Genomic DNA, 142,291 nt, shown 5'->3' on the forward strand with positions numbered 1-142,291 from the left:
ATGATTTATGCACGGGTACTTAATGTATCGAAATCTCCACGACCAAAGAAAAAGAAAAGAGAAAAGAGAAATATCTCTACAACCAAAGAGAAAAGAAAACAAGTGAAAGTTCAAAGGGAGTGACGTACCATATTCATATGGCAAAACCAAAGTTGACCAATGTTAACTTCTTGCTTGTGGTGGAGAAATTTTTAGTTGTGACGGAAACACAAGCAGTACACCACATGTTTTAATATGAATTATGAGAAATTTTATTTTTTAAAGTATTAACTTTTTAGCACACATATCTCACCATTTGTTTAATGACACGTGATGTACCATCCCGTATACTGACAAATCTCTCCTTGTGATGGGCATTCCTCGAGTTAGGGGACGGACCCTTAAATTAAATGTCATCTGGGAAGTAGTTAAGTAGTTGACTCATGTGCCGTCCAGGTAAATCTGCACGCCAACTTATGATGCATCTAGGTTTTACTTTCTGTATGTCATATTACAAACACCGATCCAACAATCTTCACACTTCATGTCCTATTAAAACTTCCTGAGTATTCGGTATTGCGGAGCATTCAATAAAATCTTTTTACTAATACTTTCGGAGTTAAGACGAGTGAAACTTAACAACAATCCAGATTTTAACATGGTAATATCACAGATTCATCATATGTATGGGTATGATATCCACACATCCCATTTTATTTCTCACACATCTTTTTAATTTTCGGCCGTCGGATCGGATGAATTGAAAAAGATCAACAGACAGAAATTATCAAAGGGTGTGTGATAAGTAAAATGGGATGTGTGGATAGCACATCCCTATCATGTATTGTCATGTGTTTTAATCAGTTTGTAGAACATTGCATGATTAGTCTGTAATATCATTACTCTGACGTTTCAATTGCATGTAAGTTCTATTCGAGGATGAAGCTTATTGGCATGTAAATTCTACTTGACGTCTCAACTGAATGAGCCGTCTTTTATTGACTACTTGTTTGATTTTCTTACAAAATTTGGTAAGGTTGAGTTTCCCTAATGAATTTGGTACTAACCTCGTTGAAATTTGGCAACAATGGTCATCAAATTCAAACTTAACCGCGTTGACTCCAAGGAAAACCAGACAACTGGAAGTCCATAATATATAAACCCCGTAGGCTTCAATTTTCAATTTTTTAATTTCTCTCTTACATCATAGACTAAAACTGAGTTTAAAAATAATAATAATAATACTAAAAGGTCGTACCCAGTGCACAAGGCTCCCGCTTTACGCAGGGTCTGGGAGAGGTGAATGTCGGCTAGCCTTACCCCCATTAAAAAAAATTAAAATTTTCACCATGAAACACACGCACTTGAAATGTAGCCTATCAAAGTTTTTCTCTAGACATTTATAAAAGGGAGTAACCTTAAGATTATTTTCAAGAAATCTATTGTAATCACTCAAATGGTTAAGATGATAGGATGGGAGTTGAGCACTCTGAATCTATATGCATTGATGTTGTGCAATTATGCTGACCATTAGATTGGGCAAGCAAGAAAATCAATCAAATCGTTGGGCTGATTGCTAATGCAATAGAAAAATTAGAATTAGATTACTATATAAATCATCGCATAAAACATATTCAGCCCAACTTCGTACCTTTATACTATTTGGTGAGACACTTGCAACAGTAGCTCCGATTGAAGTTTTGAGGAAGCCGACTGTGGGGAACAACAGTTAAACTGCCGATGCATTTTAAACGAGGAAACAAACACTTACATTATTCAACGCAGAATGACCAATCGGTGAGTTTTTCAATTTACAACCTGTAAAATTCACTTGCCTCTGACACGCATGAGTCCAAGTTAGTAAGTTGTTCCCAGCTGACTTGCAATTTTGAGATAGAGGTTAAGCTGCATGTATTTGAAATGTCCATGTCAGTAGAGTGCATGTATACATCGACTCACAGCTCTCTCTCGTAGAACAAGTGAGATGACCATCTAAGTAAAGCAGCCCCTCGGAAACAAAATTGCTTGCATCATACATGGTATGTGAAGTGAGACAATATCTTATCTTCACTTGCAGTGAGTGCACCATTTTCTGTTTTGATGAGCTAGTGTATCATTTGACGATATCACAGAACACGAGTGGGTTGTCCTACAAGCATAAAGGTTTCCATGCTGGTGACCCTTAAACTGTGACCACGGCAAGCTTAAGTTATAAATAGTTTCATGTGTTTGGACTTTGGATTTTTTTTCCATATCTCTATGTTAAATAATCGCCAGTCCTGTAAGCCCTTTCTAGAGATTTTGCAGTTCTGTTCTTGACTGCATCTTGAGCCCTGGAAGGTTACTAAAAGCCGGATCTAACTAATGAAAAATAACCGTCCGTTGTGCCTTCTTGTATTTGTTTATGATCTCCAAGAGAGACATATATATTTCTGCAAAAAAATTTCCTGTTTCCTAAAGAAAGCATGACAACCGAGATGCATGCATGCCACTGGGAGATTCAGTAGAAATTCCAGTAATATATCATCAACTTGTATAGGACAGCTGAAACAGAATACCATGATTTCCGATTTCCGATTTCCTAATAACACACTCGACTATTCAGATCTAAGCAGAGAAAAAATGGACTTTCTACTGCTCATATTACAAGTTCATATTTAAACCAGTTAGTAAATGCAAATCTGAAAACTGTTACGCATGGATGATGTCTAACACTATCTATTATCTTCCTTCATCAAAATCATATTGCATCCTGCTTGGTGTTCCTGTTGGTCCTGCATTGAGGAAAATATCCTTTTATCCTGGAAAATAATTTAAAGACAGTTTTACACAAGGAAGCATTCAGTGTCTCCAATAACACCCCTCATTTGAGTTGAAATTTCATTCAAACACCACCAATTTACTTATAACACCCCGCATTTGAATGCAAATGTATGACAAGACTGCCTAAAACTGAAAGAGAATAGAAATGTTCATTACCAATTGTTTAACATATTAAGAACAAAATATCCATCAATAGCCACGTTAAGTCAACCACAAGGATATACTCATTACCCTGAAAAGGAAAGCTCGAGAAGTTTAGTCAAGTTTACCTTTCGGATACCACCTCTCGGCAGGTACTATTTTATACATTGGTTCAAATTCATGTTTCTCACAAGGGAAAGGAACAATGCTCCATGACCAGAAGGAACAGAAGTAGTGTAACTGGTCAACAATATGCTTACTGTCAAGGGAAATTAATTTGTGATTGTACAGGCATGATAGATGTGTTGGATGGTGGTCTGTGTAAATTAGAACATATACATTCACAAGTAAGTCCTAATCCAGCTTCCAATAACCCAAAAAGGAGAAGGAAAAGAAAAACAACCACGTATTCAATAAGATACGAGTTAGATATGAAAAACTGTTTAAAGGATGAATATCAAAGTTTGAATTGGAATATTTCTCCAAGACCTATATTACACAAGCTGCTATGAGTATAAAACCTTAGCGGCATCTTCATGTGTCGTTGTTGTGTTCATCAGAAGCAATGGAACACTGCCTCTGTACTTGGAATGGAGAGACTGCAAGAAATTGGAACAGTGATGTTAGGATATCTCAAGACTCAAGTGAGGATCATGGGAAACAGTATGCAAATTTGAAAGCAACACACAGAGAGATAGAGTTGTTAAAACCAACCTCAATTTGCTAACAATTAAGTTTCACTGGAGCAAAACGTGAAACACCTAGAGGACAACTAAATAAACACAAACAATACAAAACCCACCTCGTTTCCTCCTCTTCGCAACAGCACCATTCCTCTTCCGCTGAAGAAAAAAAGCCTTGGTAATCAAATTGCAGACCAAGTACACAAACTGAACCGAGTCATTGGCCAGAATCGAATATGTAATCTTCTTATAGTACTCCTACAGCATTTCAACAAACAGGTCCACCGCAAGATAGTTTACATAATTTCGGCAATCAAGCATTCCTGTTTTCTACTGAAGACATGACGACCCCGATGCTTGAATTCCTGCTGGGAGATTCTGCAGAAATTCCAAATATACATTCCAACACATTGACTTTTACCGGACAACTGCACCTGAATACTGTGAATTCAGATTGCCTAATAAGCACACTTGAATTTCAAATCTTAAACGGGAAAAACGACGATCTTTATACTGTTCACACAGACGCACACAAATACACACTAGAGTTCATATTCAGCAAGTTCAAATTTGTTTCGGCACCAAGCTACCTCATGTCATGAGCAATAATCAAAGAGTACGCGATGGGTTTTCCAGCTTGATATCCTATATTTTCACTGCAATATTAAGATTCAAACTTTGCTCGAGGAAATCAAACCCGCGAAACAGGACCAATCAAAAACAAAAAAATGAAAGGCTAATCAGAGCTAGAATAACAGCCAGAAGAATGTCTTATTCAACAAATTCTCACTTATGTATCGTCTTCTTTGCCTCAACCACCCTACCAACAGTCGGTTGGCATAAAAGCAAAGCTGGATAACATCCGGAATCAGAGATTCATACAACAACATAAACCTAAAGACTGCATCAGCAACAGGACGCAAAGGAAAAACTTTTTACACTCACTTTCTTGCCTTCCTTCCTACTGCAGTATGAACACTGAGCATATAAAATTCAAGCCATGATGATAACGCATACATTATGAAACAGAATTAAAATAAACATTATAAAAAACTTCAATATCGTAGTAACAAAGTAAGCACACCGTGAGCTAGAACCGCCCAACGTCTCTAAGATTAGGAGGCCTAAAATTTAGAGGATGAGTTTCCGGGGTGGCCTTTTCGTCTTGTTTCCACATCTTGATTGTCTTGTCAGCTTCACAAGTAACCAGCCTTGTGCCAGTGACATCGTAGCAAAGAGCATAAATCCCAGCTTCACTCTCCAGCGAGCCCGGTTGTACAATTGTTTGGGATTGCTGGAAGTTGTGGCCGCTCTTCCAATCCCAAAACCACAAGCTACCGTTGTCGCCTCCTGTAGCCATAACTCCATCTTCATTGACGGCCATCGCGTTGATAATGGACTTCTGTTGGGAGAGCATGTTGTGCAAAAACTCCCCCCTCGGAAGGTTGAACTTTTTGATGGTGTTTGTTGAAGCCGATGCGAAGCAATTACCCCGATCTAGCTTAGGATGATGTGTCATTGCCCGCACCGATTTCTTATGATGCGTTAAAGTTGAAAAGGTTTTTCCCTTTCTAAGGTCCCACAGCTTGACAGTTGTATCGTGAGACCCGCTAATAACTTGTGGATCCGTTGGGAGAGTGAGAAGGGAGCAAACTGCATCTTCGTGTCCAGTCAATGCATGAACTTGCACATTCTTGAGACGAACATCCCAAACACGGCATGCGCTATCCCGTCCCCCGGTGACTAAAACATCAAGAGTCGGATGGAGAGCCATGCTGTAGACGCCACTAAGATGACCATGATATGAACGGATAACCTTGTTCTGTTCAAGGTCCCAGCATTTGACTTGTTTGTCATCGCCAGCCGAGAACAAATAGGGTTGCCTGGTGCTAACGGCAAGACTTCGTATTTGCCCAATGTGTCCGGTAAGAGAAAGTTGTAGCGTCCCGCTTGCTACGTCCCATATTTTGATTGTCCGGTCTGCAGATCCTGTACAGAACCATCTGTTGCTTGGATCAAAAGCAACAGAGCGAACCCATCCTAGGTGGCCACTGATGACCCTGTAAATCTTCCACGGGCTATGCCAAACGGGACGTGGCCAATTTCGGGCTAAATCCAACGTTGTTGAACACCTCTGATCGCGGGAACGGGACGAACCAGGAGCAGAAAAAACCGAAGTGCCATCAGCAATATTAATCGGCGCCTTGGCCTTGTTGGGTGTAGATGGACTCAAAAACAAATCAGCGTTTTGATCTCCTTGGGCAGTAGTAGGATTTGGATCAAGGGGAAGAGCGTTGGACGATTCATCGCGGTCGGCAGCGGGGTTTTGTCGATCAGCCGTCGGTTTAAGTCCACCGTACTCCATGCTTGCCTTGTAAGTCATGCGAATTTTTTTAGTCTGCAGGTCAGGAGGGGCCAGTTCGCTGCCATGGGTGGGGAAAAATAAATCGCCAGGTCTCTTTAGAGATTTAGAAATCAAATTTCCAAGTGACGAGTCCATTGGCTTTTCTTGTTTCTAAGAAAAGTTGATCAACTCCTCTATATATATATAGTTTTCGTTGGCTCCCACTGGGAAACAAACCCTAATTATACTCGGAATTGGAATCTAAAATAGTTTCCTGCAAGTAGTAGGATTCCTTAACTTAGGGTTTGTATTAGGTTATTAATTATTACATATTACATTCTCCGGGTTATTCTGCGTAAAGGAAAACCTAATTCCTGTTAGACGTACAGTTAGAACTTGAATGTGGGAACCAAGAAGTATGGGCTGTCAGTTTTATATATCAGTTTTCTATCTCCACATGTGGTCTTCGACAAGTCAGGCACGGGCAGCATGGAGATGATCATGGACTTGTTAATTTTATATTTGTCCTCAGCATGTGCAGCATGGACTGCTTGTTAGTTTATAGGTCCTCAAACACATGCACCACGTGCAGCATATTCCTGATGTATTAAGTACGTAAATATAAATACATGCAGCCTCTCTTTGTAGAGGATTGATCACAGTGAAAACCTTGTGTAGAGTTATATCTTTCCTGTGTGTTTTGTTTTCCCTACAATCTACAATCCTAGATCTTTTTTGGTATACAGAGCCTCTTAAGTCCAACGACAAACGATCCATAATTTTTTTTCCAGTATGTCTTCCAACAACAACAACACCTTCCCTGATTCCCAGCAAACCCCACCACCTGCAACTGCTCTAATCAACATGTCTTCGTCCATGACTACCGTTGTCAACATCAAGCTCGATAGGACTAACTATCCGTTATGGTTAGCCCAGATTCTTCCAATCCTTAAGAGCCGTGATCTTATGGGGTATGTGGATGGTTCCGTTGTCTGTCCATCCAAGTATCTCGCTGGAAGCATCACTGTCAATCCCGCCTACAACACTTGGATGCAGCAAGACCAAATGATCCTGAGTTGGATCAATGGCTCCCTTACAGCCTCTGTCCTTGCTACTGTGGCAAGCAAACGATCAGCTCGTGCAACATGGGAAGCACTGGAGCAAAGGTATGCTTCTTCTTCGCAGAATCGAATTCTTTTCCTGCGAAATGAACTACTCCAATGTAAGAAGGGTGATTTATCTATTGCTGACTTTCTTGATAAGATGAATGCCATTGCTGACAATTTGGCTCTAGTTGGTAAGCCTGTAGACGATGATGAACTCGTCCAAATCATTTTGAATAATCTAGGTTCCGCGTTCGAAATGACGGTTAATGCAGCACAGGCACGTGATACTCCGATCACGTACCCTACTCTTGAATCTCTTCTCCTGACTACAGAGAGGAGAATGGCTGAACAAATTGTTTCACTAGTTGAATCAGCCCCTGTGAATGCCTTTGTAGCTGCAAGAGGACGTGGTGGACGTTCTCGTGGTGGTGGACGAGCTGGCTTTTCGTCTAACCGTGGTGGTGTCAACCAACGAGGCTTTGGTCCTCGCAACAACAACAATAATTACCAACGTGTTCCTGCCAGTAATGGGGAACGTTGTGGAGGAGGACGAATAACCTGCCAGATTTGTGGAAAAGAAGGGCATCCTGCCCTTGACTGTTACCAGCGCATGAATGCTGCATACGAAGGACGCATTCCAGCCCAGCGTCTCAGTGCAATGGCCTCCTCATCCATCCCCTTGAACCGTCAGAAAAATGGTTCGTGGTTAATTGATACAGGCGCTAATGCACATATCACACCTGATCTCCAGAATTTGGTTAATCCTAAAGCGTACAACGGTAATGAAAACATTGGTGGTGTAGGTAATGATACTGGACTCGCTATTGCTCACTCTGGTTCAAATCAAATTAATGCTACTTCTTGCTCATTTAACCTTAAGAATGTTTTACATTGTCCGTCAGCCTCTACCAATATTATCTCTGCCCATAGATTTACCCTAGATAACAAATGCTACATTCTAATTTTTCCATATTATTTTGTTGTTAAGGACCTCAAGACCAAGAGGACGATTTTCCAAGGGAGGTGTGAGAATGGGTTGTACCCATTTCCAAATGGCCGTGGAGTATCCAATCATCCTTTTTCAGCGTTTGTAGGCGTCCGTGTCTCTGCACAGAAGTGGCATTCTCGTCTAGGGCATCCTGCTTCTACAATCATAAAGTTTTTAATTTTGAATAATCAAGTGCCAATTCATGGCACAAGTGATGTCAAGTTTTGTCAGTCTTGTCCGTTAGGCAAAAGTTCCAAGTTGCCTTTCAGTTCATCCGAGTCTGTTTCCATGTTTCCCTTAGAACTTTTACATTCAGATGTTTGGTGCTCTCCAGTAATTTCAAATGAAGGTTTTCGTTATTATTTATTATTTGTGGATGATTTTTCACGATACTCTTGGATTTTTCCCATGAAAAATAAATCAGAAGTGTTCGAGATTTTTGTTAAATTCAAAACAAAAGTTGAAAATATGTTTAATTGTTCAATTAAAACTCTACAATGTGATGAAGGTGGAGAATACAAGAGTCATGCATTCAGTCAATTTCTTACTTTGCATGGAATTTCTCAAAGGTTTTCATGTCCCAAACATCCTGAACAAAATGGTCTCGCTGAGAGAAAACATCGTCACATTGTTGAAACTGGTTTAGTCATGTTGTCTCATGCTCATGTTCCTTCCAAATTTTGGTTTGATGCTTTTTTAACGGCAACATATCTAATTAATCGACTCCCTACTCGTGTATTGTATAATACTTCACCCTATGAAAAATTGTTTCACAAAAAGCCTAAATATGAGTCATTCAAAGTGTTTGGGAGTCGTTGTTTTCCTTGGTTGAGACCGTATACTAAAAATAAACTTGAGTCCAAATCTAAGTCTTGTGTATTTTTAGGGTATTCGCTGGATCATCAAGGATATAAATGTTTGGATTTATCCACGAGACGAGTTTATTTGTCTCGCCATGTCCTATTCGATGAGGACTCTTTTCCTTTCCAGGAACTCACACCTTCAGTGGAATGCGTTGATAACGGTACTGTATCTTGCCATGATTTATTTTTTAATTATCCAAATGCTTTCCCTCAAGTCGTGTCTCCCTCCACTACTCCACCTCCACCTGCGTCATCATCTGTGTTACACCCACAAATTAATCCTAACCAATCTCCATTGCTGCTACCACTTATTAGCCAACCTATAATACCTCCACCATCTCCAAATCATCTCAACGTGTCTCCCCAACATCCTAGACAACCTACATCAGCCATAGGACCCTCAAATGAGCAAGAAATAGTTTCGTGTGTCCCAAATAATGAACCAGTGAGTGAGTCCGTGCAAGAATCACAGCAACATCATCCAATGACTACTCGTTCCCAAACTGGTGTTCGTAAACCAAACCCTAAATATGCATTGCATGTTGTTACTACTGACAACCTTGTTGAACCCACTTGTTTTAGTCAGGCTGTAAAACATCAGGAGTGGAGAGATGCAATGGTAAAAGAGTTCAATGCTCTGCAACGGTGTGGGACATGGAGTTTGGTGCCCTATCATTCTCAGATGAACTTGCTTCCTAACAAATGGGTGTATAAAATAAAACGGCGTGCAGATGGTTCCATAGAACGTCATAAGGCAAGGTTAGTAGCCAATGGCTTCCATCAAAAACAAGGGATTGACTACACTGAGACCTTTAGCCCAGTGGTTAAACATAGTACTATTCGGATGGTTCTTAGTCTTGCAGTATCGAATAAATGGCATGTTCGTCAACTGGACGTCCAGAACGCCTTTTTACATGGCTATCTAGCAGAAGAGGTGTATATGAGACAGCCCGCAGGGTTTGTCGATCAGCAATGCCCAACTCATGTTTGTAAACTGCAGAGAAGTTTGTATGGTTTGAAACAAGCACCTCGTGCTTGGTTTCAAAGGTTTTCCGAATTTTTACTTCAGTTGGGTTTTCAAGCATCAAAGTGTGACTATTCATTATTTGTGTTCAAAAATCGTGGGGTTTATTTGATTCTTTTGATCTACGTCGATGATATTTTGTTGACAGGGAATAGTCCAGTTCAAATGAATCATTTAATCCAGAAGCTTGGTACGTTGTTTTCGATGAAGGATTTGGGGCCTCTTCATTACTTTCTTGGTGTTGAAGTAACATATTTCAACAACAATATGCATCTGGATCAGTCCAAGTATGCTCTTGATCTCTTGAAACGCACCAAATTCATGGATGCTAAACCTATCTCTACCCCAGTTCCCTGTGGACAAAAGTTGAGTGCTTGGGATGGTGAGACGCACAGTGATCCTCAAACTTACAGAAGTGTTGTTGGTGCCTTGCAATACTTGACAATAACAAGGCCAGATTTGTCTTATGCTGTTAACCAGGTGTGTCAATTTATGCATTCCCCAAAAACTACTCATTGGCTGGCTGTAAAACGGATTCTACGTTATGTGAAGGCAACGTATGATCATGGCCTGGTATATAAACCAGGAGGAATGCAACTCAGTGCTTTCTCAGACGCGGATTATGCCGGTGATCCGGACACGAGACATTCTACTGGTGGCTTTTGTATTTACTTGGGTTCGAACTTAGTTTCATGGAGTTCAAAGAAGCAGAAGACAGTGTCTCGTTCTAGCACTGAGGCCGAATACAGACAACTTGCGTACACTGCTGCTGAAATATCTTGGTTGCGTTCGTTGTTCAGGGACTTGCAACTTAATCTTGCTTGTCCTACGATTTGGTGTGATAATATTTCCTCAATTTCCCTGGCGTCTAATCCAGTTTTTCACTCACGCACCAAGCACTTGGAAGTTGATTATCATTATGTGAGAGAAAAGGTAGTTCGTGGAGAGCTGCTAGTGAATTTCATATGTTCCCAAGATCAAGTTGCAGACCTATGTACAAAAGGTTTGTCTTCTGCACGCTTCAAAATGCTGGTGTCCAAGCTTCCAGTCGTTTCTCGTTCTGTTAGCTTGCGGGGGGATGTTAGACGTACAGTTAGAACTTGAATGTGGGAACCAAGAAGTATGGGCTGTCAGTTTTATATATCAGTTTTCTATCTCCACATGTGGTCTTCGACAAGTCAGGCACGGGCAGCATGGAGATGATCATGGACTTGTTAATTTTATATTTGTCCTCAGCATGTGCAGCATGGACTGCTTGTTAGTTTATAGGTCCTCAAACACATGCACCACGTGCAGCATATTCCTGATGTATTAAGTACGTAAATATAAATACATGCAGCCTCTCTTTGTAGAGGATTGATCACAGTGAAAACCTTGTGTAGAGTTATATCTTTCCTGTGTGTTTTGTTTTCCCTACAATCTACAATCCTAGATCTTTTAATTCCAAGTGGGAAAGTAAAGAGAACCCTAATTATTAAGGAGAACCCTAATTATTACATATTACCTTCTCCGGGTTATTCTGAAACTTCATCTTCTTCGCCTGCAACCTCCATTCTTCAAAATTTTAATCATCGATTGAAACTGGCCACTGGCTTCATGACTTTTACAGTCCGATTTGAACCACCTTCCTCACCGTCAAACCCCAATCCCATCGGTGGTGCGCTCTCAAAATCCTCAAACAGCACCATCGTCAGAGCCTCCATAGCCAAATCAACAACGAGGTCTTCTCGTCCAGCCTAAAACAGACGGCACCGCATCGTCTCGCCCTTCGCAGCCTCCATCTTGCTCGCCGGCTCTCTGTGAAAGTCCTCGGTCGAGTTGTCCATGTGCAGCACCCACAAGGAATTGAACCTGGCAAGGAAAAAAGGTTTAGCCTGCTTAGGAGTTGGGAATTGATTAAGAACTGATGGGGTTCAACTTTTTGTTTCTTTATCCAGCCGTTCAGGTTAATAGACTTTCAGACTATTGACAAAAAGGACTTTCAGACTTCTTGTTTTGGTTTTCAATTTTCTTTAATGAATCAATTTTTGTTTTTAAATAAATATTAAGAATCGTTGACACTGTTAAATTAAGAGTTATTAAATGACATAATTAGAATGAGATATGGCAGGAGATACAAAATTAGGGACAGCAGATCCCTAATCACTAGCTTCGATGGACTTAACATTGTTCATCGAGTCGTCGTACCCAGTGCACAAGGCTCCCGCTTTACGCAGGGTCTGGGAGAGGTGAATGTCGGCTAGCCTTACCCCCATTTTATGGAGAGGTTGCTCCCAAGTTTCGAACCCGAGACCTACCGCTCATGGGCGAATACACTTACCCGAGACCTAACATTGTTCATCGAGTAAACGAGCAAAATGTATTTTCGTGGTTAAACAATTACATGAAGTTGTACATGCTTGTGACGAATTTTTATTTTAACAAGACAATAAATTCGATCAAAACAGTATAATTAAATTTGAATTTGAGTGCAGAAAAGACTGCTCTCCCTTAGGACTAGCCAATTATAAGTAATGCCTCCTACTTTAGAGTTTACCTCACTAGAGTAACAGGTCAAATATTTGATTCTGCGAGCGTACCACAATTAAATAATGTTGTTAACTAATATTGATTTCTAATCGAGTGTTGAAGTGACAACAATTTTTTTTATTCCAAGAAATTAAATCATGTACAGAAATCCAATCGTCTGTAGGAGAATCACAAAAGATAAAGTGAAAATAATAAGAAAAATTGGTCATCAAGATCTTTATGCGTATTCGAAGCTATAAACTAGTTGTTGATTATTATTAGTATAATGGTGATTTTGTATAAAACTAATTAAAAGTTACAATATTAACAATATATCAATAATATTTATGTTAATTATAAATAGGTTAATCATGTATTACGATACTTAAATGCATTTAAAATAAATAAAAATTACAAAATTTGCCACTACAGCTGGCACCCACTACACCCATTTCTCATATTTTTTATATTTTGGAAATAAGTCAATAAGGATTAGACACTGTGATACCGTGTTTGTTTCTTGATTCTGCTTTTTACAATTGGATTCAGACAATGTGTTACAGTCCCCATTTACTGCTTTCATTTTTTCCATCACTCACACGTCTCCTCCATGTTTTTTTTTAGACACTATAATGCAATGTTCGTTTCCTAGTTTTGTTTTTTACTTTTAAATTTAGACATTGTGTTGCAGTGTTTGTTTCATGGTTCTGTTTTTTCCATCTCTCACACGCCTCCTAAGCTTTAGACACTGTAATGGAGTGTCTGTTATGTTTTTTACTTTTGGATTTAGACAATGTAATGCAATGTCTGTTTTCTGGTTCTGTTTTTTACATTTTGATTCAAACATTGCAGTGCATTGCTTGTTTTTTGGTTCCGTTTTCTTGAGTTGAGTAGATTGTTCCATGTTAACAAAGGGCACGAAAGAGATAGTGAAAGAATATTCATGTTCTAACTATTTATAATAGTTTAAAGCCCATATGACATTTATAGAGAGAATGAGACATAGAATGATAGAAGAGTCAAGTTCTAACTATTTACAATGGCTTAAAGTCCATGGTGTATTCATCATTGACCTATACCTAATTAATAAAAATATAACATTGATTAAGTCTAAAACAAAAAATATGTCATTGATATACGACTAAATAGTAAATTTTTTATTGATTTTTGGCTAAACTACCTTTATTATAATTACCTCAACATCAAATAGTCTCTAATATTATTGAAGCGTGGCCAACCTTTATGCAAGTAGTCACTGAAATTAATTTGATTACATATATTACAACGATCAGATCTCTCTTGTTTGGAACATTGGAAAAAAATTTATATATATATATATATTAACAAACAATATTATTTGCACTAAGGGGGAGGGGTGAGCTAAGCCTCACAATGGGTAAGCAATAATATGATTCAAATTCGCCTTTTTGGTGATAATCGAACTTAAGATCTCTCACTTACAAGTAAAGAGGAATATCACTAGACCGTAGTACTAAGTGGCTATAAGTTTCTACATTTAAGTTGGAAAATAATTAATATTCATGGTTCAAAACTGCAGCTATAGAAATTGTGATTCAAGATAAATTCTTCTTCTATTCCATATATGCGTGGTTTCATTATAAAACAACACTCTATCATGCAAAATAGTGAACTAACTAAGGAAGACTAGTTGAACAAAGGCTTTGGTTTCATAACAATACTACTATAGAACACTTTTTTTTTTTGTCAATTAGAGAAATATAATAAAGTCGAAGAATGCAGAGTATAACCAACCAAAAGAATACAAAGAGAAGCTACATAATGAAAAAAATTTCAAGGTAGACCCGAACCTCCCCTAGTCCTCAAGTGGCTCCGCCGCTGAGTTTGGATGATAGATTTTTCAGTGTGACAGTCACATCGTCACATAATGTTATTGTTTAATGATCAAGTGATAACATGTGTGTTTATTATCAAAATTACACCTTAGATCCATAACACATCAATCGTCATCAGTAAGTGTGGATCCACATATGAACGAAGGTGTGGTTGGGACCCACTGGAGGTTGAAAAGCACGCCTGCAAAGCCCACCAAGTGTTTGAAGTAATGCATGATCTATATACCTTGGTAAATTAAGCGGCACAGGATCTCGACAACACTCAGCATATTGTTTCTATCTAAATACTAGATCTTTAACTATGACTTCCAAAGTTCGAATCGTGTGCATACACCATTGATGATCAATCATGTCGTCCATCTATCATATTATTTCTATCTAAATACTAGATCTTTAATTGTGACTTCCAAAGTTCGAATTGTGTGCATACACTATTGATGATCAATCATGTTGTCCATCTATATTGATATAACACGTACCAACTCTTTTATAAGCACATATAAAATCTGTTTCTCTCTAATATAGTATTATACTCTCAACACTCGATGGATCCGGCGAAGAGTTTACACTCAACACTTTGATCAATTCGGCCAATTAATTGTGTCTGAAATTAGTCTCCAAATAGGGTCGCAAAGATGATGAAAGCATGTTGAGAAAGAATTCAAAAACTTATCACATATGTTCCCCATCTTCTTGTCCACTCTCCACTTGGGCTGTCTGGCACCATTTGCTTTTATCTTCCAAATAATCAGGATTTACAGCTTTCATTTCAAACACAAAAATAATAATTCAAAAGAATCTAGAAAATCAAGTTGCTTTTTATCACAGTAGTAAAAATGTGTTGAACTCTTACATGACGGTATGTGTTTAAATTCTGTTAGTGACTAATCAAACATTCTAACAAAATCTATTGTTTGACAAAAAAACAAAAATAAAAAAAGATGTGCATGTTTTTTTTTAATTTGTAGATAAAAAAGAAAATTAACAAAAAGTCCAAAAAAACTTTAGTTTTAATGAAAAATGACAAATAAAGGTATAGTGAATACTGAATAGTATCAAGAAAAGATAAAAACGTAGTTTTTCGTTAAAATTCTCTGGATATAAAGCATTACCAATTGGATTGGATGTTTTGGATCCCAATCCCCATATCTAATCTTCGAATTATTATGATTAGCCAGGTGTCTCCTGGGCCACATGTCATTTCGTTGGGCTGAAAAATATGGTCGAAATCAGGACCCAGTTTATGTACTTTCATTCCAGACGTACACTGCAACTGTGATATGCTGATATATGCCCCAGCTAGCTAAAAGTCCAAATTATTAATGTGGTGCAGCTAAGCGCGAGCTGTTTTTTTCCTCCTTTTTCTTAACGTCAAAAGAAAATTTTCCGATAACCCCGAAAGAATCGATTATCGATATGATGCAAGGACGTGTTAAGATTGCACTGAACTTGCACTTTATATGTGCCACAATTCTTTAGCACTTTCTGATCTCTTATCCTCACACTTGTCTTAGTTAGATTTCCAATCTCATTGGATTTTTCTTTTATATGCTTTGTCTTTAATCTATTTAAGCGAATATCTTTAGATGTTAACATTTTTCACCAAAGATTAAATTTCATATTTACTCCCTCATGTGTTTCATCTAACAACACTATCTCATGATTATCATCTACGGAAAAAACATACATCAAAAGATATCATCTTACAAAAACAATCCCAAACATAAACAAATTTGTTGTAAAAATGCCTTACAAAATCAAATTCCAGACATACCTTAAAATTGTAAGACGTAAAAAACACACGCTTTATGCATGCAACTTGTCAAATCTCATCAATTTTTCCTTTTTTCCATAATTTATGATCACTCACCAATTAAGAAAACCCGCTAGTGATTAAATTCCCATACAACAACTTTTTTCTCAACATTGAAATATCCATCATTAACCATAATTGAGGAAATTGGATTGAAAATTGACAATCTATAGGTGCAAATTAATTCCATAAAATTGTTCTAACATCTACAATTATCAAATACTTTATCATCATAAAGGGATCATCTCCAGACCATTTCTTTCTAATCTACTAAGTCTGGGATTCAAATTATTAAAATTTGATCAAACGTCTAAAGTTATTATAACATTTAAAGTGAGTCCTTATTTGTAGTCGTTTGATCATTTTTTGATGGTCAGGATCCCCGAACTTAATGAATTAGGAGGAAGAGATCTGGAGAGGATCCCTTTCCTTTATCATCCACGCCCAGTTAGGTCCCATTTAAGTATCTTTAACATTTAGCCCTTTTTTTTTGTTAGTGGTCCAATTTTTTGTTGATCTAAACGATCATATACGAGTTGTTAATTGGTAACTTTAAATGATCATCTAGTTATGCAGAAATTGATAATAGTTGCGGATCTTATCAATAGCCTCAAATTTTTTTTTCGTTTACAATTATTGTTTACGAAATTTAAATTTAGAATTTCACTGACAAAGCAGAGATTGAGTATTAGTTCGTTAAATAATTCAAATGAAGTTTCGACCAAACGCACTCTTACCCCAATATGACTCATTTTGCTCACTATTTGAGAATAGTATCGCACATATGGTGCCACCCATATGTCTACTTACTGTATAAATCTGCTACATCCACCCAAAAGAGAAAATGGTCGACAGAAATTTCATCGTACAAGCATCTGGCACAAAATCGCATGGTGATTTCGTAGCCATCTTTACTATTCTCCCACATGGTATGCCTAATTGAACTAATTCCTCCATGTAACAGTAAACTTTGGTTTTAAAGAAGAAGCGATATACCACTGAATTCTAAAAGTAAAAAAATTTACGATGTCATGCAATACAACATGAAAATAGTCTATCAAGAGACATCGATATGAAGAGTAACATAAAATGGAATATGATGAGAGTAAAATATTTCCGATCAATTAATCTCAACATTACATTCATAACGAATCTAAACACAAAGTTATAAATATTAACTTAGCGCATCAAAATATCAATATCGATGGATGAAGAGGACATGGTGTTGTTAATCCTTGAAAAGGCAAGGCTACCAAACTTATTTCCCTTTGCTGTGCTGGTAGCTGGTAGCCATATCCATCGCATCGGATTGAACACAGACGGCAAAAAGGACCAGTGTCGCAATCAACGCACGTGATAAAATAGATTAACTGCACGAGTTGAATTTCTCGATTTAAGGTGTGGTAGTTATTTGGAGCAAGGGCAGCATATCCTTTCCGGCAACTGCGTGTGCCTAACCACAATTGATAGTAGAAAGAGGCAAAGGGTTTGGCAAGACTTATACTCGAAGCGTTCGTCATATCCATCAATTACTATCTTATGAGTTTTGACAAATGCGTATTGTATGTATATCAAACTAGTTCAGGCCAATGACACGACCTTACCACTTCAATTTGTTATATCAAAGAGTTGTTAAAGATAAGTACGAGTACGATATTCAATAACTGATTTCAAATTCACGCATTTATTTATGTTACATTTCATCGGGTTATGCGATGATTTTAATTGTGGATGCATTGTGAGCTACAAATGCAAAAATCGTCATTATCAACTTGTGCACATGCAAGACCGACCTTATGATTGCTCTTTAGGGGTACTCATGAGTACACGAGCCTTTTCGAAGCCTCTAATTTTATTTCAAATTCTCACATTTATTTAGGGATAAAAAAATACTCTATGCATGCATGCAAGTAGTGGCAAATCCAAAATTCAAACTTTGGGAGGTCCCAATGTTACAAGTTTAAGTTTTTTAGATAGAAACAGAACGCGAAATCTTCAAAAAGATTCAATTTATTCACTAGCATTTCGTTGAACACTTGGTATGCTAGTTATCGTCAGCTTAACCAAGTTGCGCACATGTTAAAAGATATTGACCCATGCAGAAGCAATATGATGAGTGCTATTGAGAGAACTTGTCAAGTGTTGTCGAAGCGCTATGCGAGAGGCATTTCGTCAAACACTTGGTGGGCACAAAAAAGACATGTACCAAACATTTGAAGGGTCTTCAAAAGACTTTCAAATGTATTTCTCGAACTCCAGGTAATCCTAGAACCACCTTGTCCCAACACACATCCGTCACTGCGTGCAAGAAATTGATCCTGATTGTCGTCCATTCATTCGAATGGTGATCATAACAGTCAATACATTACAAGTTCTGCATACATCAACGATCAAGATCAACATGCGCATGTATGATTTACCTTAGTCATGCTCTCATGCATATATACAATGGATATTGTTGATATTTTTTTTCCAACACGTGAGAAATACATTTTAGTCAGGGAAAGGAAAGTACTGCTGAGAAGTGGTCCTAGGTTATATCATATACTCGAGCAACAGACAAGCACACTTACTAAGTAGAAATGCGCATGTAATGGGAATCTTATTTTACCCGAAAAGCATCTGCCCAATATTGCATGCACACCTCTATGGGGTGGTTTGGGAGTGAGGTGATTAAAAAAAAAGCACCCATGAAAAAAAGCTGTGAGGGTTTTAGGCGTTTGGTAAACTGAAAAAAAATGGCTTATTTTGGAAGCTGCTGTGAGAATAAGCTGAAATCAAAGGAAAAAGCTGAAGCTGCTATTTGCAGCTTTGGAAAACTGGCTTTTTTTTTTCAAAGCACACGGAGCTACAGTGCTCCTTTAATGAAAAGACCCACTATCAGACTGCTTTTTTTTTTCCAAAAGCACTTTTACAAAAAAGTTTACCAAACACTCTGCTGATTTATTTCACAGCCGCTTATTCTCACAGCACATACGCTTATTCTCACAGTAGCTTTTTTTCAAAGCACAGCAATACCAAACCAGCCCTATATATATCTATGTACATATATTTGCACGTGGAGTATGCCAAATTGGAAGCTTTTTTTGGTGAGTGCCAAAATTGCTGTCACTGATTCTTTTCCTCCAGAGGGGTAATGATTCTCTGTCAAAGTTGGTTTGGAATAGAATTCCAAACCGATTGAGATAAATTGGAATGGAAGGCTCCCTACTTTCTTTCAACTTAACTGATCATTTAAGGTTGCAGACTAGATCCTTTATTGCAGTGACGAAAAGTAATGATGTTTATGCATCTTAGTGCAAGTTTGATTTCCACAAATTTCTTCCGCTTGACAACCAACAATTAAACTCACTAATGCGACTGTTTGTAAAAAAAAAAAAAGATAATTTAATATATTTTTTATTTGCTCGTAAGTCATTTTACAATAAATTTTAATCAAAACGTTTTTAATTCTTTTTGTCAAATGCGATTGTAAAAGTTTTTAAATCGTCGTAATTAATAATGAGTGTTTTATAGTATATAATTGGAAAAATATGGGATATCATTTGGTTAAAATATATGACATAAATTCATAAATGAACGTTTGATATAGTGACACACAATCTTTACGATATTTAGAGGAAATTCTTATGTTCAAATTTGACCAACTCTATCATTAAAAAAAGGGAGTTTTAACAAAAACACTTTCGGTACTGTTCACTTTTAACGAAAAACCACATTTATACCTTTCATTGGTATTGTTCACTATATTTTTAAAAAGAGCTTTTCATTAAAAGAGAAGTTTTTTTGAATTTTTCGTAGTTTTCCTTTAAAAAAAAACCCTAAAAACATACATCCACTAATGATATTTGGATACTCCTAATGTAAATATTTGGTTAAAGATTGAGTTAGATGAGTTGAAAAAATAAACATCTAATTTCAAAAAAAGGGAACCGCAACGTTTCCTTTTTGGGAAACAACGATCATGATAGGCCAGTTAAGGGGGGCCTCCATGTTGTCCAATCTTCCAAAAATGGTCCCAATTATCCCCTAATCTAAAACTACAGATTTGTCGAATCTTTAATATTAATTAGACCTTTAACACACATCATAATCAGAACAATGATTAAACTACAGAAAACCCACTAACCCACCTTTTAGGAGATCATAAGCTACGTTATTCAAGCATTAAACAACCCTAATCCATGCACTTAATAATCAACATATCGTCACCCGAAACCTCAAACAAGAGAGTACATTGAACTTGAACTCGGCGCTAGCCAGCGAACACTTCAGCTTCACCCCATCTTTCATAACCCAAGATATACTGATCTTGTTAGGGATTAAATTTGACTGTCACAGTTTTTCGGTCCAATAATATAATATTTTGTATATGTTTTTTTTTTCCACATGTTGTTGCATTATTTGATCGTAAGGACATGTAAATTGGTCTTAAAAAAATTTGAATATTCTCCGTAGTAAGAAGTTTTTTCAATGCAACTTTTTCTTCATCAATGGGTACTAACGATTAATTCATGTTATAACACGTATCTTCTTTAGTAATAACATACATAGGTTGTAAAAGTGTTGTTACTCAAGCAGTTGAGAGCGTTTACATCGGTACTTGTAGTTTTTTATTGCAATGGCTCACCTCTGATATAGTCATGCTAATAAGTAAACATAGGCTAGTGACATATAATCTTGTAATCCATTTATATTTTAATACGTGAATAACGCCACACATGGTGGGAAAACTTTGGGTACACCGCCATAGTAATATTCCGTTTCAAACAATATATTCGTATCTTGAAAATTCTTATCTCACGTGATCGTATGACTAATGCTCCAAAGTGTCTCCCCACCGTCAATGTGATTGACAGGGATCGTACTTTGATCGGACGGTGGAGAAGCGAGGAGAAGGTTTACAAAAAGAAGAGTGAGAGAGAAGGGAGGGGGAAGGAGGGCATGAAAGGAAAGGGACAGAGAAACGCTGGAGGCTCCGAGAAAAGCTCTCACTGCAAGTGAGTTCGCTTCGCAGCTCCCGAGGTCGCTGTCGATGAAAAAAACAAGTGCCTTGCGTGTCGTGAAATTGTGAGGAGGAGAAGGCGCAGCGGAAGACAAAAGAAATAGTAAAACTCTCCAGTACGCAGTAGGCATTGTGCGCACCAACCTCCACTGTCCAAGGAGATCAAGCACAGCACCAAACACACACTCTCTCTCTCTCTACATCTATCGACTTTGAGATTTATTTGAAAGAACTATTTGAATCCGGCGAATGCGAACGTTAATCCGAATCCAAACCCGAACTTGAACCGGATCGGAGTGTGAAAATGGATCCGCCGACGCTCGTAAACGAGTGCTCGTTCTCCAACGCCAATGCGACGTCGTTTCTCTCTGAGATCTGGCCGCTCCCGATGAACGGAAGCGGCGCGAGGGCCGGAGACTCCGGAGGAGCTTTGGGGCTGCGGAGGCCGAACTTCTCGCAGAGTTTCGCGCAGTTTGGGGACGTCTCGGGTGCGATTCGGGACGTCTTGGCCGGTAGTGATCCGAATCCGATGAGCTTGGATCACCGAGGCGGCGGAGGGCATGGCGGTGCCGCGAGGAAAAGGCGCGAGGCCGACGACGAGTCTCCAAAAAGCAGTGGCAATATTGGCGCGGTATTTCTATTGTTTCTTCATTCAATATATAATTCAATTGTTTATTTACTTAAAACTCTGATTAGCTTTTTGCTAATTATAGCAAACTATTTCTGTTTACTTTGTGTTTAGTGATTTTCTTTGAAATTTCTAATGGTTGTATTTGAAATTTCTATATCTACACATGTGTAATTGGAATTAGTCCTCTTCTTTAATTGAACAATTTCTAAATCTGCATATTTTTGTTCCAAATTTTGTCTTGGCAGAGTGATTGTGATGGGAAACGGCTTAAAACATCAGCTCGCTGCAGAGATGAGAGTGCTCGCGAGTCGAAAGCCGAAGCGGAAACCAGCTCAGGCAAGCCGGCGGAGCAAAACGCTCAGCCGCCTGATCCGCCTAAGCAGGACTACATACATGTCCGAGCTAGAAGGGGTCAAGCTACTGATAGCCACAGTCTTGCAGAAAGAGTAATTTACTTCATTTGTCCAAGTCCAATATTTTCGAGCGATATTATGAACTACTCTAATTTACGAGACCTGAAATTGAGCTCTAGGTTGTTAATGTCAGCTACTTTATAGTAAGGGCTAAAATTTGAGAAACGGGACATGAATAAAGCACTTATGATCCATAACATTCTCTTTTGTTCACATAACACCATCGTCGATTTTGGTTGAATTTTCGATCAATCTTCTTGAGCTATTAAATGATGGACACTGATTGAAAATTTGGAATATATGGTTGACAGGCTAGAAGAGAGAAGATAAGCGAGAGGATGAAAATCCTCCAAGATCTGGTCCCTGGTTGTAACAAGGTAGGGTATGGCCATCCTCTTAATAAATTCATCTACTAGTCAACAACCAATTGCATCTCAATGTGTTCGAAATAGCGCTACTGGAATTTTTTTCGGTTTTTATTTTTACCGAGTTGGTTTCCGCCTTGGATTAACATGTAGAAAACTGCTGATATGGTAAGTTATCCGATTCAGGTTATTGGAAAAGCACTTGTGCTTGATGAGATAATTAATTACATCCAATCGCTACAGCGGCAGGTTGAGGTATGAATATGTTTATAATTTGCAGTCGTTCTTCATTTTTACTATGAATTTTTCAACATGCAACTTAGGCTCGAGCACTGTCCATGTTCGGGATGTTGCAGTTCCTGTCGATGAAGCTTGAAGCAGTTAATACAAGAATGAACCCTGGAATTGAGGCGTTTCCTTCTAAAGATGTAAGTCTATAGGTTATGTGCAGTTGTTAAGAGTTTAAAATCGCTTTCACCTCGCTTCTTTCTCTCTGAGTGCTTCATCGTAGTACCTTCTTGTTTTCTTTTTCCAACTTTTTTCCATATGCCATGGATTATTGCACACATCAAATTCATCAGTCTAAACATGTACATGTCAGTAGTCTTATTTGAAAGTCGGTAAAGTAAAACCGAAGCAGTATGACAACCAAAGTTCCTTGATTACTTCTTTACTTGATGTGAAGTTGCCAGTCTATGTTGTTATCCATCGTTGTCCATTTTAATGATGGAAAACCAGATTTCTGTGTTTTGAAAGTTTCTGTCAACATTTTGGACCACAGTTTCGTTCTCTTTCATCAGAACTCTGTTCACATTCACGCACGCATTTCTCCTAGATGAAGCTACCATATCGATCACAATAGGAATTCATGAGTTAAAAGTCCAAGTTATTGGTGAATGTGAATCTTATGTTGGGTTAAGAAACAAAAGCTGAAAAATACGGATGTGTTGGTGGGAGTTGATTCATTCCTCTATTTTACGGACTGCCATTCTCATAACAGATCAATTTTATCATTTCAGTTCGGTCAACAAACATTCGATAATGCTGCAATGGCTTTCAGTACACAGCCTCCCAGGGAATATAGCCGCGGCAATTCACCCGAGTGGTTGCATATGCAGGTTGGTGGTGGTTTCAATAGAACAACATAGCCTAGAAAACTCGTCTTCAGATTTGGAATAAAGGCAAAGGGAACGCTTCCTCCTTCAGTAGCTGTTTAAAAAAGTATACCGCGTTATTAAATCAACGAAGACACTCTCACATCCTACATCAGGCATGGAGCTGTGATTATTTCCGTCAACGATGCTGCTGCTTAAGTTAGTAATGTAACTAAACATCTCCATCTGTTTCTGTGTTGAAAAACCGAACTTTTAACTTCGTATATCATCACGCCTCTATAGCAGGCTACATATTCTTCTCCGTATAAATACCGAAACAAAACCCCCCGGGACAATTAGTAATGTTCTTGTAAAGAATGCTGCTTGTTCTATATTTTCGATGCTCTCGTCACGTCTTGTGTAAACGTTGATATAACATTGATGATTTGTTATTAAGCTGAAACAAGATTAAGGTCGTACCCAGTGCACAAGGCTCCCGCTTTACGCAGGGTCTGGGAGAGGTGAATGTCGGCTAACCTTACCCCCATTTATGGAGAGGCTGCTCCAAAGTCTCGAACCCGAGATCTACCGCTTCTAAGCTGAAACAAGATTAATTAAATAAAATTAGTTAAGCCTCTGCTTTCTGGAAGCCTATTTTTCTCGCTGGGATATAATGTTTTTCAGCTTAGAACTTCAGCTACCATCCTTTTAGGGCTGGTTTGGTATTGCTGTGCTTTGAAGAAAACCTACTTTTGCTGTGTTGTGAGAATAAACAGCTGTGAAATAAAGCAACAGAGTGTTTGGTAAATTTTTTTGTAAAAGTGCTTTTGAAAAAAAAAAGTAGTATTATAGTGTTTGGTAAACTTTTATGTAAAACAAATGTGAAAAAAAGTCGGTTTTTCAAAGTTGGGTTTTGCAGCTTCTTGTTTTTGGTTTTTTTTTTCACCAAAAACTATGAAAAAAAGCTGAAGCTGAATGTTTACCAAACACAAAAACAGCTCCCAGCTTTTTTTGATACCAGCTTTTTTTCAGAATCACTTAAGTAACAAACCAAGTCTTAATTTGATGTAAATACCCACTGAGTAGTGAGTACAGGGAAAAGGCATTGACGTGGGAGAGCATATCTGTTTTCTTACATCGATTTACAAGTTGGGCCTACTGACAAAGAAAAGGGAGACAATTGTTAGGCCCAAAGCCTAACAAACGAAAGTTGCACAAAGAAGTTGGCCTCGTAACAAATAAATGAGAAATTCAATTTTATTGTTCATAAGCGTTTTTCATACAAGTAATAGGGCAAATAGAATTCAAAACTTGTAACTTCGACTGTAAAAATTAATGCTCTTATTTAATTGAGGTTTCATGAGATTTAAGATAAGGCTTTTGCAACAAATTGTAGACCAAAATAGTCACAGGCAAAGGTAATATTTTACTTGACATTTTTAGTTAAATCACATGAATATGATGGAAATTTTACTAAATGTTATAGACCCATATTACGTAGTGGGACTGCGGGTTGCATATAAGTTCATTATTTTTAAAGGAGTAATGTTAGTAAGGTCAGATTTTTTAAACCAAATGATGTGTATATAGATGATTGAATTATTAATTAAGTGTCGATTAACATGCTTGTTTCTTATTGGTGACATCTCATTTGGTTTGTAAGTTCATTTAAAAATTTGATCTCTCTAGCATTATTCTTTTAAAAAAATATATATATATTTATAAAAAATAAAAAAAATAAAAAAATTTGCCACAATAGGTGATTATGAAAAATTTAAAATAAAAAAAAATGATAAAATAGTATTCTATTTTAAATTTATTAGATGATGAGTTTTGACTGAACTGTAGTGCCATTCAGTAAAATCTAATAGCAGGCCGAGTCTCACACAAGTTTTTCTTGGTGGCAAGAGGCTTGTAAATACAAAAATAAAAAGGTTTAAAAATGCTATTAAGATCTCGTTTGTATGTGCTTTTAAAATGATTGAAAGCGTTTTTGATGAAAATATTTTTGAAAATAATACTTAGTAAAAATGTTAGTAAATCCTGGAAAATCACTTAAAGTGCTTACTGGGAGAAGCAAATAACTGATGCTTCTTATAGAAAGCACTTAAAATGCTTTTGGAATCCAAAAATATTTTCTTTAAAAGTGTTTCCAATCATTTTAAAAGCATATCTAAACGATTCCTAAATCATCTTATAAAAAATGGTATTAAATTAAATGTGCCTCATAAAATCTAACGTAAAGGGGTAGTTAGAAAAGTCCGTCAACCGCCCCAGGACCTCCACGACCCGCGTCTTCTTCGGAGTCTGAACTAACCGTTACATATACCAACGGCGAACCAAACGACGCCGCATAGAAATTTAGGAGAACCAGGTCCTGCTTTGCGCTTAAGATATCGACCCTCCAAACACCACGCTCCCACCCGCGCGTCCAGTCACAGTCCTTCTCCTCGGTTCCTCACCAGTCACCACATCTAGAAAGCCGCCAGATCTCGCCATACGCGCACAGACTACTCGCGCTGAGAAATTACCTCGTTCATGGTCTTACGCGAAAAAGAAAATTCAAAGGAAAAAAAAAGGAAGAAAAATGGAAGCAGGTTTGAGGGGGCGTTGAATACGGACGCACTTCCTCCGGCACCGTTCGACGAAGCGTTTTGAACCACCGTTTACCGGCGAGAAATAGGGGAGTAGACGATTGAGGGTCCGATCGGAGATTATTCTTTGGAGACGACTCGTCGTTTGAGTTTGGATCGGGCCGAAGATGAGTGGATGGAATCGGTCCTCGAGAGGAGCGAGGCTGGGTGGTCGCAATTCGAGTTCGCAGCCCGAGTGGACGTCGACGACTCGGACGGTTCGGCTCGGGAGAGTCCAGCCACAGGCGCCGGGTCACCGCACTATTTTCTGCAACGATCGCGAGGCTAACATTCCAGTCAGATTCCCGGTAGGTGACTCGATTTTTCTACCTATTGTCCTCGTATTCTCCGTTTACTGTATTTTCTTTTTGGGTTCCGAGAAAATTAGGGAGAGAATATAATCGAAATTGAAATGTTGGATTGTTGATTTTCCTCAGTTAACGTCCAGGGAAATTGGACCTTCACTGCTTTCGTTATAATTTTTTTTTCTGTTGAATTAGTTGCGGTTAATTATTGTTGGTTTTTGGTGGATAGTGTGGTATTGAAGAGATTAGGGTTTCTGTAACGGAAAAAAAAAAAATTCAATGCTAAAAATGCTGTTTATGCTAAATGAAGCTTCCCCATGGTTCTAAGGAATGATCAATGTTCATGCAAAGCGCAATGCAGTTGTGGAAGTAAATTTAAGCTGCTTTAAGTGTTTGTGTTTTTCTAATTTATTTAATTATTTTTTGGATTTTGCTACCAACAAAAAGGAATAGAGATAGGCAAGAAAGATTATCCGCCTGTATAGAAGTATCAATGTGGGTAGTTTTCCGCTCATTGTCGTTGATTGAGGCTTCACTAGTGTTCTTTTAGAGTGTTAGGCTGTTAGCTGCCCACTTTTTATCTGGATCACAGAACAGTAGATTAGGATTTGGCCTAACAGAATCTAGAATAATTTTCTAGCACAGTGGATATTTTCAGGATTTTGTTTTAGCTCCACCTTGTACCATCAACAGGTTGTTTGACTATAAACCTATAGGATATATAATCTATGTTCTGTTATCCACTACTTTAAATCTTACACCGTTTTGTTTGTATACGGTTTTAACTATTATGCGTTCAATTGTTCCAGGGGAATTCTATATCAACTACAAAGTACAACTTCTTTACTTTTTTGCCAAAAGGACTCTTTGAACAGGTAATTCACGGGCCTTTGAACTACGTAGATGAATATGGTTATATTAGAATGTAAAGTTATAATATGATTCGGTGCGGCAATTTCTGACCCAACCAAATAAGAAGTTAGAACCAGAGCTTGTGTACTAAATCTTATTATGGTTGTTTTGGAGCATTGACAACTAGACTGGATGGATAAGAAAAGTTTATAGGAGATGCATTCCCTTGGTGGATAAAGTTGGAAATCTTAAAATTAAGGGCAATTTCAATGAATAAAACAAATTGACTAGAGTTGCCAACACCTATGATTTTATTTTTTTATGGTCCTGAGAAATTCTTTGTTTACACTGACAGTTCAGGCGGGTAGCTAACCTGTACTTTCTTACAATCTCAATTCTATCAACAACGCCAATCAGGTATTTTAACTTTATTTGGTTTGTTACTTATCTTGTAATGTTATATTACAAAGTCTTAACATGAAAACCTGTATATGTGTTGGGTAGAACCTTTATGAAGGGGAAAATGCACCTGAGTATAAGAGATGCCAGTTTTATTTGTTTATGTTTTTGCATTCAGTTATGCACATTATTAAGTGGAAGTTTGTTTTTAGTTTCCGAACATAAAAGAGAGATGTTTGCACCCTATTTTCTTCAGTTTGGGTTCTTTTATTTGTTATTAGCACACTTACGTGCACTTTGGAAATATTGCTTACAAATTTGCTTTGGCATCACTGAATCTGAAGGGTACTGACTACAACTGATTCACTGTAATAATTTATAATAGTTGTTAAATTCTAAGCATAACGTTTCCAAGTATGTGTAATATTGCAGTCCTGTGCATCCTGTAACCAATGTGGTCCCTCTGAGTTTGGTGCTTTTTGTTTCTCTTGTTAAGGAAGCATTTGAGGATTGGGTGAGTACCAGTCTGCTTATTATATCCTGCAGCCTTGATTTTTACCTTTTTTGTTTTTCTGTATTTCCAATATCAACTCTCTCTCTCTCTCTCTCTCTCTCTCTCTCTCTGTGATAGCTGTGGTTTGAAGTTTTATCTATCATTTTTATGCAGTTAAGTATGAAACTGAGGACGAATGTTTAACTATGTATCTTTTTATTTTGAATTTATGTTAAACAGAAGCGCTTCCAGAATGATATGACCATAAATAATGCTTCTGTTGATGTCTTGCAAGATAAAAAATGGGAAAGTATTCCCTGGAAAAAGTTGCAGGTTGGAGATATTGTCAGGGTGAGTGTACTTCTTACTTAAGTTTCCTTTTGGAAATGCATTTGATGTGCCATAATATGATATATGCACTTCTATAAGGTTATTGTGTTATCCTGTAACATGGATATCAGTTGTAACTTCTGTGGATGATGATAGTTGTTGCATGTTGTAAAACCTTACCCACCCAACCCTGGGGCAGAAAAAAAGATTCCCATTTATTATATAAGCATTTGAGCACCATCTCATTTTCACCTTATGGTGCATCTATTCATTTTCTGCTGATTGTTTTTCTCCAGTTTATCGTATTATTCATTTACCCTTCCATTCCCATCATTGTTTATTGCACATTAGAACTTTGTAGGCTTGTGAATTATCGTATCCGAGCATCCTTTATTAAAAACTCTGTATTGGGAGGTTTTGCTCTGTCATATTATATTTTGATATTTTTCTATGGATAAACAAGTCTCCATAATGATTGGCACTATTGACAACCCAATTATGTGGGAATTGATTTTTCTTTGTGGGAACAAGGTTGGCGGGGGACAGAAACTACTCAGTGCTGCAGTTCAGCTGATGCGTGGTCTAGTTGGCATGTTGATTATGTGTGCATACATGACCATGCGATAGTTGAATTGGCACTATAGCAGAATAGAGATTGTTGCTATCAGAGAGGTTTTGTCCTGTTGATGATGTGTGCAAAGTGCAAACATGACCATGTGATAGTTGAATTGGTTGGAAGTGCTCTTTAATTGTAACTGTTCAATGTGATGATGTTTTTAAATAAACTTGGTCTTGTGATGGCTGAGAAGGTTGGAAATTCCCATTAGTTGTAACTTTTCATCTCTCCCACTCTTGCTCTTTCCTTGCTGTCCAAAGTTTTAGAAACATGGAATTGAGTAACGCTTTATATGGTTATGATGATTTTTTTTTTTCTTTCTTGCAAGCAGAAGATATTTGATGCATATTGTCCTGGATGTTTGCTGTTTTTCATTTAAAATTTTGAATTGTTCTGTTTATATATTTGCATGTTGTTTCCATTCAAAAAGGAATTTTATTTGGCACTACCTAGAACCTGATGTTTTTGTATTGGTTTCAGATCAAGCAGAATGGATATTTCCCTGCAGATCTGCTTTTTCTTGCTGGTACAAACCCCGATGGTGTCTGCTACATTGAGGTCTTTGATTCTTTCATCTCTTTTAATTTTTAAATATTCAGTCGTGCCATGTTTAACATGGATGGACTCACCCTTTTTCAAAATAAATAATAAGTGAAATTTGTTTTTGTTATTTTATTTATTTATTTATTTTTTTTTGTAACAGACTGCAAATTTGGACGGGGAAACTAATTTGAAGATCCGAAAAGCATTAGAAAAGACTTGGGATTACTCGTCTCCTGAGAAAGCATCTGAATTCAAAGGTTTAGTATTTCCTGTTAACCTGCCATTCAGCATGTCTTTATAATTGTACATTCATATACTTGAGTGTTCTTCAAACAATGATTTAAGTAATCTTGTTAAATGCGATGGGTGTGAAATTTGATTGCTAAATTGACAAGTCATTTGTTGCAGTTGTGATGATTCTGATGAATGCCTTACTGATGAACTTTAATGCCTAATTGCAGGAGAAGTGCAGTGTGAACAACCTAATAATTCATTGTACACCTTCACTGGAAATCTCATTATTGACAAGCAGACGTTACCTCTATCTCCAAACCAACTTTTGCTGCGAGTATGATATTGTTTTTGTTTCTCAGTATTGGAATTTATTTTAGAACGTGATTTTAATAGCTTCTCATGGATTTGCACTCATTTTTGCTGTACAGTTACTTGTAGCTGATAAAAATGGTCTACATTTAACAATCTTGCATATCAATTTTCTGTGGAACTAGTTGGTGTGCATGAATTTTTTTTTGTCAATTACTAATTATAGAGTTGTGAACCATGTTAATCTTTGTATTATTGATCCCTAATGGTCTTGTATTGTTTGTTTGATTTGATTTCGGCTCTCCTATATACCTGTGAAATTGACCTGGAAAACTCATTGGAATTGCGACTTTGCTATATTTTTACAGGGTTGCAGTCTCAGGAATACTGAATACATTGTTGCGACTGTTATATTTACAGGTCATGAAACCAAGGTATGTTATCAAGAAGTGGAGTAAATTAAATGCCTCTACTTTTAACTCCCACCCTTTATGTTTACATATGTAGAGTGTAGTAAACGTGAATTCTTGGATCAGTTTCCTTCTGTCTGTCAGTGTTCTTACTTCAGTAGATGTTTGTGACTCGGATTCCCTGTCAGAAAAAAGTACTGTGCTATCGTCTTACACATGCTTTTTTTACATGTCCCATTCCTCTTAGTTGTTTCTCTTTGATTCCGAAGGGTATCAAGTCCTTAATTTTATAATATGTTTCATGTGTGTTATAAGAAGCTACTTGCATTTCCATCTTATCCTATTGGTACCCACCCTTTTCCCTCCCCCTCCTCCTTCATTTTGTATATTCTGTCCATACTTATGAATTATTAGTAATCTTCTATTTTGGTTAAATTGCAGGTTATGATGAATGCCATGAATGTTCCTTCGAAAAGAAGTACACTGGAGAGGAAACTTGACAAACTGATACTCGCACTTTTTGCTTTTCTCTTTATGTTGTGTTTGATTGGAGCTATTGGCAGGTTTGAGAATATGCTTTCCTGTAATTTGATTGTGTATTTTCCTTTGAAATTTATATTGCCACTCAAATTCTTTACATGATTTTTTTTCCACATCATGATGATGTTTTTGGTTTATGAAATTCTATAGTGGTGTATTCATCAACGACAAGTACTACTACTTAGGTCTCCGGGGGAAAAAGAATGCCGGCTCGTCATACAGCTCATTTGACCCTAATAACCGTTTTCTGGTAACATTCTAGCTTCAGCAGAATAATTGTTGTAGAGTGGATTTCTTTGAGTAATTCATGTTGTACTATACCTTTTTGCTTATATTGTTTATCGGTCTTATAGGTTATCCTTCTGACGATGTTTACCCTCATTACTTTGTACTCAACAATAATCCCTATTTCTCTTTATGTTTCCATTGAGGCAAGTTTCTTCGCTAGATGATGCATCTGCCTACAACTTAAATGTATAATGCTATTTTTGATGGGTAGAAAATTCTACTAAAATATTTTATGGATTGCAGATGATCAAATTTATCCAGTCTACCCAATATATCAATAATGACTTGCGTATGTACCATGTCGAAAGCAATACCCCTGCTTTGGCTAGGACTTCAAATTTGAATGAGGAACTTGGACAGGTAAGTTAAATCCCAACTGGCATTCTAATAGCACAAGGTTTTTTTCTCTCTAATTTATTCTGGGGAAAACAATTATTTGTTACTATTTTTGTTTACTTTGTAATGTTATTACTATTTATCACAGTTAGTAACATGAAAAATATCACAGTTAGTAACGTGAAAAATACTTACTGCATTAGTCGGCAACTTTTAAAATAATACTGTAAAAAATTCGGTTGATACTTTTAACTAATATTTATTTAAAAATTTTATACATTTTTATCGGGGAGCCTTGTTGGTTTGGGTCTTCCTTTATTTATTCAATATGTTAAAATACGGGTAGAATGCTTGAATTTTATATGTATATTAACAAATAATGTGTGAAAATAATGTGTTTTAAACATGAAAAGTACGTGTATTGTATGCTGGAGTTTAAAAAAACGTACAATTTAATGAATCATTAATACGTGTACAGAAAACGGAAGTTTTTTTTTTAAACAGGTGGTGTACAAGACTCGAATTTTCTAACTATGCTATTTATTACTTTCTCTGCGCAATTAGAAAAATTTGCACTGTTTTATTATAACTGAGGAATGTTTTTATTGAAATCTTTTATCAATTTGCTTTTATAATGCTTTTATTAATTGTGACAGTCTATCCTTTGGTCAGGTGGAATACATCTTTTCTGATAAAACTGGAACTCTAACAAGAAACTTGATGGAGTTCTTTAAGTGTTCAATTGGAGGGGAGGTCTATGGAACTGGTATCACTGAAATTGAAAGGGGAATAGCAGAGCGGAATGGTATAAAACTTGATGAGGTATTTCTCTCTCTCTCTCTCTCTGTATACACATATATATATACATTATATATGTATGATATAATTATTTTATATATGAGATAGAAAATTTCCCTCTTAATGAAGTTATGATTTCACTGTTCCTTAAAGGGGTACAATTCAGGCAATGCAGCCCATGAGAAGGGATTTAACTTTGATGATCCTAAGCTTATGCGAGGAGGTTGGAGGAATGAGCCTAATCCTGATCTTTGTAAGGTAGATTTTTTTATTTGTTAGAAGTATATTGAAATATTTTCATCATCGTTACTGAGGTGTGGAGCTACATGCAGCATGCTAAATGTGGGAAGTTCTTTTTCTTCTTTTGTTTTAGGGGATTATTATGATGGCTGTTTGCACTCTGTTGTAGTTTTTCTCTTTGCATCTTGTTTTACGGGTCTGTAGGGTTTATTGGAGTTTATTTTCTTAGAGGGAATTCCACACAGGATTGTTCTTGCAACGGCTGAATTAGTTTCTCTGATTGTCTAACGTACCAGGAAGGCATATTATAATACTTATATTGATAGATTTTGTTCTATTGGTAGGAATTCTTCAGATGCCTTGCTATATGTCACACGGTGCTTCCTGAGGGTGATGAGTCCCCGGAAAAAATCATATATCAAGCTGCATCCCCTGATGAGTCTGCTTTGGTAATTGCTGCAAAGAACTTCGGCTTCTTCTTTTACAGGTATACACTTCTCAGTTCTGTCCTATTGACTGGGATTGCTATTGTCATACTTATCTATATTTCAACTTTTAAGCCACATAGTGACAGATGTGTGAAGGGAGGTTCAGTTTCACATCCTATAACACCAACCTTTTTTTATTTGATCCATGAATTTGTTTCCATCCTATCTATATTTCAAATGTTTGAATGGTGTCTATTTATTTGTGCTAATAAAATGTTGCTCTCCATTCTTTTTCTGGTTCTGCTAGAAGTGCTTTGAGAGAGCTGTTATCAGTTAGTCTAGCTTAATTTAAAGTTGATATCTTCCTTTTTCTCAGACGTACACCGACAACAATTTATGTGCGTGAATCTCACACTGAGAAACTCGGTAAAGTCCAAGATGTGTCTTACGAGATTCTCAATGTACTTGAATTTAATAGGTGGGTTATGTCCTTGAACACATTTGTTCACTTTTATTTTTTGGGCAACGTACTTGTATAATTTCATGGTTGATTAACTTAACATTTATTGCAATTTCTATTGATTAACTAGTACGAGGAAGCGTCAGTCTGTTGTATGCCGTTACACGGATGGCAGGCTTGTTTTGTACTGCAAGGTAATACCGTATTGAGGCTTTTATATTTGATGAAAACTGCTGAGCAGTTGGCAAATAAATTAACATTATGTCAGGAACCTGTTATTGACAGGGTGCTGATAATGTAATCTACGAGAGATTGGCAGATGGACAAGGTGATTTGAAAAAAGTATCTAGGGAACACTTGGAATTTTTTGGATCTGCTGGATTACGTACTCTTTGCCTGGCCTATAGAGATTTAAGTCCTGATACATATGAAAGCTGGAATGAGAAATTTATTCAGGCTAAATCCTCTCTAAGGGATCGTGAAAAGAAGTTGGATGAGGTATGTTCTGTTGAATCTGGTTTTGTTAGTATAGAGGTGTCACTTTCGAGATTTGGTATGAACTGTTATAACTTCATTACCTTTATTTCTTTGAGTCGTTTTCTGTTTTATTCTTCTATGCAGCCATTTCGATTTTGTTTTAACAACCAACACCCCTCCCCCCTCTTCTCTCTCTCATTATTTATTGATGTTGATATCAATCATTGAAAATAATTTTGAAATCAATGAAGGTGGCAGAACTCATAGAGAAAGATCTCATTTTGATTGGATGCACTGCCATTGAAGACAAGCTTCAAGAAGGAGTTCCAAATTGCATAGAGACTCTATCAAGAGCTGGTATTAAGATTTGGGTGCTAACGGGGGACAAGATGGAAACTGCAATAAATATAGCTTATGGTGAGTTGGTATCTTGTGAGAGCTGGGGCTTCTTTATTCCCTTCACCTTTGTTCACTCACCATCACTCTTTCGGTCTCTCTCTCTCTCTCTCTCTCTGATATCATTATCTTTTTTTCTTTTTTTTTTTCCTTAAATTTGCTGCAGCATGCAATTTGATCAACAATGAAATGAAACAGTTCATTATCAGTTCAGAAACTGATTTGATTAGGGAAGTTGAGGACAGGGTAAGCAAAAAGTTATTAGCTCACATATAGCCTTTACATACATTAGAAATCACCATCAACCACGATATTTTCCACTTACATATACTTTCTGATTATGGTGTTAGGGAGACCAAGTGGAAATTGCACGTGTCATTAGAGAAGAAGTAAAAAAACAACTGAAAAGGTGCCTTGAGGAAGCGCAGCACTATCTTTACAGTGTGTCTCACCCAAAACTAGCGCTTGTAATAGATGGGAAGTGCTTGATGTATGCCTTAGACCCCATTCTACGAGTGACGCTGCTGAACTTGAGCTTGAATTGTAACTCAGTTGTTTGCTGTCGAGTTTCCCCTTTACAGAAAGCACAGGTGAGTTTTCCAATGGAATTTTGACTCTTAAGATTATGTGTTTGAGTAGTAAGCCTATGATGCAAATGGGATTGAATTATATAGGACCTTTATGAATTTCCATTTTATGAATCATGTGTGACAAAACATAAGTGTTTCTTATGTAAAATTTTCTGTTTAACATGGTTTAATTAAGGATGTAACGCTAAAATATCTGCACTAGAGAAGCATAAGGAAACGAGTTTTAGTTCTTAAAATTTTGTCGCTAATATATATAATATTTATGCAGTTTACTAAAAACATTGCCACTGTCTTCAGGTGACAAGTATGGTAAAAAAAGGTGCAAAGAAGATTACACTGAGCATTGGTGATGGTGCCAATGATGTGAGCATGATCCAAGCTGCTCATGTTGGCGTTGGAATAAGTGGGCAAGAAGGAATGCAAGCAGTGATGGCTAGTGATTTTGCTATTGCCCAGTTCCGTTTTCTTACTGATTTACTGCTTGTGCATGGACGGTGGTCGTATATTAGATTATGCAAGGTATGGATTTCTTGTAACTTTCAAAACTTTAACATAACATTTGTTGGGTGGTCTCGAGCTGACAAATCTTATTGCATTTTTCAGGTTATTACATACTTCTTTTACAAGAATCTTACGTTCACGTTGACTCAATTTTGGTTCACCTTTCAAACTGGATTTTCTGGTCAAAGATTCTACGATGATTGGTTTCAGTCATTGTATAATGTCATATTCACAGCCTTGCCTGTAATCATCGTCGGGCTTTTTGACAAGGTATTATATCTGTCCATACACTCAATAATACCTTTTTTTTTTTTTTTAAATTGCGCCTGGGAGAAATTATTGTTTGGGCCATTGCTTTTTTTGTGGATGCGGCGTATAAACTTTTTTTTTTGGTCAACTTCTGTTCTTTATCATCAGGATGTCAGTGCAGCCCTCTCCAAGAAGTACCCTGAACTATACAAGGAGGGAATAAGAAATGCATTTTTCAAATGGAGGGTTGTGGCCGTATGGGGCTTCTTCTCTGTTTACCAATCTTTAATCTTCTATTATTTTGTCACTTCCTCGAGTGATCGTGCTCAAAATTCATCCGGAAAGATGTTTGGACTTTGGGATGTCAGCACAATGGCCTTTACTTGTGTTGTAGTGACGGTCAACTTTCGTTTGATTATGATGTGCAATTCAATCACAAGGTGGCATTATATTAGTGTTGGAGGAAGCATTGCAGCGTGGTTTATATTTATCTTCATATATTGTATCATAGACCAGAAGGTGGGTCTTTTTTATCTTCGTATTTGGTTTGTTCGTTGAGATTTTGATTTGAGATATTAACTGATGCATTTGTACTGCAGAAAAATCTTTATTACGTCATATACGTCCTGATGAGTACCTTCTATTTCTACTTTACACTTCTGCTAGTCCCAGTTTTTGCACTTTTTGGCGACTTCGTTTACCAAGGGTAAGAAAATGAGATCTCTGTTGCAATCTGCAGCTTTTCAATAGGGGGAGGGGTGGTTTTCCCTTTGTTATTTGATTAATTAATCGATGCTTTTTGGATACAGGATCCAGAGATGGTTCTTCCCATTCGATTATCAAATAATTCAGGAAGTTCACAGGCATGAGCCGGAAGGTAGAAGCAGGGAAGATTTACTGGAAATCGGAAACCAGCTCACGCCAGCTGAGGCAAGGAGCTTTGCCGTAGCTCAACTCCCCAGGGAGGGATCAAAACACACTGGATTTGCTTTTGACTCGCCTGGATACGAATCATTTTTCGCTTCCCAGCTGGGAGTCCATGCCCCTCAAAAAGCATGGGATGTCGCTCGGAGAGCCAGCATGAAAAGGACACCGAAAAAGAAATAAACTGGATCAAGAAGATTTTTGTATAAATGATCGTTTCGACGTCGAGGCGTGTAGGAAAATTTGTAATTAGTTGTGCCATATCATCCGTAGTTCTAGCTCTTTTGATATATCCAGTATCCGTTTTATGTGTTGAGGAACTGTAGTGGTATGTCCAGGCTTGTCACGGTTGTACATTTACATGATGTAATTCAACTTAGAGAAGAACATTTCTTTTCCAGTGTAAGAGAAACCAAATTTCAACCATTTTTCGTTCTCGATCACTGTTTTCTCAATCGAGTTTGTATTTTTATCCTATAGTTTTCTCGAATCATTTTTCGCCTCATAATCTTCAGCATCCGCTGCATCAAGTTCTTGGGTTTTCGCTTATGAACCCTAACATTATATTTGGACGAAGAAATTTAAAATTACCAAGAAATTTTAAAATGACAAAAATTAAATTGACGGAATTTTATTTTTTAGAATTTGTGAATTTTTTTGTTTGGTTAGCCTAAAAGAACAATAGAATTGAAAATGGAATTTGTTATTTTTAAGTTCTCAATTATAGAAATTGGGAAATGATACCTATTTACATGGAATTTAAACTTGGGAATTGGAGGTTCCAAATTCCAAGTTTTTTTCCACGTGGAAATTCTAAATTTCTATGTTTATGAATCCAAACAAGAGAATTGGTGCATTTCAATTTACAAATTCTAACCTTTATCCAAATTTCAAGTTTATTTTTCTCATCCAAACATAATGTAAACTTATCAACATGATGCATCACATTGGCTCAACAATGCCGTCGTTTGACTTAAAAATGTGAAATTTCAATCAGGAAAAAGAGCAGATCAAAGGGATTTATCAATCAAAGCGTCTTTTCAAGTCTGGTTTGGGATTGTGGTGCTTTTATAAAGAAAGCAATTTATTAACAAATATGGAACATCAAATGTGTTTGGTAAAACAAAAAAAATGTGTTCTACCATGCTTCTAAAAAAAGTGTTTTTATTTTTTCAAAGCATAGTGATGGTGCCCGTTTAATAAAATTTTCAAATAACAAATATACCCTCACATATTTTACAAAATTACAATATTTGCCCTTACATTGTTCTCTTTGACAATTATTATATCACATTAAATATCATATATTTTTTAGGGAGGTGGATTGTCTGCCCTCCCATTTCCATACTCTTCTCACCCCCTCCTGTTTTGTGTGATCACGATTAAGTCACGTCAACATTTTATATTCCTATTACTTTTTGTTTTATTATTTTTATGAAAAAATCAATATAAAATATTGACGTGACTTAACCGTGACCACACAAACAGGAGGGGATGAGAATAATATGAAAATGGGAGGGCAGATAATCCACCACCATTTTTTAGTCATCTAACACATTCACAGACTCAGGACACTTGTTTTTTTTGTTAAAAGCACTATTACAAAAAAAAAAATCACCAAACACTTAAAAACTTTATTTTACACTTGTTTATTCTCATAACACAACAGAAGCAGTTTTTGTTTCTTTTTAAAAAAACATCACAATACCAAACTAGCCCTTAATGGATTCCATACATCTAAATAAAAGTTTTTAAGTTTTCACACAGCAGAAGGATACCAGACTGTTTTAAGTTGATAGCCACAACCACAACCAACTCAATGACAGAAAGACGAGAGAGCACCACGAAGCAAGATATAAAGTACCCTCCATCATATTATGATAATCTTTGTTCACTTCCTCGCTTCTCCTTCGTCAACACCAGAACAAGATTCAGGAGTTCAGTCACCTTCTTCAAACGAGTCGAAAAACTTGGCCAGTTTTTCTGACAAGGATTGCTGGCTTTCATTTAATGACTCCTCATCTCCTTCATATTCATCATCACCTTCGTAGACAAAACGAATCCCCCACTTCTTCAGCTCCACGCCTGTCATCACTGGCGGATCTCTCCTCGTTACATGTATCTTATAACCTTCTTTTAACTGAGAAACCAAGGGATGCCCAGTCGGGTATCGGCACAAGTGAAATTGGTCTTCATTTGTGTTTGGTACTCCCTGTAAGTTCAATACTGAAGTGAAGGTAGGAAAATCCACTACAAGGATCTTTGCTTGAATGTCCACTATTGCAGGGAGTTCTCTCATTTCATCTGGTATTTGTTGGTTGAGAGAGACTACAACGCCTATGATCACACTTTTGAGAACGCAGTTTTTTCTCTCGGAGAATGTAATCACACCTTGAGAAAACCAGTCTGGTATCTTGCTTCCAGGCATGCTAAGATTGCGTATTTTCCTCAAGTAGCTCTGCAACAAAAATTTCCAAACCTATGAACGAGTTATATCTATACGCGTGCAAGCATGTGTGTGTGTGTGTGAGAGAGAGAGAGAGAGAGAGAGAGAGAGAGAGAGAGAGAGAGAGAGAGAGAGAGAGGACCTTAGCGAGTCTTTTCTTAACAACTGATGAGCAAGCATTGCAACCACTCGCATACAACCTCACCAAGGAATTCAAGCATTCAAGGCCTGGAATATCGACAACTTTATCACAACTTGTAAGGTTCAGCTCCACCAAGTTTTGCAGCTTTGAAATATCAGAGATACTTTCTAATGAGGTGCAGTTTGCAATATTCACTTCATCCAAACTCGAGGGAAGCGGAGGCAGAGTCTTGAGCTTTTTACAATGAGACAACAAAAGCTTCTTAAGAACGGACAATCCCGTCAGACTGGCTGGAAGGCTGCAGAAACTATTGCGGCTTAAGTTCAAGGTTTCGAGTGATGACAACCTCTCGAAATCATCAACAATTTTGCCAGATATATTACAAGCATAAGCATCCAGATCATATAGCGAGGACAGATTTGAGAAAGAAGATGGGAGTATAAAATTGATCTCTTCTGTGTGTTCCCTGTTTTGATGCTTCTTTCTCATTTTTAAAACCATCAAACTAGAAAGCATTCCAAAGCTCTCAGGTAGTTCTGTTACCGCAGTATTTGCTATCTGCAATCTGTGCAAGGACATGAGTTGTCCTATTGACTCTGGAAGCTTGCGTAACTGTTTACATCCGTTCAAGCGCAACACGGTAAGATTTTCCAACATCCCTACTGATTCTGGCAACTCTGTGATAGTAGCATCGGTTATGACTATAGCCGTTAGTCCCCTCATGCTTCCGATTGACTGCGGTAATGATCTAAGATATCCACATTTCCTCATCTCAAGCTTCTCAAGTGTTTTCAAGGCACCGATTTCATGTGGGAGATTTGTGATTAATGTCTCATCTATTTGTAGAACAACTAGAGAATTTAAACCTCCAACTGAATCAGGCAATACTCTTATAAACTCGCCGCGTCCCACCGATAACTCCCTCAAGTTTGACAATGAACCAATGGACGCAGGCAGTTCTTTGATAGGACTACCATAAGTAAGAAATTCCACTAACGAATTCAGGTGTCCAATGGAATCTGGAATGGTGGTCAGTGAATTACACCAGAGCAAACTTAGTCTCTCAAGGTTTGCCAAAGATCCAAATGAATCGGGTAGTTTTTCTAAAGCTGAATCATTAAGGGATATTTCTTTGAGAGAACACAACTTTCCTATCAACTCAGGTAGCCCTTTCAAAAATTTGCATCGATTCAAACTGAGCTTTTCGAGTTTCGTAAGCTTGAAGATAGATTCAGGAAGACTTTCTATCACTGTCTCGTCAAGGAGAAGTTCTTTCAATGATACCATGCTGTCCATGTTGCTGGGCAGTTTTTTCAATTTTGAGCAACCGGTGAGGATTAGGTTCTCAAGTTTTCTCAGGCCAGATACATCACTGGGAAGTTCAATAAGGTTCGAACAACCTCTCAGGTTCAAGTGGACTAATGTATTCAAATTCCCAACCGAGTCATGAAGTTTATTGAGATTAACACATAGCTCAAGAACAATCTTTTCCAAGGCGCGGTTACCAGATAAATCAGGTAGAGCAGTTAGATAAGAGCATTCGTGTAGAATCAAGAACATCAATTGCTCTGGCACCTGGAATACAATCAAAATCACCCTTTGTATTACAGAGAAAACTAGCTTAGAAAATCATAAAAGTGTAAAGCAGATACCAAAGAGTAGGATAGAAAAGGATAAAGCAGATGATTGATCAAATAGTGAAGCATACCTTGTTACGCCCGCTCCACAAACTTACAAGTTTGCTCTTTGAAAGATCAAGGACGGCAAGTTGCCGAGGGGAAAAATCCGAAGGAAGAAATTTCCTAGGACAACCTTTCCATTGTAACCACTTCAACTCAGCTGGAAGAAACTTGAACTTCCCTTCCAAATTCACAAAATTAATTTGGAGAAGTCTAAGATTGACCATTGCTCCAAGGGGTTTGGAGCAAATTACAACCTCTCTCTTTTTCTTTGCTTTATTTTGAAGATAAGCTTTGTGCCTTTCCTTTAGGTATGTTAATGCAGTGCAAAAACTGGGGCTTTTTCGAAAGTTGTCCCATGAAACTCTCTCACCACTTGGATCCCACACCCTCCTTATCGATGATTCGAAGTCTAAGACTATCCCTTGTATACATCTTGTTCCCTGTTGTCAGGGTATCAAAAAATATATAAGAAACTGAGTGAAGAAATATCAAGCCAATTATACATCTAATCTAGAAATTGTGTTGCATGAATATGTGAACAATAAAAGTACCATAGTGGATTCTGCACCTTATCATCCTTGAAGACATTCAAGATTTCATCACGATCCCAAAGTCTACTACGCATGCCAGGATCTACAACTCTTTCATGTATAACGATTTGTCTTCCCATGTCTCTAACTTGATCGTGCATCCACAGCATACCGTCTTCATAAACCTTCATGAGAGATTTTGCGGTCAGGTCAGCAATTGCTATCTCACCATCAAAACCACAACCCTTCAGTATGTCAATTGCATCTTCTCTCTTCATATTCATTTTCACAAATAAACATGCAAAGTCTAGGAAGATACACTTCTCTTGCTCGTCTAGAGCATCATAACTTATCTTTAACACATCCTGAAGATTGCCGGGACGAATATGTTTCAGTTTCTGCAGACCGTCTCTCCATTCCTCTATTCTCCTCCGATATAATAGGTAAGAGCCGAAAACTTCAAGAGCCAACGGTAGCCCACCTGTGAGAGACACAATTTGCTCGGACAGGGCCAGGAAATCATCAGGGGGCTTTTCTTTTCGCAGTGCATGGTAACTAAACAGTTCAAGCGCCTGAGACGAATCCAATTCCCTGACCTCATACAACTTGTTCACAAGATGACCAGGCAAGACACTTCTATCTCTTGTGGTAACAATGATTCTGCTTCCTTCATAAAACCAGTCTCTGTTGCCAACTAAAGCACTTAGTTGCTCTACATTATCAACATCATCCAAAACAATAAGAACTCGCTTCTCGTACACAGTCGCTTTTATTGCAGAAATACCAGCGTTAAGTTCATTTACCGGCATCTTCACAGTAGAAAGACTACCGATAAGTCTGTTTTGAAGCGATACTAACCCCTCGTGTCCTGCAGAAGTTTCTCTAACATTTGAGATGAAGCCGCGATGCTCAAAGTAAGCAACAAGTCTGTTAAAAAGGGCCTTGGCAAGAGTCGTCTTGCCAACACCACCCATGCCATGAATTCCGAGCACTCTAACGCCATTGGATCGAACATCTAACAACCTCATCACATCTTCAACTCGAGAATCAAGTCCCACTGTGTAGGAAGCAAGACCTACCGGGGTTTTCCTTATTTCATTCAAAACCTTTTTCACCAACCCCTGAACCACCTCTGCTTCCTTGCTGTCAAATTACATGACCACAACTACATCAGTTTGCCTCTTGGGGTGATGAGCACAAAAGATCACTTTAGCTTTTACACCTCTAATCTTTTGGATTAAGATTTCAAAGACATGAATCAAACTAACCAAGAGAGGAATCATGTGATCAATTGAAAAAAACTATGACCAACTTAATTTGATTAACATTTTGCTTCAATCATACAACAACAAAAAAAATTTATCTTACGGAATGGGACCGCTGTATAACGACCAGTGTATTAAAAGCGTGAGGCGTGGGTGAGGCGTCCGAGGGAAAGCCCGGCCTAGGTGTGAGGCGAAGCCTCACGGGACCTAAATTTTTTAATATATATACTGAGCGTACACATATATTATATTAAAAATAAGAAGATTATTAATCAATAATCACCCGAGCACACACATATATTATAAATATATATACATATATTATATTATATATGCATAAAATAGAGGATGAAAAGCACAATGAGCACACATATAACAATGCACGCAAACAACACACACATCCATTATATAAAAAATAAAAATCAGAAAAAAGGCATAGAGACAAAAGTGCAAGGAAGAGGTATGAGGCAGTTAAAATCCTACCCAAATTTTGGGTTTGGGAGTAAGAAAAAAAAAACTCACTGAGGTGCGCCTAAGCGGCTCCAGCGAAGCCTAGGCGGCTCTGGCGAAGCCTTTCGCCCACTTTAGCAAAACTGAGGCGTTAGCCATGGAGCCCAACCTCAAGGGCGCCCTAGGCGCGCCTCGAGACGAGTTTTTTAAAACATTGATAACGACTCCTATAATGCCACTGCGAATCTTAATCTTAGGTATTTTCACTTTGTTTTTCAACCCTAACTGCAGTGTGAAACTTTAAATTGTAACCTGAATGAAAAGGATAGTTAATTGGGAAGAAGAAGATATTATATAAAACTGGAGTAAACTGTCATTTAACCCCCTAAACTATCACGTGAGTGTCAATTTCCCCCCTGAACTATTTTTTCAGCCAATTGACCCCCTAAACTATGTTAAAGTGGCCAATTCACCCCCTACCATTAAATATCTTTAATTCCATCTAATTTTCTGTTAGATAGTGTCATGTGCTTGGCACATGATCACCTTTTTACATTTTATGTCTAAATCTTTACAAAGAAAACATATAAAACAAATATTAAAAAAAAAACATACAAACCCTAAACTTAATCATTCAAAATAATGTGCTTGGCACATGATCACCTTTTTACATTTTATGTCTAAATCTTTACAAAGAAAACATATAAAACAAATATTAAAAAAAAAACATACAAACCCTAAACTTAATCATTCAAAATAATAGAAAAAGTAAGGCTTTTTATATTAACACCCCACAAAATGTTGAATGCACCCCATATTAAAATTTAATATTAAATGACTTATTTACTCCACTATGCAATGACAATTTTGACCTTATTAGGTTTTTTTTTTTTTAAAAAAATTATAAATACACCCCAAATCACTTTTAGCGTATTATTTATCTTCTCAACTATCAAAACCCTCTCATCCTCCATTGTTGAACAAACTCTAACCAATGAAACTACAAACATGTTGATTGAGAAAAATTGTTTTTGACGAATGAAACACAAAATCGATGTTTCTGAAGCTTCACATGAGGTAAGACTTCACATTTTTCATTGTTTTAGTGATTTCGATGACATCGATAATTATTTAATCTTGCGTTTGCTGCATTATTTTTCAATATGAAGCCTAAAAGATGAATATGAATATAGAAGTTTAAATAATGGAGGATGAGAGGGTTTTGATAGTTGAGAAGATAAATAATACGCTAAAAGTGATTTGGGGTGTATTTATAATTTTTTTTTTAAAAAAAAAAACCTAATAAGGTCAAAATTGTCATTGCATAGTGGAGTAAATAAGTCATTTAATATTAAATTTTAATATGAGATGCATTCAACATTTTGTGGGGTGTTAATGTAAAAAACCTTACTTTTTCTATTATTTTGAATGATTAAGTTTAGGGTTTGTATGTTTTTTTTTTTAATATTTGTTTTATATGTTTTCTTTGTAAAGATTTAAACAGAAAATGTAAAAAGGTGGTCATGTGCCCAACACATGATACTTTCTAACAGAAAATTAGATGGAGTTAAAGATATTTAACGGTAGGGGGTGAATTGGCCACTTTAACATAGTTTAGGGGGTCAATTAGCTGAAAAAATAGTTCAGGAGGAAAATTGACACTCACGTGATAGTTCAGGGAGTTAAATGACAGTTTACTCTATAAAACTGAGATTTGACAAATCCCCAAATCCAAATGCAGCCAAAACTAATATGAATAAACAAATAGTCAACTAGGCCGTAAGATTAACTTATTTAATTCCCACTTCCAAAAGACTCCAAAAAACCTTAAACATTAAGTCAAAAATAAGTTTTGAGTCACAAATTAAAAATTTTTGTTTGGAAATGGACTATTGGTTGAAAATACAAAAAGTTTGCTTTTATTATTTTATGGATTATCACTCCCGTCTCTCTCTCCCTCTCTCTCTCCTCTCTCCCATTCGATGTTCTCCCTTCCCTCTTCCCTCTTCAAGGATGTGCTATTCACACACCCATTTTTACTTCTCACACACCCCTTGTTAATTTCTGTCATTTGATCTTCTTTAATTCATCCGATCCGACGGCCGAAAATTAAAAAGGTGCGAGAGAGGTAAAAAGGGTGTGTGGATATCACACCCCCCTCTTCAATCCTCTTTTCTCTATTGCCTTTCCAATCCCTTCCAGCTTAAATCCACCATAGTCACCACCTCTATCCTTCTCCGTCCGGCCAAGACAAATCGATCTCTCTCGCCTCTTCAAAGCTATCTTCTCTGTTGCCTCTTCAATCTTATCTCTTCTCACTTGCATCCACCATAGCACCATAGCCACCACATCTTCCCTATGGTCATTGGATATGAGGTTTGAGACCGCCAACATGGTTAGCCTCCATCAGCACGAGTTTGGAGTAAGGAGTTGATAAATAGCCAAACGAGTCGCCGCTAGGGAAGTGAGGGATGGGGTGGTCGGGAAATTGGTCTTTCGCCGCCAGGGATGGGAGGGATGCGGTGGTCGGGTAATTGCTTGAGCTGGGCGTTTGACCTTTTCTGTTTGGATTGGTTTTGAGAAAATGAAACCAAACAAGGTTTTGAATTTAAAATTTTTAAATCAAAACATGTGTTTTTAGAAAAAATTAAAATTTTGAGTTTCGTTCAAGTTAGATACCAAACCGGCCCTAAAAATAATCAAATTCTTAACCATCTCAATTTCTGCATGCTGCTAAAAATAATCAAATTCTTAACCATCTCAATTTCTGCATGCTGCTGATAGCTAGCTAGGGTTTTAACAGATTTTAGTTATGAATCAATTTTAGTACTATTACTGATTTAATTACTACCTGGAGGAGTTGCAAACGTAACCGGCTTTGCCACCGACTTTGGCCATGGCGCTCCTCCATCTCGACACGACGGCGTTTCCATACTGCAGTTCGTGAGCTGAAAAATGTTCGGAAAACGGGCCCCTCTGTCGTCGGACGTCGGAGGGATCCACTTGGTAGAACACAGGCAGAATCAGACACCTCCTGCTACTCTCGCATATCTTAGCCAGCTCCTCCAAGCACCACCTCGAATCGGCGTATCTCCGCGACAAGATGACGATTGCGGCCGCCGAGTCGTCGATCGCTTCCAGCAGGCTTGGGGCGATGTCATCCCCGCGGTCCAAACCGTCGTCGTCTAAAAAGACTCGGACGCCGCGGCTTTTGAGGGCCTCGTACAAGCTCTTCGTGATTGTTGTGCGGGTGTCTTCTCCTCTGAAACTCAGGAACACGTCCCAGCGTAGCCGGAAGCCACCCGGGGTTGACGAAACGGCGTCGCCGTCGTCGTCTTCTCCCGCCATTTGCTTCGTTTGTGCGTCTACGCTTTCGACATTATGTCCGTTCGTTTAGCGTAAGATGTGAACACAGTTACTTTGTGCTTACGTAAATCACCGTTAAATGGATCTGTTTGCTTTTCTTTTACATGCGATATTCTAAAATTACAGGAATATTTCAAACTTGCGTTGAAGCATAAAGTTTTCATTGTATGTCACGTAACTGTTATTATACAAATTTTATTCTTTTAAGGGCATATTTAAAGAAGATGATGTCAAATTGTTCACATAAGTTATAACAGTAAAAAAAACAGTCACTAATTGTTTCTAACCGAAAGGCCAAATTCTTTGTGGCATGACATGAAATGACAGCAAAAGGGCTTGTTGTCAAATTTGACGGTAGCTTCAAATTTTTTTACTAATTATTAAATATCTTTTATTAATATTTTAATGTCATTTATTATTTGATTGTTGAATGGTAGAGTTGGTTTAAAACACTATAATGATTATTTTGCTAAACATCCAATGCACTCTCCAACTCAATTGAGGAGTCTTGCTGAACATCCAGTGTACTCGATGGGCACCAAAGACTCTATAATTAATTAATATGACTTTTATTATGAATTATTTATATGTAAAATTTAAAGTATAAGATTGAAATTAAGAAAAAATAATAATCTAATAAAATAATAGTTTAATTTGACATATCGGGTGGAGAGCAAAACATGAAAATATGTCAAAATACCACATAAGTTGTCAAATTTAAATTTAGGTTTAAAATTTGACATCTCCTCTAAAGATGGTTTAAATTGTTAATTTTTTAACATAAATATCTGACTACTTGTATAAAACCTATGTTGTATTAATTCGTATTTCGAACACATAAAAATATTCCTCGTGTGAAGGAGCCTGCCTCACTAGTCCCTAGATGGACATTATTGATGCTACATATACTTTGCACATAGAAAGGAAGAGTCTTCAACCTTGTCCACGCTACCTGTTACCAATGAAGGAAGACTTGTTGACCATGAGCCAAATCACCGGTGGACAATAGATTGGATGGAGACGATGACTTAGGCCACCTCCAATGAAGCTAAAAAATTGTTCAATTTGTTTGAAAACTCATATCCAACCGATGGTTGGATTATAATTATATAGAACCTACTAGACCATTATTTGGCTAAAAAAGCTACCCAAATGTAGTTCTTCTCTTAGGTCATCTCCAATTGAATCAACCATAAGGTCATAGGCTGAAGGATAACTATTTTTTACACAAAACTCATCTTCAATAGAAGTATGGGCAAAAAAAATCCAACCATATGGCCAGGGGTTGGCCATCTTTACCCAGTCAGTCAACCTCTTCAATTGGGCCTAGATAGATTTTTTTTTTTAACGACAAAATTAAAAATTCTAATTTTTGTCTTATAAATATCTAAAACGTTTCTACACCATTTCTCACATCTTTTTCACCATTCCATCTTGTTTGTACCATACTTGACCAATCCCGAAACTACTGAGCACCGGTCAACGTTATACCGTCAAGGACCTAGAAGATCTTCCCTTCAACCAGGAGGCCAATCACAATGCGACACGTGTCGACATCAGAAGCCAATCACAGCTCGACACGTGTCAACATCAGAAGCCAATCACAACACGACACGTGTCGATGTTAGAACAAAACTAGAAACTCTCCTCTATAAATAGGGATCATTCTCCCACAATAATCTCTAATGTCATTTTACTAAACTATTCACTAGAACTCACTAAACCAGAGCTTGAACCTATGTATTTGTGTAAACCCTTCACAATTAATGAGAACTCCTCTACTTCGTGGACGTAGCCAATCTGGGTGAACCACGTACATCCTGTGTTTGCTTCTCTGTCTCTATTCATTTACGTACTTATCCTCACTAGTGACCGAAGCAACCAAGCGAAGGTCACAAAACCTGACACTTTCTGTTGTACCAAAGTCCTCGCTGATTTTGTGCATCAACATTTGGCGGCTGGCCTGGGTCTTGGAAGAGGACCGAGTCTTTCAGAAACCCTTGGGTCATGGATCTTCGAGCTTATGTGGATGGGATTCTCTCGACGTTGCTTTAGGAAGTCTCGACAATCGCGATAGACAGCTTTTGATCCTTCCACTCCCTCTGTGAGGATGTGTTTTCCTCTACTTCTCCTGCTTCAGGTTGAAGCAGCTGGGTTGAAAGAAGTCTCATGTTGATTATCACATTGATGTGTAGCTCGATCCCTATCAGGGATGTCTGTGTCGGATATTGGCGACCCTCCGTGTTGGGGGGCATTCAGTTGATTGTTAACCTCAACAGGGGCGACGAGCTTATGTGTTTGAGCCTGCTTAGCCTCGTGAAGCATCTCGAAAAGTTTTTCATATTGTTCCTGGAGGACTTCATTCTTCATTGCTATCTTGTTGTTCTGAACCTCCAGCTCATCGACTTTAGCTTGAAGAGTAACTCTATTTCCTTCCTGCTTTCGTTGCTTCATATTAGGTCCAGCGGGGGTGTCATTCTGTGTGCTGTGGCTTCTTTCGCTCCCCATGTCGGAGAGAGATGCTTGGCCAAAAGAAAGTGTACGAATGGTGGAAACCAGCTTGACAGAGCTGTAGAGAGTAGGAATAAGTGTGTTTCCCACAGACGGCGCCAAATGTTGATGCACAAAATCAGCGAGGACTTTGGTACAACAGAAAGTGTCAGGTTTTGTGACCTTCGCTTGGTTGCTTCGGTCACTAGTGAGGATAAGTACGTAAATGAATAGAGACAGAGAAGCAAACACAGGATGTACGTGGTTCACCCAGATTGGCTACGTCCACGAAGTAGAGGAGTTCTCATTAATTGTGAAGGGTTTACACAAATACATAGGTTCAAGCTCTGGTTTAGTGAGTTCTAGTGAATAGTTTAGTACAAAATGACATTAGAGATTATTGTGGGAGAATGATCCCTATTTATAGAGGAGAGTTTCTAGTTTTGTTCTAACATCGACACGTGTCGTGTTGTGATTGGCTTCTGATGTTGACACGTGTCGAGCTGTGATTGGCTTCTGATGTCGACACATGTCGCATTGTGATTGGCCTCCTGGTTGAAGGGAAACTCTTCTAGGTCCTTGACGGTATAACGTTGGCCGGTGCTCAGTAGTTTCGGGATTGGTCAAGTATGGTACAAACAGTGCTCCCCTAAGTTCCCGAGTGAGGGAAGCTCCTCGGTTGGGGACTTGCAAGATCCAAGCCATTGAGTAATCACAAAACTTCTAAGTACTGAAGTGTGGTATCATTTTCACGTGCCTTATCTGTCTCATATGTAGATGTGACATCTTCTCTGGAAGTACTTTTCCTCCATCCATGGGTGGTATCTTTAACCGATGGAGATGCACAAGGTAATGTATCAATTTCACTTAAAGCTTACTTGTAGTTTCGGGCTTGGTCAAGTGCGATACAAACCCTATAGTAGGAGTCCCCCAAGCTGCCAATCTAGAGAATGGGCAACAAGTCCCAGAAGAATATGAAGGTACTGGGGACTCGGAAACATTCTGACATACTCACTCTAGAAGTTAGTGTGGCGAGTCCAAAGAAAGATCACGCTATCTTGATCAAACTTTCCTACTTCCAAGAGGTGATGGGGGCTTAAAGAAGAAAACTTCGGTGGCGCACGACTCCGCTCAGGACCCCCTTGTCCTGCAGCTCCTTGAGGAAGTAAATAAGCTGAAGGCTGAACGTCAAGCCGAGATACCTGATTGGAACCAACCCAGACCTGGCCTTCTCACAAGAAGGATCCTCAACACTTCCCTCTAAGCGAAGACAAAGCAGAAGCTTGACTTACAGCTCTATACTGGAAAGGAAGACCCAATTGAACACCTTAACCTCTTTGAGTCCACCATGGTATACCGGGGACACACCGACGAAGAACGGTGTCTTCTCTTCCCCTCCACCCTCTCTGGCGGAGCTTTAAACTGGTATTGTCGTCTTCCACTTGAGACAGTAGACTCATTTGAAGAGTTGAGGAAGATGTTTGTCTCTCAACACATCTTCCAGACTCCGACATCTACAACAAACAGAAACAAACTCTATTACTACATGAAGGATCAAAACATAAGGAAGCTCACAGAGCATGAAGAACAGCTCAACCAGTTCATTATGTTCGTCACAAAATACATGAACATTCCAACAATTCAACAAAAAGGAAAACATCCAATGTAGTGGAGAAGACTACCAACCTGAAGATGGTGCAGCAAAGCAATGCTAGAATCCCTCTCAAGTAAAAAGCACTCTGTCTTCAAAAATTACTACAAGATGAGCAAATGAAGGTAAGGTAAAGAATGGAAACTTATCCTTCTTATATATAGTTCAACATGGCTATTAACATTCAAAATTCAAATTCAAACCATGAGAAAGCCCCACATGGAGAATCTTCAAACTTCTAACATTAAGGAGTTTCAAATTTCAAATGTTTCAGTTCCCCCCTCCAACAAAAAAAAAAAAAAAAAAAAAAAAAAAGGGAAGGGGGAACACAGCAGCTTCATCAATGGGATTCAACTCCCAATCTCAAAAGCTTCGCACTGTGTTCATCAAGATAATGCGAAGCACAATCAATTTATGGTGCCAACAAAAGCTTCATCAATGGAGGACAAATATCAATCTCAAAGGCTTCGCACTATGTTCATCAAGATAGTGCGAAGCATAATCAATTTATGGTGCCAACAAAAGCTTCATCAATGAAGGACAAATATCAATCTCAAAAGCTTCGCACTATGTTCATCAAGATAGTGCGAAACACAATCAATTTATGGTGTCAACACCAAAGCTTCACCTATAAAGCTTCACCACCAAAGCTTCACCTATAAAGCTTCAACCCCAAAACTTCACCTATAAAGCTTCAACACCAAAGCTTCACCTATAAAGCTTCACATATCAAGCTTCAACCCCAATGCTTCACCTACAATACAAAATTTCAACACCAAAACATATAAAAGCTTCGCACACTTTTCATCAAGATAGTGCGAAGCTAATTCAAGTTTTGTATCCTAAAAATAGCTTCAACTAGTCACGCTATATACCCAAGCAAAAATCTATAGTCAATAAACCATACCTATTAAACTATTTCCCAAACACAAAACCTTGTGACAAATAAACAAATTTTGTTCACAAAACCAAGATTCCCTTGAACTTGTACAAAAACATAGGTCAACATAAACATTTGTTTTGTTCTACACCCACAACATCCCTGTCATAAACAAACAAGAAATTATGTATATGTTTCCAAACATATTATAATAAATCAAACAACAAACCAAAATCCCAAGTTTAACTAGAAATCCAACCCAAGCAACTTCTTTCCCTCTCTTCCTCTTCCGCCTCCTTTCATCTATCAAATTTCTGCAACCTTTGCTCTTCTCCAGTTGAGCTGAATTTTGGACACCCTATAGTTCTTGCGCAGATGAACAATTTTCAAGAAGGAATCGTTTCTGTTTGAGGGACGGAAATTAAAGTGTTGAGGCTCCAAACACGACAGTCGGATTCCCGCAAATTTAAAGACTGCTGTGATGTTTCGACGATCTGGAAATATTTAACCGTTAGCTAGTTCCTTCTGAATTTTTGATATGTCATGAAAAAGATGATAAGGAACAACTTCGATGAAGAAAGTATGTTGATCTGAACAAGAGAAAATGGAGTTTCGAAGCTCACAACAAGTCTGACAGGTTGACAGAAAAATGATGAACAGTCACTCATCATACCTTAATTTCTGGATTTGTACTGCTCCGATGGGTCTCAAATTTGGATATGTTGTAGTTGACAAGGTGAGGAACAACTTCGATGAAGAAAGTATGTTGATCTGAACAAGAGAAAATGGAGTTTCGAAGCTCACAACAAGTCTGACGGGTTAACAGAAAATTGATGAACAGTTACTCATCATACCTGAATTTCTGAAGTTGTACTACTCCGATGGATCTCAAATTTGGATATGTTGTAGTTCACAAGATAAGGAACAACTTTCATGAAGACGACTTTGCAATCTGAGCCATAGAGAATGGTGTTATCTTGCATCCACTCAGGCTGATTAGTGGAAACGAAAAGCAATTCCACCAAAGAAAAGATGAAAAAGAGAGAAAAGCTACTAATTGCACTTGATCTTGTCTAGTCAATAGCATGCAGCATCAAACACACAAAAGTTGGAAATATTTTTAGATAAGGCATATACGAATGTGTGACATCGAAACAAGGATTCGTTACTCTGACAAATTAGTAACAAGCGAGACACCTCATTCGGCAACTCTCTTCGCCTAAAGACTTGGGGGACTCCCACCATATGCTACTGCACCTTGATACTCGGCAGTCTCACAACCACTCAGTGACTTGGATTTTTCAAGTCTCCAACCGAGAAGTTTTCCTCACTCGGGAAATTAAGGGAACACTACCTCAAACTACATGCTTCACTCACAAAGCTTCAACAATACAAGTTTCAACAAAAGAAAAAATTCAAAGAACTTTCTGAAGAAGGCTTTGGTATATTTAACACAATATGTTGAAATGAAGCAAAGCTTATTTATTAATATTTTCGATAAAGCCACAAATATGTACATATACATGAGTCAAAATAAATAAACAAAAGGGAGCCTTCACAAAGGTTGCTTAGGGAAAGTCTCAGCAGTCGGTAGAGCCCCAGAAAGAGAAAGCATCGGAGGGTGGTTATCTGGAGCCTCAGTACTTGACAAAACCCCAGAAGGAGGAGGCATTGGAGGTTCATCATTTGAAGCTTCATTACCAGGTACAGCCCCAGAAGACGAAGGCAATAAATGCCTTTGGAACAAACCCACAAACCGCTGATGATCAAGTAAAACCTTACCATCAGATTCCTTCATCTGGTTAAGCTTCATCTTCATGTTTGTAGCATAATCATGGGCGAGCCGGTGCAACTGTTTATTCTCATGCTTGAGCCCTCTAATCTCCTATTTGAGACTCATCACTTCAGCAGCCAATGATTCAACTTGGCGGGTTCTAGCAAATAAGCGTTGGGCCATATTAGACACAGAAGCTGCACATTGAACACTAAGAGCCAGAGAATCCTTAACAGCCAACTCATTAGACCGTTTGGAAAGTAGTCTGTTATCTTTGGGAGTGAGAAGGTTCCTGGCCACCACCGCAGCGGTCATATCATTCTTCATCACAGAATCCCCAACGGTAAGAGGACCAGTAGGGGATATGAAAGATGGCCGCCATATGTTGTCTGGAGAAGGCGTGGCTGTCTCTTCTCCAAGGTTCAAGTCAAAACGACGGTCGGAGGGGCCAGACATTTTCAAAGGTGTTGAAGAGGGAAGAGGTCAGACAAATCAAGATCTTAGAAGTGCAAGAAGGGAGCTTCTACTGGTGGAGATTCAAGTGTGCTGTGGAACTTAATGTCAGCCTCTATAAAAATTTGCACTCGACGGAGCTTCAGAAATCGAAGAGGCGTTTGCTTTCTCAAAAGCTGGGCTGCTCAGAGACCACGAGGGCCGATCTCAAAAATCAAAGAGGCGTTTTCTTTCTCAAAAGCTGGGCTGCTTAGAGACCATGATGACCGATCTCAGAAATCGAAGAAGCACCTGCTTTTTCAGCCTCGTCAGCACCTATCACATGCACACTCAGCTTTGCAGAAATTACGGGCAATCCGTCGAAGATTTCTGGTGAAGTAGAAAGCACGTGAATCTTACTGTTCAATCACCACTCTCCACATGCACCATCAACTCCTCGGGTACCACATATAACTTTGTCAAAGATCTCTGACAAAGTTTAGGCACGAGAATTTCGAAGTTCCAGCTACCCTACTATTACCCACAAGGGTAAAGGAACAGCACCACTGCTTGACAACTGGAAAGTCCCTATGTGTGTCAACCTCCGTGTTTTGCGGCAAGACAGGTTGGCAAGAACGTCCAACTTTTACTCACATTCGAGAAAAGACTCCCAACATAATTACTTTCTAAAAAATCGAAGTAGCACCACTTTCCGAATCTCGAGAGTCAGATCCTCGACGGGATTGCTTGTTCGAAAACCGAAGAGGCACAACTCTCAGAACTTCGAGAGCCAGATTTCCTTAGATAAAACTTGTCTGTAATCTTCACACGTAACATCAGCTTTCCAGATACCACATACCACTTTTTCAAAGTGCTCTAACAAAGTTAAAACACGTGAAGCTAGCAGCTCCCACTACATTGATGTGACCAAGAAGGGTAAAGGAATAGCATTACTACTTGTTATTGGGAAATCCCTATATACATCGACCTTCCTCCTCAACGGACAGGCAAACCTGCAAAAATGCTCAACCTTTTCTCGCATTCGAGAATGCACCCTCAACATAACCTCTCGAAATACTCAGCTTTATTTCCCCCTGATAATACCTCAGCAAATAAGCCACACCAAGAACAAAAGTATCTCATATCATCAGGGTCGAAAGCAAGAGTATCCCATATCATGCTTTCTCCCTGTCTTTGTCTTTGTCCTTGTCCACACCTGCAGGACAATGAGAAAGAGAGCAGTCAGTTGGAACCTGAAATTAAACCTCCAATCTGGAACTGACTGCCTGGAACCTTTGCCTGGTTGCTTACTTAGCATTGCTCTCGAGTACTCATCCTCAACTGCTGTCAAGGTCACGAATTCCACCGGCAAATACCTCATGACAGTTGATCAGATATTGGCTCTTTACACTGAAGCTGCCAAGCGTGGATGAGTCACTATGAAGGAATGTTCTGAATGACCATTTAAATGCAAAGGTTGCACACCACTTCTGCCATGCAAAAGATTGAAGCAGAAGGGTCAACGATGAGCTGAAACAGATCACTACATCACGACACCTTTCCATACCACATTCATTATTCCGTCAACAGCAAAAGTATCCCATATCATCAAGGTCGAACGTACTCTAGATTTGATGGACTTGTTTTGACCCTCAAATTCTTGAGTCGGCCTTATACTCTGAAGGGAACCAGAAAACCCTCCAGCACAGTTCAAGAATAAGCATGTGGAAAGTTACTTCTTCAAAAGCAAAAGTATCTCATATCATCTCTTCTCCATTTGCTTCTCCTTATCCTGGCAGCTGAATGAGAGACAAGGAGAAGGAGAACAATCAACCGGAAGCCGAAGTCGAACCTCCGATCCTGGGTTGCTTGCTTGGAAGTTTGACTGCTTACCTTGTCTGTCACCTCTTTCGGCAGATCTCCTAGCTCAGCGACTTGGGGGACTCCTACTATAGGGTTTGTATCGCACTTGACCAAGCCCGAAACTACAAGTAAGCTTCAAGTGAAATTGATACATTACCTTGTGCATCTCCATCGGTTAAAGATACCACCCATGGATGGAGGAAAAGTACTTCCAGAGAAGATGTCACATCGACATATGAGACAGATAAGGCACGTGAAAATGATACCACACTTCAGTACTTAGAAGTTTCGTGATTACTCAATGGCTTGGATCTTGCAAGTCCCCAACCGAGGAGCTTCCCTCACTCGGGAACTTAGGGGAGCATTGTTTGTACCATACTTGACCAATCCCGAAACTACTGAGCACCGGTCAACGTTATACCGTCAAGGACCTAGAAGAGCTTCCCTTCAACCAGGAGGCCAATCACAATGCGACACGTGTCGACATCAGAAGCAATCACAGCTCGACACGTGTCAACATCAGAAGCCAATCACAACACGACACGTGTCGATGTTAGAACAAAACTAGAAACTCTCCTCTATAAATAGGGATCATTCTCCCACAATAATCTCTAATGTCATTTTGTACTAAACTATTCACTAGAACTCACTAAACCAGAGCTTGAACCTATGTATTTGTGTAAACCCTTCACAATTAATGAGAACTCCTCTACTTCGTGGACGTAGCCAATCTGGGTGAACCACGTACATCCTATGTTTGCTTCTCTGTCTCTATTCATTTACGTACTTATCCTCACTAGTGACCGAAGCAACCAAGCGAAGGTCACAAAACCTGACACTTTCTGTTGTACCAAAGTCCTCGCTGATTTTGTGCATCAACACATCTTATCTTACCTCATTTTATTTCAATTCTTCACCTCAAACACTTTTTATGCACACTCCTCTCTTACCTCTTTCAATAAACTTTCTTTTAATTTTTTTAATAATTTTCAAATGGCCACATCTTCAAGTGGCAATCAAAATGTACTAGGGTTTATTTATTTAACGACAAGTGACACTCAAAATATGTTTGGAAACCTTATTTTATTATGGTAGTTTAATTCAATTAACCAATAAAATTGAAGAACAAACTTAAAATAATAAATTACTGAGGGGCTAAAAAATAACCCCCTCTGGTTATAGATGAGATATAAATATGGTCTGATAGTGTTCATTAAAATATAATTTCTTACAATATTATAATCTGAACAGAGCTTAACATAGCCCATTCAGTTAGAGATGGCCTTAGCCCCCTTTTAGGGGCCTAGCTTTTTATTTGGAATAATTGATTCAAATTCAACGGTAGTTTAATTAAATTAACAAATATCGTTGTACTCAAAATACAACGGTTAGATTTGAAAATACCTCTCCCTTTCTTTAGGTGTAAAATATTTCGTTATACTAAAAAAACAAGATGGCAAAGAGAAAAACTTCAACAGAGTGCAAACAGCTATCATAATCCCCTAAAACAAAAGGAGAAAATGAACTTCCAACATTTAGCATGCTGCATGTAGCTCCACACCTCAGTAACGATGACGAGAATATTTCAATATACTTCTAACAAATAAAAAAATCTACCTTACAAAGATCAGGATTAGGCTCATTCCTCCAACCTCCTCGCATAAGCTTTAGGATCATCAAAGTTATATCCCTTCTCATGCGCATTGCCTGAATTGTACCCCTTTAAGGAACAGTTAAATCACAATTTCATTGAGAAGGAAATTTTCTCATATCATATGTAAAATAATTATATCATATATATATATAATGTTGGTGTGGAAGTGTAATTGCTGGAATTGTTGAGAGGTTAAGTGTAAAATTCAGTTTTACTGTAAGCCCTTGGATCATAGTCCAAGTGCGCAGCTAGGATGTAATCTTAGGGTAAGTGATGGTTTATGTCAAGTATCACTATCTCATAGGATAGAGGAAATTGATGATTAGATTTACATGATGTAATAAAGGAATATTCCATTCTCTCTCTTCTTTCTAACGGTATTCAAGTACACAATGTGTGCGTGTGAAGGAATGAATGCAGAAGCACGTTTTCCATTTTCTTCTTCTTTCTGCAACTTCCTTTGAATTCCAGAATTTATAATCTCCAATTCTCATTGATTGATTTTATACATAAGATAACAGTCATATGAATGTTAACATGGCCGAAGAGCCAGTTCAATCAATTGATATTGGTCATTTGGATATGTGAATGAACTACCAAGAAACTCAAAATTGAGCTTGAGTTGTTTGTGACCTGAGTAGTGAGTTGAGAGCACCGATCTTCAATGACAATAACTATGAGTATTGGAGTATAAGGATGAAAACAATTTTCAAGTCTCACGGGTTGTGGGATCTTGTTGAAAAGGGGTTTGAGAGCTCAGATTCGAAGAAGGATGATTGATCTGATGTGAAGAAGAAAGAAAAAGAAGAATCAAGCTATGCTGGGAAGATGACTCTCGCAGAGAGACTTATGAAGGATGCTAAAGCTCTGGGTCTGATTCAGGGAGCCATCGCAAAGAGACTTGTAAATGGCAAGCATGCCCCCACATCTTTACAAAATTACAATCTTTGCTTCTACGTTATTCTCTTTGACAATTATTATATCACATTAAATACCATATATTTTTTTAGTCATCTAACATATTCACACTAACTTATATAAGACTCTCTTTTTTTTTTTTTTGTTAAAAACACTTCTAAAAAAAAAAAACCAAACAATCAACAACTTTATTTTCCAGCTATTTATTCTCACACAACAACGTAAGAAATTTATTTTAAAAAGCAGACCAATATCAAAGCGTGTTCTTAATGGATCCCACACATCTAAATAAAAGTTTTAAAGTTTCACAGAGCAGAAGGTTACGAGACTGTTTTTTATAAAAGCGATAATGGAGGGGAGAACCAAATACAGAACCTCGAGCGCAGAAGGATACTAGACACTTTAAGTTGATAGACACCGCCATAACCAACTCAATGACAGAAAGACGAGAGGGAGCACTACGAAGCAAGAAATGAAGTACCCTCGATCATATAATGATAATCGTCGTTCACTTGTATTGGTTTCTTGAACTATTTCTTCATGTGCACTAGAACTAGATTCAGGTGTGCGGGTGCAGTCACTTTCTTCAAACGAGCCGAAAAACTTGGCCAGTTTTTCTGACAAGGATTGCTGGCTTTCATTTAATGACTCTTCATCTCCCTCGTAATCATCATCATCTTCGTAGACCAAACGAATCCCCCACTTCTTCAGCTCGACGCCTTTCATCAATGGCGGATCTCTCCTCGTTACATGTATCTTATAACCTTCTTTTAACTGAGAAACCAAGGGATGCCCAGTCGGGCATCGGCACAAGTGAAATTGGTCTTCATTTGTGTTTGGCACTCCCTGTAAGTTCAATGCTGAAATGAAGGTAGGAAAATCCACTACAAGGATCTTTGCTTGAATGTCCACTATTGCAGTGAGTTCTTCTCTTCTTTCATCCGGTATTTGTTGGTTGAGAGAGACTACAACGCCTATGATCACGCTTTTGAGAACGCAGTTTTTTCTCTCGGAGAATGTAACCACACCTTGAGAAAACCAGTCTGGTATCTTGCTTCCTGGCATGCTAAGATTGCGTATTTTCCTCAAGTAGCTCTGCAACAAAAATTTCCAAACCTATGACTGAGTTACCATTTCTATACGCGTGCATACGTGTGTGTGTGTGTGTGTGTGTGTGAGAGAGAGAGAGAGAGAGAGGACCTTAGCAAGTCTTTTCTTAACAACTGATGAGCAAGCATTGCAACCACTCGCATACAACCTCACCAAGGAATTCAAGCATTCAAGGCCTGGAATATCGACAACTTTATCACAACTTGCTAGGTTCAGCTCCACCAAGTTTTGCAGGTTTGAAATATCAGAGATACTTTCTAATGAGGTGCAGTTTGCAATATTCACTTCATCCAAACTCGAGGGAAGCGGAGGCAGAGACATGAGCTTTTTACAATGAGACAACAAAAGCTTCTTAAGAACGGACAGTCCCCTGAGACTGGCTGGAAGGCTGCAAAAACTATTGCGGCTTAAGTTCAAGGTTTCGAGTGATGACAACCTCTCCAAATCATCAACAATTTTGCCAGATATATTACAAGCATGAGCATCCAGATCATATAGCAAGGACAGATTTAAGAAAGAAGATGGGAGTATAAAATTGATCTCTTCTGTGTGTTCCCTCTTTTGAAGCGTCTTTCCCATTTTTAAAACCATCAAACTAGAAAGCATTCCAAAGCTCTCAGGTAGTTCTGTTACTGCAGTATTCGCCATTTGCAATCTGTGCAAGGACTTGAGTTGCCCTATTGAAGCTGGAAGCTCGCCTAACTGTTTACATCCGTTCAAGCGCAACACGGTAAGATTTTCCAACATCCCTACTGATTCTGGCAACTCTGTGATAGTAGCATCGGTTATGACTATAGCAGTTAGTCCCCTCATGCTTCCGATTGACTGCGGTAATGATCTAAGAAATCCACATTTCCTCATCTCAAGCTTCTCAAGTGTTTTCAAGGCACCGATTTCATGTGGGAGAATTGTGATTGATGTCTCATTTATTTGTAGCACAACTAGAGAATTTAAACCTCCAACTGAATCAGGCAATTCTCTCATAAACTCGCCGCGCCCCATGGATAACTCCCTCAAGCTTGACAATGAACCAATGGACGCAGGCAGTTCTTTGATAGGACTACCACAAGTAAGAAATTCCACTAACGAATTCAGGTGTCCAATGGAATCTGGAATGGTGGTCAGTGAATTACACCAGAGCAAACTTAGTCTCTCAAGGTTTGCCAAAGATCCAAATGAATCGGGTAGTTTTTCTAAAGCTGAATCATTAAGGGATATTTCTTTGAGAGAACACAACTTTCCAATCAACTCAGGTAGCCCTTTCAAAAATTTACATCGGTTCAAGCTGAGCTTTTCGAGTTTCATAAGCTTGAAGATAGATTCAGGAAGACTTTCTATCACTGTCTCGTCAAGGAGAAGTTCTTTCAATGATACCAAGCTGTCCATGTTGCTGGGCAGTTTTTTCAATTTTGAGCAACCGGTGAGGATTAGGTTCTCAAGTTTTCCCAGGCCAGATACATCACTGGGAAGTTCAATAAGGTTCGAACAACCTCTCAGGTTCAAGTGGACTAATGTATTCAAATTCCCAACCGAGTCATGAAGTTTATTGAGATTAACACATAGCTCAAGAACAATCTTTTCCAAGGCACGGTTACCAGATAAATCAGGTATAGCAGTTAGACAAGAGCATTCGTGTAGAATCAAGAACATCAATTGCTCTGGCACCTGGAATACAATCAAAATCACCCTTTGTATTACAGAGAAAACTAGCTTAGAAAATCATAAAAGTGTAAAGCCTCCAAAGAGTAGGATAGAAAAGGATAAAGCAGATGATTGATCAAATAGTGAAGCATACCTTGTTATGCCCGCTCCACAAACTTACAAGTTTGCTCTTTGAAAGATCAAGGACAGCAAGTCGCCGAGGGGAAAAATCCGAAGGAAGAAATTTCAAAGGACAACCTTTCCATTGTAACCACTTCAATTCAGCTGGAAGAAACTTGAACTTCCCTTCCAAATTCACAAAATTAATTTGGAGAAGTCTAAGATTAACCATAGCTCCAAGGGGTTTGGAGCAAATTACAACCTCTCTCTTTTTCTCTGCTTGATTTTGAAGATAAGCTTTGTGCCTTTCCTTTAGGTATGTTATTGCAGAGCAAAAACTGGGGCTTTTTCGAAAGTTGTCCCACGAAACTCTCTCACCACTTGGATCCCGCACTATCCTTATCGATGATTCGAAGTCTAAGACTATCCCTTGTATACATCTTGTTCCCTGTTGTTGTTAAAGGTGTTAAAGGTGCTCCACTACATCACAAACTGGACTTTGGACAGAAGGAATATTATCATTCCTTGACAGCTAGGTTAGCATGTGTAGATGCACCACTATCTGGACAGCAAGGGCACTGCATGTGGTTTCTGACTACTGCAACAAGGACAGCATGGATGCCACTTCCAGTCCTTTAGTTTATTGCATGCGTGTGTAACAAAGGTGTATATAAACTCTGCTGCAATTGCAGCAGATGATTCATTCAAAAATATATATTGGATCCAAATATTAAGAGTTGTCAAGGTATCGAAAAATATATAGGAAACTGAGTGAAGAAATATCAAGCCAATTATCATCTAATCTAGAAATTGTGTCACATGAATATGTGAACAATAAAAGTATCATAACGGATTCTGTACCTTATCATCCTTGAAGACATTCAAGATTTCATCACGATCCCAAAGTCTACTACGCATGCCAGGATCTACTACGCTTTCATGTCTAACGATTTGTCTTCCCAAGTCTCTAACTTGATCGTGCATCCACAGCATACCGCTTTCATAAACCTTCATGAGAGATTTTGCGGTGAGATCAGCAATTGCTATCTCACCATCAAAACCACAACCCTTCAGTATGTCAATTGCATCTTCTCTCTTCATATTCATTTTCACAAATAAACATGCAAAGTCTAGGAAGATACACTTCTCTTGCTCGTCTAGAGCATCATAACTTATCTTTAACACATCGTGAAGATTGCCGGGACGAATATGTTTCAGTTTCTGTAGACCGTCTCTCCATTCCTCTATTCTCCTCCGATATAATAGGTAAGAGCCGAATACTTCAAGAGCCAACGGTAGCCCACCTGTGAGAGACACAATTTGCTCGGACAGGGCCAGGAAATCATCAGGGGGCTTTTCTTTTCGCAATGCATGGTAACTAAACGGTTCAAGCGCCTGAGACGAATCCAACTCCCTGACCTCATACAACTTGTTCACAAGATGACCAGGCAAGACACTTCTATCTCTTGAGGTAACAATGATTCTGCTTCCTTCATAAAACCAGTCTCTGTTGCCAACTAAAGCACTTAGTTGCTCTACATTATCAACATCATCCAAAACAATAAGAACTCGCTTCACAGTAGAAAGACTACCGATAAGTCTGTTTTGAAGTGATACTAACCCCTCGTGTCCTGCAGAAGTTTCTCTAACATTTGAGATGAAGCCGCGATGCTCGAAGTAAGCAACAAGTCTGTTAAAAAGGGCCTTTGCAAGAGTCGTCTTGCCAACACCACCCATGCCATGAATTCCGAGCACTCGAACGCCATTGGATCGAACATCTAACAACCTCATCGCATCTCCAACTCGAGAATCAAGTCCCACTGTGTAGGAAGGAAGACCTACCGGGGTTTTTCTTATTTCATTCAAAACCTTTTTGACCAACCCCTGAACCACCTCTGCTTCCTTGCTGTCAAATTACATGACCACAACTACATTAGTTTGCCTCTTGGGGTGATGAGCACAAAAGATCACTTTAGCTTTTACACCTCTAATCTTTTGGATTGAGATTTCAAAGACATGAAGCAAACTAACCAAGAGAGGAATCATTTGATCAATTGAAAAAACTATGACAACCTTAATTTGATTAACATTTTACTTCAATCATACAACAACAACAAAGCTTTATCCTACGGAATGGGGCCGCTATATGACTCCCAGAACACCATTGCACTCAGTTTTGGGCCATAATTTTAATCTTAGATATTTGGGAAGAAGATATTATATAAAACTGAGATTTGACAAATCCCCAAATCCAAATGCATGCAGCGGCCAAAACTCAAACCATATTATATATGAATATGAATAAACAAATAGTCAACTAGGCCGTAATACAAACTTATTTAATTCATACTTCCAATAGACTCCAAAAAACCTTAAACATTAAATAATCAAATTCCTAATCATTGCAATTTCTGCATGCTGCTGTTAGCTAGCTAGGGTTTTAACAGATCTTTAACTGATTGAGTGGGATTTTAACAGAAATTAGTTATGAATCAAGTTTAGTACTATTACTGATTTAATTACTACCTGGAGGAGTTGCAAACGTAACCGGCTTTGCCGCCGACTATGGCCATGGCGCTCCTCCACCTCGAGACGACGGCGTTTCCATACTGCAGTTCGTGAGCTGAAAAATGTTCAGAAAACGGGCCCCTCTGTCGACGGACGTCGGAGGGATCCACTTGGTAGAACACAGGCAGAATCAGACACCTCCTGCTGCTCTCGCATATCTTAGCCAGCTCCTCCAAGCACCACCTCGAATCGGCGTATCTCCGCGACAAGACGACGATTGCGGCCGCCGAGTCGTCGATCGCTTCCAGCAGGCTCGGGGCGATGTCGTCCCCGCGGTCCAAACCGTCGTCGTCTAAGAAGACTCGGAAGCCGCGGCTTTTGAGGGCCTCGTACAAGCTCTTCGTGATTGTTGAGCGGGTGTCTTCTCCTCTGAAACTCAGGAACACGTCCCAGCGTAGCCGGAAGCCACCCGTGGTTGACGAAACCGCGTTGCCGTCGTCGTCTTCTCCCGCCATTTGCCTTGTTTGCGCGTCTACGCGTTCAACATTATGGCCGTTCGTTTAGTTAAGATGTGAGCACAGTTACTCTGAGCTTACTTAAATCACCGTTAAATGGATCTGTTTGTTTTTCTTTGGGTTGTTTAGATATAACCCCTTCAAACTCCTATTTCTCAAATAAAAACCCACCTAAATTTAAATATTCAAATAAAACCCAAATTTCAAATAGACTGTCATGTAAACAAATATATGACCAACTATTACAATACATTTACAACTTATGCCACAAAATCTTAATTTGGTCAATAAATGTTGTTACTCATCCTAATTATGATGAGCAATTAACTCCATATGGATATTTTACCTTTCTTGTATCATATATATTAGCAACATATATAAATTAATTTACCAAATTACAAAAAAAAAAGACATATCTTGTACGGAAAAAATAATATTGTTTGAATCATGTAATTACCTACATACAAATTAATTCACCTACTTATAAAATATTATACTAATTTACCTGCATTTTTAATCATGTAATTACCTATATACAAATATTATACTAATTTATCTACATTTAAATTAATTTACCTACTTATTAATATTATACTAATTTACCTACATTTAAATTAATTTACCTATTATTAAAAAAAAATTAGTAATATTAGATAATGTTCGAATGTTGAGGGTTTGTGCTTGTAGGCAATTAAATAAACTTTTAATCTAATGCACGTAAATCATGTAGGTAAGTTGACCATTTGGAAGTAAAATAGACCCTTTAAATTTTGGTTTGATGGAATAGGTAAATTAGACTATTTTGTAGGTGAAAATTGCGCGGAACATATAGCTCTTGTTTTGTGTATTAGGGGTTGGAGTATTAGCCAAAGCTGTTTTAGGTTTATTGTTGTGTTAGTATGTAAATTAACTTATATATTTAATGCACAAAATTATAAAATTAGTATTATTATTTTTCAATCTGCACATTATAACAATTTGAAAGTTAAGACATTGAATATAAAAAATGAATGACATGAATTATTTTGTAAAATATATAAAATTAATTAAATGAATATAACAAGTAACTGATCCAAATACCCTATCCAAGTATTAATAGGGGTAGTTTAGGCATTCGAAAAATACACAATTTGAAAAGTCAAACTTAATTAAAAAAATTGTTTAGTTGGAGGCTAGTCAATGTGCTTTATTCAAGAAAACAAAAGGATATGGGTTTTTAGTAGAAGAAAATATAGTTTCAAGGGTAATGTTAAATTTTCAGTTTTTCTTTTAAAGACAATATTCTAAATTACAGGAATATTTCAAACTTGCGCTGAAGCATAAAATTTTCATTATATCGATAATACAGTGTTACATCATCCGTTATTATATAAGTTGTACAAAAGTTTACTTTTGAAATTGTTAACTTTTTAATATAAATATCTAATTACTTGTATAAAAACACATAATGTATTATTTCGTATTTTGAACCCATAAAAATATTCCTCGTGTGAAGGAGCCTGCCTCACCGGTCCCTAGATGGACATTATTGATGCCATATACCATGCACATAGAATGGAAGACTCTTCAACCTTGTCCACGTTACCCGTTACCAATGAAGGAAGACTTGTTGACCATGAGCTAAATCACTGGTGGATAATAATAGATTGGATGGAGAGTTGGTAACTTAGGCCACCTCCAATGGAGCTAAAAATTTGATGGATTTGTTAAAAAATTTATCACTGAAGTCTAATCGATGTTTGGGTTATAATTATATAGGGCCTACAAGGTTATTATTTGGTCAAAGAAGCTGCTTAAATGTAGTTCTTCTTTTATGTTATCTCCAACCGAGCCAATCATAGGACCATAGGTCAAAGGATAACTATTTGTTACGTAAAACTCATTTCCAACAGAGGTCTGGGCCAAAAAATCCAACCATATGACCAGGGGCTGGCCATCTTTAGCAAGCCAACTAGCCTCTTCAGTTGGGCTTAGCTGGATTTTTTTTAAGACAAAATAAAAATAAAAATAAAAAATTCTAATTTTCGTCCTATAAATACCTAAAGCATTATTATCTATTCTAAAGTAGGGGGGAGGGCAGGCGCTGTTCACGTTTGTTTTGATTTTGTTTTATTTACAACAAAGCCATGCAACAATACCAGCCGAGTGGGAGGGTAATTCTCAAAATTTCAGAGGGTAATTTTGTCCATTTGGCTTATCAGGGAGCCACTCGATTTCTTGCTATTTACAACAAAGCCGTCAGGTTTGTGCTGATATTGGGGCTGGGTTGGAAGGGCAATTTTGTCCTTTGCGTTTGAGACGGATTGGGGTGGGTTTAGGTTTGCTGTCATTCAAGGGTTTCGGGGATGGGAGGCCATGCCTCCGATGGAGAGAGAGAGAGGGCAGAAAGCATGGTTTCAACTGAGTGGGAGAGAGATTTAGGGATTTTGTCCACTTTTTGAGAAAACGGGATTGGTAAGGAGAGAATGGCTGAGGGAGGTATGGGAGAGAGTGGGTTTCACGTTATTTACAAAATTCATTTCCGTTCAGATTGTAATTTTGGTTTTATGAGAGAGAGCTTCGACTTGCAGAGAGGGAGAGAGAGCATGCGGCTTGCAGAACCACGATGATGGAAGAAGAAGAAGCTCAGAAGTCTGATACGCCAAGTCGGAGGAACCCTAAAAACCAGAGAAGAAGAAGAAGCTCAGAAATCGAAGCATTCAAATCATGAGTCGAGGAAGAGGAGGCGGATGCGATTGCCGTTGTGCAGCTCAGACCATCACGATTTTAATTCTAACACTGGAAGGCCGAGGTGCTGCATTCACTGTAACAGTAATTCTAACATAGGGGAAATGGGACTGATTTCCGTTTTTCTTTACTTCTGGCTGCAAGGGAGAAATGGGATTTTCATGAGGCTGGGTTTCCAAAGTTGTCTGCTTTGGCTGGTCCCATTCTCCCTTCCCTAGATGTTCTTCTGTCAGCTTTGCTGGGTTTATATAATCTCCCACTTTTACCATTTTAATTAGTGGTAGAATGTCACAGTCAAATGGGGTGTTAAAAATTGCATATACCTTTCTGTTTTGATTGAAATGGTTCTTCAACCATTTCAAGAAATTGTGCTATACATGCATAGGTACTCATTTCTCTACACTTTTCGAAGATCTTATATATCTTTTCCTATATTTATGCTTATCTCTAATATAAATATAGGTTACAATTCCTTATCTCACTGTTGGATTTGCCATTCAATTCCTTACCTGACCGTTGTATTTTCCATAGTGTTTGGGTGTGCAATTACAGGGAGAGAGAGAGAGAGAGGGTGGGTGCAGTCATTTTCTCTTTCTATATCCTTCCTTTCCCAATTTGCGTCTCTGGTTGTTGGCATTCATCTTCTTCCTCAAGGTAAGGACTTTTCAATCAATTTTTGAATATTTAATTTGGGTTTTATTGTTTGAGTTCGAACATTCACGGATCTATGAGCAATAGTTTCAGATCCAATAGTTTTGATTTCAAATTTTCCTAGCTGTGTAGTTCTCCATTTTTTTTGCTTCTAAATCTGAAAAAGGGATTTAAAACTTTCTTTTAATTGCTGTAGTCATAACCCAGAATTTATTTTTTCATTTGGTGAATTGGGTTTGGTTGTTGTACATTTTTCTCTCAGCATCTACACAACGTTGTTCTACCATGCCTGGGTTTCGAAGTTCCAAATCCAATTTAACACGTCATCAACTCCACTTAAAGGTTCCTGCATCTCTTTCTCTCCCCAAATTCTTGGCCACATAATTTTATAAGCTTCAGGGAAATGATGCTAGAAGTGCTTAAGCTTATCTATGTGTTTATTTATTTTAACTTTTGTTTTAGTTGTTTTTAGAATGAGTACAATTCAATTGCTTGCCTGATTATTTGGTAAAAGTGCTTTTCTGTGAATAATCATTTGTTAAATGTGCTTTTCTGTGAATAATCATTACTTAAATATGCTTTTGCGTTTGAAGATTGACATTCATGTTGCAAGAATTAAGTTGTGCTAGATTATTCTGTAGTCCAACTGCAAATGTTTTGATGAAGAGCTGGACCATGTATTCACCTGCTTTTAACAACACTGATTGTTAGGGTTTTCTGGTTTGTTAATTTGGTATTTCCTAAATTGCAAGTTTTTTGGTGTCAGTTGTATAGATTTTTTGTAAATTTTAATCTTCATTCTGAAATTTGTGTAATTGTTTGGTTCAAATCTTTATATGGATTGCTTTGTGTAATTGGTTGGCTCAAAATTTTCATATTTCTTTGTATGGATTAATTTGTGTAATTGGTTGGCTCAAATCTTTGTTTGATCTAACTATTCCAATTTGGCTAATTTGGTTTTGTTTAGGTTTGATTATATTGGGGTTGAATTCTAAAGTGAGGGTGCAGGACGTGTGTGTAGGGTGTAGGGGTTTCAGGGGCGGTATGAGTTGGGGTGCGCCCATGAATTGCAGAGCTGCTCAGCTCTTCGTCTGTAAGATGAGTTTCATCCCTGCCTTAATTCACTTAAATCCTGTGATTTCATGTCTTTTTTTGTTCTGATTCTGAGAGCATGTTTCGGATGGATTATGGTTTAAATTTTTGCTTTGTTCTGCCTCTAGACAGCCGCCACCACCACTTTGTTCAAATCTGACGGCTCGCGCTGTAGCATCTGCGTGAATCTCCCCGCACAACTGGACTCCACGATGTTTTCCAAATAAACTCCAAACTCCAAAGGGTGCGGCTGAAAAGTTAGAATCTGAGGCAATCAAATCCAATCCAGGGAAGAGATTGGATAGCTTCTGAGGTGTGGCTATGATATGCGCCAACAATTCCGAATGGAGATGATACTGAAGAAGATTGTAAGTCAAGCCTAATCACTAAATACATTAGCGAGTTTAGTGACTGGTTTGAGCTCACCCTATACATAGGAAGATATATTCAAATAATGATAAGAATATGGTTATTCACAAATGATTAGGATTGTGTGAATGTTAATTTAAAATGAAGTTTCTGTGTTAGAATTAAAAGAGCTATGCATGGTGGATTTTTATAGGTGTTATTAAATTTTTATACCAGTTTTATTTTATGGGAATTAAGTATGGGTGGTTTTTGTGTTTTTGAAATTTGAAAGGGGATCATAAATTACAAGAAGAACAGGAAGACTGAGCGCCAATCAGTGCTTCTCTTCCTGCCTCATCCAAATCCAGACATGGTAATTACTCGATTTCTCATTTCTCATTCATCTCCTTTTGTTTTGTTTTGTTTTGTTTTTATTTTTGGCTTTTGAGAAAGTGTTTGAGAAAATTAGGACATTTCAGATTATGGTATTCATTTTGAATTTTCTTAAAATTTTTCGATTATCAGATGGCATAGTTTGTGATATACTGTAATATGATTTGAGTGCTCAAAATTAGTATTGCAAATTTTAAGTGGTGGAACAGACCCTTTTGGGATTAGCATCTAATATCTTTGTTAACACAATTTCTTATAGAAAATTATATTATCAAAATCTGTAATATCTCCATTTTATCGTTGTTCTTAACTGTCCCATAGTTCAGTAGATATCGGAGTTTGTAATATTATTTGAGATTTGGTGTTCTAATTTTGTACTGATTGGTTTTCTTCGTTTTTGCGATGTTTTAACAGCCTGTCAGACTGGAAATCAAGGTAATTTGGATTATATTTGCTTTTTCTGTATTGTATTTGTTTTCTTAAACTGAGAGGTATTATAATCTAAATAGAGCTGACTTGAATGGATTCCTTTTTGTTGATAAATGTAATTTGGTTTTGTAGGTCAAGATTTTTCAGCAAGCAAAATTAAGCTGTAAATTCATTTGAGGTACAAATGCTTCCACTTATTTAGAGTGCTGAATTCACCCTTGGTTTTAAGTACTCTTTTGCGTATTCTCAATGTAGTCAAATTTTTCAAGACGATTTGAGTGGGGAAAAACAATGTCAAAACAAATGTAATATATATAAACGTTTCTTTTGGGTTCTGAAGATACACTATGAAGTGTTTGCATATTTAAATTTTCAGTTTCCTTGAGTGTATTCAATCTCCTGTTTCATTATAGAGACCTCACGTAGTATTTAATTTAAGATGCTTGCTTCAGTACAATCAAATGGAAAAAAAAAAACCATTGCAATGTTGGTATTTCATATATCTTATTTATAACTACGTTTTCTATTGCAAATTATCTCTACAACAATTTATAAGCGCGATGTCCATGTGGCTATTATGCATGCATTATTTTCTTCTAAGTGAGGATACGCTTTAATTAGTTCCTCCCTCATTTTTCAGGTACAGAGTGGTGCTGAAAGTTTTCCTCATTATTCTCCTATGCTCAGTTGGTTGGGTGTATATGACATGCAGTGAGCTCAGAGACGCAGATAGATTAGTTCATCCATGTTGCTGAGCCCTGTCTTGAATGGTATCTTGGCTGCTGCGTTCTTTTTGCTGTGAATTATTTCTTGATTTTGTTGCACTGTTAGGTCAGGTTTTGGGGGTTCCTTTATTTGTTTCGTTTTCTCATATTTTGGGGATGCATCTCTCTGTTCTGTGTATTGTTCTTTGTTTTAAGGTCAGTTTCCTTTTCTTTTAGGTTCTTTTTGTGGGTTTTCAGTTCGTTAATTTGTGACTCTGTGTTTAGATTTTTCGTTGGTGTATGATTAAATGGGTATTGGGTTTTGGTTGTATGATTAAATGGGTTTTGGTTGTATGATTAAATGGATTTTGGTTGTTAATTTCTGCCTTTTTCAATTCCGCTGAAATCCTTCTTTTGCTTGCGTTGTCTAACGTGTTATGGTTAGTTTTCCCCTTTTTTAGTGGTTTTCAATTGGATTCCACAGTAAAACCCAGAAACTTAGAGGCATGAAATTTTCATTTTTATTTTGGATTCTTGATTTATTTTCAGTGTTAAATTGCATGTTGCTTATGTTTCTCAGGAAACAGAGCATTTTTTGCAACTATATCTTTTGTAATCAGCTTGGTTGGAAGGTAGTTATTAAAAGTTAGGAGGGTAATTTTGTCTTTTGAGGTCAATTCCTCCCCCTTCGATTTTGCTTTATTTACAACAAAACCGTGGGATTTGGGGCTGGGTTGGAAGGTAGTTTTTAAAAGTTAGGAGGTTAATTTTGTCTCTGACCAGATTTCAAAATATTTACGGTTTTACCAGGATTGCTCTGCTTCAAATTTTTTTTATTGTGTTGAATGACGAGACTGCCCATCTCATCTTCAGATCCCACGGTGAGGATGATGAGATGGAGGGGTAGAATCGTCTTTTTATCATGAGACTGCCCCGTCACTTCGTTCTGTCTTCGGCACAGACAAAGCCATGCCGATCCTGGCATGGGTGAGTGGGAGGGCGACAGTGTGAGAAGGAGAGATTTCAGGTATTTGGGGGTAGGGAGAGTGATTTCAGGGATTGGCAATCCCATCCCGTGTTTTCCTCTCATCTCTGTCACACTCCTCTCTCTAGCCCTTTCTCTTTCACTCTCTTTCAGAGTCTCCCTTTCTCCCAACTCTCCATCTCTCTCAACTTTAGTCCTAGCCCTAATTTGTTCTTTCATTCCTCAATTTTCTCCATCCGAGCAATGAAAAATCGAACTGGGTTTTCAGATTATTGATGCACAGGGATTCACGGACAGAGAAGGCAGAGAGAGAGAGAGAGAGAGAAAGAGAGAGAGAGAGAGAGAGAGAGAGAGTTGATTGAGGGAGTTGGTGAGTATGGGCTTGCACAGAGGGAAGAACGCAGGGGTCAGAGGCATGGTTCACAGAGGGGTTGATGGGTTGCAGGTGGAGAGGGGGGTTGACGGGAGGGTATTAATCTTGGATGTTTTCATTCTTGGTTCGTTTAGTTAGTGAAGGTATTAATCTTCTGCAGATTACAACTTACATTTGGTTGTTCATCTGGTTCTGTTTTTCTTATTTGTAACACACCCTGATCAGTGGCTGCCAAGCTTACTTGAAAGGGTTTGGCATTTTAATTAGCTTAGATATAATTTGAAATTTATGTTTTATACACCAGCATTCCGAATATATATTCTGGATTATGATTAATTTTCTTCTCCTTCCACGCTTGCTTTCTATGATGGACAATGTGCCCTTTTTTTTCTTAGATAAACAATCTTTTCACTATCTTGCATGCTTCGGCAACAAAGATTAATAAAACTGCACATCTATTATAGACAGAGAGATGTAGGGAGAAGTTGGAATTGGAGAGAGAGAGGGTGAGGGAGGGATGGGGTTGCTTTCCAAAGATTTGTTTCGAATTGTTTCTCCAGTTCTTTCTATTTGTTTGGGATTGTTTCTTTTTTACTGAATTATTTTGGTCCATGCCACTAAAATCTGATTTATGCTATTAATTGCTGCTTAAATGTGACTTTTGGTATTAATTTTTTACCTTTCATGTTTATGCTGCGTTTGGATTCCATTCGAATCAAATAATGTAGTTAATCTTGATATGAATTCTCTCTGCAACAATAATTAGGGATTTTAGTTTAAATTATCACTAATTTGTTCTTGCTTTGGCCTTGAATCTTGGTTAATTTGGACTGCAGGTGGTTCTGATATGGAGGAGAAGCTGCAAGAGCTTATGATCTTGCTGCACTTAAGTACGACTGTTCTTTAACTCATATAAACTTTTCGGTAGGGTTCAAACTGTTAAGAGTTTTATGATTTTGCAAAAGATTTTAGTAGCAGTAACTTGGTCTATTTGCAGTTGCATTATTACACTATACAAAGCTGGCAGCAGCTTAACCCCAATCACAAATACATATTTACTTCGTCCTTGGCGTGTACGCTTATTGCTATCACTTCTCCTTTGTACTCTTCCTCCTTTTTGACGAAATTACAGTCTGCCCTCAGTCTCCGGCTTTCTTTTGCAGTTACACCCCTGTGCTCTCACAGAGGGAAGCTCATGGCTGACACTGTCGCTTAGGGTATTTAATCTTTGGCATGCCATTGTCTTTATTTAATCATTCTTTGAATGAAATTCCGATAGACATCTACGTCGTAGTTTGACTTTGTTTTTCATTGCGCAATCTGAGTTGCCCCAATATCTTTTGTATGCAATTTGGTGTAGACAAGTGGCTTTTGATGATTCGGTATCTACAATTAATTACCCATACAAGCATGAGTTTCGATTGCGGTCTCGATTTTTCCTTCAATCTGCAATTGATTTTTTTATTTTTTGTTTGTTGCAGCTGTCAATTATCTGCGCATTATTTTGCTTTTTTGAAATTTTTATTGCAGTTTGCTTTCTGCTGGACGTTAAACGTTTTTGTTCAATGATTATATATAGCTTCAGATGAGGAGACTAAAGAATGAGTTTTGGATCCTAATAATGGCTGCTCTTTCCTTGGAATGGGAAGTGCTTTCGATTCTTCTTCATTTTCTTTTCTTTTTGGAAGGCATGAGTTTGAAGTTTGATCACTGAGTTTAACAAACAAATATATCGAGATATAAAAATTGAATTTAAATTTGTAAATGAATTATCTATTTTTTTTGAGATTTGTGTTCGCATGCTAAAACAAAGTATAGTAATGATTGTTAGTTTGCTTGGACGAGATGGAATCCAAATTTATGGGACTAGAGGAGAAGTAAAAAACCTTTTTTGGCCCTTTATGGATCCTACAAATGGTTAGGTAAAAACAGCAAGGGTTGTGAATAATTTTAATCATTCTTTTTCTTTTATTCCAATGGATTTTTTTTATTCATTTTATCATTGGGAACAGTTTTAATCGCACCAAATAATATTTTTGAAATTTTGATTCTATCCTCTGAATCAGTTCTTTTACTTATTGGCTGAACCTTTTACTTCCCTTCCAAACTTGAAAGCAGGAGGCCAAGTCTCCTGACTGGTCCAAGGGCTAGGAGATCAACCTTGAGCAACCTGCCAAGAGGATTTTACCGACATGGTTTGGTTTCTGAACCTCATCATGTCTCCATATTTTTTTTTTATATATAGAAAGCTTCTATCTGCAGATCAAAACACGTCATTTTCTGAATTTTCAGGGAATGAAAATTCAATCAACCAGCATTGATTCTACCTAATGTTAGGTTATGCCACTGGATCTCTTATTCATAGTGGAAAAACTGAGTTCGTATCATTGGTTTGTACCTCTTATCCTATTTCTCATTTATTAAGTCTGCTAATCCTTTTTCTTCTTAATTCTATTTGTTGCTGCTGGTTCCGATATTTCATGGTCCTATCTGTGTATAATGTATTTGCCACTTTTGTTGTTCTTATCAATATTTACATCTTAATTTTTTTCAATTTGTTTCTTTTACTTAACATGGTTTCAACTTCTTGAGATTGTGAGTTTAATTAAGATTTTATCATAGGGAGTTTTAACGAAAAGCCCACGGTACTGTTCACTTTAACGAAAAACCATATTTTTACACTAAAAAGTCAAACCTGGTACTATTCACTTTACCCTTTATTTTGTCCTTATCATTAAAACTCAAAGTTTTCAAGCCCTTTTCATTAGTTTTCCTTTTATCATATGATATCAAAGTTTAAATTTGATAGTTTTTTGAACCGAAATTGTGTCTTTTAATGTGAATAAATTCTGTTAACAAGGATTTTGGTCTCTAAATTTTTCGTAGTGTAATTTTTATGGTATAATTTATGCCATTGTCTTTGTTTTTGTACTTCTCCCATTTGTATGTAAATTCAGTTAATTGGTGAAATTTTTGGGTCTGCGAATTCAATGAATTGGCCAGATGGACCCATAATTAATCCAATAATAGTTGATTTCATTTTGGAAAAACTGGTGCTGGCCAAAGAGAGGTCATGATGTCCCATATTGTATGAACTTTATGTCAATAATGATGGATTGTAAGGTAATTGAGGTTTGTGCAGACAATAACTATTAATACGAATGGATGGACCGATGCCAGGGGTACTGTTAAATTATGTATAAGACATTCTTTCTGTGACGTTGGAACCCAAAATTGGGATGCATTTAAACTTAAAGTATTATATATATGGGTGATTTCCTTCTTTTTCGTTTCTTTGATATGCATGATTGATTGGGGAAAAGCAGGAAAGACCTACTCACACAAGATATGTATCAATGCAGGTTCTAAAGTTGATTTCTTTTTCTATATGTGTGCATATTACAGAGGCAAGGAGGATAGGGGTTGAAGTTTAAGAGATGTGTGAGATAGATTTCAAGCTTATTCAGTAAGTCTCTAATTAAGTCCGAATAAACTGCCTTCATTTCTTTTCTATCCATCCTTTAATTTTACTTGGATAATTTTATTTTATGTAATGATTTCTTCTGGGTTTTTACCATTTCATATTTTAAATACATTGAAGGTTGAAGATGGAGACAACAATGGAATTCTGGATGCCGAGGAGAAGAAGCCTGGCATTATTACATCTTTATTTTTGAGTGAGTATCTCTTTCTTTTCTTCTGATTTTGCTTCTTTCTTTTAGTTGTTGAATATTTCAAATTTTCAACTCACATGTTCATATACATTGTTGAGGAGTGTATTTTGCTATTAACAGGCCATGATTTTTAGTAATTGTTTTTTTATTTTTATGGTATTATTTTTCCCAAACCTAAAAATCATAGCAAAGCTTTTTCAAACGAAATTTTTTTAAAGTATTGCGAAATGGATGATGTCATAAAAAATTATTTTGCAAGTAACTTGACACACTATAGTAGGTTTTCTTTTTGGCATGTTTGTGTTTCTTATTCGCATTCATGATTCCGTTATCATTTACATTTACTTTTGCATGATTTCTCATAAATTGGATGCGAATCTATTTATTGTAAAAATTACTTTTTTAGCCAAGCAAATGATTTGATTGAGCAACAGATGCATCAATCATATACCGCAAGTATGCGATGCCCAAGACATTATAGTGCCTTCAAATTATCACTCTCTTTGGTTTTGGACAGATTACATTAGATTTTATTGTTTATTTGATGAAGTTCTCGATTAAGAGCATATATATTTTTCAATTTATCCCCTTTTTTATCCCCATTTGCACGTGTTTATTAGCACTTTGAATACCTTATCCCCAATTTTCAAGATCATGCAAAACAATGTGACATTGCCTTTCTGTTTATCTTAACATTGTCTCTCTGTTTTTGATATCTTTGTTTATCTCTCTGAGAGAGGAGTGCATTGTTGTCACATAATCACATTACATGTTTCATTATCAAACTGTATACAATTTCTAATTCTTTCACGTCTCAGACAATATAAGGATCTTGAACCCGAAGAAGAAAACAAATGACAGGCAGCTATGTACTGGTGAACTACAAGCATCTGTATTTCATTACAAAATCAGGTGAAATACAGGTGTTTTTATATGCAAAAAAGTCAGGTATGGTGTAATAATAACTTTCTCATGCTATTCTATTTGATTCTTTAATCAAAGTTTTGTAGTTTTTAGTAGTCAAATTTTCTCAAGACGATTTGAGTGGGGAAAAACAATGTCAAACATATGTCGTATATATAAACGTTTCTTTTGGTTGTGAAGATACACTATCGAGCGTGTGCATATTTGAATTTTCAGTTTCCTTGAGTGTATTTCAATCTCCCATTTCATTATAGAGACCTCACGTAGTACCTAATTTAAGATGCATGCTTCAGTACAATCGAATGGAAGAAAAAAATACCATTGCAATGTTGGTATTTCGTCTATCTTATTTTTGACTACGTTTTCTATTGCAAATTATTGCCACAACAATTTATATGCGCGATGTCCATCTGGCTATTATGCATGCATTATTTATTCCAAGTGAGGAACGCTTTAATTAGTTCCTCCCTCATTTTTCAGGTACAGAGTGGTGCTGAAAGTTTTCCTCATTATGCTCCTATGCCCAGTTGGTCGGGTGTATATGACATGCAGTGAGCACAGGGACACAGATAGGTTAGTTTATCCATGATGCTGAGCAATGTCTTGAATGGTATCTGGGTTGCCACGTTTAGATGCTTAGATCTGTGATTGAAGTGTTATCTTAGTTTTTCTTTTTGGAATTCATAATGTTTGCAACTATAAAAAATAATATTCTTTTATACCTGGGTTTCTCTTTTCTTTTTTTTCATGAGAAATTAATTGTCATTGGCAGCACTATAGAAAACCATCTTTCTGCATTATTCTCCACTTCATATAGAATTACATGATTTTAGGTTTAATATCAGATGTCTTATATGTAAAATGCATGTTGCTTTTGTTTCTCAGTGAAGCAGAACATTTTTTACAATCACATCTTTTGTAATTAGCTTGGTTGAATGTATATAAAATCTAAGCTGTTTTACTTACAAACACTGTTCACTCAGCTATCCCTTTTGTTCGTTCATGATTATGTTGAATTTTTTTCATGTTAAATGTGTCTTATTCATGTTGTTAAGGCTGGTGCATTCAAGTCCCGCAGCAGCGCGCGGGCCTATTACTAGTTTCTACACTATTTCTCATATCATTTTCACCATTTCATACTATTTTATTTCATTTTATTTCAATTATTCACCTGCTATTGACATCAAACACTCTTTTTATGCACACTCCTCTCTTACCTCTTCCAATAAACTTTCTTTTAATTTTTTTAATAATTTTCAAATGGCCACATCTTCAAGCGCCACTCAAAATATGTCATGAGCTTTATTCATTTAGCAACAAGTGACACTCAAAATATGTTCAAAAACCTTATTTTAATATGGTAGCTTATTTCAATTAACCAATAAAATTGAAGAACAAACTTTAAAAAATAATAAATTATTGAGGGGCTAAAAAATAGCCACCTCTGGTTAGAGATGGGATATAAATATGGTCTGACAGTATTCATTAAAAAATAATTTCTTGCAGAACTATAATAGGAATGGAGCTTAACATAGCCCCTTCGGTTAGAAGTGGCATTAGCCCCTTTTTAGGGGCCTATCTCTTTATTTGGAATAATGGATTCAAATTCAACGGTAGTTTAATTAAATTAATCAATATCGTTGGACTCAAAATACAACGGCTAGATTTGAAAATACCTCTCCTTCTTTTTAAGTGTAAAATATATTGTTATACTAGAAAAAAACAAGATGGCAAAGATAAAAACTTCAACAGAGTGCAAACAGCTATCATAATCCCCTAAAACAAAAGGAGAAAAAGAACTTCCAACATCTAGTATGCTGCATGAAGCTCCACACCTCAGTAACGATGACGAGAATATTTCGATATACTTCTGACAAATAAAAAAGTCTACCTTACAAAGATCAGGATTAGGCTCATTCCTCCAACCTCCTCGCATAAGCTTTAGGATCGTCAAAGTTAAATCCCTTCTCACGCGTTGCATTGCCTGAATTGTACCCCTTTAAGGAACAGTGAAATCACAATTTCATTAAGAAGGAAATTTTCTCATATCATATATATATAATGTTGGTGTGGAAGTGTAATTGCTGGAATTGTTGAGAGGTTAAGCGTAAAATTCAGTTTTACTGTAAGCCCTTGGATCACAGTCCAAGTGTGTAGCTAAGATGTAATCTTAGGGCAAGTGATGGTTTATGTCTGGTGTCACAATCTCATATGATAGATGAAATGGATGGTTAGATTTACATGATGTAATGAGAGAATATTCCATTCTCTCTCTTCTTTCTAACGGTATTCAAGTGTACAGTGTGTGCGTGAGAAGGAATGAATGTAGAAGCACGTTTTCCATTTTCTTCTTCTCTCTGCAACTTCATTTGAATTCCAGAATTCATAATCTCCAATTCTCATTGATTGATTTCATATATAAGATAACAATCTTATGAATGTTAACATTGCCTCAGAGCCAAGTTTGATCAATTGATACTAGGCATTTGGATATGTGAAGGAACTACCAAGAAACTCGAAATTGAGCTTGAGTTGTATGTGACCTAAGTTTAACAAGGCAGGGTCTGGTAGTAGCGAGTTGAGAGCACCGATCTTCAATGGCGATAACTATGAGTTTTGGAGTACAAGGATGAAAACCATTTTCAAGTCTCACGGGTTGTGGGATCTTGTTGAAAAGGGGTTTGAGAGCTCAGATTCGGAGAAGGATGATGAATCTGATGTGAAGAAGAAAGAAAATGAAGAATCAATGTTGGGAAGATGACTCTCCCAGAGAGACTTATGAAGGATGCTAAAGTTCTGGGTCTAATTCAAGGAGCCGTCGCAAAGAGACTTGTAAATGGCAAGCATGCCCCCACATCTTTTACAAAATTACAATATTTACCCCTACATTATTCTCTTTGATAATTATTATATCACATTAAATATCATATATTTTTTAGTCATCTAACATATTCACACTAATTTATATGACTTTTTTTTTTGTTAAAAACACTTTTACTAAAAAATAAAAATAAAAAAAACCAAACAATTAACATCTTTATTTTACAGCTACTTATTCTCACACAACAATAGAAATATTTTTTTTGAAAAGCAGACCAATATCAAAGCGTCTTCTTAATGGATCCCACACATTTATATAAAAGTTTTAAAGTTTCACAGAGCAGAAGGATACCAGACTGTTTTTGATAAAAGCGATAATGGAGGGGAGAATCAAATACAGAACCTCGAGCGCAGAAGGACACTAGACACTTTAAGTTGATAGCCACCGCCATAACCAACTCAATGACAGAAAGACGAGAGGGAGCACTACGAAGCAAGAAATGAAGTACCCTCGATCATATAATGATAATCGTCGTTCACTTGTATTGGTTTCTTGAACTATTTCTTCATGTGCACTAGAACTGGATTCAGGAGTGCAGGTGCAGTCACCTTCTTCAAACGAGCCGAAAAACTTGGCCAGTTTTTCTGACAAGGATTGCTGGCTTTCATTTAATGACTCTTCATCTCCCTCGTAATCATCATCATCTTCGTAGACCAAACGAATCCCCCACTTCTTCAGCTCGACGCCCTTCATCAATGGCGGATCTCTCCTCGTCACATGTATCTTATAACCTTCTTTTAACTGAGAAACCAAGGGATGACACGTCGGGTATCGGCACAAGTGAAATTGGTCTTCATTTGTGTTTGGTACTCCCCGTAAGTTCAATGCTGAAGTGAAGGTAGGAAAATCCACTACGAGGATCTTTGCTAGAATGTCCACTATTGCAGGGAGTTCTTCTCTTATTTCATCTGGTATTAGCTGGTTGAGAGAGACTACGACGCCTATGATCACGCTTTTGAGAACGCAGTTTTTTCTCTCGGAGAATGTAACCACATCTTGAGAAAACCAGTCTGGTATCTTGCTTCCTGGCATGCTAAGATTGCGTATTTTCCTCAAGTAGCTCTGCAACAAAAATTTCCAAACCTATGACTGAGTTATAATTTCTATACACGTGCATGAGCGTGTGTGTGTGTGTGTGTGAGAGAGAGAGAGAGAGAGAGGACCTTAGCAAGTCTTTTCTTAACAACTGATGAGCAAGCATTGCAACCACTCGCATACAACCTCACCAAGGAATTCAAGCATTCAAGGCCTGGAATATCGACAACTTTATCACAACTTGTTAGGTTCAGCTCCACCAAGTTTTGCAGGTTTGAAATATCAGAGATACTTTCTAACGAGGTGCAGTTTGCAATATTCACTTCATCCAAACTCGAGGGAAGCGGAGGCAGAGACTTGAGCTTTTTACAATGAGACAACAAAAGCTTCTTAAGAACGGACAGTCCCCTGAGACTGGCTGGAAGGCTGCAAAAACTATTGCGGCTTAAGTTCAAGGTTTCGAGTGATGACAACCTCTCGAAATCATCAACAATTTTTCCAGATATATTACAAGCATGAGCATCCAGATCATATAGCAAGGACAGATTTGAGAAAGAAGATGGGAGTATAAAATTGATCTCTTCTGTGTGTTCCCTCTTTTGATGCTTCTTTCTCATTTTTAAAACCATCAAACTAGAAAGCATTCCAAAGCTCTCAGGTAGTTCTGTTACCGCAGTATTTGCTATCTGCAATCTGTGCAAGGACATGAGTTGTCCTATTGAAGCTGGAAGCTTGCGTAACTGTTTACATCCGTTCAAGCGCAACACGGTAAGATTTTCCAACATCCCTACTGATTCTGGCAACTCTGTGATAGAAGCATCGGTTATGACTATAGCAGTTAGTCCCCTCATGCTTCCGATTGACTGAGGTAATGATCTAAGAAATCCACATTTCCTCATCTCAAGCTTCTCAAGTGTTTTCAAGGCACCGATTTCATGTGGGAGATTTGTGATCAATGTCTCATCTATTTGTAGCACAGCTAGAGAATTTAAACCTGCAACTGAATCAGGCAATACTCTCATAAAATCGCCGCGTCCCACCGATAACTCCCTCAAGTTTGACAATGAACCAATGGACGCAGGCAGTTCTTTGATAGGACTAGCATAAGTAAGAAATTCCACTAACGAATTCAGGTGTCCAATGGAATCTGGAATGGTGGTCAGTGAATTACACCAGAGCAAACTTAGTCTCTCAAGGTTTGCCAAAGATCCAAATGAATCGGGTAGTCTTTCTAAAGCTGAATCATTAAGGGATATTTCTTTGAGAGAACACAACTTTCCTATCAACTCAGGTAGCCCCTTCAAGAATTTGCATCGGTTCAAGCTGAGCCTTTCAAGTTTCGTAAGCTTGAAGATAGATTCAGGAAGACTTTCTATCACTGTCTCGTCAAGGAGAAGCTCTTTCAATGATATCATGCTGTCCATGTTGCTGGGCAGTTTTTTCAATTTTGAGCAACCGGTGAGGATTAGGTTCTCAAGTTTTCTCAGGCCAGATACATCACTGGGAAGTTCAATAAGGTTCGAACAACCTCTCAGGTTCAAGTGGACTAATGTATTCAAATTCCCAACCGAGTCATGAAGTTTATTGAGATTAACACATAGCTCAAGAACAATCTTTTCCAAGGCGCGGTTACCAGATAAATCAGGTATAGCAGTTAGATAAGAGCATTCGCGTAGAATCAAGAACATCAATTGCTCTGGCACCTGGAATACAATCAAAATCACTCTTTGTATTACAGACAAAACTATCTCAGAAAATCATAAAAGTGTAAAGCAGATACCAAAGAGTAGGATAGAAAAGGATAAAGCAGATGATTGATCAAATAATGAAGCATACCTTGTTACGCCCGCGCCACAAACTTACAAGTTTGCTATTTGAAAGATCAAGGACAGCAAGTCGCCGAGGGGAAAAATCAGAAGGAAGAAATTTCATAGGACAACCTTTCCATTGTAACCACTTCAACTCAGCTGGAAGAAACTTGAACTTCCCTTCCAAATTCACAAAATTAATTTGGAGAAGTCTAAGATTGACCATTGCTCCAAGGGGTTTGGAGCAAATTACAACCTTTCTCTTTTTCTCTGCTTGATTTTGAAGATATGCTTTGCGCCTTTCCTTTAGGTATGTTACTGCAGAGCAAAAACTGGGGCTTTTTCGAAAGTTGTCCCTCGAAACTCTCTCACCACTTGGATCCCACACCCTCCTTATCGATGATTCGAAGTCTAAGACTATCCCTTGTATACATCTTGTTCCCTGTTGTCAAGGTATCAAAAAATATATAAGAAACTGAGTGAAGAAATATCAAGACAATTATACATCTAATCTAGAAATTGTGTCACATGAATATGTGAACAATAAAAGTACAATAGTGGATTCTGCACCTTATCATCCTTGAAGACATTCAAGATTTCATCACGATCCCAAAGTCTACTACGCATTCCAGGATCTACTACGCTTTCATGTCTAACGATTTGTCTTCCCAAGTCTCTAACTTGATCGTGCATCCACAGCATACCGCTTTCATAAACCTTCATGAGAGATTTTGCGGTGAGATCAGCAATTGCTATCTCACCATCAAAACCACAACCCTTCAGTATGTCAATTGCATCTTCTCTCTTCATATTCATTTTCACAAATAAACATGCAAAGTCTAGGAAGATACACTTCTCTTGCTCGTCTAGAGCATCATAACTTATCTTTAACACATCGTGAAGATTGCCGGGACGAATATGTTTCAGTTTCTGTAGACCGTCTCTCCATTCCTCTATTCTCCTCCGATGAAATAGGTAAGAGCCGAATACTTCAAGAGCCAACGGTAGCCCACCTGTGAGAGACACAATTTGCTCGGAAAGGGCCAGGAAATCATCAGGGGGCTTTTCTTTTCGCAATGCATGGTAACTAAACAGTTCAAGCGCCTGAGACAAATCCAACTCCCTGACCTCATACAACTTGTTCACAAGATGATCGGGCAAGACACTTCTATCTCTTGTGGTAACAATGATTCTGCTTCCTTCATAAAACCAGTCTCTGTTGCCAACTAAAGCACTTAGTTGCTCTACATTATCAACATCATCCAAAACAATAAGAACTCGCTTCTCGTACACGGTCGCTTTTATTGCAGAAATACCAGCGTTAAGTTCATTTACCGGCATCTTCGCAGTAGAAAGACTACCGATAAGTCTGTTTTGAAGCGATACTAACCCCTCGTGTCCTGCAGAAGTTTCTCTAACATTTGAGATGAAGCCGCGATGCTCAAAGTTAGCAACAAGTCTGTTAAAAAGGGCCTTGGCAAGAGTCGTCTTGCCAACACCACCCATGCCATGAATTCCGAGCACTCGAACGCCATTGGATCGAACATCTAACAACCTCATCACATCTTCAACTCGAGAATCAAGTCCCACTGTGTAGGAAGCAAGACCTACCGGGGTTTTCCTTATTTCATTCAAAACCTTTTTGACCAACCCCTGAACCACCTCTGCTTCCTTGCTGTCAAATTACATGGCCACAACTACATTAGTTTGGCTCTTGGGGTGATGAGCACAAAAGATCACTTTAGCTTTTACACCTCTAATCTTTTGGATTAAAATTTCAAAGACATGAAGCAAACTAACCAAGAGAGGAATCATGTGATCAAATGAAAGAAAAAACTATGACCAACGTAATTTGATTAACATTTTGCTTCAATCATACAACAACAACAAAGCTTTATCCTACGGAATGGGGCCGCTGTATGACTTCCAAAATGCCTCTGCGCTCGGTTTTGTGCCATAATCTTTATCTTAGTTATTTTGACTTATTTTTCAACCGTAATTGTAGTGTGAAACTTTAAATTGTAACCTGAATGAAAAGGATAGTTAATTGGGAAGAAGAAGACATTACATAAAACTGAGATTTGACAAATCCCCAAATCCAAATGCAAGCTGCAGCCAAAACTCAAACCATATTATATATGAATATGAATAAACAAATAGTCAACTAGGCCGTAAGATTAACTTATTTAATTCACACTTCCAAAAGACTCCAAAAAACCTTAAACATTAAGTCAAAAATAAGTTTTGAATCACAAATTTAAAATCTTTGTTTGGTAATGGATTTGAATACAATTCTCAAAATCATAACTCAAAAATATCTGAAAACAAGGACTATTTGTTGAAAACACAAAAAATGTATTTTTAGACTTTTTATTTTATGGATCATCACTCCCGTCTCTCTCTCCCTCTCTCTCCTCTCTCCCATTCGGTGTTCTCCCTTCCCTCTTGCCTCTTCAATCCTCTTTTCTCTATTGCCTTTCCAATCCCTTGCCGCTTATATCCACCATAGTCACCACCTCTATCCTTCTCCGTCCAGCCAAGACAAATCGATCTCTCCCGCTTCTTCAATCCTCTCTTCTATGTTGCCTCTTCAATCTTATCTCTTCTCACTTGCATCCACCATAGCACCATAGCCACCACATCTTCCCTATGGTCGTTGGATCTCAGGTTTGAGACCGCCAACATGGTTAGCCTCTGTCAGAGCGAGTTTAGAGTAAGGAGTTGGTAAATAGCCAAAGGAGTCGCCGCTAGGGAAGTGAGGGATGTGGTGGTTGGGTAATTGTTTGAGCTGGGCGTTTGACTTTTTCTGTTTGGATTAGTTTTGAGAAAATGCATACCAAACAAGGTTTTAAATTTAAAATTTTTAAATCAAAACATGTGATATAGAAAAAAATTAAAATTTTGAGTTTCGTTAAACGGGCCTTAAAAATAATCAAATTCTTAATCATCTCAATTTCTGCATGCTGCTGATAGCTGGATAGGGGTTTAACAGATCTTTAACTGATTGAGTGGGATTTTAACAGAAATTAGTTATGAATCAATTTTAGTACTATTACTGATTTAATTACTACCTGGAGGAGTCGCAAACGTAACCGGCTTTGCCACCGACTTTGGCCATGGCGCTCCTCCATCTCGAGACGACGGCGTTTCCATACTGCAGTTCGTGAGCTGAAAAATGTTCGGAAAACGGGCCCCTCTGTCGTCGGACGTCGGAGGGATCCACTTGGTAGAACACAGGCAGAATCAGACACCTCCTGCTGCTCTCGCATATCTTAGCCAGCTCCTCCAAGCACCACCTCGAATCGGCGTATCTCCGCGACAAGACGACGATTGCGGCCGCCGAGTCGTCGATCGCTTCCAGCAGGCTTGGGGCGATGTCGTCCCCGCGGTCCAAACCGTCGTCGTCTAAGAAGACTCGGACGCCGCGGCTTTTGAGGGCCTCGTACAAGCTCTTCGTGATTGTTGCGCGGGTGTCTTCTCCTCTGAAACTCAGGAACACGTCCCAGCGTAGCCGGAAGCCACCCGGGGTTGACGAAACGGCGTCGCCGTCGTCGTCTTCTCCCGCCATTTGCTTCGTTTGCGCGTCTACGCGTTCGACATTATGTTCGTTCGTTTAGCTAAGAAGTGAGCACAGATTCCCTCCACACAAAAAAAAAACAAGGAAACTAATGAAATAAAGAAAACTTTGAGTTAAAAGTAAAATGAAGGGTACCACAACTGATTTTTTAGTATAAAAATATGATTTTTTGTTAAAGTTTTTAAAATAAAAATGTAAAGATGATAACTTAGAGGTGAACGTGCTTATTAAAATTTTATAATTTTGGAGGAACGATAGAACATCACATTTCATTATATAAATGAAAAAAATTTTAATTTTATTTGTAATTTTTTAATATAAATATCTCACTATTTATATATTACTTTATATTCTGAACACGCTGAAATTTATTTCCTTGCTTAGGATATAGAAACCTTTTGGGGGAAGGTTTGGGAAAAGAAGCAAAAAATCATTAAAGATGGAGGGCCAAGCAGCCCCACAACAATCCCTAAATTATGTAAACTTGTCAACATGGGCCTTTAAATGGAGGGGTCAGCCGGATGGAAATAGGGGTCAAGTGATCCCAGACTATCTCAGTAAGGAAAATATACATATATGTTGTAATATAATACGTGGATGACCCACATGAATAGTTTGTTATTATTTATATAAAAAAAATCAGATGAATTACTATTCCTGCACATGGAGGGGTCAAGAGCGGATGGAAATAGGGGCCAAGTGGTCCCAGACTATCTGAGTAAGGAAAATATACATATATCTTGTAATATAATATGTGGATGGCCCATATGAATAATTTGTTACTATTCGTCTAAAGAAAAATATGGATTACTATTCATATGAAGAAAAATGGATGAGTTTATTCATGCACAGTATTTTCACTAATCAAGAAAATTTGTAAAGTGAATAGTATTACTACAGTAATCTTTTGCTTTTAAAAATGAACGAGAAGAAGGAGAGCTGACACACAACTCTATGCCGAGAAGAGAAACAGAAGGAAGAAGAGGAGAGAATAGAGAGAGTTATCTTTGTACTCCTATTATTTCAGATTATAAATGAAAGCATCACTGCTACCCCGAGGACATACTTCAGTCACACTGATCGTAGAGGAACCTCGTAAATTTTGTGTCTTGTTTAATTTATTCTACTGCACACATACCGCCGATTTTACAACAATATAATATAAAGATATTTTGAGAACATTCTGAATGTTTGGTATAGGTCTACTTTGTGCTTATTAAATGTTTAACGTAATGCATGCTAGGCATAACTCGATATGTTGCATGGATAACACTCGACAAGTTTTTTCTATATCATTCATCAGATTACTTCAGTATATGTCGGATATCTGTAGACATGTGCACAACAACCCCACTAAGAGAATAAACTGATTTATTTCTTACATGCTTCGCGCTTTGTTCTTATCTAAAAAACTAGTATATAACACTATGACCTCCAAAATTCAAATCCTAAACCCGTCACTAGGAGGGATGGCAATCACAAGAAAGGGAGAGAAGTGTCCAAGCTCCCAAAGAGAGCTCTCAAGCCCCTCTCCCTCCATATAAATGTCATAGCTCTTCAGATACTCAATACAAATACAACCATAGTGAATGTAGTCAAATTATAGGTGAACCGCTATAAGTCTGTATTTATTATGTCTAACTACGACCTAATCCATCGACTTCCACTCCCTCAAAGTTATTAGTTGTCCTCCTAGTTTTTGGCGACAATAGATATCATTGACATAATAATTATGAAAAAAATACTTATAGTATAACTGTCAGGCCGTCGCGTTACTGTTTTTGTTGATTTCAGGCATGTTACCATGGTAGTTCTCCGCAGTCGTGTTACTGCCATTTGCAGATGAGGGGGATGACTCTCTTAGCCAAACAGCATACTCTTAAACATATTTGGTTAGTTTTCAAACATTTTATCCGCTACTTTACTTTCTAAAAATTAGAAATACAAAAAACTCGGATCATAATTAGGCAACAATGTACAGTTGGTTACATATATATAGATATCCTCGATTCCGTTCTTTCTGTAACAAAATTTTCAGGAATTCGACGGGAGGCAAATCCAGCAAACAAGGTTCTTATGCATTATGCACCTCCAAATAGACAATCGTCAATGAGGCAGGACCGCTGGAAGGTGGCTATGTCCGTTAGCTTGTGCTTAGTAATTGACAAGATTATCTTGGAAGACAGATGAAGCAGCTAAAACAGATTCTTGCAACAATGATGGCGCTCTGTACTGCGGTCCATCTTGAAAACAAATCCGTTGATTATCCCATACTCCTGTTGGATTAGAGGCAAATAAAAGATGAACTGTGAGATCCCGATTTGCCTGGTGGGTTTTAGAAAGATATAGGATATGCCGAAATCCTTATTCAGGCTTCACCTCTCCTGAGCAGCAGGGCTTATGGGAATGACACCGGCTGGAGATACAAGAGCATCCACAGAAAAATCATTTGAAGTGACAGCTATGGCTCCTTCCTCCATGATCTGTACAGAATATGACAGCGCAACTGCAACCAAATCATAGAGAAGACGACATCATGAAAAAACTGTACTATCAAGCACTATCGGCAAGTCCAAGACCATACATAATTACGAGTTACCGTTGAACTAACAACAATTGTTATTTACCTCGAAGGGGCTCCTTCCATTGTCGTTCCTTCGTAAGCTCTTGGTACTTCTTTAGGAACAAATCATAGTAACTTCAAGATTCAACCAGGCAATCAAATAGTTCAGCAAAGATATACCAGTATCTTAGATAAGAAATTAATGAACGAGATGCATTCCTATGGGTCTAGATTTCAGGTAGCTTCCATGTTCAACAATTCAAATTATCAAACACTAAACAGCCTTATTAGAGTCCAGTGATCATGCATCTAAATGAACATATCACACGAACTCTATCGTGGTTAGAAATGAAGATAATGTGAAAATCTGAAGCAAAGATGCATCAACCTACCCTCCACTACGGCCTAAACGCCTTCCACATCTGTCAAATGCAAGCCCTAGAATAAAAACTGAATTGAGATAACATGAAATTATACTTTCAAGTCTCCCACAATCGGAGTTTTCTGAGGTAGGTAAGTAATTACAAGCAAGGTTAAGAAAAAAATACACACCGGGTAGGATGAACAAGTCAACTGGATCGCTTGCCTCCAAAACTGCAACAAATAGGTCCTCCAAATAATTAACCGCCATTACCAACAACCGAAAAAGAAACTACTTCTAATAGGAAAATATTGAAAACAAATTTTAGCACAAATGAATGTATAACTATAAACAGATCGAGAACATTTACTCGTGCAAATTATAGTTTAGAAAAAGAGTACCATCTTCGTGTTGTTTCCCATCACAATCCAAAAGAGCTGGCTCCGAAATGTCCATCGAGTTCACGATCAGATCATCAACACTGGAAATCCTAAGCATCCTCATGTTGCTATTCCTATCCTCCACACGAGGAACAAAAAGCTTTTTCCTGTTCTGCACATCACCCTCTTGAGTTGAAACCAACAGTAAGGATCTCCAAAAGTTTAAGCACAACAACAAAAAGCACACGAATTATGAACACACAGAAATGCTATATTATACCAGCACCATTGGCAGGTTTGGATAGAATTTCTGAAACAATTCTTGACGTATCGACTTCTCGTAAAGCAGGAGGGCTTATGTAAGCGCATATGCTCTTACTAGATTGGAACCAGGAGCATTTAAAACAATGCTCTGAATTGCAGCATCTGAGAGTTCAACATTTTCAGTCAGACAAAAACACAAATACTTAGAGGGCAATTTGAGGAAGCTCGAACTTGAACGGACTACCTTCTTCGGACCTCCGAACCGGGTCCATGTTCTTGAGCTCTTTGCGGATTCTGGACCGGAGCAACCGCTTCTGCCGGAATATAGCTTCGATTGGGTCGTCGTCGTCTCGGTTCATGGTGGAGTAGGGGCGGGGAGAATGGGATGCAAGGCGTTCGTTAGCTAGGCGAGAAGGGAAGAGGGTACGAGAAGCTAACGTGCGCGGCTGGGTGATGAGTGCCACCGCCTCCTTTGCCCCGTTTATGAGCCCACTCGCGCTTGCTCTGCCATGACTGAACATGCTTCGTGGCTCTCGTGCTTTGGGGTTTTTTCCGTTAATTTGGCGCTCTTTTGGTTGCGCGTAGGCGCCGTTAAGAGTTCGGGTCGGATAGGATTTGTTTAGGGTTCGGGTCGGATAAGATTTGTTTACACCGCATTATATTTAAAGAAAAACTAATGAAAATGGTTTGAAAACTTTAAGTTTTAACGATAAGGATAAAATATAAGGTAAAGGTAATAGTACTAGGATTGATTTTTTTGTGTAAAAATGTGTGTTTTCGTTAAAATGAACAGTACCAGAAACTTTTCGTTAAAGTTCCCTTTATTTAATGATCTAAACCGTTTCATTTTAGGTCTTCTTTGAAAATTATTTGTGAGAAAGAATTATTCAAATTTCGAATCGTTTACTTACTCAATTAAATGGTTGTCGTTTTAGTGTTGTCTATATTATTATGTTCGTTTATTTTCTTAATCATAGTTAGATGTCTTGGCAATTCCTGATTTGTTTTGAATTTCTATAAAGACGGTTTTTTTTTTTAACAAAAGAATGAGAAATAACTGGTTTACAACAATAAAGTTTGTATATAAAGTTAGAATTACGGACAATTTTTTTGCACACGCACAATTTCATTGTGTGTGAATTCTCGTATCATACTCGTTGGTTTATATAACATCATCAAGAAAGGTCTACTCACAATATTTTTTTATTTTGCTTTTGCGAAACTCTAATCACAATTAACTAGCCATTAAACATATGATATGATAATTTAAAATGCATATGACTATCATGATTATTAATATTGTACCCTAGTCTTTCATTCCTACATAGTAACATAAACCAATTAGAAAGAAGAGAAAAAGCATATATATATATATATATGTGTGTATGTATTGTATAATTGATGATAAGATTCCATTTTTCCTAAGAAAAGAATCTCGCAGGAGAGAGATGTATGGTGGAAGTCTGGACGAAATGATTAATAATATTAAGTAGCATGGTTAAGCATATGAAGAACAGAATAATATCTTTGGAGGGGCTTTTGTTTGCGATGTTACATGCATGTTGATTTTATTCGAGCCTTAAACATATCGAATAAGGGGGAAACATTTCACTAATTAAGTTGTCGTGTACAAATTCAGATATACAAAAAGAACAAATGAACAGTTAAAGGGTCGTTTGATAACTATTTCGTTTTCAATTTTTTGTTTTTGTTTTCACTCTTTTAAAAACTGAAAACTAAAATCATATCGAATAAGTGTGATACATTTCACTAATTAACTTGTCGTGTACGAATCCTAAAATATAAAAAGAACAAATAAATAATTAAAAGCTTGTTTGATAACTATTTCGTTTTCAATTCTTTGTTTTTATTTTCACTCTTTTGAAAAAAAAAAAAAAAAAAAATGAAATCTTGTTTGTATGTATATAGGCTAATAGGGATGCCTTCTATTAGGTGCCTATAGTGATGAAACTATACTTGTACAAATTTTGTGACAGAATCTCATACATATTATTATTAGGCTAATAGGGATGTCGTTTTTTATTGTACCACATAAGTGAGTGTGTATATTGGGTACTCCCCGGAGAGTACCCAAGTATTATCCTTATTATTATCATTTAAGATGACTACCTTAGCTGACAGCTGGCTCAGATGACCAAAGGCATAAACTTGTGATTTGACAAAAAAAGGATTTTCCATGACCACCATTGACAAAAAAAAAGGGCACCAAGCTCACTGATTTTGTTTCCAAATTTCCTAATTTCGTCATAAAGGTCGCCATTGATTATAAGCTCCTAAAGTATATTAATTCCAATTTGTTTACTTTTTGACATTGGGAAAATACGTATTGCAATTATCGCACAGTATATTAATTCACGTGTTAAAAGTTAATTAGACGTTATTTTATTCTTTTTTACGTAACTATAAATTGTTCTTAAACTCAATAATTAAGGGACCGTTTCTGGAAACATAATTTCCCATCCGACTTGCACGTGTTAAGCATGCAACTAGCGCTTAAATCAATAAAACCGTAATAACTCTAAAAAGTGTCAATAATTATTTCGGTTTCAACTTTTTATTTTTGTTTTCACTTTTTGAAAACCGAAAACTTAACTTTTGCTAATATATAAGTGCCTATAGTGGATGAAACTACATACGTACACAAATTTGTGATAGAATCTCATACATGTCATTATTATATAAGGTATCTACCTTAAGCTGGACAGCTGGTCCAGATTATCAAAGGCATAAACCTTGTGATTTGACAAATAATAATAATAATTTTCAACGACCACCAAGTTGACTCATTTTGCTTCCAAATTTCCTAATTTCTCATCACAAAGGTCGCCATTGATTATAAGCTCCTAGAGTATATTAATTCGAAATCGTTTACTTTTCGACGTCAAGAAAATACATAGTGCAATTGCCATTACATAATATTTATTAATTCACGTATTATAAATTGAACTGTCATCGAACTCAATTCTTATCATAGCACTTTATAAATATATATAAAAAAAGGGTCAATCCAAACCAAAGCCTCATCATTTGAGTTCATGATGAGATGGGGATAATATAGGAATATCAGAATATCAGCGGGTAGAGACTAATCCAATACTACAGAGAATATCAGCTATATTATTATATGCATCGCAGCCATTCCAAATGGACAGTTTTGTACCACGGAGAGGTCAATATCTAGAAACTAAATAATGGATTCCATCCGAAACTATTTTTTTCGAAATTAGGGTTTGAGTTACACAATTATGTTACATTTACATGTCGTGTCATTGTGGTATTAAATATAACCACCATCACATGAGCGTTTAAACGCTAATCAATTGTTTGTTAAGATTACAAGGTGCTAACCTGTCTTTGTACTGCACTAGCAAAGCCAAAGCGCCCCACATCTGATTTTAAATAGTGCCAGCATCGATCCCATATCTTTGTACTGCACTAGCTTGCTAGCTAGCATGTATTTTTACTGGTTTAGGTGGTTTTTTTATGTGTGTAGCTTTATTTACCTTCAACAAGAAGCCAATACAGGAGTGAGAGAAGCATTTGATTCTTGCAATAATAATTTTTATTGCTGCTACTGCACCGCTACCCCCTGATATATTCATATAAGAATGGATAAGACAAAATGTGCGAAATGCTTGCTGCTTTGGCCTTGTGGAGTTTTAATATGGCATGCATGCGAAATATTCCTTCTAATCAACACCAAAACCTGTTGCAAAGAACCATCTTCAATATATATTCAAGGATCCTGTGCTGAAATTCCAAGAGCAAGGGTGCAGTGCAGGAACGTATTAAATTAACGGTCCCATGTAAAGGGTGGTTCTAATTATCAAGGCATAATTTTGTGGACCATGGCTGCAAGCCGGAATTATAAAGTTCATAAATAACTAATAGATTAAATCATCAACTGTATCTATGTTTTGTGAGTGCTAGATTTTTAGTAGCGTCGTAGTTAAATTTAATATAGAAGTCATTTTTTTGGGAGACTTTGGATGCGGTCCCTAGTTATGAACAGTCTTTGACTAAAACCTTATTGGTTTTCAATTTTTGATCCAAGTCCCTGAAATTAATTGATAATTTATTTCTATGTACGTTACTATATTTTTTAAATTAAAAATTAAAATTTATAGTTGTTTATAGTAATGAGATTTTAAATAAAAAACCATAATTTGTGGGATTAAAAATATTAAAATATAAATATACTATTGTGTGTGTGTGTGTAAACATGGGTACATTCATAAAAATAACCAAAAAATTATTGTATCAAAACATGGGTACATTCTTCAAAATGGGTACATTTAGCAAAAATAAAAATGGGTACAAATAAATAAATAAATATGGGTACAATACAAATAAAACTTTAAAAAATATGGGCACAAAAAGAAATTAATATATGGGTACAAATTAAAACTGAAAGGAAAATTGGTACAAATTAAAAAAGGGTTGCAAATTAAAAATGGGTACAAACTAAAAATAAAAATATATGATAAAAAATTTAGCCATAAATATAAATATACTAATTGTAACATTTTTAATATTAAATGAATAAATTTAGAAATAAAAAATATTTTATTATTGAAATAATTAATGATATTATTAATAAAAGGACCTTGATCAAAAATTGAAAAGTAATAAGGTTTTAATCAATAGAGTAGTAAAAATAAGGATGAAAACCTAATTACTCCCATTTTTTTAGTATTTGAACATCGTCACTTGGTATAATTAATTCAGTTCATGTTAACACATGTGGATTGGTTGTTAATTTCATACCCTAGATTATAGATCTCATTGTCTCAATGAAACAAGAGTGATTGGTCGGTTTTGTTGTGTCACCCTTTAATGTTGAGGTTTGTTAAAAAGAACCAATACATGTCTTAATTGGTTAAGAGCATTGACTCATATACTTGAGATTTGAGTTCGATTCTCCTTCCCTAATTTATATAACCACCCAAAAAAAATTGCTAAATCCAATTCCAATCAGCTCACTCCATGTACCGGGGGATGTGGCCCCATCGTTTAGATGTAAACCAATCATTAAATATAGTTTTATTCTTCCTATGTATGCCTTTGTATGGAGATTATTTATGGACCAAGAGACATGGAGATTTGATACATTTCACGTACAGCCCAACCCCCAAACCCCTTTTAGTATTTGCTCCTGTTGTACGTAAGGGATGGTCTTTTGGCTATGTGCCATCTGCATGAAAATACACAAATCAAAGCAAAGCAAAAGAAGAGTGTCGTAGTTCACCCAAAAAAGAAGAGTGTCGTATCCAAGCCTTCTCAGTATAAAGCAAAGTTGCTCTCTCTCTCCCCATGTCACGTTCCAAACCAGCTAAGCTAACCCTTCTTTCTTTCTCTCTCTCAAGGTTCGAGAAAGTGCATCGTAAACCCTCAAAATCCTATAAAGAAAACCAACCACCCCCAACACCATATGAAGTAAAAAACTGCCTCTCTAGCTAATTAAGAAACTTCTTAGCTTTTAAGCTCTTAACCCTCCTGCCTCCCTCTCTTCTCTTATTTATCTTCTTTCTATTAATTCACCAGTCATCACGCAAGGATGAATATTATCTTCTTCTTCTTCTTCTTCTAATTATTTCCCTTCATCCATGTCCTAGCTAGCCAGCTATAACGATCTTTCTTATAGCTAGTATAGCTAGTATATTTTGGAATAAAGGGAAAGAAAAAAAAATTATGGGTGGTGGTGTTTCTTGCCTTAAGTTGTTCTTGCAAACGCTTACGGTAGTAGGGTTTATCTGTTTCTTGTTGGTCGGAACACTAGAGACTCAAGGGGGTACAAGTATAGCAGCCTCAAAGCATGCTGATGCGGTTGGAAGAGAGAAGCTTGTTCATCCAGACTTGAATCTCAACTATATGGTGAGCAAAAGAAGAGTTCCCAAAGGACCAGATCCTATTCACAACAGGTGGGGATTTATATGGCTTCACTCTTGATCACTTTCTTCGTTGTGGTAATTGAGTTTGTAAGTTTTAGATTAGGAGTTGTAAATGGAAAATAGCATAATTAATTTGCCAAAACTAGTGAGTGAGTATACATATATATACGCTTCTCACATTTACAAGTCACATACCGCTCATGTAATAAAATGATCATGACAAGAAACGCACGCACCCCTGCTCTTTCTTTTATATGGTGTGATTCACATGCATTGATGCAATTATGATTATGTATCTCTTAAATACTTTAGCATATTTGTGTGTGTGTATTATATATATGCGTGTATGTTCATCAAGCAAACGTTCCTCTGTAATTATGATTATGTATCTGGGGATGCATGGCTTTTCCCTTCCCTTTAGGTTCCCAAATAGAACATGATATTATATCTTCTTGTTGATCTTTCTGGCAAAATATATAACAATAGAGATGCTAATAGAGAATTGGTTCTCTTTGTTTCCTTTCTGTTTTACATTTAGCTTATAATATTTGAGTATCTAATGCAACTGCATATATGAAGTACGCTCATGCATGCGGATATGCACCCAAAAATTAAAAGAAAACTAATATGCTCCTGATGCTTTAACTGTTACATTGATTTGTTGCAACAGTTAAAGCTCGATTAGGTACAGTTTTTAATCCCCATTCACTGACTCCAACAAAAGAAAAATAAAGCATGCTTCTTCACTTTATTCCATTCCTTAATGATGTTTGTTTAAAACTAATTAACCTTTAACCTTGTTCTATACATTTATGGTACCTTCAACCTTTACATTTGTGTCTTTTCTTTCCCCTTCTTTTTTTGCCTCCTTTATTAGGTATGATGCTTCATATCAACGGATAGTTACCTTTCATTTAGGCATCTGCGTTTAACTAATTACTTACTTTATTTGATTTCTTCTCACAGGAGAGCCGGGAGCTCAGGACGGCCCCCCGGTCAAGCTTAGCCACTAATTAAGTACTTCAGCAGGAGTAGTGCAGATGAAGACGATGCACGGGATGGATCGAGATGCATACGAATCGATGGAGATGCATATGCCCTTTAGGCTTATGTATGTATGTCTGTGTTTAAATATTCTTGGAAAAATATTGTGAAAACTCCTTGCTGTGTATGCATATGCAAATCTTTTTCATGACAGAAATAGCTCTGGGAGGTGTTCGGGGAGAGTATACGAAAGGAAATGAAGATTGCCACTCACACAAAAATACGTTCATCGATCAAAGATTACTGTTTTCTCCATAATTTTTTTAGTGAGTGATAGATATAGCAAATTTTTAGTCGATAAAGGAAATGTGTCTTTACATGTAAAAAAGCCGATGAGAATATATTTATATGTGGAACAGAACTTAAAGTACTCAAAAGATGTTGTAGCAGTCACCATGCATGCATGGGATGGTTTGGCCTGTACTTTTCAAGATTCTCAAGTATGTATATATATATATATATATATATAGGGAAGTGATTTTTACAGTTCTTTTTAATTTCTCATGCACATCTCTTTGTTTATAACTATTAGATTGGATAAATTAAACATAATCAACGATTAAGATTAAACATGAATGTGTAAAAACTAAAAAGTTAAAAGGGTGTATGTTTATCATTTTCCTATATATGCTAGTTTAACTATCAACAAGTAATTTAAAAATTAAATAAATATGCTTATGGCATGAGTTCCAAAACTAAAGTGAACATATCCTACCAATTAATAAAAGTGGAATATTGCATCTGAAAAATAAAGTTGCCTCTTGGATGTGTGTTAGTCATCTTTTTCCTTGATTCTTTAGCGAAATGCTTACTGTTTTGGCCTTTGGTCCATTCAAACTTAGTTTTGCGTAGGACAAAACTTACAAATCAAGGTTTTGCGCAAAAGTTTTTGTTTGTGTTTTTATGAATTATTTCTGTACGTATATCAGACTATAATTTCCTAAAATGAAGACGAAAGAGTCGAACTGTGTTCTTTTTTCAACAAAAAACACACAAAAAAAACAGTGTTCCCTTGAATATCATAACCGAAAAAATAAATAAAGAAACAAAATAAAAGAGGTTAAAAAAAAGGGAACTTTAACGAAAAGTTCCCGGTACTGTTCACTTTAACGAAAAACCACATTTTAACACTAAAAAGTCAATCTTGGTACTATTCACTTTACTCTTTATTTTATCCTTATTGTTAAAACTCAAAATTTTCAAGTCTTTTTCATTAGTTTTCCTTATAAAAAAATGAAGAACTATACGGTCTTCAATAGCTTCAAAGTGAAGCCTTTTTTATCCTCTCCTTTCTCTTTTGTGGGGTTTTATATTTTTTATTGGATTGAGAAGCGAAAAAACAAAGACCTAAGGGAGATATGGCCAAAGATAATACTAGGGAGATCAACTTTTTAGATTAAATTTTGTAAGCTAAATGATATGGTTGTTGATAATTGGATTATTATTAAGTGTTGATTAACGTACTTATTTCTTGTTTGTGACATATCATATGATTTACAAATTTAGTTTACCTAGCATTACTAAAAAAAAAAACTTGAAGGTTTTGCTCATTCAACTATGTGAGAGTGAGACAGAGATAAGTCTTAACGAGAATAATGAATTATCAAATTACAACATACAGTTTCAATAATACTCTATAAAGAAATAAGTTTTATGTAGCTATAATTTTTTTCTTTTTGAGAGATTAAAAAATTTACCTTCACATATTAACACTCACCCTTCCCAACACCACCTTTTACGAGTGCATCGAATCGTTAGCGCTTGATAAGGCAACCGTTGGGTTTTGTAAAAATCTGCTAGGGAGGGTGGACGAGCTTCAGGTGGCGCACTACAATCGGGGAAACTACATTTTCTTTAAGTTCAATACGAAAGAAACAAAATAATAGATTGTACTCCTTTATGTGGGACAACAAGACTTAGTTTAGTCAATTGCTTCAACACTGTCGAGTGATAAAAAAAAAATATAATATTATTACAAATAAAAATTTAAGATGAAATAAAATATTTCTCTAGAGATATATGTGACAATGATGCACTAGTTTTTAGAGATCATGTTATAATTTCATATTATAGCTATATAAAAATCGTTCAGAAGTCTACATTCTATGTGCTGAAACATGGACAATGATTCATTTTATTATAAATATCTAGTGGTGCTGAAGTTAGATATAATCAGCCTCTCTGCACGCACGTTTTTGCATCACGGACGCTATGCATCTCTAAAGGTGTATTGTGATAGTTTTTTTTTTCCATTGTAACTGTCAAGATATATTTTAAATGTATTGTGCAAAGAGAAACTTTTTTTTTACCATGCACGTCCTAAAAAGTTGTCATGTTTTTTCGTTTTCACTTTGCGTAAAGTAATGATTTAAATGTTATTCATGCAATTGTCAAACAACATGGATTTTAAATGCAAGTTCCTACCTAAAGTCCATGAACAATAGCAAGTAGCATCCACTTTCCAACACATATAAACATAATTAAAATTTACAAAAATATTAATAGGCCGAATTCCTGGATTAGAGGAACATAACAAAATAAAAAAGATAGAGTAAAACAAAAAGTTTAATTACCAAAAACGTAAAATAACCAAAAGAAAGAATGGAGCAAATTCCCCCACAAATTGCATACCAATTGATTGTTTACAAGAACCTTTTCTCTCTCTCTCTCTCTCTCTCTCTCTCTCTCTCTCTCTCTCTCTATCTAATTGAGGCAAAAACCAAAATGGAAAACCTAATAACAGTAAATACCAATCAAACATTCAAGAGAAAGGAGGAGAGACAAAGGAAGAATTCCCGACTCTAGGAGTGTGCTTGAAATGTTGTAAAGCCCTGGAATTGGTTTAGTTTAAAGTATAAGTTCGTATGAGTAGAAAAGCAAATGAGAAAGAATACACTTATGAATAAAATTATATATCTATAAACCTTTACCATCTTGACCACTATGGAAAATCTTCATTACAGCCGGAGTCATAGACAAAATACGACTCTTCAATACTTTTTTAACAATAATTAGGTGCTATGGTCATAAGAAAAATTAGAATGTTCGAAAGACAATATACTTGTAGGCTTGTAGCAATTAAAAGATTAAGCAATTAAGTGGAGAATTACCCCTTAGAACTGAAAAATTATTACAAAAAGTTTGAAAATTGCCCAGTTAGATACTGAAAAAGAGAGTGATAAGACGAAGGATTTCAATCAAACTAAATATTTGCAACATGCAAATGTAGTGGGGGTGAAACTTTTTGGAATCATACTCTTCCTCTTCATACTCTTCGTCATCCTCATCGTCCTCATATTCCTCATATTCATTGCATGACTAACCATATTCCTATGCAAAAAGAACAGCAAACAATTGTCAAGCTAATCTTTACCAAAAATAATAGAGTATCAAAATAAAAAATTTACATAACAAAACGTAGATAGATGAAGATTGGAAATTTGCTTATAGCTCTATCATATCTCGCAGTTCCCTTTCAAAATTAAAAAAAATATCACAAATAAATCCAAATTTCAAATCATACCCAAAAAGAGAAAAAGAAGGTGAGAGATTTGATGATACATGCAATTGTTTTTCTGGATACATGATTTTCCATGGCAATTTTGTTAATCTGTTTGGGAAAATTGACTGATGAATGCGGAAGAGCCTTTTGGAGTTGAAGAGAGAACAATTTTTTTTTTTTTGCAAGAGTGAACATAAACCGATGAAAAAGAAATGCAAGTTATCAATGAGATAACTGTTGTTCTTATTCATCTCTAAATATTGGTGGTATGTGGATAATTTGTGTTAATCCTCCCACCAAACTCATATCATGGAATCTTTGGAGGAGAAAATTGCCCACTACTGCAGCAGTTTGTGACGGTTATGCATAGGGTTGGGCACGTGCTGAGCCGGGCCAAGTAAAGAGGTTTAGAGTTTTAAAACCTGACCTAACCCGGCCTGTTTGAAACGGGCTGGTTCGGGGCGGGTCCACGGTTCTTATTACATTTTTTTTTTCGTCATCACAAAAAGGGAAGACGTTGTTGAAGTCGTCTTCCTCAGTCATCGAGCCTTTTTCCTCCGCGACAACCCAGATCCAGCTCAGACCATTCAAGCCATCTTCCTTAGTCGTCTGGGAGAGAATAGAAGACGACAAATCAGAACCATAAAAAAACCCAACCAACACAAAATCATAACCATAAAAAATAAAATAAAATAAAACCCAAAAAAGACGAGTTAATGAAAAAGGAGAAGATGAGTCAGGGAGAGGAATGGCGACCTGCTCCAAAAGAAACCCACATGCGCAACGGCGACGGACAAGTCAGCGACTATGGGAGTTTATCCTAGTCCTAGATCGTGGCGATGAGGTAGTGGTCGAGTCAAGAATGTCGCGGAATAGCCCGAGTCAGACCATATTAGGTGGTCAACGGCCGAGATTTGATGGTCCAGCAACTTCAGCAAGAGCTCAAGAGCAGTGTAGTTGTGAGATGATGGTTTGGGTGACTGCTGTTGAGAACTCGACGTAAGCTCTCAAGTGTGAACTCACACATTGCTAAATAAACGTGAAAACGAAGAAAATTGACCCAAATACAGACAGCAATTTACATATGCTGAACTCAAACACCACCACACGGTAAGAATTGCCCAGACGGAGTAGCGGCTGAGCTGCTTGAACGACCCTCCGAGGAAGATGAGCAGCGAGATGATCCGAGATGATCATAAATGCCAGACCCATCTTCCCCGCAAAGACAATCTTTTGCGGATCGGACTAACCCATCTGAACCGCCTGGCTCGAGAAATGTTACACAGTTCGGCACCAACCGATGATTCAGTCGGAGACTGATCGGAAAATGCAGCAATGGGGAGACCTCAACAGCTCTTGCTCCTCGATGCGGACGAAGCCGAGCTCGGAGTAGCCCTTCTGGACGGAGAGCAAGTGCTCTCTCTTCTCTTGGAAATTTTACTTGAAAGAACCCAATTTGGCTGCCATTTTTGTAGAGAGAGGGAAAGTGGAAAGTATGAACTCGTGTTTGTTAAACTTGGAGTTCTAGATACGATTTTATCGTTGGAACAGTGAAGTGAAAGAATGGAAAATGGGAGAATGCTGGAGAGTTGATTTATTTAAATGATTTGATGGTTCTAGAGACCTTCTTGAGGGCCTCCCAAATCTGGTCCAATTTGGTGGGCTACCTTGTATGTCAAGGGCCATGGCGTCGCTTTAATCCACAATATATCCCATGCTACAAATGGGCTGGGCCGGGGGCTTGTTCCTTCTTATTTTTGGACCCGTCCCGCCCCGCCTCGCGCCGTTTTGTGTTTCAAAATTTTGGACCCGCCCCGTACCCACCCCGAACCGCATGTACCCGCCCCAACCCGCGGGTCCATGACTCGTTTGCCCACCCCTAATTATGCATGTCCGTTCTCTTTTCTAATTTTTTTTAATTTTCTTTTTTTATATTTACTCTAACTTTTATTTTGAACAATACTGTAACTTTTTTAATTTCAGTGTTTTTTTTTATATTTGTTTTTTACACATGTGGTAAAGATGATTTTTTTTTTAGTTTGTGTTCTTAAATTGCCCACTACAACGTATCAGTTTGTGAGGGTTAAGCACGTTCATGTTTTTCTTTTTTTTTCTTTCAAGTTTTTTGTTATCATTCCAACATTATTTTAAATTTTCTTATGTTTAATTTTTACTGTAACTTTTAAATTTTAGGTTTTTGTATTTACATTCGTTTTTTACATATATAGTAAAAAAAAATTATTTGTGTTTTTCCATTAAAGTTTTCATATTTGTTTTTTTTTTTTATATTCTTTTTTTTACATATATAGTAAATTTTTTTTACCAATTTGTCCTAGTTTCTCAAAGTCTCAGTAATCCTAACATATCTTTAATTAAAAAAAAAAAAAAATATTTCTCACTGCCACATTCTCTATCACTTTCTTCCTTTCTCATTCTATTTCAAAAACAAAAATAAAAAATTTTCTCACACACTTTGTGTGTGCCCATATGCTAGTCTATATAGATAAAACTGGTGGGAGAATCATCGTAGCTGAGTCCATGTTCAAACTTCAAATACTAGTTGAACTTTATATATATAATTTTTTTTTACAACAAGACTAGTTGAACTTAACTCTAAGACCTCATGTGCTGGCGGACCCAATTTGGCGACTCTGTTTTCATTCCTGCGTGTGAAGTTTTCGAGTTAAAATCTCTTCCATTGTTAAAAAGAAAAATATCACTGTAACAATAACTAATCGGCATGAAACACAACTTTAAGACACTATCCATCTTCTTTTGGGTGATGTTGAATCCTAAACACTTAGTTTCTACTTTTTAAGGGATGTTTGAAATAAAATTGATAATTGTTGATTAGAAAGTATAAAAAAAAGCTAAATCCAAGTCATGGATGACTCCGAAGGGGGAGCAACCGATGCAATTGCAAGAGCGCCCCACCCCTCACACCAAATATACCACATGAATTTTCAAACTATATAAAACTTAATTTGAAAGCACACCAAGCTTCATGTCTTTTTGGATATGGTCAATGTTTGAAAAGTCTACATTCCAAAGGCTCAAAATTAAATGAATCTTCGGTGTGATTTCTTAGACCAAATAAACTCAAAACAAATGCCCCTTGCTGTTATCGTTTGGACCAAATAAACTCAAAACAAATGCCCCTTGCTGTTATCGTTTGGACCAAATAAACTCAAAATTATTCCCTTTGCTGTTAGGGTTTTGTCTGCAGGCCCTCCTTCAAGTGTTTGTTCTCAATTATGCATGTATAAAAGGGAATTTGCACAAATGGTTCTTACAACATGTATACTACTTAGACAAAAACGACACAAAACATATTTTTCAACGACAATAAAATTAGTGTATCTTAATGTCAAATTTTAAGTACCGTACTCTAAGTAAATGACAAAAATGCAATTGAAAAACAGTACTCGTGAAGTTCAGGTGTTAGACAAAAATGACACAAAACATAATTTTCAACGACAATAAAATTAGTGTATCTTAATGTCAAATTTCAAGTACCGTACTCTAAGTAAATGACAAAAATGCAATTGAAAAACAATACTCGTGAAGTTCAGGTGTCAAATGTTCCCTAGGAGGGAGGACACCCGACGCCCGATCAAACAAAAAATTTGGGTGTCAAATTAGCATATTGTCAGCGACGAGAATGCTATTGAAAAGGGACCGTCTTGAAGCTTGAGTGCCAAATTGCAATACAATATGAAGTTTGGGGATAATTATAAAAACATTTAATTTAAGTGGTAATTGCACGAAACCAAAAAGTCCATGTACTATTGTGCAAAATATTATAAAAAAGAGAAAAAGAAAGAAAAATCGGATGGTGGGGGACAAGAAGAAGCGCTTAGCAGGTTGAACAGTCCAAAAGAGCAGCTGGAGTCGACACGTGTCGGTAATTAGCGATGTTGACTCGGCGGAGCCACCGGAGAGAGAAAATGTTTTCTTCCTCACAAATCACAATATTGACGAAAAACAAAAACAAAAATCTAAAAATTCCAAAATCTGCAATTTCACTTGCATTTGCATTTGCATTTCATTTCATTTCGCAGCGAGCGGGAGAGACTCTCTCCATTCCTTCTTCACATAAATAAAATACAAATTTCGATTTAATTTCCAGATTTTTTGACCTTTTTAATTTTTTTTCTGTTTAAACAAATAAAACAAACACGGTGCGAGGAATGATAGAAGAGGGGTCGAAACTCGACCGCTCGCCTCTAAAACGACTCGTTTCGCTCCCCGCCTCGAGATCGCTCCGCCGGCGCTGAGTTCGCGCGCATCGGTTTATTTTTATTTATTTTTGGATCTGTAGGAATCGGAATTGGCGATTGGATCTGAGGGCGGCGGTGTTAGTGGTGGTGAAGCGAAGCGATGCCGTCTCATTCGGATCTGGACCGTCAGATCGAGCATCTGATGGAGTGCAAGACGTTGCCGGAGGCGGAGGTGAAGACGCTGTGCGAGCAGGCGAGGGCGATCCTGGTGGAGGAGTGGAACGTGCAGCCGGTGAAGTGCCCCGTGACGGTGTGCGGGGATATACACGGCCAGTTTTACGACCTCATTGAGCTGTTTCGGATAGGAGGGAACGCTCCCGATACTAATTACTGTTTTATGGGTGATTATGTAGGTCAGTTTCTTTTTTCTTTTTCTTTCCTTTTCTGCTTTTTTTTCCTTCTTTTCTTTTGGGTTTTCATTCGTTTACCGTTTTTGGGATTTATTTGTTAATTTATGGAAATGAATGAGGCTCTGGATTTGATTTCTGTTTGACTTGCGAATAATCCTGTTTGTATATTTGAAATCACATGCTATGATCCGGTTGTTTTCTTGGATTAATGAGAAAAGGATTAAATTTTATGTGATATTTTGTTGTGGCCTCGATCAATCTTACCGTAATTGTTATCGGGGAATTGGTTGGAATGTCAAGAATGATTTTCCGTAAATGGGGAAAAAATAATTATGCTGAGCTATATGCGTTGTGTTGTTTAGGTTAATTGATGGGTTGACATTGTTTTAGAAAGTGGAACGCCTCAGTTTGGAATTTTACATGTACATATGTGCCAGTGTTTTCTTAATATCATGTTGCACAAATGCAGATCGTGGGTACTATTCCGTGGAGACTGTCACGCTTCTGGTCGCCCTCAAAGTCCGTTATAGAGATAGAATTACAATCCTCAGAGGAAATCACGAGAGTCGGCAAATTACTCAAGTGTAAGAATGTTTATTCTATTTCATGTCTGTTGCTCTTAGTCTGGCAGTTTTGTTATAGCAATCCAAGTATGTGGGCTGTGTCTAAATTTTCACTGTGTTGTTTTGCTGATTGACTCTAAATGTTTTACAAAAGATTAGTGTAGATAATGCTCGGAAATGCCATGTTAGCTTGAAGGCTTTTTCTCCTTTTTCCTTGGCTTAGTCTCTTGACAGATTTTATTATTTAAGCGATGTAGATACTTGCTTTCGTAGTTAGATATAGTATATAGTATGCTTTTGTGGGACTGTACACTCCAGAAAAAAATCATGTTTTTATAATTCTGTGGTCCCTAGAATATATTTCCATGTTCCCTGGGGTATCCAAATGACAGCAGAATATATAAGGTATAGCCCTTCAAGGCTCCCACATCATGTTCCTATCGTTAAAGGCTCCTGCGTTATGGTAACATTTTCTTAAATATTGACATGTCAAATCCGTCCACTGTACTTTATATGGCTGCAGTGGATGGGGTTCCATTGATACTGGAACCAGCGCTATTTACAAATTACTTGTTGATGTGGCTGCATGGAAAAATAAAGCCGAGAGTTGAATCAGCTTAATTCCATTAACTTTTGAAAGATTTGTTGATTGACAGAGAGATTTTTTTTCTTCTCTTTATTGGATCCTAGTTTTATTCATTTGTGTCCCTTTTCCAGGTATGGTTTTTATGACGAATGCTTGAGAAAGTATGGGAATGCCAATGTCTGGAAGTTCTTTACCGATTTATTTGATTATCTTCCCCTTACAGCCCTCATTGAGAGTCAGGTTAAGTTACTTGTTTTGCTGGCAGTTTGATGAACTTCTTCAAGACATGTTGGTTGCAGTAGTTTCTGACAGCTTCTGGTATATCTTGTAGGTCTTCTGTTTGCATGGGGGTCTTTCACCATCTTTGGACACTTTGGACAATATTCGAGCTTTGGACCGTATACAGGAGGTATGCATGCGTTATATGCTTCAATTCAGTTACAAATATGGGCGCATGGTTTTGCATCGTATAAGCTTGTTTTGGTTATTTTTACATCATAACATGTTTCTGCATGAGCAGGTTCCGCATGAAGGACCAATGTGCGATCTCTTGTGGTCTGACCCAGATGACCGCTGTGGGTGGGGAATATCTCCACGTGGTGCTGGTTACACATTCGGGCAGGATATAGCCGCTCAGTTTAACCATACCAATGGACTCAGTCTCATTTCAAGAGCCCATCAGCTTGTCATGGAAGGATACAATTGGTGCCAGGTGCGCGAACCCGATTGGAAATAGAAGCTTGTTCTCTATTCCTCATTTTGCATCATTTTTAGCTGTATTTCAACTTTCATCGTAAATTTGTCTTTCAGGAGAAGAATGTGGTGACTGTTTTTAGCGCTCCAAACTATTGTTATCGGTGCGGGAACATGGCTGCAATTTTGGAAATTGGGGAGAACATGGAACAGAATTTTCTGCAGTTTGATCCCGCACCTCGTCAAATTGAACCTGACAACACACGCAAGACTCCGGACTATTTTTTGTAATTTCAATTTCTTACAGGCTGTTTGTAATCCATGTTTTCTGCCATGTTTAGATGCGTCGTTAAGGAGTTGTGTTGTTTAAGTTTGAGGGTTATTGTCAACATGATTCTTTTGTTTGGAGTTTTTGGTCCACACCGCTGCTGCTTTGTTGATTTTCTGAAGAACCTCGTTAGGAGAACTGACAATGGTCACCGATGGCCTGTGGCCGTTGTCTTGTATATTTTTCGGAAGGAAACGTCAATAACACAGTATATCTTGTTCTGGAATTTTGCAACCTCAACGTAGAAAAGCTTGTTTGGATGTGCTTTTAAAATGATTGAAAACGTTTTTGGTGAAAATATTTTTGGAACCAAAATTTTTTTTCTTTCTAAATACGTTTTTAATCATTTTAAAAACAGATTCAAATGAATGCACGTTTTAAGGCAAGAAATTGCTATGAGCCATTTGGTTGCTGCATTTGCTCGCATTGAACCGAAAAATAACTTATATTGAACTGCATGGTAATGTAGGAATTTTTTTACATTTCTTTCGCACAAGTGTCTTTTGCAATACAATCCTAACGGAAGAATAATAAGCTGTGTGATAAATATTGCAGAACAGATGAAAAGAACACTAAAAGGATCCTTTTAACGCGAGAAATAGTATGCAGCAGATGGTACAGTTCGAGTGAGCTTCCGATGTGGCATCGAATCTCCATTTAAAACCTGGAGTTGTTCTGAATTCGTACAAATCCTGCAGTTGAAGTAGTCTGCTTTCTTCTGAAGTATACTAATGAACCGCTGATGAGCAACAAGAACAGCACGATCACCTGTTCCAGTAGTTCATAACACCATACATTAACATGGACAAAAAAATATAGCCGAACTAGCATTTCAAGGATACAAGCCACAGTTAGTTTCCGTTCTCAATACCCTTCGATTAACTTGTTTGATCAAGCATATTGCGACAACCACCGGGCTCATTTTTCATATCGGATATAAACAAGCAAAAAGGAGGGTACCAAAACGTATTATCAAAAGATATAAGCATACCTCGAAACCAAGCACCGACAACTTCTCTTCATTAACTGCTGGTATACAGCTTCTATATGTAATGTAAGCCTGTGGCTCTTGTGTGGATGAATCATCAAGTAAACTTCTATGCTTTACATAAGTACCAAGGTCGTCTGCTTTATCCGATTCTTCAATGTTGTGGGAGATCTCCAGAGCAGATCGACTCTTTTGAGCACCTTTCATTTTAGCTTCCTTTGAGCCATGTTTCATTTCAACACATTTCAAGGGGATGCGATACCCAGTCTCACTGCAGCGATACTTCTCGTCTTTCTACAGAAGAAACAAATAATTACAACCGTACAAGGCAAAGGAATCAGAAACATGCGAGAACACATAAAGCCAACACAAAATTCAATCTTCAAAAGTGAACGACATGCAGCAATGATTCATATAATCATATGATATACACGGTTAATTTTCAGACCACCATTATTTCAAATCATTGCATTACAGCTACAGCTGCTTCTAACAATCTACGAAAGGCAAATAAAGCAAATGAATTGCGCTAATGTGGTCCACATATGTGAGGGCAGTTCACTATCTCATATAACCTCATTTGGTTATATCTAATGAAATCCTAAAATACCATAATTCATAGCAGAACGAGTTAAAAATATTGCTTATCGGGGCTCGTTCGAACCCAACATAAACCACAATGGAAGTGCTTCAAATTCCATTCAGTATCAATCCAGTGTGTTCAATTATCAATCCTGATTTGCACTACTGTTACTCAAGTGTAGATCTAAATCAAACCAAACCATTTTGTCCAATACTTTTCTCAATTTCACGAAAAATTGGCGACCAGGGAATGTCCCGCGACAAAAATCCAAACTTGAAGCATAAGCTAAACTAGACCAAACAATTCTTTTCAAATTTGTTCTTAATTCGAGGAAAACTTCCGAACACCAAACATTCCACAACAAAATCCAGAAACTCAAATCATATCCAAATAACCTCAAACAATAGTTGAATGCTCAAGATATTCTACTACACACCAGGATCACAAGGTACATCAGAATACGATTGAGAAACAATCAATTGGCCGAAATGCAATCATAAAAAACGAAATATAAAACGATCAAAAAGCACAAGATTAAAAACCTTTTCGGGGTAAAGGCAAGGAACGCAAGGGCCAGCCGGAGAGCATTCGTAGGTGGCGTTGCTTCCGTGAGGAGTTTCTTTCAGACTCAGCAGCGCCCTCCGCCCAATCCCTCCTCCGCTTTCTTCGCTTCCGATCCTGAAATACCAAACCCAACAAAAACAATTGTTGAAAATTCAACTGCCCCACTTAATCGCATATCAAATATTCGCAAGCATACATATATATATACACATATATATGTATAGATTCCAGGGTTAGGGCTTACGTGGCGTGGGCTAGAGAGAGCAGATTGAAAGCTATGGAGAAGAGCAGTAGGAGAAAGAGTGATGAATCTGAAGGCATAATTGCTTTCTCTCTCTTCGCCTCTTTCTTTCTCTTCTATTCTCTTCTGCAAAATCGGGAGCTTCATAATTTTTTTTATTTCCCTGGATGACCCTGAAGTTCTTTGATATTATAAAATTGGCCCCCGTATTTCACAGTATTTCACAGACTGGTTTATGGGCTTTTGTAACTGGGCCGTTGTTTGATGAGACGAGGACATATGGTTTACATTTGGGCCCTAATAGTAATGCTCATGAGTCATGAGTTCATAACTGCAGCCCACCCATTCGCAGTTGAATCTTGAGTGACTGGGACTTTTCCCACAAATTACGGTTTTGTTTACACAAACTTGGGCGAGGAGGAAGAAGGTTGCCGGATATGAAGTTGGGTGGCCGACGGCTGTTAGGTTTTCTGGTTTTTTATTTTATTTTATTTTAATTTTACAGTTGACACTGTTAGATAGGAGAAATGCTGAGGGCTTTTTTTAAAGTGGGACTCCTTATAAATTTTTTGTAACCTCATAGTTTAACATCAATTCACGTGCTAACATTATCAAACATTGTGCAAAAAATATGAGGTGTCAAAGAGTTTCACTTTTGAGAGAGTCAGCTTAGCATTTCTCCTTAAACTATGATTGACACGAATATATAAATTCCTATTTTCAATAGTGGGGTGTGGTGTTTGGGGTGGAGAGGTAACAATGGTGGTACAATCTTAAAAACGAATGAGGGTATTACATGAATTGAAAATATCCATTAAAGATTCAACTCCCTTTTTTATTAAAGCAGCTTTTAATATAAAAAGCAGTGTAAAAGAATTTGGTACATTTTAATATAATTGTATATAGTAACAAAAAATGGACATGGTTGTGGGGTGGTGGCGATGACCGTAGTGGCAAGGGCAGTAGTGGTGATGGTGGCGACAAGGGTGATGCTAGCAACAAAAGTGGGGGGTATGGTGGTGGTGCCAATAGTGGGGTGTAGAGGTAACAATGGTGGTAAATGAGGCGATTCTCTTGTCAATGGTGGTGACTGTAGTTATGGTGGTGATGACGGCGGTGGTGGCGATTATGATGGTGGTGTTAATGGCAGTGGTGGTGTAAGGTTAGTGTTTGTAATAATAGGTGGTCACAGTCACTTTGTTCTCCAATGGATAAAGTGAATTGAAGGTTAAACAATGTAAACTTATAAAAACTAATGAGTTACATGAATTGAATATCTATTAAATATTCAACTCTGTTTTTTCTCATAGCAGCTTTTAAAAGTAACATACAGTCTACTTTTAAATACTTTTTTTAATTGCTTAACTTTAAAGTAAAGCTGTTTTCAACCCCCAAAAAAAAAAAAGCAATACAAAACGAAGCTTAAATGGTACGAGAAATGATTAGCTGAAATTAAAAATAAGAAGATCCAACATTTATAGAAATGAAATATAATGACTAAAAAACTCATAACATTGAGTACTAGGTAATGTTCAAAGCACACCTCATATAGATTGAAGGCAATGACATAGTGGGTGGAATTGACAGAGTGGGGTTGGGACCATGACCATGTGGGTCAAAATTTACGAGGTGTACAAAATACAAAGTAGCAAATGAATAAAGGCCCATAATGTCACAACACGGACATTCAATTTTAATAAAAGCTTTTAAGTATATGAAACCACTAAAAGATAGATCATAAATAATGGAAAATGATTCTCGTCGGATTTTTTTTTAAGGGATTATATTCACACACTCCAAATTACTTCTTTCATATCTTTTTAAATTTTTAATATTTTCTATACATCACAAACACTTGATAGAAAAATATTAAAAAATTAAAAAGGTGTGGGAGAAATAATTTGAGGTGTGTGAATTTCTCCCTCTTTTCTTAGGGATCCTAAGGATCCCGTAATAGTGTCCGTTCATCGTACATCGTAAGGTCAGAAATTATTTAAAATTTAAAATTTAAAATTCAAATATAAATAGTACTTAACGAAAACTGACCACACGATATACGATGAACGGACACGATTACGGAATCCTTAAATAATTACATTTATATGATTCAGTAGTAGCAGTTGGTGATGATGATGAAGAAGAAGTTAGAAGAAGATTCTTATGTCTTTTCAGATTTCAGTGCTAAACTTTTAATGCTGTCACGAGAAGACCATGTTTTTGACATGACCTTAAACTACTTTTTGAGTTTTCACTTTCTTCTTTATGGCGTGGACAGAAAAATCGTTAGTGGTTGGGATCATCAACCGAAGGTGTAAGTAGCGCTCCAAAATAGTCATCATGTAATTTCTCGGAAGATGATTCTTTTGGAGTGTCGGCCTGCAGGTAAGATTTTATATGACACAAGAAGATTGTCACCGTCGCACTAACATAATGCTACATGAAGAGAAAGTTACGCACGACATTAAGAGAAAGTTACGCACGACATTGTATCTTTGTAAGTGGGCGTCACAGCGGCAATGTTCCCGTGCCATGGAGAGAGAAATTTCTCTCCAGAAGGTGAGTTCTTTGCTGGATTTGAGAACCTACTTAGACAACAAGTTAATGGGAAACCCTAGAGGTACCATAATGGGCAGTATTTTGGTTAACCAGAAGATTCACCGAAAGAAAAGTTGAACATCTGTGAATACGAACACACAAGACATACATGGTGAATAAATTTAATAGCTAATTTCAAGCATTTTCTGGCAAGGGAAACTTACAACGAAGATTCTGAAGGAGCATTTTCAAGAAACGAAAACAGAGAATTTGTGGATTACATAAACGTTACAATGCATAATGCTTGTTTATGATACAGAATGATTCAACGAGATGAGCATTACAACAGCGAAATCATGTCCTAGCGGAAACCATACCAATTACAGAACACGCCTTTCGTAAGCAGACACTGAAGAATGTTGCATTATCTTGCGCTTTGGAACTCTCCCTGCGCGAGTATTTCTTTAAAATCAGGATTCGGGAACAGGTTTGCCATAGACTAACGGAAATTCATCATACTGTTCGGAGAAACCGTGTTTCTCAGCAAAACTCTTCAGTGACTCGTAAACCTGGTACATGGAAGGCCTATCCTTTGGCCTAGAAACAACACAAGTACAAGCAACCCTCATAAACTGCAAAATTTCATCATCGTGACCTTTCCCAGATAAGACATTGTCAATGGCATCCATGCTTCGACCAGTGTTTGATAAATGATTCACCCAATCCACCAAGTTCCCCTTGAATCCTTCCAATACATTACTGATTTCAAGCGGCTTCTGTCCAGTCACCAATTCCAAAAGAACAACCCCAAAACCATACACATCCCCTTTCAACGATGCCACCATCGTGCTCGCGTACTCAGGAGCCACATAACCAAACTCTCCCAAATCCCCATTTACAAACGAACTGTCATTGGAGTCACGAGAAGCCACCAGCCTTGCCAGCCCAAAATCCGTTATGCGAGCTTCAAAATCATAGTCGAGAAGAATCACATTCGAGCTAATGTTCTGATGCATATAAGGCGGCTGACACGCATGGTGAAGCCAGGCAAGTCCTCTAGCAGCACCTACACCAATCCTTAGCCGAGTCGGCCAATCCAAAAAACCATACTGGCTATTCACATTACCACTTCCATGTAACTGGGAGTGTAATGTGCCATTGTACATGTGCTTATACACCAAAAGCTTCTCTTCCTCCAAACCACAAAACCCCAGCAAAGGCACCAAATTCGGATGCCTAACCTGCCCCAACCTATTCATCTCCAACCTAAACTGTTTCTCACCAAGCTTACACGCATTGAGCCGCTTAATCGCCATTGCCGACCCATCAGGTAGCACAGCCTTGTACGAAACACCGGTCCTCGTAGAAATGACAATGTTTTGGGGGTCGAAACTGTTGGTGGCGGCCAACAAATCTGCCAACCGGACTTTCACAATGGGTTTTTGAAACAGAGACACCTGAACAGCCTTGTGAGACCTCAATAACCCAACCCAGCTACCCTCACTCTTATCACCACCGCCAAAACTGTCACCAAAGCTTCGCTTTTTCCGACCCGCCCTGACGAAAAACCACCACCAAATGCCCAATCCCAAGATCAGAGACCCGGCAGCACTAATAGCACCGGCGGCGATGATAATGCCAAGGCTTTTGCTGCTCAATCCACCGCATTTCGACCCCAGAGGCTTCCCACAAAGCCCGTCGTTCCCATCAAAATCATCCTTCTCAAAATTCGACAGGTCCAGCGGAATCGTGCCGGTTAAATCGTTATTAGCGACGGACAATTTCTTCAGCCTATCGAGCCGGCCGAGCTCGTATGGCAAAGAACCGGAGAGGCGATTGTCGTTCAAAATTAGAGTGTTGAGGAACTTACAGTTGGCGATCTCCGGCGGGATCGAACCGGAGAGAGAGTTGCCAGAAAGATCTAGGGTTACGAGGTAAGGAAGCCAGTTGCAGATTTGGGGAGGAATCGAACCGGAGAGAGAGTTACCGGAGAGATCCAAGCTCTGGAGGCTGTGGCAGAACTTGAGAGACTCCGGGAGCTTGCCGGCGAGCTCCATTGACGGGAGCTGGAGGCTGATGAGGCGATTCTCCTTCTCGTTCCAGCAGGTAACGCCGACCAGCTTGCAGATGGAGGCCACCGACCTGTTGGCAAGGTCCCATTGGCTCAGCCGCCCTTCTGGATCGGTGAGCGAGGACTTGACGCCCTGGAGGCATGCGACGTCGTCTTCTATGGAGTAGCAGGGGAGGAGGGAGTTGAAGAGCAAGAGTGAGACTATGACCAAAATGACCTTCATGGTTGTTGGAAATTGCGATTGGTGTTGGGTATTTTCGGGTGAATTGTGGGCGGTGGGATTTAGGGCTGTGGATGTGGCGGCGGCGATGATGGCGACGGTGGAGGTTGGGGTAGATGGGAATGGGAATCCATTTGACAGTGGGTCTTCAGTCTTTAGCCTTGAGAAGGACCAGCCTTTTGGAGCTTTTTGAATGCCACCTGATATCTGGGCATTTTATGGGGTTATGGTGTCGTTTTATAGCACTCTTTTGACATAGACACATCGTAAAGGTGTCGTCTAATATAATAATCTTTGTTCACATGACACTATTTTATTAACATAGAATATTACGTAACAATGTATCAGTATCATCTAAATTGTTATTCTTGTAGTGTAGGCATTGTCGTACTGTCACGTGTTGTTATTAATGTAACAATGTACTAGTATCATCTAAATTGTTATTCTTTTAGTGTAGGCATTGCCGTGCCGTCATGTGTTGTTATTAATGAATCATCTTATTACATGTATATCTAATTACTAATGTAATACATAAAATAGAGCGTCAAAATGCTAGTGTTCCAAAACTAATCACAAATCGTCCTGTGTTAATTTCTCGTATAACTTACATAACTAGTTTAAGAAACGATAATATTACGACTATTGTTTCATTTAAATCTTTCTCGTGATATTTCAATTATATGACTAATTTGAAAGTAATTTAAAATGAACGAAAACGCTTTTAGAGAAAAAAGTTAGGTTCCAAAAGCACTTCAGGTGCATTTCAGGATTTGCTTGCATTTTTACCAAATATTGGTTAAAAAAAACATTAAAAAAAACGTTGTCAATCATTTTAAAAGTAGATCCAAACGAGTTCATATTCTTCTATGTTACACAACCTGATTTGACACGTCTGTGATGACCTGCCAACTAATTAGTTTACCACTAATATATTAATAAGGTTTAGTTTGGAGTAAAGACAAACGCAACAAGTCTTGAGAGCTCCACTTAGAGTAGTTTGGGTTAGCTCCAACTAACCTATCGATTCTCATTTGTTTGGAATCTTTGTCTTAATATTTTAGGGTGTGTTTGTTTGGGTTCGCTAATCTTCAATGGATTGGACTACACTAAAAATTAATGAAGTTTCGTGTTGTAGTCACATGGACTAGTTTTAGTGGGACTAAACAGGATTCGTCTCGACTAGAGACCTCGTTAGAGGTTCTTAGTGAAGCCCTCCAAAATGCAGCGGATTGCTAAGCCATTCCTTCATTTGCTTTGTTTGTTGGCTGCCTCTTCCTAATCGACGACCTCGACATCAAATCCTCCACTCCTTTTCCCAAGGTCATCTCCCACTTTCTCTGTCAAGTCTTGACGATGGTTACCACCGCCGTAGTACCGCGTCATCTCACTGAATTCAGATGATATTGGTGGCGAAAAATTGATATTTTCAGATGGAAAGATGTAATGCTATATATCCTCAATCTTCCTCATATTTTCTTATTTTTTTGGTAATATAATATGAATTTCAGATTTTTGAATATGTTTTGTTTGGTTTAATGGTGTTTGCAATGGTTCTTTCTAATTTAAGCTGAAATTATAGAAAGCACCGTTTTTCTGGGTATGTGTGTGTGTGTGTGTGTGTGTGTGTGTTTACCCACACATATATGTATGTATATGTTTTTGCTAGATTTGCTAAATGGCTTTTTGTATTATTTGTTCTCGTTGGTATATTTCCTTATTCACAAAACCCACATTTATAAATTTTATTTTTTTGGGGAAAAATTGTGATGGGTTGCTTTGTTCTGGATGGGTTTTTGTTTAAATGTGAAGCAAATTATCAATTGTTGGTTCTGAAATGTCAAGAATTTTGCAATTTTTAATATGGTAGACGGCACTTGTGGCAATTGCCAAAAGAAGAAAGAGGTTGGATTAAATACGGTATTTGAGTGACACCAACATACTTTGAACATGGTGAAGATGAAATGTTTAACAGAAATAACATGAATATTTGGTTGAAATTGAAGTTGAAGCAACTTAAAATATTTTGTTATATATCATGGGTTCTTTATATATATATAATTATCATGCTTCTAGTCTGAATCTGTACCAAATGCTTTACTAAGTTAGTTTAGTCTAAGGCAATCCAGCTTAATCCTTGAAACTAATCCAGTCCGAGATAGTCCGATGCAACAAACGCACCCTTAAGGTGATATGAAACTTTTCACACTCTTTTTTTCTTTTTTTCTTTTCATATTTTAATTTTTGTGATTTTAGTTTAGGGTGGGCTTTCCGTGGCCATATGATTACTGTGAGGCCTCCGCATTTGGTGGATCTGGGAGTCTCATATGGTGATTAATTTTGGGTTTTTAGGGCCTTGTTCGAAAATGATGGTTTATTGGGCGTATCAACAGCCTAAAATTTATCTGGTGAACATCTGGGGTGGGCACGGTCCTCGCGGATCTAGGGTCCATTAATTAAACATCTAAACAAGAATCGATAGATCTTGTCAAGTTAAATGACCTAACAACGTTTCTTCAGATGTGTAAGTTAAATGTGCACTGGAAAAAGCCTCACTCTCTTAGATCCATGCAACAACTTAAAAGACAAGGCTAGGTAAATGTTTTTATAATGCTAAGAGAACCGAACTCTTGATCTAGCCTAAAATTTTTCTTCTTCTTTTTCATTTGTAGCCTAACCTCAATAGTTCAAATATTCGAATTCAATTATTTTCATATGTAATTTGGATTTTTTTATGCAAGAAGCGAGAAATTTTGGGTAGCACTGCTTGTTTAGGGCAACTATCAGACAACAATCATGTTTTTGTATAGGGGATCCAATTCCACCAATACAAGGATTTGAATTCCAAATTTTGTGTGGGCCCCACTGTTTTTTTTATTCATTCATGTTTAGTAAACACCATAGTACTCCATAATTGAAATTCAATTCCACATTCTCATTCCGATTACGGGTACGTAAACACACGGTGGGACACCGACTCTCCCAGCAGCTTCAGTAAAAAAGGAGAAAGGAAAAAGTATAGAGCATAAAAGAAGATCCAAGAAAATGATGCCATAATTGATGACCATGAAAGAGAATGGAGGGCATACGTCAGAGAACTCTTAGATCATCCAATGAAGGCATATATATATATATGAGGCCGATACGTAACATCACGTTTTTTTTATACAACTTTTGACACACGTTTTTTTCAGGAGCACTCCGTTATTTATTTTAACTATCTGAATCGTCCTTTTTTTAGAACATCATTCATAGATCATCTTTGCATAAAATTAAACAAATCCACAACCATTAAGAAATTCATTTGTGGTGAAGAAAATAGACAAATATGGTTCTACTAAGAAATCCAAAACCCTTATTCAAGTGGTAATATGGTTTTAAATTTGAGTGATTTTTTATAGGGAGTTTTAATGAAAAGTCCGCGTTACTGTTCACTTTAACGAAAAACCACATTTTTACACTAAAAAGTAAAACATAGTACTATTCTTTTTACTATTTATTTTGTCTTTATTATTAAAACTCAAGTTTTCAAGCCCTTTTCATTAGTTTTCCTTTTTTTTATAGACATGATATTTGAAAGAAAACCTAAAAGATAGATGATTTAAATTGTTGAAATGCTTATAAAGTGGGCCCAACAAAAAATAGTGTTACGGATTCGGGAATGGAATGTGATTCATATGTGAACACACCCAGGAGAAGCTAAAGATTCGAACATTGTGAAGTGAACACGAGAAGAAGCAGCTGGTTCGTGTGAGAAACTCTCTTTCTCGAGGGAACAAAAAGATGTGTGTATTGGTGGTTGTGGCGAGAGAGGAACCAATTTAGGGAAAGCAATTACTTTGAAAATGTGGATAAAATCATTTGGAGACCAATCCTTTTTTTTGGGGAAACGATGGAGACGAATCTTGCCCCTAAAGCTTCTTTATTGGATTACTTGACGTTCCTGGCAAGAGCAAAGACCAAACGCATATGAATTCATCTACTCCTAATTATAATTAAACAACTCATTGGCTAGAACACGTTGTATCAGAAACAGTTGAAGTTAACTTATGTATGAGGTGCATCTTGTTCTTAACTAAAGTTTTCTCTGATAACCACGTTCTGTCTTATATAAATTTATTGATAGCTGTCGATGAATTTTTACGTTCTCAAAACAGACTAAGACAAGTCGAAGAGACTCGTAATGTTAGAATCAAGTTCTCTCTGCTATCTTTTGCCTAAGTATATTCAAAATGGAAAATATTGTTGACCATCCACTCCTTCTCATTACACGACAACAATTATACAGAAAATTTAAAGAAAAAAGGAATTTTAGATCCTTACAGCACAAAACACATGAGAATTTCTTTCCAGCCAGAAAATAATAAAATTGAAGTATTTGCACAGTAGTGAAGTCCTTACTAATCTGCTCATCATCCAGTTAGTTTCAGCTGCAGGAACCCCACAGAACAGAATAACTTGACTTAATTTCCTTCCTTTTTGGTTTCTTTTATTTTTCCCATCTTTTTCCCGATTTCGTACAGCTTATTATAAATGCAATGAGATATATTCATAAATTGATCTGAAAATTTAACTTTCCCCCTCCAAACTCATTTTTTCTAGCCTCTAGCCCATCATATAATATTTATCCGAATAAAACCCAATGATTAGGATCCAACTAAGCAACTTACCAAATTAAGTTTGTGTGTCTGTTTTTATAATTTTTGGATCCCTAATATACCCCATCTAAGCAAGTATGGAAAGTTCTTGTAATTTTGTTTTAATTGATCACGTGCATTGAATTTGGCGAGGTCTTGTAGCCATGAAATATGGTTCTAGATGGAGGAATTAATTTGGAAATTTTTTTAGTTTTGACAATAAATTTCAATTTGAATAAACCTAATTTAGTGTTTATTTTCAACAATATCTATTGTTTAATTTTATGAAAATAATCGTCTACTATGAAAATTAATTTTATGAAAACAATATCTATTGTTTAATTTTATACCTACAGTATAATTACATGAAAATAGTTTACCTACTATGAAAATTAATTTTTTGAAAACAATATCTATTGTTTAATTTTATGAAAATAATTTACCTATTGTATAATTACATGAAAATTAATGTGCCTACTTTTTAAATTTGTAACAAAATTAATTTACCTACTTCTTATCGTGGTATTAGTATACGTAAATGTAGAATATATGTCCGTATATATTTGATCTAATTAGGTTTTGGATTGGAGGAGTTCACACAAAATTAAAAATATATTAAACAAATTAAATGTCTAAAAGAAACGTATAAGAGATTTGGTGGCATGATTTTGTAAATAAACACAAATTCATGGACATCTTTTATCCAACATGACATCATATTTAAAATTTGGGTTTTATTTAGAAGTTATAATATATGTGGGTTTTTGTCTAGAGTTTAAGAGTTGCAAGGATTTAAATCTAAAGAACCCTAAATTGATCACAGCCAATCTAATAACCCTAAATTCACTGGTTGCTTGTTTGCTCAAATTCGGGAAGCCATGAAACACAAGGGTAGTAGTACCACTAGTCGCAAGAACAAATCTCTGTGTGAAAAGTCAATGATTTTGGTGGCAAACATCATTAAACTTTCGTCTCTTTCTCTTGGCAATATCCATCTTGCAACAACCATGACCAGGCCTCCGCCAAATCCCGCAGAAGCGCCTGCTAAAGTTACCAAAGTAGACGTCCCAGATCCTCAAAGTCCCAGAAGCCCGCAGAAAAGGTTGCGGGAACCGGAAAATGAATCAAAGCCGTTCTCCTTCGTGATGCAGTTACCAAGCACAGATCAGAATACTAGTACTACTATTGCTGCTACTTCAACTACAAGTACTCAGTCATCGGACGCTTGTAAGAATAGTAAGAGCGAAGCAGGCAGCGATGTTGATGGGAGAGCTGAAGCTTATATTAAAAGGGTGCATGGCAAGATTCAAAACCAAAACGATCAACCAGCAGTGAACCCTACTCCTAGTACTACTACGGCTGGAATAGTATCTTCCAAACGTCATTCACATGCACGGCCTGCCCCAGCTCCCAAAATATCCAAGCAGCACTTGAATTCTTAAGCATATGTGTGCTTGTTGGTATAATTCCTGGAATAATTAAAGTTCAGAAGTACTTGGAAGAATAATGTTCTCCTGCATAATTTGTTATATATTTCCATCTAGCTTGTTCATGTTTATATATAATATATATGTGTGTGTGTGTGATTCCAATAAGTTGTTTTAATTTGTGAAATTATTTAACGGCTTTGATGTATCTCATAAAACTTCAAAGGTGCGTTTCAGAAAAATATGCAACACTGTTAAATGGTAAGTAGAGATCCTGCAGGTATCTAACAAGTAGCATGCAATATTTATAAGGTTTATTTTTAACTACCCCTATAACTGGATTTTAATTTCATTTTACTCCTTATAACTCAAAAGTCACTACTTTATTCCCTGAAACTCAAAGTTCGTTTCACTTTGCTCCCTGGAACTCGATTTTGATCTCATTTTGCCCCTTGAAACTTGAAAGTTTCTATATAAAACTCAAAATTCACTCCACGTTGCCTTAGATCTGTTAATTTCTTATGTGAGTTTGATTTGGGTACTTCAGGCTAATCAATCTCTTTTTTTGTTTTTCATCTCTTCAATTTCTTTTAAACTTAACATTCTCTGATTATTGAATGTTAACGCATAATGGAGATTTATAATCAAATTTATTGCACTTTTGGTATAGTCTTATTGGGTGTTAGGTTCCACGTATGTTTTAAGATGTGACCTATAAGTTTCACAAAGAATAAAGAGTCTACAAATCAAAATGGAACGAATTTTGAGTTTCAAGAAATAAAGTGATACTTTTGAGTGACAGGAGGTATACTGAGATCAAAATAAAGTTTTAAGGGGCGTAGATTAAAAATAAGCCTATTTATAACTAATATATTTTAAATCACACCAGTAATTTACCTATTCAGTTACTTCTTAGAGTGGCAAAAATTAGTTCTTAAGATAACTTTCTTATCAACCCAACATACAAATTTCAGGCTTGTATTTCACAAGGCATGTCTTGGGTTCAATTCTTGGCGTTGTGCGATCACACGATGTTAGCCATGTGGAGAATGAAATGCCTTTGTGGGTCTTTCCAGCCCTCTAAAAAGTGAATTGTCATGAGAAAGCTACTTGGTCCCTTTAAAAAAAAAAAATTCAACCCAACGTACATATAAAATATGCACATGATGAAATGTATATTGCCTAGCAAAGTGAAGGAATTGTTGTCACTTAGCACTACGATCTAGTGATATTCCTCTTCACTTGTAAGTGAGAAGTCTTAGATTTGATTCTCACCAAAGACGAATTTGAACCACATTGTTGCTAGCTATTGTGAGGCTAAGTTCACCCCTTCCCCTTAATATAGTATCATTTGCTAAAAAAAAAAATACAGTGAAGGAATTGTTTATTTGGACGAAAAAAAGATTAATGATTGATAGAGAACAACTCCTTACTCATTTTGTCTTGTAAAATAGGGTGGCAACCAACTTTCTTTCAATATCATCGGTGTGTGTTTTGCCACATCAATCAGCATCTTGTGCTAGTGCACACTATATATACAACACTGCTTTTCTTGAAAAATAATGCTATTCAGATAGAAGAATATTATAACAATCAGTTGGCTAATTGAAGTTTTAATATGAATATTAAAAATTTTGTATTTGATGAGTGTCATATTTGGATTAGACCAGCTCTCATAAATGATTCTAGAGTCTCTCGTACTCGTGTTGTGACCATTACTGTTTTGTAGTTTGTTTTTTGAGCTGTACTCCCCACTCTTTTTTTAATACAATTGATTGATTTGAGAGATTATACTTAATATACCAATGATCTATGATCACATAAGAAAGTGCAAGGAAATCGTCCACCATTCGAACCTGATTTGAGTATTCGTTATGCGCACTAGTTCATTGATTCAATTCTATATGATTGGACATGAAAAAGATTTCAAGACGTATGTTTTAAATAAAAGGAAGAAGAAAAATAAACCAAACAAATTCCATATGATACAATACGTGTACTCTTCACTTTTTTATTTGGTAGAAATCAAGAGACGAAAAACACGTTTATTTATTTTTAGCTTAAATCAAAATGATTCCTGTATTTTATTCTATCAATCAATTTGGTACTATATTTTTAAGTTGCAAAGGGTCCAGCCAGAGGACCAAATAACAGTGCGCACCTGGTGCTCTATTAACATTCCAGCCCAATAGGTACCAAATAAAAATCAATCACAAGAATCCCCACCACTGCGAGAAGACTGAAACCGACATATCACCTATCTTGTCCTAAATCTATATAAATTAAACCCAACCATCCTGTACAAAATAAGCAAATTAATCACCTAATCAACTAACTACATAAACGCTAATCACCCTTTTGCCCCTAATTAGTCACACTGGTCGATCTAATCTCGGGCCCACCAAATAATTAATTTCCGTTTGCCACCATACTGCTTTAGCTAGCTAGTGCTACATTGCCGGCCCTATTATAACACACACGTACGACATACATCGACGTCAAATTGTTCAATATTACATTTAATTAAGCAACGCTAATGACACTATCAGAGCCGCTAGACATGGCCTGAAACGCAGACGAATGCGACGGGGTCGTGGGCGATTGCTCCTCGGACGGAGTCGTAGAGAGCTTCAGAGACAATGGCAGTGGATCCCTGGTGGGTGACGATGAGTACGTCTTGTTCAAGTTAAGACCGGCCATTTTAGAAGGAGGGACGACCGGAGGATGAAGTGGGATCGGACGGATGAGCTCAGTAGTTGTTTGTGCGACTTTTGTCTGGCTCTGCTGCTGCATGTCTTCTAATGACTTCATGTTTAATCCTAGTGATGTCAGCTTACTTTCTGTCGGTGAGCCTTCACCCGGCAGGGCTGCCGGAGAAAAAGCAACCGGGAAAGTCGAAACTGGAAACCCTCCAAGAAAATTGCAACCCAAATTAGACTCTGGCTGTGGTGGGAATGGCAATACTGGTACAACTGTTGGTGAGGATTCGCCTAGATCTTCTTCCATCAATGAATTCAACTGCACATATTTAAAGTACACAATTAATATAATCCATGGCTTTTTTAACAAGACGATATTATAGATTATACTAATCTACTAAAAAGAAAGTAATCGGACTTGGGCGCAAGAAAATGCCGTGTAAAATCGTTTGCTCATAACTCATGATTAACAATGACATATTTAAACGTAGAAAAGTTGCTACAATGTCAAGTTGATTTTAGTTATAATGTCAAACAATAAATCTGAACCTTAAATTTAGTGATTTGTGTAATCTATAAATTTTAAATTTTAAATGATAAGTAGAATGGTGAAGATTGCCACCGCTTGAGGACGGTGAGTAAATATGCGCCAAAAGACAAATCAAACTCATGGAAATAACAATAGGCATGAACTAAAATTAAGGCAATTAATTATGATAGATTTGCACCGCTGGTGCTTATGTTTTGTGTTACCAGTGGGGACTATGTAGGGATTTATTATGTTTGTTTGTTGTGCTTTTCTCTCTCCAGATCAAGATTTGGTCCACGAAAAAATGCACCCTGGCACCCTTCCCTTAACTTTATTCAACTTTTAATGAAATATCGTTATCGATTCGGATTAAAGAAAAAAACTAAGGAAATTAATATATAATTAACTATGATTAAAATATCGATAGCACATACAGGGGTATCGGTGGTGATGTCGAAAAGACTAGATCTGCGGCGTCGACGGTTATGGTTGTTGCGCCGGAGAAAGTACTTCTGAGCATGACTCGCCACCTGAGTCGGCGTACGAGTCTTCACGAAGTTCCTAGAAATCCCCCTCCAATCTCCTTTCCCTACTTTCTGTAAGCCCACCAAGAACAGCTTGTGCTCCTCCTCCGTCCACGCAACACCTTCCCATATCAAAAACCAACCAATCCAACAATTAGTCAAGTGAAAAATAATTAATCCAAATAAATGAACAAATTAATATAATTAAACTCCAGATTAGATCAGCAAGACGCTTGCGCATGAGATTTCTAAGTTTGATTTCTCGTTCTAATAAAGAAATAAAAAAAATAAAAAAAGGTCCACGAGTACGTACTACATACCTCTCTTGCGCTCGCGGCGGTGTCCAGAGGCGTGGACGACGTCGTCAGAAGCATAACCGGCGTCGGCGTTTGAGTCGGCCTGCAGATGCTGCTCATACTGGGACAAGTTGTTCATGCTGGCGCTCTTTCTGAACGCGTTTGCCTCCGTGACTCTAACGCCAAAAAGCATGATACCATTCTCGGCAGAGGCGGTCGCGCCACCACCGACTCCGCCGCTGGCATCCGTGCAAGTGCGGGAGTTGTGGCCGTTGTTCCCACACTGAGAGCACGTGCGAGACATGATCTTCTCCGGCGACTCACACGTTGTTGTGGGTGTAGGTGATGGTGGTATTTCAACAAGGCATGCAAGGAAAGAAAGGAAGAAAAAGGTGATAGTCTTGGGAAAAGACAGGAATTGGTTTGTCTAATGAAAGAGAAAAATGAGGGCTGCTGTGGCTCATATATAGTTGCGGATGTAATTAATAACCCTGCGTTTTGCGTATATTTTAGGGTTTCTGTGTACGAACATGGACCGTGGAATTAAAATCGGACGGTTCATGTTTAGGGTTCCACGGATTGTTAAAATTCGAATCAGGGCCGTTCAGTATGGGGATACTTGTCGTCGATACAACCAAGCCTCTGTGCCATAGTAATGTCCACAGTAGGCTAATAACCTGGATGAGATTTATGTGTACCATCCGTTGGATTAAAATTTAAATGTATCTACACCGTTCGTTATGTAGCGGATGTCTTTACTTGTTTGGATTGGTTGGTGGTAGGGTTTTTGCCAAATTATTTATTTCGTTTCGTGCATATTGCCTTTTGAGATTGGACACTAATGATTAGTAGCTAATTAATAAGTAAGTTAATTCTCCACTTTTTATATTGTTAATTTTTTATAACAAGAACAGTGGTTCCAACTTGAAACTTATTTTAATTTTTAAAATTGAATTGAAAAATCACAAAACTAATAATTTTAATTATTACTATGTTGATATATAGTTTGTTGTCATATAATATGTTGCACTGTATAGGATTTATGTTTCTTTTTTAGAACAGAAATAAATTATATTTTTTTATAAGAAAAATTATATCAGTTATATAAAAATTTTCATAAGTTGTATCCACTTAAAATATCATCCCATTCTCTAAGTGTAAATATGAAATCCTATGTGTTCTTAAATGAAATCCTGTGTATTCTTAATATATATTTTTTAGTTGACAGGTTAATTAATCTGTGAGCTATAGTTTTTATATATTATCCTAGCTACAACAAGTATTATTGTTAATTAAGACCACTGTAGAAAATTATTTGCTTAAAATAATTCAACATTTAAAAGAAAAATTATTATTAGCATTTCAAAAATCTCATTTAGGACTTCAAACTTTCTATAATTAGAAATAAAAATACACTTGTGAGAAGTGTAGAATGAGATTTTTAAAGTGTTAATAGCAGTTCTCTAAAAAAACTAATATATGGAAAAAAGCGATGGTGGAGGGCCAAAGTGATTTCTGCACCGTCGACTGGGCATATTCGATGAGTCTTTGAGAAAGACATCGTTGTCTCAATGCCTTCACGTTATTCAGATCGTCCATTGGATATCAGCCATGGGGGTGGATATTGGTGGTGGGATGGGATGTGGTTGTGGATGATAAGTAAGGCCTGGACCCCATCCATCACCTTTCACTACAAAACTTCTATCTTTAACCTCAACCTTTGTATGTGGCTCTCCACCCCCTTGGTGGTGGTGGACGGATGCCCTTTTGCTTTCCTTTTTTTATTTTTTATTTTTTATTTTTTTACCATCACTTTCTCCCTCTTTTTATTTTCGTTTTCTCCTGATTTTCTATTGGTGAGTGAGACCCGCAAAGTATACAAAAGATTTGTCCACCGTAAGCTCTCATACCCAACCATGTGAGACCACGTAAGTAATAGCATGTACAACATGGAAAAGTTTTTCAAGAAAATTGTAGCAGTAGTTCCTCAACTTTAATTCAATGAAATAATAATTCCTCAACTAAAAATTTCTGGCCATTGGTCCCTCAACTAAAAATTCACGACCATTGATCTCTTAACTCATCAAAACATGCAGTTATGATATTTTTTCGTCAACTATGTTAGAACTTTCGTAAAAATAAGTCATATGCTACGCACGTGAGGTTGAATTAAGTAGGAAAGGATCTCTCAACTTTAACTTAATTGAAGTAATGGTTCATCAACGTTAACCCAATCGTATAAATGATCATTCAAACATGACTCATTTTGACGAAGTTGACGAAAAGGATCATAGCTACACGTTTTGATGACTTAAGAGAACAATTATCATGAATTTTTAATTAAGGGATCATTGGTTCAATTGGATTAAAATTAAGAAACCATTTCTTCAATTTTCTCAAGTTTTTCAGTCTGTCTATATTGTAACAATTTCAAGTTATATTACTAAATTTCTATAAATCAATATGTTCATTAATATCATAACTTAACTCAATTACATATCAATTATTTCAGTCAAGGGGATTAATAATATCACTTGTCAATACGTCAAACACGAAATTTCTCCAAATCATGGGAGATTGTGAGTGTGCGGTGAATGGGCTTTGTTCAAAGCAGAAAGGCCATAGGCCATGTCATTTTATGGATGCGCTGTCTCTTTGGAAGCACGTGTTCCTAATTTGTTACGCTGCTTTCAAAGCATTTGATTCGTTTCATCTTTTTATCTACGTTTACTTTTCTTATTAGGTGTGTTCTCTGTTCTGTCTGCATCTTGTTTTCTTCGGCAATTTGTCTGTAGTCACATGCATGTGTGCGTTGTTAAGCGTAGTAACTTTCTTATTCTTCGGCGGCTACAAGTGTAACTTTCTTATTCTTCGACACCCAGTTCCGTCAACTGTTAATTACATATTGCGATTTTTGTGCTTAGCTTTGTCTTTAGTTATTCGGTTTCTCCAAACTAATAACCAGACTGGGTTGATCAATTGAACCCTAGGTCGTCACTAAAAACATTAAAAACATGCATATTATATTTGTATAAAATAGTTGCGTTAAAATTTACTTTTAAATAACTTATAATATGAATAGAAAAACGAACTTAACCGCTATATAATATATATAATCAAGCTTTTCTGACGTATTGCACAACCATTTAAGACCATCTCCAACCGAATGGTCTACAGGGTCAGAGGGTCAAAATAGCCTGAAAACCGTCTCCAACCGAGGGCTAAGCCAGAGAGCTCGTGAGCCCCACAGAATCTGAAAGGGCCAAAGGACTGGCTAAAAATTCCAGCAATCTTGTCAGATATAAGTTATAACTGTAACATCCCACATCGCCTAGGAGAGTGATCCTTAAATGTATATTCTCATCCCTACCTAGCACGAGGCCTTTTTGGAGCTCATTGGCTTTGGGTTTCGTAGGAACTCCGAAGTTAAGCGAGAGGGGGGCCAGAGCACTCCCAGGATGGATGACCCACTAGGAATTTGCTCGTGAGTTCCCAGAAACAAAACCGTGAGGGAATGATAAGCCCAAAGCGGACAATATCATGCTACGGTGATGGAACGGGCCCGTGATGTGGTGGACCCGGGCCCGGGATGAGACAAATGGTATCAGAGCCAATCCCTGACCGGAAGTGTGCCGACGAGGACGTTGGGCCCATAGGGGGGTGGATTGTAACATCCCACATTGCCCAGGGAAGTGATTCTTAAATGTATATTCTCATCCATACCTAGCACGAGGCCTTTTGGGAGCTCACTGGCTTCGGGTTCTGTAGAAACTCCAAAGTTAAGTGATAAATGGGCTAGAGCACTCCCAGGACAAGTGACCCACTAGGAAGTTGCTCATGAGTTCTCATAAACAAAATCGTGAGGGAATGGTAAGCCCAAAGCGGACAATATCGTGTTACGGTGGTGGAACGGGCTCGGGATGTGGTGGACCTGGGCCCGGGATGTGACAATAATTGACATGAATATATTTAATATAAATTTATTCCTGTCAGCTGTATCCGACATGAATGCTTAAACATAAATTTGAATCCAACGGCTAGTTGACTAGTTACCATTGGATTCAATTTGTTTTGGTTTTTGTTTTTTGGGCCTTTTTTATTTGAATTCTTAAAAATTCTAATTTTTTTTTCCTATAAATACCTAAACCATTCATTCACCATTTCTCACAAAATTTTCAGCATTCCTACACCATTTTAATTTATCGTTTTTAAATATAAGTTGTAGTTTTTAAATTTAAATAATAAATTATGTTTGGCCATATGACCCTCGGTTGGAGACGGTTTTTTGTGACAGGGCTAAAACGAGCCATATGACCATCGGTTGGAGATGGAGGTAAATATAGCTATGTACTGTTTATTAAAATATTAATATATTAGAGAGCCATAATGCTAAAACGAGTCATCTGGACAATCCTCGGTTGAAGATGACATTCAACAATTTTAATTAGAAGAAAGCTATTAAAATATTGAAACCAAATTAATTGGAAAAGCAAAAGAAAGAAGATAAAGAATTATAATCTCCTACTGTCCAATCTGTTGACTCCAGTATGCAGACATAAGATAATTGTGTTCACACGATGATAGACCGTGTTCTCACGCATATCACATGATAGAATTAAAATAGGTAGCATTGAGCGGTGGTATTGGATATTCCAACATTTAGAAACATACGAAAGCCTCTAATTTTGTGTGTGACAACTCCATGTCTTTTATATTGATTAACACATGTTTATAAAATTAATTTTTTCCATTCTGTTGTTATAAACTTAACACATATTCATCAATAATAAAAGTGGTCATACACAAAATAAGTGTAAAAGATTTAAACTCTCCTAAATCAAAATCAACTAGCTATCAGCATACCTATTTTTTATTTTTCATATACACTTCTTAATTTCAACTGTGAGATCGAATGCAGAAGAAGCCATTTGAATTATGGTACCAAGTGTGAGACTAAAATTGGATACTGATGAAATAACTAAACAAGCGAGACACATAATTGTACTGGTGTAGCCCGTAGGGCAAGCAATGGTCATTATCAAACAAAGACAAGGTCATCTCATATCCACGTTGAGATAAGTTTTCTGACTTGGATTGGACATTCAATCGATTGATTGGTATCATCTTTCGATAGGACGACATGTCTTGAGATTGGGTAACAATGGCATCGGATAAATTGTTTTCTAGAGCCACCCTGGATCAACCGCAGTGATCGATGTCTCCAACCTAACGTTGGATTTGGATCATCGGTCAACACATCTTTTTTTATTTCTTTTTAACTTGTTTTCCCAGGTAATTTAATTGAAAGTGAATGCTAATTAAACTAGACCATATCCTCTTCTCGATCGCTTATGAACGTGTGAAAATTTCCGTCGTTCAGTTTTGTATGCGTGAGGATTTCTGATTGGTAGTTAAAGAATAAATTAAAAGAAAAATTAACGAAAAATTCAAAAAAATTTATTTTTTAATAAAAAATCATTTTTAAATGTATAGTAAATAATACTAGGGAAATATATAAATATGGTTTTTCGTTAAAAGTGAACAGTACCAGAAGTGTTTTATTAAAACTCTCTAAATTAAAAGATATGTTACAATTAGTTATTTATGAGCGTGTGATGATTTTTTGTCGATCATCTTTACACGTGTGAGAATTTATATCACTTAATTTTCTCATCACGTATCTAATTTACATTGACACAATATCTTCTGAAAACATCCTTCGATAACAAAATATTGCTCCACGTATCGGTGAACTGGACAATCAATATAGATATTTCCATTAGAATAGATATTTAAAATTTTGAATACATGAGCATGATCAATGAAAGGTGAATTAGTATCGCAAATATCCATAACAAATTACAGAAAGCTCTACAAATCCAATGGCAACGGGGCAGTGGCACACAAATTTAATACTTTGATGTTGACTTGTCTACCCTAGTATCTTAACGATAAGGAAACCCTAATCATACAAAACTACCAAGCTTATTTAGAGTTTAATTTCCTTAATTAACTGTTAATTAATTACATGCATTATCATTGCATTCGTTGTTGCCGTTCATTTCAATAAACAGTTGTGCAGCTATAGCTTAATTATCAGAAAAAAAGAAAAAAAAAACAAGAGCAATACTAGTGTACGGACGGGCATGGTTTGATACTTGATGTCGAGCACAGCCTGCAACTGTCGGAAGGTATTAGTTATTTAGTATAGCCAAGGATTAAACGTTTTTTGCCCCTAATATTAGGTTCGCTTTAGTTTTCTCTTTATATAATTAGTTTTAATAAATCAGTGACAATGTAGTTCTATGAATTATGTAATCATCTATAAAATATAGTATTTCTTTCATTTTAATTAGTGAAATAATATTCGTAGTTTCATACTATTTTTCTTTAGCTATCATGTCGGATTTATGGAAATAACGTAATGTATAAAATGAGTAATTTATCAACAGGAACAACCTTTTTGTCTTCAAGAGTGCCGACCTAGTAGATATTAAAATTTGACCATAAACGTGTTGATCATATTGCAGGGGGAAGTCTATGGCTCTGATTGTAACAGCTGTGCGAGGATATGTTAATACGGGGATGTACCTCCATCAGTATGCATGTGCTACACTACACCCAATGCTGCAAGATAACAAACCATGCGTTTATTTGAAGAGTGATGATATTTAGAGTGTAGTAAGTAGAGATGTAGAAGAAATGCATTACAAAACGAACTCTAAAAACCTAGAAGGAGAAAAAAACACTATTAAAAAGTTGGTTTTATTTCAGCGTTTTGTAATTATTAATTTTTTTTTTCTTCCTCTCCTTCCTACTGCCCTTCTTCATCTTTTATTATCTCCAACTTTCCTATATCACAAACATGAAAATGGAAAACTAAAAATAATTATGAAATATGAAATATATTGTAACTTTTTCCCAAGAGGTAATATCTCGCTTAGTCCGGTAAAATGGCTACAACTAATGGCCTCGTTTGTTAAGTGATATACAAGTTTGGATTTTGGAATGGATAAGAGACTCAAGATATGTTGAAAGAAGATATGAAAATATTGTGACCGAGAGGCAGGAGAATGATTATTCAAGAAGAAAACTTATTCATTCTAATCTTCTTTAAAATGGTATTCTTCGATCCAAACAAGAAGTATGACTTGAATTTAGAGGGTTTTCATTTCCAATTCAATCCTTTGACAAGGAAATGGGGTCAACTATGGGCCCAGTCCGAGCCCAAAAAAGTTAGTGTGGTTTAGTTATAGTCCAAGTCCAAAAAAAGTTGTTAAGTGAAAGTTGTTAATTGTTAGATTCTAAGTCCTAGTCAGCAAAAGTCATAAATCTCATCGATGTGCAAACCACAAGGGACTGAGGGGGAGGATTTAGATCCCCTCGTTGGAGATTCCGGGAATCAATGCACCATAACCGTTCATCAAAGATCGTGTGGTCACAATTTTATTTTATTTTACATTTTTCTTGCAAAACAAGGTTATTTTACTTTAAAAAAATATAAAAAGGATTTAATTGTAGCAGCACGATCTTTGATGAACGGTTGTGGCGCATTGATCCCCAGGATCTCCAGTGAGGGGATTCGGAGATGATCTAAATCTTGAGGGGGAAAAGGATCCTCGCCCGATCCTTTTCTTGAAGATCTTAAGGATCTCGTGATCGTGACCGTTCATCGTATATCGTGCGGTTAGTTTTCGTTAGGTACTATTTATATTTTATTTTAAATTTTAAATTTTGAAATGATTTCTGATCACATGATGTATAATAAATGATCATATTCACAAAATTCCTAGGATCCTTAGAAAAAAGATCCGGCGAGGATCCTTTTCCGGACCGAGAGAGCGTGGAACTGAACTCAGCTAAACGACAGGCCGTTTCCAATCAAGGGCAAAAATACCAAATACCAAGCCACGTCACCTATCCCACAGAAGCGGGAACCTTGCTCCGCAGTCCAATTCCACGGACTCCAAAATGCCCTATCCGACGTCGTCTCGTCCCTGCTTTCCCGCGCACCATTAGGGCTCAGACACGCGTTACAGAGGCCCAAAGCCCAAGAGAAATTGGGTCTCCAACAACGACGCCGCTGCTCGGAGCTTGCCGATATACGCAGGGGGCGCCTTCCTCCTGGTCGTCCTCTTTAACCGCACCGTTTCGGACATCGCTCTCGTCGCCGACGCCAGCAGGTAAGCATATCGCTCTCTGCTTAATTACAACCACTGCCACTTCAATGCAATTCTCAGGATTTTGAAGCTTCATTTCTCAGTTATTATTTAGGCATTTTGAATAATGAGCTTAATTAGTGGTTAATTAATTATGTTTAATTTGTAGTGCACAGTCTAAGCTGATTTATTGACGTTGGGATTGGCCGTGACCAACATATTAGCTAAAATCTATATCTAAGGTGAGAAGTTGAGCTGATCGATCCCATATTTGGAAATGAATTAGGGCTAATATTTTTAGGGTTTACTTTCAGGTGAATCGGGAAGGTGTCGAATGCGAGCAGATGTGTTGGAATCTCCCTAAGACTCTACTATCTGAGTTATTGTGGTAAGACGTGTTACATAGCAATGTTGGTCAAATATCTGTTGCTAGAGAATGTTTACCCTTTTCGTCATCGTCCGCAGTTCATGTGTTTTCAAGTCGTAGTGTGGAATTCTGTTTGATAGAGCTGAAATGAAAACCTTGATGTTAAGTAAGAGAGGGGGGAAATGTAGGTTATTTGTAGCGATTGGCGGATTAAAAGATCGGTACTTTGCTAATCTGAGTATGGCTGGTTAGTTGTTGTGTATCACAGGCTTTCTTTTCTCACAAAAGAAAAAGGTTTGTGAGAGGTAAATCTGTCAAATTTCAGCACAAACTAGTCATGCCCAACCGCGCGATGTATCTCTCTTTATATTGCAGCTGACCTATTTAAACTTGTTAAAGAGATAGAGATAATCGCTCTTTCTGATAATAGGCTGGACCGAGTGAATCTCTAGCTATATGTGTGGTTGTATAAATAGAACAAGTCCCTGCTTCCACATGTACGCTCTTTCGACATCTAAAACCCTATTCACTTAGAGAGGAGCATTGTTGAGTGTTGGAAGCAGAAGACTACTTGTGTTGATTCTTCAATGGTGATACGTCCAGGTGAGTTGTTATATCAGATTGCATGTTTTTATACATTAGTTGTTGTGAATCTGATATTCAAATGGTAATCCTGGTGTTGTGTTGGTTTTCTACATTGCTGTAGTTCATATATTTGTATGCTGCTTGCATTTTCATTCTTAGGTTCCTCAAGCAACAGCTTTATCATAGCAGAGGATGAAGGATAACGGTTATCGAGATCATATTCCCGTGCATTCCAATTCTGTCCTGAAATATATAATGTATGCAGAGTCTCTTTCTTTCTTGTATTATCAGTCAGTTATCATTGACAGTGCATTTAGAACAGATTCTTCGGAGCTGCTTGCTGGGAAATTCTATACGAAAGCGTGAAGAAGCTGAAGTCAACCCAAGTACCGATGACACTTTCCGTCGACGTCATCAACGACCATGATTCCCCTCTTCTCTCCACGGTCGATAAAGGCACTGCTATATACTTTTTCGTCAACTCCCCTCCTCATCGGTATGTTTATCTTCCCAGTCTGTTTGAACTGTGGTTTCCATTTTCATGCATCATTGTTCGAAATTTCATCCCAAGCTTCCAGATTTTGATGTTAAATCCCACTTGTTTGACAATAAAAGCAAAAATACTAATTCAAATCCAAAAGTAATACAAGAATATGTGTTGTTGCTGGTCAGTGGATTTTGGGTTCTAGTATTAGTGTTTTTATATAGAGTAAATTGTAGTAATGGTCCCTCAACTTTAATCAAATTGGAGCAATGGTCCCTCAACTAAAAATCCATTACCATTGGTCCCTCAACTTATCAAAATGTGTGGCAATAGTCATTTTCATCAATTTTGTCAAAATTTTGTCAAAATAAGTTATGTTGGAATAACCATTTATATAATTAGGATCCCTCAACTCATCAAATTGTGTGATTATGGTTATTTTCGTCAACTATGTCAAAATTTTTGTCAAAACGAGTTATATTGGAAGGACCATTGCTATAATTGGGTTAAAGTTAAGGGACCACTTCTCCAGTTGAATTAAAGTTGAGGGATCAATGGTAATGAATTTTTAGTTAAAGGACCATAGCTGCGCGTTTTGATGAGTTGAGGGAAATGGTAGTTGATTTTTAGTTGAAGGATCATTGTTCCAATTGAGTTAAAGTTAAGGAACCATAGCTACAATTTACTCTTTTATCTAAAGCTAGTAGTCATAAATGGTGAATCATTTATAATTTTAAAAATACTCCTCTCTAATTAGGATTTTAAAATAAAACAATTTAATTTCAAAAAAAATCCAAATTAACAGAATAAAACTACCCGCGTCAAAGGCAAATTTAGTAGTTTAGTAGGAGAAATTTTTTATTGTGACGGGAACACGGATGGTACATCCTGTGTTTTTATGTAAGTGATGAGAAATTTTATTTTTTAAGTTATTAACTTTTTAACACACATATCTCATCATTTGTATAGTGACAAGTGGTGTACCACTCAGTATGCCGGTCACACTGTTTAGTAGAGAGATTTTATTAATTAAGTGTATAAAGACAATAATTGAGTTCAAATAAGATTTCTCTTAATAAAATCAATTGGTTGAATCGTAGTATCTTTCCCGCCTATTCAATTTGTTTTACACTCTACGAATTTAATGTTACCTCCAATTTCTTTTCCTTTAAATAATTTAAATCACATGAAAACACATAATAAAATGACAAAAAAAGAGAGGAAAATATCCATACTCCATTTTATTTGACTGAGAAAAATGAATTTGTATGCAAGCCAAGAAAAAATTCATTTGATATTGTCACAAAATTTACACGGTAAGACTCTTGTAATTAATTCGATTCTGTGTAGAACATGTGTAAACAAAAAAAAAGAATAATTAGATTAAAAAAAATGAAAAAATGGCTGCTGTGTGTGATTTACTGTGCATAAGTGCGAGACTTCTTCTCCCATGGCAGCAACCTAGTTACAGGATCAACGAAGTACCCCAGAACAAAGTCCTTCAGCCCGGTGTCCCAAACCTCACAGAACCTCAGCCGCCAATTGGACGGCTCAACCGCCTCCGTCCCCAGCCCCGGCGCCCTATCTTTCGACCCCTTATTCTGATCCTCCTGCCAGTCAACCACGTAGGTCGCCACCCTCCTGAAAAACTTGGCCCTGAAAGTCTCCCACACCTGGTACTTATAGTGGTTGATCACCGCGATTCCCTCCGGCACATTGACGTGCCTGTATCCCTCTCTCAGCCTGAAATGGTGCACCACATTGAGCAGAGTTACGTCGAGCAGCTCCGTCCGCACGATCGACTTGTGTCGCTCGGGACTCTGCAGCCGGCAAGTGTACCCCACCGTGACTCCCTGCGACGGGTGCGAGCTCAGCCCTGATGGCCCGAAGCTGCGGCAATCGGTTCTAATTTCAGCAACGGTGGCTGAATTTGAAAAATTCGAAACCAGTTTTCGCAGAGAGTTCTCCCCTGGAACACTGAAGTCTCCTCCGTGGCGGCGGAACGCGCGCGGGAAGTAGAAGAACTCGTCCACGTCAAAGAATCCGACCCAATTGCACTCGTCTTTTGCTTTCAAGGCGCAGTGGGAAAAGCCTGCTTCTTGGGTTTTGATCCACGGCCAGCTCTGTCTGCTGACATTGTAGTTCTGCCAATCGAGCTCCCGAACGACATCTTCAATTCCGTCGTCGCTGTTGTTGTCGTAGATGAACCACCGCTCGACGCCGAGCCACGAGTGATACATAATCCACTCCCTAATCGCCGGTGCTTGGTTCCACAGCATTGTGCAAACACAAAGCTCGTGCTTCTTCGGATTGGATTGGACTGGATTGGATTTGGAACTGTGAATTGTGGCCACGGAAGGCAGAGTGACGTGGACTGGAGCTCTGGGGTGGCTGGTGTTGTACCCGACTGTGACTCGGATTCCGTGGGGGTTGTTACGGATAGTCCGGGGGAGGAGGCACCGGACGACTTCTTGAGCGGCGGTGACGGCTTCGGTGGAGAGCACAGAGACGCCGTGGTTTTCGTCTCTGTCCAAAATCCCCAACTCGAAATAACATCTTAGCCAGGTCGGATCCGTTATCTTGTGAGGTCGGAGTTTCAGCCCCTTAACGAACACAACCGCCGTGTCTCCGTCAATAACCGCCTCGTAAACCACCTTGTCCCATGGAGAAGCCGTGCCGTTAGTCCCAGCCGTCGAGTCGTAACTGCCGTGTCGTCGCAAATCAATGGCTGTGGAGAAACTGAGCGGCGGCAGCGGACACCGGACAATGGACCGGAACTCATCGTAGTCGTCGGTGGATAAAACCGGTCGAACAGCAAAATCCAGGTGCTTATTCTTTTCTTTACCTTCAAGAATGTCGTCACCCGAACCGTTGAACTGCTTGTGGTAAACGCACTCCAACTGGTCGTCTTGGCGGAACCGATTGGGCGCAATGAGAAGCACGTGATCGGGAAACAAGATTCGATCTTGGACTCGAAACGACGGCTGCGATTCTTTGCCGTGGGCGGCGAAGGACTGGAGTATCGAGTTGCTGGCGGTGGAGGAGAGGAGGGAGAGGGTGGTGGAGGAGGTGTTGAGTACTGGCCGAAACGACGCCGGGCGGAAGCGGTCGGATAATACGCACAGAAAGAAGATAAAGAACGAGAAGCAGAGAAAGATGGGTCGCCTCAGAGACAAGTACTGCTTCGCCTGTAAGTAGGACCGCACCATGCGCTTCCGCTTGCGGCGCTGCTCTGGCAACTCCATAGTTGCCAAAAGTGGAAACTGAGAAAAAAGCCCAAAAAAGTTGGCGAATAATTACTAGGTTTTGCAGATCTGCTACTCCCGACAAGTGTGTTTTATGGAGTTTGTGAACTTTCGGGGGTTTGAGAGAGAGAGAGAGAGAGAGAGAGAGAGAGAGAGAGGGTGGTGGTGGTGGTGGTGGTGGTGGTGGAGGATTAAGAAGTATGATTAGTTAAAGCTGTCGACGTTGATTAGTTAAGGGATTTTTGGCAGGAAGAAGACCGAAATAATTGAGATTTGAGGTGGACGCTTTAGGGGGAAGTGGATATGAATATTGTATTGTAATTTGTAATTATATGGCGTGAGGTAGAAGACAGGCATGCATGAAGGTTGCTCAGAAACTACATATTTCATTCATCTTTTTGTTGTTACTTGTTTACTGCTCTCCATCTCCACATGAAAAGTGAGACGATGATTGACTATGTCGGATATACGTATAAGTTAGGCGACTCCTTTGGTAGCACTCAGTTTCCTTTTTTGTTAATACAAGATTTTGAGTTTAATTTCATGAATGAGAACGGCTGATCGAAAGTAGAAAATGTTGATTTTATATTAATCAAAAAGAGAAACGTTAGCGATATTTTTTTTGGGAGTTTTAACGAAAAACCCGTAGTACTGTTCACTTTAATGAAAAACCATATTTTTACATTAAAAAGTCAAATTTGGTACTATTTATTTTACCTTTTATTTTGTCCTTATCGTTAAAACTTAAAGTTTTTAAGTTATTTTCATTAGTTTTCCTTACTTTTTACCATTTGTTTCAACCACTTGAATTTTTTCTAGGGGTGTGCTATCCACACATCCCTTTTTACTTTTCCCACACCCCTTGTTAATTTTTGTCCTTTGATCTTCTTCAATTCATCCGATTCAACGGCTGAAAATTAAAAGGGTGTGAGAGAAGTAAAAAAGAGTGTGTGGATATCACATCCTTTTTTTCTATTTGATTTTGCCCATGAACAAACTAAAGTATGAAAATCATTACCTAAAAAAAATATTTTACTCAATTGAAACTAACCACATATGTATTTCATTCTTTGCCACCCTATGTTTGTGACACAATTTTCATACTAACATTATAAAATATTGTGCCAAATATATAAAGTGGCGAAGAGTTCATAGAGAATCTCATTTTGAGATGGACGATAACCATCTAAATAAATCATAGTATCTAGTGATTTAGATCACTGAATTTAGAATCACATGTCCAAATAAAAGCTCGTTTGAAATTACTTTTAAAATAACTGAAACCAATTTTGATGAAATTGATTTTAGATTTTAAAAGCAATTTTTAGTTCTATTTGGAATAAGTACCAAATAATGTGGCATTCGTCACAATCTTTGTTTTTTCTTATTCTTATTCTTCTATGGTGACAAGTGACAACCGTAAACTTTATTTTGGAAAATTTGACAACCATAAATGGCGTCCACTTGTCACTGACCAATTTATTCCTTTGCTCGAGGATCTATTGGCTCATCCCCGATTGATGTATGATTATTCTATGATTGTTATTTGGCTTTTAACAAAGCAAGTTTTATTTACGGTTTAGTTGCTTTCTCTTCATTGGTGGATTCATAATTTTGGAAGGTCCAGTATTAAATGTTCTAATTTATAAAATAGAAACAGGGTGCGAAATCTGAAAAAATAAATTCATGCATCCGTCATTGATTTCATCAAATTATAATCGACATAGACATAATGAACAAGCATAACGTTGAAAATAAATCCATTTTTTCTATCGAACAATTTCAATATCACATTTGTAACGAATCTAAACGCAAATATGAAATAATGCAAAGAGAATCATACGCAACAAACCAAAAAAAATTCAATCATCAACTAGTTATTTCCGCTCCCTTCACTCTGCCTATACGGGACATACTCGTATAAGCATAGCTCAATTTTCTAGCCCTCCTTAATTATTCTGATAAAAACCTACTAACCGTAGCATAAGCGCATGTCAAGAGGGCTAATAACATAAACCTCAAATCTGTTTCTTAACTCGTGATACTTAGGACTGGTTTGGTATTGCTGTGCTTTGAAAAAAAAAAAACTGATTCTACTATGCTGTGAGAATAAGCTTATTTTTACTGCTTCACGTTTTCAGCTTTTTTTTTTTTACCCAAAACTGTGAAAATAAGCTGTTTTTAAGTGTTTACCAAACACTTTTTTGAGCTCAGCTTTTTTTAATACCCACTTTTTATAAAAACATCTCAGTATCAAACCAGTACTTACAAACAATTGTAGCAGCAAAATGTTTATACACATTGACTTTTAGTGGTATATGCGTTGCCTAAGGAGCTGGTCGACCTTCGTTCCAAAAGAGCATGTATCCTTTTTCTTTATTTCTTTTTTTTGGTTTGGTCAAGACTCAATAGGGAGGGAGGCTTAGCTGGCAAAAGGTTAGGACTTAGGACTTAGGACTTGGAACAAAACCGTGTAAGCAACTGCATAATTCCATGTGCTTCCCACGATAATTCGAACCACCATTCTCACTGTCATTTGATTCATTTCTTGCACCCTAGGAAACATATATTCTCTACAAAGTAAAAGCTTCTTTTTTTTCAAATATGTTATTGAGATCGATGTAACTTTTTATTTTGGTATTTTCCCACGAAAATCGATATAAGTTATTCATGAATTTGTCTATTGTAAATCATTGTGGTATTTTCAGGAAAATTTGTCAATATTCTTGTTAAGTGGAGGAGTTTGTTTGACAAAAATCACCTAAAAAATGTGGTCATGTGGTCGTTTACGTGACAATTTAATGAGGTATTGACACTTTTTTTACAGAATGAGCAAAATGATTTATAATGGACAAACTTTAGGAACCGCGTATATTGATCTTCATTGTCAGATATCAAAATGAGAAGTTATGATAATCTCATAATTATTTTGAACAAAAAGTCCAAAGTAAAATAGTAAATGCGTCAAATGGCCTGTGAGATAATTTGACCAGTTCTTTTACATCACGGTAATTGCATATTTAAAGTCAAATTTATTAGTGATGTATTGACTGCAAGTTAATATTGGTACTATTCACTTTACCCTTTATTTTGTTTTTATCGTTAAAACTCAAAGTTTTCAAGTTTTTTTTCATTAATTTTCCTATAAATTTATGGTCAATCGAGTTTAAGTGTTGCTTTCGATGGGTTTGTGGTCTAATTCAACATAATAATTAGATAAGCCAACGAATAAAACCATTCGTTAAAAGGATGACTGAAATGAATTTAGGATAATTCAAGGAAATTTATGACAATTCAAGGAATTTATCCAACTTTTCTGTCAAATTATGGTTAGCATTTAGCTACTCTAAATATTTAATTTAATGCAGTAAAGGAATAGTAGTACGGAATATAATCCGGTCAAATTTTTTTTATTAATTTTTAAAAAGTTAGGAAAATGTTTTTCGGTGGTTGACACTTGACAGGTTTGAACAGTATAGCAAACGACGGCAAATTTTGAGTCGTTTTCGTATTATTAAGACTGTAAATTAACACATTTGGCGTTTTGGGTGCATATTATTAATTGTCTAGTTGCACCTAAAACAAGTATTGCTCAATCATTAATAAAATAAAATGCAAAAAGTATGAAATTAGGTATTGGTCCTCTATAAAAATCCAGTTCAAGTTTTAATTATTGGAAATGTATATTTAAAATTGGGCCTACTGCTGTGACTGCGTGCATGTTATGAAAATATTAGAATATTTATAATTTTTTTTTTTTATACAAGATGATACTTGTCACATTTTTATACCACATTGTATTATTTGATAATAGAGATGGAATCTGCATGTGTCGGTGTGCCATACCTTTATTAAAAACGTGGTACAAATGTATTATGAAAAATATGATAAGTGTAACATTACTTTTCTTATAAGCCGGACAAGTGAATTGTTTGTCCAGCACCAAAAATGGTAGAAAAGGCCCAATTTTCTATCCTCTCTTCTGTACAGCCAAAATTTTTTCGTCCCCAAAGGATTAGGTCATTTTCAGACCGACCTAGAGATAAAAGAAGTTTCTAAATGCACTCAAACATTTGGTGACCGCAGCATATAAGAGCTTATGGAGAACTTTCAATAGTATTGTCTGATTAGGGTAATTCTCACGACAAGTAGGTTAGTGTGGAATCAAGTGGAACTACAATACAACATAGTCTTGTATTTTTGTGAGAGACGACTTTAGGACTATGCAGATCAGTTAGAAAAAAACATGAATGGAGTCCTAGTGGACACGGCAAAAACAATTGGGAGCATCAAAGGAATCCATGGATAGAACTTGCTCTTACATAACCAGCTTACAGAGCGCGAAACATTCAAAGCACCTTCAATATTATATAACATCTGCAAAATGATAACCACACACCTTTTTTTTTCTCCCGCTACATGCTCCCGTTTAATTTCGTCTGTTGCTCTAGAGCTTGTTTGAGCCATTCCTAAACATGAGAGGATTGTTTAATTTCTTATGGGATTTATTTGTTTAAATCATGCGTGTGCTTTTTAATGTTCATGCAGATTAATTTTTTCTTGCTTAGTGGTGAAATGGAAGAGTTTGCGCAAAACCAAGCACAGTAACGTTCTAAGATTTATAAAATCGACTCTACCCTTAGCGAGATAAAGCTTGGTTGTTGCTGTAGTGGTGAAATGGTGTGGGAAATTAGATTTAAAGTATCAATGTGGATGGAACTCGGACTGCTTGAAGCTAAATCTAGCTGTACTACGGCATGATTTTGCACACACCATGTGACCTTACTGTTTTTGAGTGAGATGACATGCTTCAATTTTGCAGCCCACGTTCTCTTGTTCTAATAGGTTTGGAACCAGACAAATTTACCATGGCATTTGTAGTCAAGCTACCTAGCACCTAGGTGGAGATTTTTAGATCGCTCGTAAATTTATAGCGACAAAAAAACTTATTGATCATTTACAGCAAGTACCAGCAATCCAAGAAAAGATGAGCAAACTTGGATCTGTAGTTCTGTACAGATTATAGCCTCCTTCCCTTACCGGCAATGGTGCAGGCAAGTAATAAATAGAACACATGCTACAAAAGGCTACTCTGAGTATTGCATTTATCCGAAAGCTGCCTTTTGCAGGGAGGGTAACATACTAACATGTAGAAGGAGAGCCCTATGCTCCCTGTGCATCAAATGCTACATTGATTCAGAAATCTAATAAAGTATGGGCACCTACGTATCTTACTTGATCGGCCTTGGCATTCAATTGAATGTGTTCGGG

General features: G+C 37.3%; 10 protein-coding genes, 6 long non-coding RNA genes and 1 pseudogene across 68 annotated transcripts in view; 8 read left to right on the forward strand and 9 right to left on the reverse strand.

Annotated features, from left to right (window-relative positions):
• Positions 1-3,352: 3,352 nt before the first annotated feature.
• Positions 3,353-4,067, reverse strand: LOC126606716 (uncharacterized). The gene is made up of 2 exons (XR_007617340.1): positions 3,746-4,067; positions 3,353-3,542 (listed from the first exon to the last, which is right to left on the reverse strand). It is a non-coding gene; the product is annotated as an uncharacterized LOC126606716 (long non-coding RNA).
• Positions 4,068-4,373: 306 nt separating this feature from the next.
• Positions 4,374-11,965, reverse strand: LOC126606699 (protein pleiotropic regulatory locus 1-like). Of its 2 annotated transcripts, none has more exons than XM_050274087.1 (2): positions 11,456-11,965; positions 4,374-6,049 (listed from the first exon to the last, which is right to left on the reverse strand). In XM_050274087.1, the coding sequence occupies exon 2, from the start codon at positions 6,007-6,009 to the stop codon at positions 4,717-4,719; it is 1,293 nt and encodes a 430-aa protein (XP_050130044.1). In that variant the 5' UTR covers positions 6,010-6,049; positions 11,456-11,965; the 3' UTR covers positions 4,374-4,716. The 2 variants fall into 2 exon arrangements, with proteins under 2 accessions (XP_050130044.1, XP_050130043.1); XM_050274086.1 differs by having other exon boundaries at positions 4,374-6,244.
• A 6,832-nt stretch (positions 11,966-18,797) lies between these two features.
• Positions 18,798-24,306, forward strand: LOC126606717 (uncharacterized). Its single transcript, XR_007617341.1, has 2 exons — positions 18,798-18,869; positions 24,128-24,306. It is a non-coding gene; the product is annotated as an uncharacterized LOC126606717 (long non-coding RNA).
• On the forward strand, positions 21,061-23,976 carry LOC126606705 (transcription factor BHLH089-like). Its single transcript, XM_050274094.1, has 6 exons — positions 21,061-21,782; positions 22,028-22,228; positions 22,507-22,572; positions 22,747-22,815; positions 22,917-22,988; positions 23,580-23,976. The coding sequence occupies exons 1-6, from the start codon at positions 21,456-21,458 to the stop codon at positions 23,706-23,708; spliced, it is 864 nt and encodes a 287-aa protein (XP_050130051.1). The 5' UTR covers positions 21,061-21,455; the 3' UTR covers positions 23,709-23,976.
• Positions 24,307-26,029: 1,723 nt separating the features above from the next.
• Positions 26,030-37,431, forward strand: LOC126606689 (phospholipid-transporting ATPase 3-like). Its single transcript, XM_050274072.1, has 27 exons — positions 26,030-26,595; positions 27,402-27,467; positions 27,800-27,861; positions 28,276-28,357; positions 28,577-28,687; positions 29,763-29,840; positions 29,986-30,082; positions 30,287-30,393; positions 30,737-30,802; positions 31,220-31,341; positions 31,469-31,568; positions 31,672-31,749; positions 31,850-31,966; positions 32,615-32,764; positions 32,894-32,998; positions 33,325-33,467; positions 33,785-33,886; positions 33,999-34,062; positions 34,154-34,366; positions 34,597-34,762; positions 34,908-34,987; positions 35,092-35,331; positions 35,629-35,850; positions 35,935-36,102; positions 36,250-36,600; positions 36,681-36,787; positions 36,891-37,431. Exons 1-27 carry the CDS (start codon positions 26,416-26,418, stop codon positions 37,186-37,188), a joined length of 3,675 nt encoding a protein of 1,224 aa, XP_050130029.1. The 5' UTR covers positions 26,030-26,415; the 3' UTR covers positions 37,189-37,431.
• Positions 37,432-38,619: 1,188 nt separating this feature from the next.
• Positions 38,620-86,132, reverse strand: LOC126606688 (disease resistance protein RPV1-like). 12 transcript variants are annotated; one of them, XM_050274067.1, is made up of 6 exons: positions 85,718-86,132; positions 46,372-46,551; positions 41,844-42,948; positions 41,302-41,715; positions 39,594-41,168; positions 38,620-39,463 (listed from the first exon to the last, which is right to left on the reverse strand). In XM_050274067.1, the coding sequence occupies exons 1-6, from the start codon at positions 86,032-86,034 to the stop codon at positions 38,945-38,947; spliced, it is 4,110 nt and encodes a 1,369-aa protein (XP_050130024.1). In that variant the 5' UTR covers positions 86,035-86,132; the 3' UTR covers positions 38,620-38,944. The 12 variants fall into 12 exon arrangements, with proteins under 12 accessions (XP_050130024.1, XP_050130022.1, XP_050130020.1 ...); XM_050274065.1 differs by lacking the exon at positions 46,372-46,551 and adding an exon at positions 63,258-63,325 and having other exon boundaries at positions 41,844-42,880; positions 85,538-86,130; XM_050274063.1 differs by lacking the exon at positions 46,372-46,551 and adding an exon at positions 63,289-63,325 and having other exon boundaries at positions 41,844-42,911; positions 85,538-86,129.
• LOC126606714 (uncharacterized) lies at positions 39,594-81,078 on the forward strand. The gene is made up of 2 exons (XR_007617338.1): positions 39,594-39,713; positions 80,907-81,078. It is a non-coding gene; the product is annotated as an uncharacterized LOC126606714 (long non-coding RNA).
• On the forward strand, positions 66,684-77,461 carry LOC126606712 (uncharacterized). Of its 38 annotated transcripts, XR_007617313.1 has the most exons (15): positions 66,722-67,233; positions 67,701-67,823; positions 68,083-68,162; positions 68,788-69,280; positions 69,553-69,633; positions 70,068-70,088; positions 70,215-70,260; positions 70,723-70,852; positions 72,981-73,068; positions 73,675-74,339; positions 74,437-74,534; positions 75,550-75,610; positions 75,746-75,821; positions 76,637-76,766; positions 77,223-77,461. It is a non-coding gene; the product is annotated as an uncharacterized LOC126606712 (long non-coding RNA). The 38 variants fall into 38 exon arrangements; XR_007617309.1 differs by lacking the exon at positions 68,083-68,162 and having other exon boundaries at positions 66,684-66,920; positions 67,013-67,823; XR_007617310.1 differs by lacking the exon at positions 68,083-68,162 and adding an exon at positions 73,142-73,361 and having other exon boundaries at positions 66,721-67,823.
• Positions 86,133-87,903: 1,771 nt separating the features above from the next.
• On the reverse strand, positions 87,904-90,229 carry LOC126606391 (5-formyltetrahydrofolate cyclo-ligase, mitochondrial-like; annotated as a pseudogene).
• Positions 90,230-94,789: 4,560 nt separating this feature from the next.
• LOC126606392 (uncharacterized) lies at positions 94,790-97,077 on the forward strand. Its single transcript, XR_007617200.1, has 2 exons — positions 94,790-95,553; positions 96,490-97,077. It is a non-coding gene; the product is annotated as an uncharacterized LOC126606392 (long non-coding RNA).
• A 7,051-nt stretch (positions 97,078-104,128) lies between these two features.
• LOC126607840 (serine/threonine-protein phosphatase PP2A catalytic subunit-like) lies at positions 104,129-107,095 on the forward strand. The gene is made up of 6 exons (XM_050275551.1): positions 104,129-104,702; positions 105,169-105,283; positions 105,980-106,088; positions 106,180-106,257; positions 106,369-106,560; positions 106,659-107,095. The coding sequence occupies exons 1-6, from the start codon at positions 104,450-104,452 to the stop codon at positions 106,830-106,832; spliced, it is 921 nt and encodes a 306-aa protein (XP_050131508.1). The 5' UTR covers positions 104,129-104,449; the 3' UTR covers positions 106,833-107,095.
• A 200-nt stretch (positions 107,096-107,295) lies between these two features.
• LOC126607841 (uncharacterized) lies at positions 107,296-109,413 on the reverse strand. Its single transcript, XM_050275552.1, has 4 exons — positions 109,249-109,413; positions 108,983-109,118; positions 107,861-108,151; positions 107,296-107,637 (listed from the first exon to the last, which is right to left on the reverse strand). Exons 1-4 carry the CDS (start codon positions 109,323-109,325, stop codon positions 107,527-107,529), a joined length of 615 nt encoding a protein of 204 aa, XP_050131509.1. The 5' UTR covers positions 109,326-109,413; the 3' UTR covers positions 107,296-107,526.
• Positions 109,414-111,946: 2,533 nt separating this feature from the next.
• LOC126608735 (probable inactive receptor kinase At1g27190) lies at positions 111,947-114,296 on the reverse strand. The gene has a single exon (XM_050276737.1). The coding sequence runs from the start codon at positions 114,072-114,074 to the stop codon at positions 112,251-112,253; it is 1,824 nt and encodes a 607-aa protein (XP_050132694.1). The 5' UTR covers positions 114,075-114,296; the 3' UTR covers positions 111,947-112,250.
• A 7,948-nt stretch (positions 114,297-122,244) lies between these two features.
• LOC126608842 (transcription factor MYB1R1) lies at positions 122,245-124,631 on the reverse strand. The gene is made up of 3 exons (XM_050276849.1): positions 124,205-124,631; positions 123,795-124,006; positions 122,245-123,150 (listed from the first exon to the last, which is right to left on the reverse strand). The coding sequence occupies exons 1-3, from the start codon at positions 124,482-124,484 to the stop codon at positions 122,656-122,658; spliced, it is 987 nt and encodes a 328-aa protein (XP_050132806.1). The 5' UTR covers positions 124,485-124,631; the 3' UTR covers positions 122,245-122,655.
• Positions 124,632-132,118: 7,487 nt separating this feature from the next.
• LOC126608607 (uncharacterized) lies at positions 132,119-135,381 on the forward strand. Of its 3 annotated transcripts, none has more exons than XR_007617918.1 (5): positions 132,119-132,363; positions 132,509-132,581; positions 132,654-133,309; positions 133,451-133,787; positions 135,233-135,381. It is a non-coding gene; the product is annotated as an uncharacterized LOC126608607 (long non-coding RNA). The 3 variants fall into 3 exon arrangements; XR_007617919.1 differs by having other exon boundaries at positions 132,654-132,727; positions 133,137-133,787; XR_007617917.1 differs by having other exon boundaries at positions 132,654-133,787.
• LOC126608605 (glycosyltransferase family 92 protein RCOM_0530710-like) lies at positions 133,632-137,484 on the reverse strand. Of its 2 annotated transcripts, none has more exons than XM_050276561.1 (2): positions 135,198-137,484; positions 133,632-133,780 (listed from the first exon to the last, which is right to left on the reverse strand). In XM_050276561.1, the coding sequence occupies exons 1-2, from the start codon at positions 137,018-137,020 to the stop codon at positions 133,669-133,671; spliced, it is 1,935 nt and encodes a 644-aa protein (XP_050132518.1). In that variant the 5' UTR covers positions 137,021-137,484; the 3' UTR covers positions 133,632-133,668. The 2 variants fall into 2 exon arrangements, with proteins under 2 accessions (XP_050132518.1, XP_050132519.1); XM_050276562.1 differs by having other exon boundaries at positions 133,669-133,787; positions 135,205-137,484.
• Positions 137,485-141,928: 4,444 nt separating this feature from the next.
• LOC126608497 (TORTIFOLIA1-like protein 4) overlaps positions 141,929-142,291 on the reverse strand; it is a 3,816-nt gene continuing 3,453 nt past the window's right edge. The window contains exon 5 of the mRNA XM_050276435.1: positions 141,929-142,291. This exon is cut by the window's right edge and continues 90 nt beyond it. The gene's annotated coding sequence lies outside the window, so the exon portion shown is untranslated.

The sequence above is a fragment of the Malus sylvestris genome, chromosome 16 (genome assembly GCF_916048215.2).
Source record: "Malus sylvestris chromosome 16, drMalSylv7.2, whole genome shotgun sequence".
Taxonomy (NCBI): domain Eukaryota; kingdom Viridiplantae; phylum Streptophyta; class Magnoliopsida; order Rosales; family Rosaceae; genus Malus; species Malus sylvestris.

What these genes read in the sequence shown, in the direction of transcription:
- LOC126606699 (XM_050274086.1), bottom strand. Translation starts at nt 6,126, where the DNA reads ATGGACTCGTCACTTGGAAATTTGATTTCTAAATCTCTAAAGAGACCT.
- LOC126606705 (XM_050274094.1), top strand. Translation starts at nt 21,456, where the DNA reads ATGGATCCGCCGACGCTCGTAAACGAGTGCTCGTTCTCCAACGCCAAT. An exon ending in GCCACAGTCTTGCAGAAAGA is followed by an intron (nt 22,229 to 22,506) that starts GTAATTTACTTC and finishes TATGGTTGACAG; the next exon opens with GCTAGAAGAGAGAAGATAAG. An exon ending in CGCTACAGCGGCAGGTTGAG is followed by an intron (nt 22,816 to 22,916) that starts GTATGAATATGT and finishes GGGATGTTGCAG; the next exon opens with TTCCTGTCGATGAAGCTTGA.
- LOC126606689 (XM_050274072.1), top strand. Translation starts at nt 26,416, where the DNA reads ATGAGTGGATGGAATCGGTCCTCGAGAGGAGCGAGGCTGGGTGGTCGC. An exon ending in AGGTTGGAGATATTGTCAGG is followed by an intron (nt 28,688 to 29,762) that starts GTGAGTGTACTT and finishes TATTGGTTTCAG; the next exon opens with ATCAAGCAGAATGGATATTT. An exon ending in TGAATGAGGAACTTGGACAG is followed by an intron (nt 31,967 to 32,614) that starts GTAAGTTAAATC and finishes TCCTTTGGTCAG; the next exon opens with GTGGAATACATCTTTTCTGA.
- LOC126606688 (XM_050274058.1), bottom strand. Translation starts at nt 86,034, where the DNA reads ATGGCGGGAGAAGACGACGACGGCGACGCCGTTTCGTCAACCCCGGGT. An exon ending in TACGTTTGCGACTCCTCCAG is followed by an intron (nt 84,142 to 85,537) that starts GTAGTAATTAAA and finishes GTAATTTGACAG; the next exon opens with CAAGGAAGCAGAGGTGGTTC. An exon ending in TTAAGAAAAGACTTGCTAAG is followed by an intron (nt 80,707 to 80,786) that starts GTCCTCTCTCTC and finishes ACTCAGTCATAG; the next exon opens with GTTTGGAAATTTTTGTTGCA.
- LOC126607840 (XM_050275551.1), top strand. Translation starts at nt 104,450, where the DNA reads ATGCCGTCTCATTCGGATCTGGACCGTCAGATCGAGCATCTGATGGAG. An exon ending in AGTCGGCAAATTACTCAAGT is followed by an intron (nt 105,284 to 105,979) that starts GTAAGAATGTTT and finishes TCCCTTTTCCAG; the next exon opens with GTATGGTTTTTATGACGAAT. An exon ending in CTTTGGACCGTATACAGGAG is followed by an intron (nt 106,258 to 106,368) that starts GTATGCATGCGT and finishes CTGCATGAGCAG; the next exon opens with GTTCCGCATGAAGGACCAAT.
- LOC126607841 (XM_050275552.1), bottom strand. Translation starts at nt 109,325, where the DNA reads ATGCCTTCAGATTCATCACTCTTTCTCCTACTGCTCTTCTCCATAGCT. An exon ending in CTCTCTCTAGCCCACGCCAC is followed by an intron (nt 109,119 to 109,248) that starts GTAAGCCCTAAC and finishes TTGGTATTTCAG; the next exon opens with GATCGGAAGCGAAGAAAGCG. An exon ending in CTTGCCTTTACCCCGAAAAG is followed by an intron (nt 108,152 to 108,982) that starts GTTTTTAATCTT and finishes TTTCTTCTGTAG; the next exon opens with AAAGACGAGAAGTATCGCTG.
- LOC126608735 (XM_050276737.1), bottom strand. Translation starts at nt 114,074, where the DNA reads ATGAAGGTCATTTTGGTCATAGTCTCACTCTTGCTCTTCAACTCCCTC.
- LOC126608842 (XM_050276849.1), bottom strand. Translation starts at nt 124,484, where the DNA reads ATGTCTCGCACGTGCTCTCAGTGTGGGAACAACGGCCACAACTCCCGC. An exon ending in CCGCCGCGAGCGCAAGAGAG is followed by an intron (nt 124,007 to 124,204) that starts GTATGTAGTACG and finishes TGATATGGGAAG; the next exon opens with GTGTTGCGTGGACGGAGGAG. An exon ending in ACATCACCACCGATACCCCT is followed by an intron (nt 123,151 to 123,794) that starts GTATGTGCTATC and finishes AAATATGTGCAG; the next exon opens with TTGAATTCATTGATGGAAGA.
- LOC126608605 (XM_050276561.1), bottom strand. Translation starts at nt 137,020, where the DNA reads ATGGAGTTGCCAGAGCAGCGCCGCAAGCGGAAGCGCATGGTGCGGTCC. An exon ending in AAGTCTCGCACTTATGCACA is followed by an intron (nt 133,781 to 135,197) that starts GTAAATCACACA and finishes CATACCGATGAG; the next exon opens with GAGGGGAGTTGACGAAAAAG.